The 133,447-nt window shown below is 37.6% G+C and overlaps 1 protein-coding gene across 1 annotated transcript; it reads left to right on the top strand.

Moving 5' to 3' along the window:
- The first annotated feature begins 56,436 nt into the window (after nt 1–56,436).
- Nucleotides 56,437–121,759, top strand: ZC3H6 (zinc finger CCCH-type containing 6). The gene is made up of 12 exons (XM_043986664.1): nt 56,437–57,045; nt 65,733–65,916; nt 71,767–71,889; nt 80,626–80,878; nt 81,609–81,742; nt 85,176–85,292; nt 85,718–85,829; nt 92,598–92,707; nt 99,469–99,722; nt 103,492–104,000; nt 110,283–110,516; nt 112,940–121,759. The coding sequence occupies exons 1-12, from the start codon at nt 56,960–56,962 to the stop codon at nt 114,436–114,438; spliced, it is 3,615 nt and encodes a 1,204-aa protein (XP_043842599.1). The 5' UTR covers nt 56,437–56,959; the 3' UTR covers nt 114,439–121,759.
- The last annotated feature ends 11,688 nt before the right edge of the window (nt 121,760–133,447 follow it).

Raw genomic sequence — 133,447 nt, 5'->3', positions numbered from 1 at the left:
GGGGGTGCCCATCAATTGGGGAATGGCTAGACAAGTTGTGGTATATGAATACAATGGAATACTATTGTGCTGTAAGAAATGATGAGCAGGAGGAGTTCAGAGAAACCTGGAGGGTCTTGCGTGAGCTGATGATGAGTGAGATGAGCAGAACCAGAAGAACATTGTACACAGTATCATCAACATTGAGTGTTGACCTACTGTGATGGACTATATTCTTCTCACCAATGCAATGGCACAGAAGAGTTCCAGGGAACTCGTGATAGAAGAGGATCTCCAAATCCAAGAAAACTATTTGGAACTGGCTAAGAAATAAAGTGGTGGATCAATGGAATAGCTTAGGCACAGGAGACACAGTAGTAAATGACTATAGTAATCTACTGTTTGATAAACCCAAAGACTCCAGCTTCTGAGATAGGAACTCAGTATTTGACAAAAACTGCTGGGAAAACTGGAAGATAGTATGGCAGACACTTGGCATAGATCAACATCTTATACAGTATACCAAAATAAGGTCCAAATGGGCATATGATTTAGATACCATAGGTAAATTAGGAGAAGAAGAAATAGTTTACCTCTCAGACCTATGGAGAGAACAATTTATGACCAAACAAGAGATAGAGAATATTATGAAGTGCAAAATGGGTGATTTTGATTACATTAAATTAAAAAGTTTCTGTACAAACAGAAGAAATGCAGCCAAAATTAGAAGGGAAGCAGAAAGCTGGGAAACAATTTTTACAGGCAGTGTTTCTGATAAAGGCCTCATTTTAAAAATATATAGGAAACTAAATCAAATTTATAAGAATGTAAGTCATTCCCCAATTAAGAAATGGTCAAAGGATATGAACAGGCAGTTTTCAGATGAAGAAATCTAAACTATCTATTGCTATATAAAAAATACTCACTATTGGGGCAGCTAGGTGGCGCAGTGGATAGAGCACCGGCCCTGGAGTCAGGAGTACCTGAGTTCAAATCTGGCCTCAGACACTTAACACTTACTAGCTGTGTGACCTTGGGCAAGTCACTTAACCCCAATTGCCTCACTAAAAAAAAAATACTCACTATTGATTAGAAAAATGCAAATTAAAACAACTCCAGGGTACCACCTCACACCTATCAGATTGGCTAATATGACAAAAAGGGAAAATAATAAATGTTGGAGAAGTTGTGGGAAAATGCAAACACTAATGTGTTGTTGGTGAAGTTGTGAACTGATCCAACCATTCTGGACAGCAATTTGGAATTATGCTATGGGACTGTGCATACCTCTTGACCCATTACTACCACCACTAGGTCTGTTTCCCAAAGAGATCATAGAAAAGGGAAAAGGACCCACATGTAGAAAAATATTTATAGCAGCTCTCTTTGTGATGGCAAAGAATTAGAAATCAAGGGGATGCCCATCAGTTGAGGAATGGCTGAACAAGTTGTGGTATATGAATGTAATGTAATACTATTGTGCTGTAAGAAATGATGAGCAGGCAGATTTCAGAAAACCTGGAAAGACTTACATGGACTGATGCTGAGTGAAGTGAGCAGAAGCAGGAGAACATTATACACAGTAACAGCAACATTGTGTGATGATCAGCTGTGATAGACTTGGCTCTTCTCAGCAGTGCAATGATCCAAGACAATTCCAAAGAACTCATGATAGAAAATGTTCTCCATATACAGAAAAAAGAACTGTGGATTCTGAATATGGGTTGAACTATACTGTTTCTACTTTTTTACTGGTTTTTTTGAGGCTTTTCTCATGTTCTTATTCTTCTTTCCCAACATGACTAATGCAGAAATATATTTAATGTAATTGTATATATATATATATGTATGTATGTATGTATATCCTATATCAGCTTGCTTTCTGTCTTGTGGAGGGGGAAGGAAAGGAGTGAGGGGGAAAAATTTGGAACTAAAAACCTTATGAAAACAAATGCTGAAAACTATCTTTACATGTAACTGGACAATAATAAAATACTTTTATGATTAAAAAAAAGATTCATGAGAAGCCTAAATCTATTTCTTTCAACTAGCTCTTACTTCTTTTGAGGAGAAGTTGGGCGTACAGCCAGAGAGCAAAAGAGAGGCATAGAGGGAGAAGAAGCAAATTCAGAACAGTAGATTCACCAGCAGCCACAAACAGTACATTTTCATCGGGGAGTTTTCAGTGCCTATGATTACTTTGAGTTGCTGAGGCAGACACCACAGCAGATAGGACAGCTGGCCTCCCATCTTTTGGCCCAGGTCTTGGTCCCACTGGCTAGGTCAGATCTCCCTAGGGCATCCTGGTCACCCTTTGAAATATTCTTTTAGAACAGATTGGGCAATGAAGCTGTAGGAGTTACTCCTGAATGTCTGCCCAAACTCCTCCTGTCATTCCTTAGCCCCTACCACCCACCAGGAAGAAGGAACAGAAGGCCCTACCTGTCAAACTTTGAAGAATGAAATAACACACTTTCTAGAGCCTCAGGGAGGTGAGAAAACCTTCCCTCTTCTCTCCTAGACTCTTTGCTTAAAACAATCATGCCCAGAAAAATGCCTCTAGTTCATTCTTTGTCCTTCTATCTTACTCACAACATGGTTCAAGCCTTTATCACCTCTCCCATGAACCATTGCAGATGCCTCCTAATTAAATTCCCTGACTGTCCTCTCTAATCCATCTTCCACAAAGCTGCCAAAATGATTTTCCTGACCTACCAATAAGACCATGTCACTACCCTGTCCAAGACCCCAGAATTCTACATTGCCTCAAATACATATACAAACTCATCAGGACCTGCTTTTCCAGGTTTATTATGTATGACCATCTTTTTACTGTACTCTTTAGTCCAAACATACCAGCCTTCTTGCTGTTCCTCATAAATGATACTCTATCTTCCATCTCCATGCTTTTGCATACACTGTTTTCCATGCCCAGAATATTTCTCCTCCTTCTCTCCACCTCTTCCTCAGGTCCAATCTAAAGGCTTCCTATTTTTCAGCTACTGCATATTTCATATCAATGAATTTATCAGGGAACTCTTTTTTTTTTTTTTTTTTAGTGAGGCAATTGGGGTTAAGTGACTTGCGCAGGGCCACACAGCTAGTAAGTGTTAAGTGTCTGAGACTGGATTTGAACTCAGGTACTCCTGACTCCAGGGCCAGTGCTCTATCCACTGCGCCACCTAGCTGCCCATCAGGGAACTCTTAAATGAGATGTAGAATATGTTTGGCTGTTAAGTATGAGTTCCTTTTGGAAGGCCCATTGTCCATAAGCGTCGTCACATTGAAGTGCTAAATAATGGAGTCATTCCTTTTGGTTTAACAGTCTTTTTCTTTTTCTTTTGGTTTTTGGTGAAGCAATTGGGGTTAAGTGACTTGCCTAGGGTCACACAGTCAGTAAGTGTCAAATGTCTGAGGCTGGATTTGAACTCAGGTATTCCTGACTCCAGGGTCGGTGCTCTATCCACTGTGCCACCTAGCTGCCCCTAACAGTCTTTTTCTAAGGACTTCTTTTATAATGCCATGGAGTCAGAGATGGTCAACACATTAAGTTACTAACACCTTTATGCTAATTCATTTATAATGCTCCTTTCCTAGTGTGAAAGTTGGAATGATACCCCCTGCTGGGAGGAGATTGTCAGCTCTGGACTGAAAAGAAAACATGTGACTTCAGCATCATGAAGTTGTTTCTGCCATCTGTGGGTAGCTGTCAATCAGTGTTACCAGCCAATTAGCTTGGAGCTGTGTGTGTGTGTATGGTCCTGTTTCCTGTTTCACATGAGGATTCTGGGAGAAGCTGTGGGGGAAGGGAGGCCTTTTCGTTGCTGGACAGGAGCTTGGCAGTAGAGATAGGCAGGATAGGGAGAGCAGGATATCTCATACTTTATCCACATGTTTCTCTTTACTAACCCCTAATATACTTTAATAAATACTTAATGCCCAAAGATCGGTGCTATACATTTTCTAATTGAAGGTGACCACTCATTAGATTTTAGACATCATAGCTAGAATTTTAGGCCCTTACACTAGCAAAAAGAAAAAGGGGGAATCTTGAAAACACAGAAGTGGAGACGAAAGTTGAAAAATGGGGAAAAGGTCTTTTCTGAATAATATACATTTTGTTTACTCTACAATTTTGACTAGTGTGTGAACCCTACCTTTGGAAATGACATTATTGATCAGTTTTTGTATGAACAATCTAGAGAGATTCAGAGCCAGAAGTCCTAGAAATGATTCTTTGTTCTGACATTTGTTAGCTGTATGACCATGGGCAGTCACTTTGTTACTTTGTGCCTCCATGTCCTTATCTGTAAAATGGAGATAAATAATTTTCCTACTACCTGGAGTAGATTCTCCATTGCATGGATAATCAAATGAAAAAATGTTATGTGAAACTCTATATAAATACTATTTTACACTTCTAATTGTCTTCATGGGAGCTTCTGATTATGAGAGAACAAAAATTAGAGAGAGACTTCTGACCAAGACGGCAGTCCAGCTCCAATAAAACTGATCTTAAAAATGGACATTTGAACCAGAATTAATAATAATCATTAATAAATCCAATGAAAAACTACAATACATGACTATTTCTACCCCAGAAATGTCAAAAAAAAAAATAGCCAGATACTCATAGGCAATAGGAAATTGGGCCCAAGCAAAGCTAGCTCCAATTCAGGCATACAAATTCATACCCTCTGAGGCCCACCTGAGGCTACTATGGCTTCTACTTTTAGGGTTGTGTTTGTTGGTGACTCAAGGCTTCCCCAAGAAAGCCTCAGGGTAGGAAAAAAGCCCCAGGATGGGGTATTTAGAAACCTCAGAGAGTTGTACTGGTAGTAGCTAATGGTGTGTTAGCACTCAGATCTGGACATCATAGGCTCGTGGGCTCAAAAGTCCCTAAGTACTCTGTTCTGAGACGCCATAGATGACCGCAAAGATTTAATGCTCTGAACCTCAAAGATACAGAGAGACCTGGCATTGTAAGGTAGGGGTCAGCACAGAAACCCAAATGACTCAGGATGAAACCAAGCGGAGATGTTCAAAACCCTAGCAGAATGGGAAGCCTGATCCTGGCCCCAAACCCCAATTTGGGAACTAAAGCTGGAAAGATGAGGAAATAAAGGAAGACATTGACTAGCATCAAACAAACAAAACAAACACAAGTCTAGAGGTGCTAAAAATTTCTGCCCCTTTCAAAAGAGGAAGTAACTCCATAATGCTTGTAAGCAGAGACTAAAAGGAGAAAAAATGGATTTTCTACAAATACAACATGAATACATAGAAAAAATAAAGTGAGAGGCTTAAAAAAAAGCTCTGAAGGAAAGAACTGGATGAAGAATAAATATTTTAGAAGAAAAAATAATAAATCTTATCCAACTAAGTGACTCCCTGAAAAGTAGAACATACTCAACAGAAATGAATGAATCCATGTAATAGATATTAGAACAAAATACAAACACAAAAATCAAACAAAGCCTAGAAAGAAACACTTATTAGAGGTCTTATTAATATTCCACTGGAGGAGAAGAAACAAATGTTTTTTTCAAAATCTTAGTGTCTCCAAAAGCTATTGAGGGAGCTAAATAAGAAAAATAGAAGACCTAGGGGTAGACTGGTTTCATTCTGAGAGTTTTTTGGGGGAGGGGCAGGGCAATGAGGGTTAAGTGACTTGCCCAGGGTCACGCAGCTAGTAAGTGTTAAGTATCTGAGGTCGGATTTGAACTCAGGTCCTCCTAAATCCAAGGCTGGTGTTCTATCCACTGTACCACCTAGATGCCCCCTCCTCAGTTTTTAAAGTGGGGGTGGTGGTATTAGGAGAGAGAGGTGAGATTAGCAACAGTCTATGGAAGAGAGAGAGAGAGAGAGAGGCGAGCACATTACATTTTTTTTAAAGTGCACATAAAAAGAAGACGCAAGAAAATTGAGAAGGAAACCAAGACAAGCAGGACAGTTTTGAAAGCAATAAGTGGAATTTATTATTTCCTTTTTAAAAAGCAAGAGATATGAAATGGAGATTCATGGTTTTGTATACAATCCTCTTTTTGTGTTCAACTATGCTAAGGAAATGCTAATTTCTTTGTGGGTTTTTTTGGTGTTTCATTTCAAAATTAAAAAATAAAATTAATTTTAAAAGAAAAGCTATTTAAATCTCTTCTTTACATCTCTTCATATTCCCCCATCTGCTCCTTACATTTCTAGGTTACTGGTTTTTTACGTCTTCTCTAGATTTTTCTCATTTCAGTTTTTCTTATTGGTTGATGACCCTTGAAGGAACCAGATGGACTATTTGAGTATATGAGCTCTAGCCAGATGAAGGGACAGCTGTGGGATTCAGGGATGTTCTTTCCAGGGCCTGGTTGTAGCCTGCCTGTGAAGGTCCTGTGGGGAGCTGTTGTCTTGCTCCATAGGACTTATGGCTGCAGTGTTGGCAAGGCTTCCCCATCCGCCTTTTAATTTCTCTCCTGCTCTGGAAGCAGTTTCCATCCTCAGAGTCTCCAGATTAAACCTCACCTCCCATAATTAACAACAACAAGAAGCATTTATGTGGTACTTGAAGCATTTTGGGAAGTGCTTTACAAATACCTCTTTGATGCTCACAACACCCTGGGAGCCAGGTACTAATATTATCCCCATTTTACAGATCAAGAAAATGAGGCTGAGAGAGTAAATGTGGCCCAGGCTCACATAATCAGCTTATCAGTGTCTGAAGCGATATTTGAACTCATGTCTTCCTAACTACAGGGACAGCCCTCCAAGGACTTTGCCACCTAAAGGACCCACTTTTCTTGCTTAGAGTGTGAGAACAGAATCATTGTCTAGGAGAGCAAAACCAAGAATATCCAGGGCTTCCCAGCTCTTCATATCTAGTGCAGTTCCTGTTTTCTCCATTGACATCCTGATCTTGAAGAGAAAGCCTCCCTTGTATACAATAATACCCCCTTTGTAGAGGGCTGTTCTCGATAGTGAACACATCTGAGAGCAGTGGGGAAGGGAAGCTTGGAGAATATTAGTCTGGAATCGGCTTGGCAGCTCTTCTGCTATCAGCTGCCCTCAGTGCCTTCGAAGGAGCGCCCATATTATCCAAGAAAAAGGAGAAACAAAAGGAAATGGTTGTCTTGTCAATGGGCAGGCTTTTTATTCATTCTTGGCTTAGAAGATCAAAGAAAGAGCACAAGAACTTAGAAAAGATTCTGTGGCGAAATATCAAGGATAGTAGTAGTAGCGATGATAGAAAAACACTGGGTGAGAGTCCAGAGAGGTTCCTGTTTTGAGATCTACCTTTGCAGCATACTGGCAATATAACTATGGGCCAATCCCTTAAGTGTTCTGAGCCCGAGTTTTCTCATCTGCCTGGATCTACCTTAAGGGTTATTGTGGGGTTCAGATGAGGAAACATTTGCAAATCACTTTACAATCATCCAAGTGCTGTGCATAAATGTTAGCTAGCGTCACAAGATAATAGGGATGCATTTATATAGTCCTTTCAGGTTACAAAGAACTGTCCTCACCAGCTTGAGAAGACAACACAGGGATCATGATTACATTTTATAGAGACTCAGAGAGATTGAGTGAAATTCAAGGGTCTTTATGAAATCCCACCCACACAGACATCCTTCATTTTATTAGGCTGGAGTTGATAATGTGCCTAGGCCATCTGGACAGTTAATTTTTTTTTTAAAAGCGGTACTTCTGGAGACTTCAGTGTACTCTATTTTGGAGGTGGTTTTGTTGTTTGGTTTTTTTCAGTTGTGTCTGACTCTTCATGACTCTTTCAGAGTTTTCTTGGCAAAGACACTGGAATGGTTTGTCATTTCCTTCTCCAGCTCATTTTGCAGGTGAGGAAACTGAGGCAAACAGGGTTAAATGACTTGCCCAGGGTCACCCAGCCAGTATGTATCTGAGTCCAGATCTGAACTTCCTGACTTCAGGCCCATCACTCTACCCACTGCGCCACCTAGTGGCTCCGAAGTGTAAATGCTTACCCTGAAAATTTAAGAATTGACTCCCAGGAGCTGGTTCTAGCTAACTTCAACAGACTCCCAAAAAATGACTGTCTCATTCATTGAGCTATGATTTGTACCTATCAAACTTCAAAACTACAACAGGGAAGAAAACAAACAACTAGGTCCTTATGATGTCCACTAAAGGGGACACCATAATATCTAGCACCTGACTCAGTATTTGTGTAACAGGGGTTAACAAAGTGTGGTCTGTGGACCCCTGGACATCCCTGGGACCTTTTCAGGTGATCCATGGGATGAAAACTATTTTCACAATAATGCCAATACACTTTTGGTGTACTAATACTCCTCCCCGTTCCAGCTAGATATCCATGTGGGGCCAGATTTTCTTGCTGTTCATAAACCAAACCCACAGATTGCAACAGATTGAATGCAAAAGTAGATATAAGAATCTAGCTGTCTTCTCTTATGCCAGACATTACAGAGATTTCCAAAAATTATATAAAACAATGATACTCTTCTCAATAGTTTTTGGGGAAATATATATTTTCATAAAAATATGTTATTTAACATGTAAATAGGTTCATTGTTGTTGCTTTAAAATAAATTTAGTAAATATTTTAAAAGCCTATCCATTTTAATTTCTAATCCAGTCAAAAGATATAATCCAAACACATAAGTATAACAAAGAAATGCTCTTTAGGGTTCTCAAAAATGTTCAAGAGTATAAATATAGTTGTCTTGAGACCTAGAAGTATGAGAACCATTATAGATCCCTGGAAAGAAGGGGATGCATGCAGGGACAAACAATGCCACTGCTGGCTTCTTTCTAAACAAGAGTCATCTCCAGTTCAGGCTTTTATCATTTCTTATAGACCCTGCTGTCAGGCATGGAGGATTCATGGGAAAGAAAACTTGCTCATCAACAAGGTCAGTTTACAACAAGCTGTCAGCTTCTGGCCGGTGTGGGGTGGAGAGGGGCTCTCTTCCTTTTGTGTCCGGCCCCCCCCCCCCCACATGTCCCTTCATAGGAACAGTTACACTGCTCTTTATACCAAGTTGCAAAGCAGGTTTCCTATCCATCATTAGTTGACTCAGATGGAACTGCTAAGATAGGACCAGTTAAAAAGGAATCTGAGTCTTAGAGACCAGAAAATAAGGATTCTGAATGTCAGTGTCACTGACCCTCTGGACAGGTCAATTTCATCTTGGTGGTTTACAGAATCTAACTGTCTAATTTGAAGGACCATCATGCACAGTTTTTCTCTTGAACTTAACCTTTAGTTTTTCTCTTAAGCTTTGTGTGGAAATACAAAGGGTATGTGTAAATCTGTGGTTTAGGTGGATATGAGGGAAAAGAGGAAAGAATGAATGGGCAGGGGTGGGGGGTGAAGTCAGTGGATATAGTAGAGACTGCTCTGGAGGCAGAGTTGGAGAGTTTGGGTTTGAAGTATAACTCTATTGCTTACAACCTATATCACCTTGAGAAAGTTATTTCACCTCAGTTTTTTCATAAGCAAAATGAGAGGTTTGTACCCAGTCTCTCCTCTTAGCTGTCAATTTATAATCCTAGATCCAAACTTGATGATTATATATGATACTTTATCTGACTGGTACAGTGGAGAGTGTTCGGTCTGGAGTTAGGAAGACTCAGGTTCAAATCTAGCTTCAGACACTTACTAGCCATGTGACCCTGAGCAATTGCCCAACTTCTGTTTGGCTCAGTTTCTTCAGGTGTAAAATGGGGATGATAATAGCAAGGTTGTGTGTGGATCGAATGATAATAAATGCTTGCTTGCTTGCTTGCTTCCTTCCTTCCTTCCTTCCATTCTTTCTCTGGACACTCACACAAATTGTTCCCCTGCCTAGAATGTAGTCTCTATTCATCTCTGCATTTCAGAATTCATATTCATTCAAGGCTCAACTCAGGTGCTACCTCTTTTATGAAGCCTTGTCTGATCCTCCCCTAATGCTAGCACCTTCTCTCCTGGATTTTCTTTGCATAGTTACTCTAATCTCTCTTTTACCCCTCTAACTTTGCATATTTCATTATCTCTATCCATGCACTTGTATCCTTGTTTGGGATGTAAGTTTCTTGAAGGCAAGGGCCATTTTGTTTTTGTCTTTGTATTCCCCGTGGGCAGCTAGGTGGTGCAATATCATCAAAAGAAATGTAAGATCAGAAAATAAAATGCACTGGTCAGTTGGCACAAGGCAGGGCTAATGAATGAACAGGCAACTAGGTGGTGCAGTGGGTCTGGAGTCAGAAGGACTCATCTTCCTGAGTCCAAATCTAGCCTGGAACACTTACTAGCTGTGTGTTGGCTCTAATCTACTGGAGAAAGAAATGGCAAACCATTCTAGTATCTTTGCCAAGAAAACCCCATGGACGCTAGGGTCCATCAAGCCACTAGGTCACAAAGAGTTGGACATGACTGAACAACAACAAGTTAAGAATATCCTTGGGGATATAATAATAATGACATAATAATACCTTGACAGTCCTAGGCAATTTGTTGACAGGCAATGCCTGTAAATGATTTTTGAAAGAGTACACATTGACACAGTATTTAGAATAGAGGGTGAAAGGGGCTTTTTAACCCCTAAGTCTAATTAACTTAGCAGGAGGAAGGAGGTTAAAAGACAAATTAAATGCCTGTCTGTTCACTTAGCTGTCTGGCTCTTCTGAGGTTCCAAAAGAACTCGGGCCCTAAACTGAAGACTTTCCTTATAGAGAGAAAACCTACATGCACAGCTACAAGACTCTGGGAATGGACAGATTCTTCTCCTTATGAAGACAAACAAATTAAGAATTGTTTCCCCCTATTGTGATGAATAGGTGTGACAGAGCCTAGGTTCTCCCCAAAAGAATGGAAGCTGAAGCCACTGGTGTCTAAGCTAAAAGAAAGATGACAGAGCTGCATTAAGAGGAAAAAGGCAGAGAATCAACTGAGGACAATAGCTGAATTCAGAAGCTCCACAACCGTGTGCTAAGTGGAGGAACATCTGGCACAAACTTTGTGATTGGTAGAAGAATGAGAATTAGGAACACTGTGGTAAGATTATTGGAATTTGGCTGATTGGGATGAACCACACCTGGCCTGCCCTGAGTGACGTGTGCTGCTAATGTCAGCAGGAGAAACCACTCTCCACAGGCAGTTTTGAAGGACCTCCCCTTTTGGGGGAGGAAGAGTAACCGCTCACTGAGGGGACCTCAGTCTCTTCCAGAGGGATTTTTTCTTCCTGTGGTGGGAGCAGCAGGAGCAGATGAGTCCTGTGAGCCCTGGCTGCAAAGCTGGTTTTCCATTGAAGCTACGGACCCCAGGTGGTAAGTTAACATATGAGCCCTGTTCTTTTGAATTAGTTGAACTGGAAGCAAATTTGGGGATTGTATAGACTTAGGTTAGAGTTAAGAGGATTATCCGTATTTCTTTTTCCCTATTCCCTTGTCTTTGATTTTATTAATTTCACCTTTGCTGTTTATTTCATTCCCATTAATAAAACCTGATTCATTTGTGGAAAAGAGGCTGTTAGGCTCTTTTCTTATTGGCCTGGGAGAAATATCTAAAAAGGCAGTTTGGAGGGGAGGGAGCTTTGGACCTAGAGGTCCCTCATTATTTCAGGGACCCCAATATTACAGTGAGCCACCCAATGAACTCTCCATATATTAAATTTGGCCCTCACTAAAACTCCAGAGCAGCACCCAAAAGAGACTGCACACCATAGGAAACCCCAGTTCTAGGGAGCTTGGCTCCTCCTTAGGGAGCAATTTTATATCAGGCTATCAGGCCATTTTCAGAAGCAAATGCCCTAAGTTTAGAAGTCTGAAAATGTTTTTATTGTAGTACCACTTAAGAAAATCTTTGAGAGAGTTTCTCTGTGACTGTGCTTCAGGTATGGTTTGTGGTGCTTGCCCCAAGTGTGAAAATTCCTAGGTATGGCTCTATTAATTTATCTGAATATAAAAATTCACTTGGGGGCAGCTAGGTGGCACAGTGGATAGAGCACTGGCCCTGGATTCAGGAGGATCTGAGTTCAAATCTGGCCTCAGACACTTGACACTTACTAGCTGTGTGACCCTGGGCAAGTCACTTAACCTTCATTGCCCCCCCACCCAAATCACTCACAAATTAGATCCCCACCAATCATCTGAGTATATTTGTTAAACATCTGTTCTGTGCCAGGCATTGTTCCAGGCCCTGGGAATATGAATATAAGTAATGACACATTCCCTACCCATAAGCAGCTTAAATCCTATGGGGAAATAGCAAGTAGATAAATAAGTATATATAGTATGAATAAAGAGTAAATAATTATAAATACATACACAGTCATTAAGTACAAGGTAGTGGGCACTAATAGTTGAGGAGATCTGGAAAAATTTCATGTAGGAAATCAAACTTCAGGAAAGTATAAAGAGGAGGAAGAATCAGCTAGATTCTCAATAAACCTATTCATTGCCTAGTTTCCATTAGGCCCTCTGCCTAATTTTCTTTTCAGCTTATTCTTTCTTTCTTCCTTCCTTCCTTCCTTCCTTCCTTCCTTCCTTCCTTCCTTCCTTCCTTCCTTCCTTCCTTCCTTCCTTCCTTCCTTCCTTCCTTCCTTCCTTCCTTCCTTCCTTCCTTCCTTCCTTCCTTCCTTCCTTCCTTCCTTCCTTTCTTTCTTTCTTTCTTTCTTTCTTTCTTTCTTCTTCTTCTTTTTTTTTTTGGTGAGGCAATTGGGGTTAAGTGACTTGCCCAGGGTCACACAGTTAGTAAGTGTTAAGTGTCTGAAGCCAGATTTGGATTCAGGTCCTCCTGACTCCAGGGCCAGTGCTCTATCCACTTCGCCACCTAGCCTTCCAGAGCTTCAACCCTACAATTCTATTATGCTTAGTAGCCTTGCTAACAACAGACCCATCACAGCTTAATGTATAAATCATTATGTGCTTGGTTACTGATACTGAAAGAAAAGAAAGAAGTAGTCTATTCTCAAAGGGCAAAGCAGTCTAATGGGGGAGATGACATGCAAACAAGCTATAGACAAGATAAACTGGAAATAATAAAGAGAGAAAAAGGGCAGTTAGGTGGTACAATGTATAGAGTGCCAGGCCTGGAGTCAAGAAGACCTGAGTTCAAATTCTGCCTCAGATACTTACTAGCCATGTGACCCTTGCCAAGCCACTTAACTCAGTTTGCCTCCGTTTCCTCATTTGTAAAATGAGCTGCAGAAGGAAATGGCAGACCACTCTAGGATCTTTGCTAAGAAAACCTCAAATGGGATCAGACATAGCTAATTGACTAAACAACAACAATAACTAGAGAAAAAGCATTGGAATTACTGGAGAGTAGAAAAATTTCTAAGCTGAAAGTTGGAACTAAGCCAGGGAAGTCAGGTGTCAAAGTGGAGGAGGTAGAGGGTCCGAAGAGTGGCAGATAGCCAGCAAAAATGCCCAGAGTTGACATATGAAGTATTGTGTCTTTGAGACATCATTAATGCTGAGTTCCAGAAGTTTTTGGAGTTCTATTTTCTCACAAATACAAATTGTTGTAGTTCTGTTCACTTCACTATATCAGTTCATACACATCTTCCCATTGGAGAGAATTTTAAAACAATTCTATTCTACTTTAGAGACATTTGAGTTCCTAATGCTCTCTCTTCCTCCCTCCTAGCCATGTGCATTCAGTAACTGCTCAGTAAGTGGTTAATTGAACTTGGACAATAAATTGAAGGGAGGATTTTTCTCAATATTAGTATCTCTGCCTCCAGAAAAGACTGTGTCCAAACCATTCCAGTATTCATTTTTAAAAGGACCCAAAAGGTTGTAGCTTGGTTCCTTATTGCTAAAAAGAAGCCTTGAAATGTACACTTTGAAAATTTACATCATTGAAAATAAGGAGTGGCAGCTAGGTGGCGTAGTGGATAGAGCGCCAGCCCTGGAGTCAGGAAGACCTGAGTTCAAATCTGGCCTCAGATACTTGACATGAACTAGGTGTGTGACCCTAGGCAAGTCACTTAACCCCAATTGCCTCACCAAAAAAAAAGAAAGAAAGAAAGAAAGAAAAGAAAGAGCCTTAAAATGGTAGAGGTAAAGAAGGGTATGTACAGAGACGTACCACCAAAAAGACTGTTTTATTCTTTTTTCTATTAACAACAGCAGACACCATTTATTATGAACTAATGTATGTAGATCACTTTACTAGACACTGGGGAAGATACACAGACCCAGCCTTGAAAGAGTTGGGACTCAACTTTAGTGAAGGAAAAAGCAAGAGGTCCAGGTATAAAGATCAACAATGATTTATAAAAATCCTTCTGAAGAACTCATAACAAGATTCCAGCATGTTATTTCAAATGCTAGGACATTATAAAATTTAAGGCAGATGCATCATGGACCCCATCCAATGAGGGTTTATCATGAAAAATGGCCTTGGTATAAGACAATTTCACAGAATGACTCCCAAGACTGGGTTATACTGAGATAGTATTACTCATAGTAGTACTATTTACTACGAGGCACTATGTATATTAGGCAGTATTATCGCCTAATGATCATCATGATTAGATACTGGGAAAGATACAAAATTTAGGTAAAGGGCCAGCCTCAGAGACAAGAATGTATGTATGAATGAATGACTGAATGATGGATTGAATGTATAAATGAATCTATGGGAGGAAACTCCCTCTACCAACGCAGATAGGCAATTCTCCAACTTATGGTTCAAAGAGTTGCCCTGAGCAATGAGAAAGAAGGTAAGGGACTTGTTCAAGGGAATACAGGCAGTATATGTCAGAGGTGGGACTTGAACCTAGGTCTCCCTTAGCATAGTGCCTGGCATATAGTAGGTGCTTAATAGTTCATTCATTCATTCAACAGGCTAGTAATGTGTCAGTAAAATACTCAACAATATGTTAGTAAAGAGCACAGTGATTTTCGCTGCTGGTGGAAAGTAGGTCAAAGCTTGCCAGATCCACTTGGGTCTATTCAGCCTTGCTCTTGAGTTGATTTTGTGTCAACAGAGGGCATTCAGAAGGGGGAGGCTGAAAGGATTCTTTTTACGCCAGTTCCACCTAGATCCCTTGAAGTTTTGCTAAATGGATTTCCCAGAGAATTTGAAGGGGACATAGAGAGGAGACCAAAGGGTATGATAAAAGCTAAAGTTATTTTGTATTATAACAGTTAACAGTTTAAATGGACTCTTTGCACCAGCAGGAAGAAAAATATTGAAAAGACAGACAATCTAAGCCAGAGGGTTTCTGTTGGCTATTGGTCCTCTGCCTGGTCAGGCAAGCTGATAGCTCTAGGCAAATGGTATGCATTTCTTTTTTTGAAAAAAAAAAAATTATCAAAGTATTTTATTATTTTCTAGTTAAATGTAGAGAGATAGTTTTCAATACTTGTCTTTATAAGACTTCTAGTTCCAAGTTTTTCTCCTTCCCTCCCCTCCCCAAGACAGCAAGCAATCTGATATAGGTTATATATGTACAATCACATTTAAACATATTTCTGCATTAGTATGCTGTGAAAGAAGAATCAGAGCAAAAGGGAAACACCTCAAAAAAGAACAAAAAGAAGAAACAGTATGGTTCAATCTGCATCAAGATTCCACAGTTCTTGTATCTAGATGTGGAGAGCATTTTCCAACATGAATCCTTTGAAATTATTTTGGACCATTGTATTGCTGAGAAGAGTTAAGTCTACCATAGTCGATCATCACACAATGTTGTTGTTACTGTGTACAATGTTCTCCTGGTTCTGCTCATCTCACTCAGTATCAGTTCTTATTAAAAAAGAGCTCTGTCCTCTCGCAGCAGAGAGGCTGCTTAGCAGTCACAGGCCAGAAGATGGTAGCAGAGAGCAGATTATATAAAAAGATTTAGCTTGTCAGGTTTTTTTGTTTGGTTTGGTTTTGGTGTTTGTTGTTTTTGTTATTGTTTGTTTGTTTGTTTTTTATCAATTACTTTTCTTATGCTTTCTATATGCCGGAAATTAACTCTGATGGGGGAAGGGGAGGGGTTGTGCAATACTAGCCCTTTATATTGCATGCATGAAAATGTATTTTGGCAGTAAGGTGGAACAAAGAATAGAGGGTTGGCCCTAGGCTCAAAGACCTAAATTTAAATACAGCTTCAAACATTAACTAGCTGAGTGATCTGGGCAACTCACTTAACTTTCATTTGACTTCCTTTCCTCACCTGTAAAATGGACAAATAATAGCAACTACTTCCCAGAGTTGTTATGAGGATCACACAAGAAAATATTTGTGAAGGCTTTAGCAGGGTGATGCCTAGTACAAAGTAGGCCCTGTAATGGGGGGAAATGGGGTACGGTTTGGGTTAGGGGTTGGGGTTCTTAGGGATTCCTTTTTAAAGAATTACACCCTCTTGCACACAAAAGTAGTTAGAATAAGGTGGTAGTTTATTTAGGAGCAAGGGAAGGGAAGGGTGGGGGGGAGGGAAACCATGAAAGAAATCCTTGGACTTCTCATGGGGAGATAGGCACAAAGCACATGGCTCAGAGGTACCAAATATCCTCGAACAGGAGACTGGAAGGTACTTTTATAGAGGACTGATGGGGGTGGACCATCTGCCTGTGGAAAGTTCCTTTAGTGAGGGTGGACCATCCCCCACTGGTGGTAGCTGGGGGAATTGGGTGAGGAGTGGAAGACCATCCCCCACTGGTGGTGACTAGAGGAATTCAGTGAGGGGTGGCTCTCTCTTCAGGACACAAAGGCCGCAGCCACACTCAAGGGAGACCAGAATGAAGGTTGGGAATCCGAAGCTAGCTCAGTCTGATTTGGTTCTGCTTATCTCTCTAGGTGTTATCTGTCCTCTGGTTTAGTTTCTCAAGGAGAAGATTCCTTGATGTGCCCCAGAGAAATTCTGGGGTGCTCTGCACCCCATGACAACCCTATATAAATACCATTATTGATTATTATTATTATTATTACTCTAGATATGTTTTTGTTTGTTTTTTTTCGGGGCAGTGAGGGTTAAGTGACTTGCCCAGGGTCACAAAGCTAGTTAAGTGTCAAGTGTCTGAGGCCAGATTTGAACTCAGGTCCTCTTGAGTCCAAGGTCAGTACTCTCCAGAATGGTTGGATCAATTCACAGCTCCACCAACAATGCATTAATGTTCCCAATTTCTGTACCACCTAGCTGCCCCCTAGATAAGATTAAAAAAAAACTATCCTAAAGTAAATATGATCTTTCTATAACCAAGCATATAAATCATTCCAGAGAAAAGTTTTCTTTATAGTATAAATAATTTTAGCTGGGAAATATTTTTCATCTAAGTCACTAATGTCCTTTAAAAGTAAATTACATGAACATATATAACCTATATCAGATTACTTGCTGTCTTGGGGAGGGGGAGGGAGGGAGAAATATTTGAAACTAGAAATCTTATAAAAACAAATGTTGAAAACTATCTCTACATGTAACTGGAAAATAATAAAATATTTATATGAAAAAAATATACATGACGGAATTCAGAAGGGGACACAGTTACAAAGGGTAGTTTTGAAACTACTGAATTAAATGTAATATGTACTAAAAAAAAACAATCTGAATGTAATAGAGATTCAAAATGCCCTGCCTGGAAAAAAAAAGTAAATTACACGTAAAGGTGGTATGATGTGTTTTGTTGTGTTACAATATGAACCAACTTACCTGTAGTAGCAGCCTGGTAGGCCTGAGTACTGTTAGGGATGCTCTGGCCCTGAGCGGGACACTAGGACCCTGGAGAAATACAGTTTGTCAGTTTGCTGCTGTGAGTTAGAGATTACAAAGTAGTTGATTAACCAGGTAGTGGTTGGTCAAACAGATAACAAAGCAGCCACCCAGAAAGCCGGGCTCCTTGAATTTACAGCATGAGCTTAGTTGGGAGCCAGTTGTGTTTGCTATGTGATTAGGACCAGGTAGTGACAATAATCTCAAATTAGAAATGTGGAATTTTTGTTATTCATATATCCAAATAGCTAGCATCATCATTTTCCAGGCTGTTGTAACTTTTCAGTCTTAGGTCTCTACCCCTACCCCCTTCTTGCCTCTATAAAATTGGGATCTTCTCCTTTGTTCATGGAGTTGAAGTTAGGCTTCTTCTCCTAGCCATATCTCTATGGCTGTCTGATTAAGGAACATACCATAAACCTGTACCTCCCCAGGATTTGAAGTTAGACTTCTTTTCCAGGCCATACCTCTATGCCGAATAATAAAAATTTTTACTTAAATTCTGATTGGAACGTGTGGGCGAGTAATTCTTTGAAAGAGGAATATTTTCAAGAACCCATCTAGCAGTAATATTACCCAAACTAGCAATGAATCCTAGAACCTTAGAGTTGTAAGAAACTGTGAAGGCCATCTAGCCCAAACCCCACCCCTCTCACCTGACTATGAATCCCCTTTATATCTTCATTAATTGATTATCCAACTGTTGAATCTGGATGAAGATCAAACCATACTATTTATATTGTTTATATTGTTGTTGTTGTTCTTTTTTGAGGTTTTTCCTCTGATTCTTCTCTCATAACATGACTAATGCAGCAATATGTTTAATGTGATTGTACATATATAAACTATATCAGATTACTTGCTGTCTTGGGGAGGGGGGAGGGAGGGAAGGGAGGGAGAAAAATTTGAAACTAAAAATCTTATAAAAACAAATGTTGAAAACTATCTCTAAATGTGACTGGAAAATAATAAAGTATTTATATGGAAAAAATGATTATCCAGTAAGCTATCTATTGCCATATGAAAAAATGCTCTAAATCACTATTAATCAGAGAAATGCAAATTAAAACAACTTTAAGGTACCACTTCATACCTATCAGATTGGCTAATATGACAAAAAAGGAAAATAATAAATGTTGGAGAAGCTGTGGAAAAATTGGAACACTAATGCATTGATGGTGGAGCTGTGAATTTATCCAACCATTCTGGAGAGCAATTTGGAACTATGCCCAAAGGGCTATGGGACTGTTCATACCCTTTGACCCAGTGGTACCACTGCTAGGTCTGTATGCCAAAGAGACCATAGAAGAGGGAAAAGGACCCACATGTAGAAAAATATTTATATTTGCCCTTTTTATGGTGGCAAAGAATTGGAAATTGAGGGAATGCCCATCAATAGGGGAATGGCTAAACAAGTTGTGGTTTATGGATGCAACGGAATACTATTGTGCTGTAAGAAACGATGACCAGGAGGAGTTGAGAGAAACCTGGAAGGACTTACATGAACTGATGCTGACTGAGAGGAGCAGAACTAGAAGAACATTGTACACAGTAACAGCAACATTGTGTGATGAACAACGGGGATAGACTTGTTTCTTCTCAGCAGTGCAACAATCCAAAACAGTTTCAAAGAATTCATGATAGAAAATGTTCTCAACATTCAGAAAAAAGAACCATGAATTATGAATGCAGACTGAATCATACTGTTTCTACTTTTGGACTGCTATTTTTCTTCCTTCTTTTTTGAGGTTTTTCCCTTGTGCTCTGATTCTTCTTTCACAAAATGATTAATGTAGAAATATGTTTGATGTGATTATACATATACAACCTATATCAGACTGCTTTCTGTCTTGGGGAGGAGGGGGGGGAGAAAAGAAAAATTTGGAACTAAAAATCCAGTGAAAACAAATGTTGAAAACTATCCTTATGTGTAATATGTAACTGGAAAATAATAAAATAATTTTTTTAAAAAGTGATTATCCGGGGCAGCTAGATGGCACAATGGATAGAGCACCAGCCCTGGAGTCAGGAGGACCTCAGACACTTAACACTTACTGGCTGTTTGACTCTGGGCAAGTCACTTAACCCCAATTGCCTCACCAAAAAAAAAAAAAATGTGATTATTCAGTTCTTGTCTGAAGACAACTAACTATGAGGAGGAAGCTAGGTAGGTAGAGTGCTGGGCCTGGAGTCAGGAAGACTCATCTTCCTGAGTTCAAATCTGGCCTCAGACATAAACTACCTGTGTGACCCTGGACAAATCACTTCACCCACTTTGCCTCCGTTTCCTCATCTATAAAATGAGCTGGAGAAGGAAATGGCAAATCATGCTAGTATTTTAGCCAAGAAAACCCCAAAAGCATCACAAAGAGTCAGACACAAATGCAAATGACTGAACAATGACAACAAATTATGAGGAACTCACTATTCTCAAGGTAGCTCTTTTTGGTTTTGGATTACTCTCATTTTTAGGAAGTCCTTCTTCATGCTAAGCCAAAATTAGGTCTCCTTATAATTTCTATCTATGCTTCTCCCTCTGAGGCCACAGCAGAATGTGTCTAATCTTTATATATGAGAACAACCCTTGGACTATTTGAAGGTCATGATTTCTACCACCCTCTTCCTGCTACCCCCTTCCCCCACACACTTGAAAAATCTCTCCTTTCATCTGTGACATAGTTTCACATCCTTACATAATCCAGGCTTTCCTCTTCTAAACATACCTCAGTTTGTCAATGTCCTTTCTACAATGGAGCATTGCAAAACTGGACCCAAGAGTCCATATGTAGTCTGACAAAAGCAGAAGCCTATGGTCTTATGATCTCCCTCATTCTGCATCCTGGGTTTCTCTTAGATCATTACCCTTAGATCATGGTGGTGACAAAGAATTTAAATATAAATCACATGGATTTTTTTTGGGGGGGGGCTGACATATTGAGCTTGAAATCTATTCTAGTTCATGGGGTCATAAGTTCTAAAGCTGGACAAGACCTTTGGAAGCCCCTAGCCCAACTGCCTTGTTTTAATGAATGAGGACACTGATACCTAGACAGGTTAAGTAAGTCTTAGTCAAATTAGGCATTAAGGAGGACTCCTGACTCCAACTCCAGTAGTCTTTCAATTACATTATGACATACAAATATTACAGCTGATCAGTCATACCTTGTTTAAATTGCACATTGGAGAGATAATATGGCATAGTGGATATAGAACTATCCAACTTGTTGTTCCCCATATGTGACATTCCAGTTCCCCCCACATCGTAATCTGGTTCTCCATACATGACATTCAATCTTCTACCACCATCCAGGTATACTTTCTGTTCTTAGTTCAGAATCTTAGATTCCCATCAAGGCGCAATTCAAGTGTTTTTTCCTACATGAATTCTTTCATAATCCCTCCTCACTCCCAAATTTGTCAACAATCCACTTTTCTAATTTGAGTACATTTTGTACTGATTTTGTTTTTTGCTCATATTGTTTCTCCTCAGTAAAATGTAAGCTTAGTGATATTTTTATTAAAATTTTTTTATTTTTCAGTTATATGTAAAGATAGTTTTCAATATTTGTTTTCATAAGATTTTTAGTTCCAAATTTTTCTCCCTCTCTCCCCAAGACAGAAAGCAAACTGACATAGCTATATTATATATATATAATGTCAGTCTTCTCTGGAATGTTTTCAATTAATTCATGCTAGTTTGCAGTGATTCTCACTTTCCATTCTCAGAGCTCACTTACCTTACTTTTAATAATCAATTGTAGGGGCGGCTAGGTGGCGCAGTGGATAGAGCACCGGTCCTGGAGTCAGGAGTACCTGAGTTCAAATCCGGCCTCAGACACTTAACACTTACTAGCTGTGTGACCCTGGGCAAGTCACTTAACCCCCAATTGCCTCACTAAAAAAAAAAAAAAAAAAAAATCAATTGTAGAATTTTCTCTAGGACTTGATGTCAAACGGAGAGACATATAATTAGATGAATCTAATGAAGACAATGTTTGCAGGCATCAGTTCCAAGGAACTATTTCTGTTTTCCATGATTCTGTAAAGATAATTGACATTGTTCACCTATCACATCCACAAATTCCTACAGTACTATATGATATAATTTGTCTGGGCCAGGTAGTATGAATTCCAGAGAGAATCTAATCACTTTAAATATTATCTCCATATTTACATATTTTAATTACACCTCGTCTACTTGTGTTCTATCCTTTTCAGCCTAAAGATCATTGTCCTTGATACAGAAAAGAGAAGCAAAATTGGAATCAAGTAGTTCTGCCTTCTTTCTGTTGTTCATTATCAGCAGTTTCTGTCCTAAGCAGTGTTTTTACCCCTGCCTTAGAATTATAGAGTTATAAGATTTAGAACAAAAAGAGGCCTTAGTGATAATATAACTTTCTTCTTGTTGCCAGTATCACTTTAAAACAATCCCAAAACCAAACCTAATCCTTTTTGGGGACTTATGAAAACCTCCTTTGAGTATCAGCTAACTCTTGAAGGATTGTGATGCCATTCTTTTTTTTTTTTTTTTTTTTTTTAGTGAGGCAATTGGGGTTAAATGATGTTAAGGGCTAAAATTCTAGCTAAACTGTCTAAAATATCTAATGAGTGGTCGCCAATAAATTATAAGCTTTAGCAAGAGTTAGACTTTTAAGCATTTATTAAGAAGAATAAGAATCTGGTAAAGAGAGAGAGAAAGGCGGAGATTCCTATCTATTAAAGGGAGAGCACATTTCTAGCTCCCTTCTCCACCAGAGTCCAGAGGAAAGACCGCAAGACTGAGCGCCAGTCTCTTCCTTCCTCCTCCCACTAGTCTGCGTCACTTCCTGACGCCAAAGAAAAGACTCCTGGTCTTGCCCTCAAAGACCTTCGTTTCATGGGCAGAACTCTTCTACAGTAAGTCTCCAGCAGGTGGCGTCATTCCAATCGTTACAGTGACTTGCCCAGGGTTACACAGCTAGTAAGTGTTAAGTGTCTGAGGCTGGATTTGAACTCAGGTACTCCTGATTCCAGGGCCAGTGCTCTATCCACTGCGCCACCTAGCTGCCCGATGCCATTCTTTTTTGAAAAATATTTTATTAGTGCTTTTTGTCTTTTCCACTATTAGTCATTTTTGGTTTTTATATTATGGTCATTTTCACATATACTAATAACTCTCCATAAACTCCTCCCTTGTACTGAAAAAAAAATAGTTTTCACTGAACTATTGATTACATTGATACAACTGCATCAATGCCTGGCACATAGTAGATAATTAATAAGTGTTTATTGATCGAATGACCCCATAAGAATCTTATAGGTATTATTTTCTGGGACCAAGGTTGTTTAATGCATAAATCCAAGTTTAGCTACCATTTAGAGTAAAGCTGGGTGGGTTGGACAGCTAGGTGGTACAGTGGATCAAACACTGAACCTGAAGTCAAAAAGATTCATGTTCCCAAATTCAAATCTGGCCTTAGACACTTTTACTTTCTGTGTAACCCTGAGCAAGTCATTTAACCCTGTTTGCCTCAGTTTCGTCATCTGTACAGTGAGCTAGAGTAGGAAATGGCAAACCACACCAGTAATCTTTGCCAAGAAAACCCCAAACAGGGTCATGAAGAGTATGGCACAAAAAGGGTAGGATAGCAACAATTTATGTCTATGATTATACTAATAGGATTATAGTGTCATAACTTTAGAACTAGAAAAGATCTCAAGAGGTCATCTAGTACAATCTCTTCATTTTATGGATGAAGAAACAGGCACACAAGTAGCAGAACTGAATTTTTTTTTTTTTTAGTGAAGCAATTAGGGTTAAGTGACTTGCCCAGGGTCACATAGCTAGTGAGTGTCAAGTGTCTGAGGCTAGATTTGAACTCAGGTACTCCTGATTCCAGGGCCGGTGCTCTATCCACTGCACCACCTAGCTGCCCCCACAGAACTGAAATTTGAACATAGGTCCCCTGACTCCAAATCTAGCACTGTTTCCATTGTACTTTGCTATTGTGATGAGTAAAATCTAATGTGTGGTCTCCTTATTTCTGTCCCCAGTGTAGGGAAAACTAGCTAGGGTTTACTTATAAATTATAAGCTTTAGCACCAAGTTTTTGCATTAAGTATTTATTAAAGAGTAAAGAGAGAACATGTGGAGTTCAGAGAGATAGGAAAGCCTATCTACCCTACAGGAGAGATGAGTTCAACCTGGCCTGGTTCTTCTCTCAGATCTCTTGCTACCACCTTGGAGTTCCAGCCACAAAGAGGAAGTTCTATGCCTGTGAGAGCAGAAGCTCCCTGAGGGTCTGGAAGAAAGTCGGTCCCCACATACTGCTCCAAGCTAACTGGCTGGTAGCATTCAAGTCCATTGATTGAGATGACTTGAAGGTGGTCTTAAGTTAGTTAACTTCTTTTAGTTAGTTAGGAGTTCCTGTGTAGGGTGGGGTTGGATTGGGGGGGGGGTGGTCTGAGTCTACAGCTTCTGAGAGAAATACTCTTGAGGGCCAGGTAGGTGTGGCTTCAATCAAATCAAATTTAAGTGGGTTAATCATCGAAGTCAATCACTCTCACTCAATTCAATCAATCCAAATCAATCTCCTCCAGTTGGGGCCTTTGGGCATTGGCACATCCCATTATTTTCTCACACTATTTTTTTTTTTTGGTGAGGCAATGGGGGTTAAGTGACTTGCCTAGGGTCACACAGCTAGTAAGTGTTAAGTGTCTGAGGTAGGATTTGAACTCAGGTCCTCCTGACTCCAGGGCCGGTGCTCTATCCACTGTGCCACCTAGCTGCCCCTTCTCACACTATTTTAATTACTTCTTATTGTTTACTTGATTGTGTATGTGGTGGTTTTTTTTTTTTGGGGGGGGGTGTTTGGCTGTTTTGGTTCATGCAGGCATTTTTATGTTTCTCTGAATTCCTAATATTTATCATCTCTTACAACAAAAGAGCATCATTCTGTTCATATATCACAATTTCTTCAGCTACTTAACAATTGATAGGCACCCATTTTGACTAGTTTTATTTAAAAAAAAAGATAGCTACACATATTTTTGTATATATGGGACCTTTCTATCCTCTGCTTCCTAGGGGTATACACTGAGTAATGGGATCATTTGGTCAAAGAGTGTGAACAGTTTGGCAACACTTTCCAAATAATTCCAAATAGATTGGATCAACCCACAACTCTATGAACCCTGTATCTATTTTTCCATAGTCCTTCCATCATGGACTATTTCTTTTCTCATCTTTTCCAATTTGATGGTTATAAGGTGAAACTTCAGAGTTGTTTTAATATATATATTTCTCTTTCATAAGTAATTTGGAACATTTTATCCTATGGTTACTTATGGATTGCATTTCTTCTTTTGAAACTAATTTATTATTTGACAATTTATCTATTGGAGAATAGCTCAGAAAAGTTTCCTTGACCTTTATGTCATTTGGAAAGTTCAGTACATTCTGTCATTTAAGTAACTTAGTCAAGGTCACATAGCAAGGCTATAAAGGGGCCTTTAAAGTCCCAAGGTCACACAGAACAGAGCCAGAATTTGATTCCAGCTCTTCCACCTCCACCTCCAGACCCTTTTCTACTGTTCTTCACCTAATCTCAATGCCCATAGCAGCAACAAATCTCCCAAATCATGAAAAATAAATCAGTTGGAATATTCTTTTCCTGCCTGGTTCTTGTAACATTTTCCCAGTGGCCAAGAAACAGATTGTTCTTACCTTTGGTAAGGACTTTTTATTGCAACATGTCTTCTCTTTTATTTGGTTTTAACAATATTTCATCACTTAAATATGCCACAGCATTTTCCTGTTTTCTCAAAGGTAAAAGCAGCTCTAGCAAGCAGCAAGTCCTCTGAAGAGCATCTTGTGAACAATGCCCAGAACCTCCTCCAGGGTGTTTTGCAGACTTTAAAGGCAGCAGAAGCAGTTTGTCTCCATGTTAAGTATGAAGAGCTTTTTTTTTTGACAGCAGTCATATCAGTGTTTCCATTCAATGAAATCCAGCCAACTCTTTAGCTAACTCAAGGTCATGGGAGCATGGATCAGGGGTGACATGGATCACTGGAACCTACTGAAAGTCCACAGAATTCACTATAGCCAGTTATGCTGATTTCATCTCCTAGGAGCTGTCAATGTGGAATATGATTTAAAAAGCTAAGTTTCAGATCCTTTGAGTTCCCTTGGACACCCATTGGTGGAGGCATTTAAGGAAGTGAACTATGATAGCCAGTATGCCTTCCCAGATTACTTCCTTTTCAACCAACCTTGAAATTATATACATGTCATATCTGTCTCTCACCTCACCTCACTAGTAGAATGTAAGCCTTTTAAGGTCAGGGACTTTCATTTTTTTGGCTTTTTGTCCCCATTGCCTTGCATAGCATCTTGTTGCACATCATTAGATATTCAATAAATGCTTTTTAATCTGAATAGTTAATGACACCATTTATTAAAAAACAAAAGCAAAACCAAACAGCATGCTGCTGAATGAAAGAGTTGGAGTCAGAGAGTATCATTTTGAATTCTGGCTTTGCTACTTAGAACAAAAAGTAGCAATTTTGGTATTAAGAGAAGCAGGATAAAATGTCCCCTGAAATAAACTTTGTAATTCATGAAGTGAAAATAATATAAGAGGTAATTGTGGCAAATTGAGCAGGAAAGGAGATCCTAGAACACGGGTAATGGGGAGGTGGCTGCCTAATGTGAGAGTTGGAGCTCACTTGTTGTACAGTGGCTGAGAGGTGGATGAAGGTTATCTGGTAGCTTCCTATTTCAAAAAATTCTTTTTGCTGACTAGTTGCTAAGTTTATTTGTTATAGTACACTGTAATTTAAATATATTTAATAATGGAATGGTCTTTAATTTGAAACCAAAAGAAACCAAATTAGAAAAAGATATGCTTTGTAATTAATATAACTTAAACCTGACCTTTTAAAACAAGTTATTGATGATGAAAAGTGGGAAATGAATGGAGGAAAGGATATAAAAATCAACGATATTTTCACAAATGTTATATTGATTTACATCAGTTACCATAATAAGGAAACCAAGAGAGTATTATTCAGGCATCACTTTGGAATGGTGAACTTAGTACTGTTAAGGGCTAAAATTCTAGCTAAACTTTCTAAAATATCTAATGAGTGGTCGCCAATAAATTATAAGCTTTAGCAAGAGTTAGACTTTTAAGCATTTATTAAGGAGAATAAGAATTTGGTAAAGAGAGAGAAAAAGGCCTAGATTTCTATCTATTAAAGGGAGAGCACATTTCTAGCTCCCTTCTCCACCAGAGTCCAGAGGAAAAGAGAGTGAGACCGAGCGCCAGTCTCTTCCTTCCTCCTCCCACTAGTCCGCGTCACTTCCTGAAGCCTGGTCTTGCCCTCAAAGACCTTTGCTTCATGGGCAGAACTCTTCTACAGTAAGTATCCAGCAGGTGGCGTCATTCCAATCGTTACAGTCCCCCCTGTTGTTCCTCAAGAAACAAAATGTTTCCTTGACGGAACAGTAAAAACAATATAATAACTATTGCTAACTAATAATATGTGAACAACAATATAGAAAAGGAAGAGAGGAAAGTTTTGTCCAGAGGGGCGATTTTTTTTTTTTTGTCCTCATGAACCGACGCTTTGACATTAGTCTTGCAAAGGGAGGGCCTCTGCAGAGAATACACGTTACAGATGGTGTATATTATAACAGAAAGAGAAAAGAGAAAAAAAAAAAACAACAACAAAACAAAACTGTTCATTTAAAGTCTCTGAAAGTCTTTTCTCAGATGTCCTCTAGGTGTAGTCGTAGAATGGAAGTCTTTTCAGGGGTTGATGTGTGGATGCTGGTAATCAGCCAGGAAATTTCCTACAAAATTGAGCTTAACACAACTTTAAAATAGCTTTGTCAATAATAAAATCAAACAATGAAAGTTCTCAAAAACATGTCTAAGGGAATACAGAATCTTAGTTGTTACACATGAAACATATAATAAAACAAAAATGGAAACATTCTTTAAAATTATAATATTACTATAGTCCCCCCCCCTTATGGAGGGTAATTGAGAAGACAATTGCTGCAATATTAATTATTAAAAATAATTTTTATCTGTTTCATCACTTTTTGCATCATCTGCCTAATTATCCTCATGCCATTATGAGAAATTTTAAAATCTAATATAATTAGTAACAGATGTCAAGGCCAAATTCAACACTGTTATTTATCATGACACCTGAGATAATTATGGGGGTTACCATAAAAGAACAGAGAAATGATGGGATATGAGCATTCCCACACTTGAGCAATATGTACTGCCCATACAGTATGCCAGGCTTAAAATAGGTGGATGGAATATACGTCCATGCCACCGAACATATTGGAGGAAACTGAGTCAGACTTAATCAGATGCATGGGATTGAGATGGTCCATGGCATCAGGCATATAGGAGGGAGCATAGAAGCCAGGTGTAGAAGTGAGATGGGTGGGATCAATACTTCCAGCCATCTGTACGATATTGTGGGGAAAAATAAAATAAATATTAAACCAAGAGAATCCAACCTCAACATTTGTCAAAAGCCGTTCCCTTGGCCATACCTTGACTTCATGCATGTCTCCCCTCATGTGACAGTTCAGTGTCTGCTCTTGCATGTATTCCTCTTGTGATTGGATGGCATCTTGGCCAACTGGCATCTGATAACTCAGAATAAAGGCAATTAATGTCTTAAATGATAAGTTCCCATAATCCAAGTCTCATATGGATTTAAAAATTGAGGATAATAAATGATTGCAAAAAATGTGAATACATCTTGACTCAGAATATAATATATAATTATGCAACAATTTCAAATAATACCTTTTTTTTACTTAGCATACAATTACTTTTTTGAAAAATCTGAACATATTTAAATACAAGTTAAAGCACAACACAATCTCAAAGACAACTTTTACAAATGTTCCCCTCTTTTTTTTTTTTTTTTTGGGAATATGCTTATCAAAAATAATACTTCTAGAATCAATTTACACTTCCCATGGCAAACAATTTGCTAGGGAAATGCTTTAAAGAGTTTGATCAAATAATCAGTTGAGAAAAAATAACAAAAACAAACAACTCAGAATATGGGAGCACAATACTCCTAGAATTAACATTGTATTATGAAATCAAAACCATCTTGCAATGTTTCAAAATTAGAGAGATGAATAAATAGAAAAAAATACACACGGAACAATAAAAGACAATGAAATTCAAACTAGGGAAATCTAAATGAATATGAACTTAATATTAATAAGAGTATTATAAAATATAAACTTGATCATATGACTATAAAAAGCTTTACAAATATTCTCCTTGTTTTAGAAACTAAGTATAAGTCACAATCTCAAAAGCATGAAAATCTCTATGAAAATAAACCCATACCATTAATTTCAAAATGTATATATAATAGCATAGAAATCCTATGTAACCTCTGAACTGATACTATTACTCTGAGTGAATTCAGAACACTTTTGATTCTGATATCTAAAATCCCCAACACTCATATCAATACCTTGCCCCTTACTTTTACATTTCTGTACAATATATACCCTTCCATGGCAAAAGAAGCAGAGTCTTGAACTATGTTGATGATTGTCATTCTTATACAGCTTAAATTTTTCTTCTTTAACCCCTCTATATTGTCTGTCAGTCTTTTCACCATACAAATGCTTTATAAGATTACTAATGAAAGACAAAAGCAGGTTAGCAAAATTATCAACAAAACGAGCATATCTGGAATTTAAAGGGTTTTCTAAGGTTGTCTCAGAAGCACAGCCAGGCCGGGGAAGGGCTGAGCCTGAAGCTGCAAATGCAGGTAGAAAAAGTTGAGCATGCGCATCAGATCTCTGGACTTCCAGGCAGGGGAAGCTATGGGCTTGGCCATAGGAGGAGTAGAGGGTGGGGTCTGGGGAGGAGGGGAGGGACCAGCGCAATTTGAATCCGACTTGATTTTGAACTCAGGCCTGGATTCCTCTTCCCCCACTTTGCCTCCAGGTGCTAGGGGATTAAAAGCTTCTAGAGGGTGGGTCATTGCCTCCAGGCATGCAAAATTAGAGCAACAATTAGTGTTGGAACTGGGAAAAGCAGCAGGAATCTCTTCAGGTTTCTCTGAAAAAGCATGGTTGGGAGAGGGAGAGATATTTCCTCCTGTGAGTAAGTTACTGGCTCTTTTAACAAAATAAAAAGAAAAATAGAAAATCCACAAAAACAAAGCATTAACATGATCTTATCTCCCATTTGTCTGGTTAAACAGACTAAAATCAAAAATAGGGTAATTAGGGAGTTTAAAAGGTCCATTTGAAAAAATTTAAAGGAAAACACAGCCAGTGCGCCAGTACTTAGCAATTTAAAGGGTAGGGGAAATTTCTTACCCAACCAGAAGATCAGAAGACTGAGGTTTAGCTTTCCTCTTCGTGGTCAGCCATCTGTTAAGGGCTAAAATTCTAGCTAAACTTTCTAAAATATCTAATGAGTGGTCGCCAATAAATTATAAGCTTTAGCAAGAGTTAGACTTTTAAGCATTTATTAAGGAGAATAAGAATTTGGTAAAGAGAGAGAAAAAGGCCTAGATTTCTATCTATTAAAGGGAGAGCACATTTCTAGCTCCCTTCTCCACCAGAGTCCAGAGGAAAAGAGAGTGAGACCGAGCGCCAGTCTCTTCCTTCCTCCTCCCACTAGTCCGCGTCACTTCCTGAAGCCTGGTCTTGCCCTCAAAGACCTTTGCTTCATGGGCAGAACTCTTCTACAGTAAGTATCCAGCAGGTGGCGTCATTCCAATCGTTACAGTACCCTGGTAGATCCAAGCTTTCATAGACTTTGAATACAATTTCTCATAAAAACGAAATCTAATTGTGTGTGTGTGTCGCACCTCCAGGGCTTAAGGGAACCTCTCCTAGGTGCAGATGAACTGGAGGCAATTGCCTTCTGCATGCCATGGAAAAGAGAGTTGCTAAAGCACAGATTTCAAGAGGCATAAAATCCAGACCAAGTTGAGTCTGGACTACACAAGACCAGGGCAAACAAGGCTCTGACACTTGTGTCCATGGTGCAAGGACCACACAGACCACTTAAACCTAGAATCCAAATATTTTCCTGGTGACACCATTTTTCATGCACAGAGATCCAGCGCCCAATGAAAGGCATAAAGCTGACTATGTCACTTTTCAGATCAAAAACTCGAAGTGACTTCCTCTAGAATAGGTTCCCTATAGAATAAAATGCAAACTCCTTAGGCTGGCATGCAAGGGCATCTATAATTTGGCTCCCCCCTGTATTTCCAACCTTATTTCATATAATCCTCTTGAAGACTCTCTGTATCCCTACTAAATTGGACTACAACACATTACCCAAACATGACAGTCCATCTCTCATATCTAAATTTGCTAAATCCTTACTATAAGTCAGCTATTGCACTTGGCACTGGGCATTCAAAGACAAACATGGAAGCCATATCTGTTCTCAAGGAGCTTCCTGGAGTATGCAACACATAGACATAAGTACATATGTAATATATACAAATCAACTAAAATGTAAATTCTGGTGTGTAAATGGGGAGGGGTGAGGGAGGGAGGGGGACACCAACAGATTGGGAGATCAAAAAGACCTTTGGAACCTGAACTGAGGTATGAATTGAGCACTGGATTCCAGGAGGTGGAGGGGAGGAAGGATAACTCAGTAGGCATAGGAGAGCCATTGTACAGGCATAGAGGTTTGAAAAGAAATGTGTATAATAAGAAATACCAAGAAACAAGAGGGAGCCACCAAAGCTACTTAAGCAGAGGATTCCAAGGCTAGACTGTGGTCCTTGCAGCACATGAACCATATATTCCATGCTGGGAAGGCACTTCCTCCTCATCTTGGCCTCTCATTATCCTTGTCTTGCTTCAATGTTTAACTCACGTGCGCCTTCTTCCATGACACCCTCTAGATCCAAGAAGTTCCCAAATCCTGTCATTTCTGCCTTCATAATAGCTCTTATATAGACCCCACCCCACCCCCTTTTCTCCTCTGACACTGCTACCAACCCTGCTCTAGACCCTCATCAATTCACACCCGGACTATTGAAATAGCTTGCTAGTTGATCTCCCATACTCAAGTCTTTTTCTAATCCATTCCATTCTCCACTCAGCTGTCAGACTGATCTTTCTAAAGTGCAAAATGACCATGTCATTTCCTCCCCCTTTGCTATCCCCCTGCTCCCAATCAATCAACTCCAGTGGGTCTCTATTACCTCTGGGATCAATTGTAAAATGCTCTGTTTGGCTTTAAAGACCTTCATAACACGTAGCCCTTTGCTCCCTTTCACATTTAATTTCCCCCATGTCCTTTGAGATCCAGTGACACTGGCTTACTTTCTGTTCCACACTCACCATGTCCTGACTCCAGTCATTTTCACTTGCAATTGCCTGATAGAAATATTTTTGTAAATATGGGTAATTTTCATTTTTTAAAATCTCTTTAGGACACAGACCTACTAGTGGTATTGTTATGTCAAAAAGTGTGCACAGTTCAATAGCTTTTTTTTTTTTTTTGGTGAGGCAATTGGGGTTAAGTGACTTGCCCAGGGTCACACAGCTAATAAATCTCAAGTGTCTGAGGCAGGATTTGAACTCAGTTACTCCTGACTCCAGGGCCAGTGCTTTATCCATTGCTCCACCTAGCTGCCCCTTTTGTTTGTTTGGTTTTTGTTTTTTTGGTGTCAATAGGTTTTTAATGATAGTTACAAATTGCTTTCCAGAAAGGCTGATTAACTGTCCCCTCTACCAAGAGTGCATGAATGTACTTATTTTCTTACATCCTTTCCAGCATTTCTCATTTTCCTTTTCGTTTGTCTTAGCCAATATGATGAGGGTGAGGTGTTACCTATGAACTGTAATTTGCATTCTCTATTAGTGATTTAGAGCTTTTTAAAATATGACTATTGATAACTTTGATTTCTTCCTCTGAAAATTGTCTGTTTATCCTTTCACAACATGATTAATATGTAAATATGCTTTACATGATTATACATACACAAACTATATCAATTTGCTTACCATATTATGGAGGCAGGAGGTGAGAGAGGAAGTGAGAAAATTTGGAATTCAAAACATTTAAAAAAATCTACGTTAAAAATTGTCTTTACAGGGGGAAGCTAGGTGGTGCAGTGGATAAAGCACCGGCCCTGGAGTCAGGAGTACCTGAATTCAAATGCAGCCTCAGACACTTGACACTTACTAGCTGTGTGACCCTGGGCAAGTCACTTAACCCCCACTGCCCCGCAAAAAAAAAAAATTGTCTTTACAGGTAATTGTGAAAGAATAAACTGCAACTTAAAATAGCCAACCCCTGGACTTTCCAGAGGATGTTAGTTCACCTTTTGATAAACTGATGTAACTTGTGGTTACTAACCATGACACCAATCAGAAGTGACATACACCTTTGTTATTAAATATTTGATGTCACTGTCTACTTTTGGGTTCCTCTGTCTGACTATAAAAGAGCTGTCTTGATCATCAGATGGGTCTTTGGTTACTGAGGAGTCTTGGACCTCATTTATTGGCAAATGCTAGCTTTGCTAGTAAATTGATTGTGCTTGGAGTTCTGCTGCCTCAGTCTACCTTCATTTCAATCATTACAGTGCAACCCATCTGCCTCAATGAGTCCTGCTATGTGGGAATCCTGCCTTTGGAACCTGGGATGGGGGTGGGAGGCATATCCCATTAAAGAGCATTGGACTTAGCGGCAGGAAGTCTGAAGCTGAATCCAGTTTCTGTCTTTTTTTTTGTTTTGTTTTTAGAAATGTATTTAAACATTTTTTTTAGTAATAAGCATTTTTATGAATAGTTTTGGGTTCCAATTTTTATCCCTCCTTCCCTCCCCCCATCCCTTTCCCCTCCCTGAGGTGGTAAGCAATCAGATATAGGTTATACATGGACGATTATGTAAAACATTATCATATTAGTCATTTTGTATATGAAAACTTGAATAAAAGGAAAAAATGAAAGTGAAAAATAGCATGCTTCAGTCTATGTTCCATCAATATCAGTTCTTTCTTTGGAAGTGGATAGTTTGTTTCATCAATAGTCTTTTGGGATTGTCTTGGATCATGGTATTGCTCAGAATAGTTAAGTCTTTCACAGTTCTTCATCAAATAATACTGCTGTCTCTGTGTACAATGTTCTCTTGGTTCTGCTCACTTCACTATACATCAGTTGATACAAGTCTTTCCAGGCCTTTCTGAAACCATCCTGCTTGTCATTTCTTATAGCACAATAATATTCCATCACCATCATACACCATAGCTTGTTTAACCAACCCCCAATTGATGGGCATTCCTTTGATTTCCAATTCTTAGCCACCACAAAAAGAGCTACTATAAATATTTTTGTACAAATAAGTCTTTTTCTCTTTTGGTGGATGTCTTTGGGATATAAACCTAGCAGTGAGATTGCTGGATGGAAGGGGATGCACACTTCTATAGCCCTTTGGGCATAGTTCCAAATTGCTCTCCAGAATGGTTGGAGAGTTTCACAACTCCATCAACAGTGGATTAGCATCCCACCTTTGCCACATCCCCTCCAACATCCAATATTTTCCATTTTTGTTATATTTGCCACTCTGATAGGCATGGGGTGATACCTCAGAGTTGTTTTAATTTTCATTTCATTGATCAATAGTGATCTAGGATATATATATATATATATTTTTTTTTAGTGAGGCAATTGGCGTTAAGTGACTTGCCCAGGGTCACACAGCTAGTAAGTGTCAAATGTCTGAGGCCAGATTTGAACTCAGGTACTTCTGACTCCAGGGCCGGTGCTCTATCCACTGTGCCACCTAGCTGCCCCTAGGATATTTTTTTCATATGATTATGGATAGCTTTGATTTCTTTATCAGAAAACTGCCTGTTCATATTCTTTGACCATTTATTCATGGGGAAATTACTTGTATTTTTATAAATTTGACTCAGTTCTCTATATATTTGAGAAATGATGCCTTTATCAGAGAGATTTGTTTCAAAAATTCTTTCCTGGTTTTCTGCTTCCCTTGTAATCTTGGTTACATTAGTTTTGTTTGTGCAAATATTTTTAAATTTTATATAATCAAAATGATCTATGTTATATTTTGTTTTATTCTCTAAATCTTCTTTGGTCCTAAATTCTTCCCCTATCCATAAATCTGATAGATAAACAATTCCATACTCTCTTAATTTGCTTATGGTATCATCCTTTATGTGTAAATTGTGGGGGTAGCTAGGTGGCGCAGTGGATAGAGCACCCACCCTGGATTCAGGAGGACCTGAGTTCAAATCTGGCCTCAGACGTGTGACATTTACTAGCTGTGTGACCATGGGCAAGTCACTTAACCCTCATTGCCCTGCAAAAAAAAAAAAAGTAAATTGTGTACGATTTTGACTTTATTTTAGTATATGGTGTGAGATGTTGGTCTATACCTAGTTTCCGCCATACTGTTTTCCAGTTTTCCCAGCAGTTTTTGTCAAATAATGAATTTTTGTTCCAAAACTTAGATCTTTGAGTTTATCATATACTAGATTACTATAGTCATTTACTATAGTGTCATTTGTACCTATTCTTTTCCACTGACCCACCTCTCTTTTTCTTAGCCAGTACCAGATTATTTTGATAATTACCACTTTATAGTACAGTTTGAGATCTAGTACTGCTAGACTACCTTCTTCTGTATTTTTTCATTGATTCCTTTGATATCCTTGAACTTTTGTTTTTCATATGAACTTTGTTATTATTTTTTCTAGATCTATAAAATATTTTTGATAGTTTGGTATAGCACTAAATAAAATAAATTAACTTAGGTAGGATTGCCATTTTTATTATATGGGTAGACCTACACATGAGCAATTAATATTTTTCCAATTATTTAGATATGTCATTATTTGTGTGAAAATTGTTTTGTAGTTCTGGTCATACAGTTCTTGTGTTTGTCTTGGCAGGGAGATGCCCAAGTATTTTATATTTTAAATGGAATTTCTCTTTCTGTCATCTGTTGTTGCTGGACTTTTTTGGTAATATGTAAAAATGCTGATGATTTATGTGGGTTTATTTTGCATCCTGCAACTTTGCTAAAGTTGTTTATAATTCAGCAGAATTGACCATCTCAATAACAAAACCAACAGAAATCATATGATTATCTCAATAGATGCAGAAAAGGCCTTTGACAAAATACAGCACCCTTTCCTATTAAAAACACTAGAGAGCATAGGAATAAAAGGACATTACCTTAAAATGATAAGTACTGTTTATCTAAAATCATCAGTAAGCATTATCTGTAATGGCTGATAAGCTAGAAGCCTTCCCAATACAATCAGGGGTGAAGCAAGGATGCCCATTATCACCTCTCTTATTTAATATTGTACTAGAAATGTTAGCAATAAGAGAAGAAAAAGAAAGTAAAGGAATTGGAACAGGTAATGAGGAAATGAAACTATCATTCTTTGCAGATCATATGATGTTATATTTAGAAAACCCTAGAAAATCAACTAAAAAGCTGAATTCAGTTTCTGGCACTCACTGTTCTTGCTCTATGATCTTGGGTAAATCATGATTCTTCTCAGGGCTGCAGTTCCTTCTCTGTAAGATGAGACCAAATTAACTCTTAAGTTCTAGCATTATGCGATTATATATGTCATGGGAGGATTATGGGCCCTGGTCACCCCAACAATTCTCTGGGGGGTTCAAGGAACCTTTTCCTTGAAACCTCAGGGGTTTTCCCTTGAAATCAAGTAGGCCTCTCCTTGAACACAATCAAGGACACACACACTCACCTAACGGAGATAAGCGGCACAGATTGAACTGAGCATGCTCCAGGACCATCACCCCACATTCCAGTCCTCCTAAGCATCTGGATGAGGTAATCCAGGAGAAGACCACCTGGAACTGCCCATCAGCAGACTGCTTAGACCCATCAGGACAAAGTTGACACCCACCACCAGATCTCTCACGAGGGATTCTTCCTACCACAGCGCAACGCGGGAAGACCACCAGCCCCTCACCCAATAAGAGACTCTTACCCACCCCCCATCTAAACCCTATAAAATGGCACCCCAAAGTCAGTTGGGGGGGGAAAGTGTTTTGTTCTGGCAAAACCTTCCTCCCGGCCGGTTTCTCTTGTACCCCAATAAATCTGTTCTCTTATTCCTGATTAGGTCTTCTGCAAGAGTGTAATTCTTTACAGAGGAATCCTAAGGACCCACGTGCTTTCTCCTATCGGTTTCTCCTTATCATTTGGCGCCTTCAACGTGACTGGGTATTGGATTTCCCTCTGCTAGCCATACAGCACCCGGAGGAGGTAAGAACGCATTCGGCATAATCTCTCCCCCTGACCCTTATCAGGGCTCGGGTTTTTCTCTCTCAAGCGACTGGCAGAGTAGTTACCCTCCCTTGCCGGAGGCCTAACCGGTCGTCTGAACCATGTTCAGACCAGTAGAATTCTCTGGGCAAAGGTTTAAACGGACCTTAGGCCCATGGGGCAGAGAGTGAGCATTCCAAAAGATTCTCCTCTGGGATGCATCCTAAAAGATTGGAATAAGCTAGAACTTACAAATTTGAGAAAAAGATGCATGATACATTTTTGTAACGATTTATGGCCACATTATCCACTAGGAACGGAAGGAAACTGGCCTGTACACGGCACCCTTAATTATGATACCATCTTGCAATTGGACAAGTTTTGTAAGCGTGAAGGGAGATGGACAGAGATTCCATACATATCGGCCTTTATGATTTTAAGCCTGAAGTCAAAAGAACAGAGTAGGATATGCCCAGCAAGGCCAATTGAATCTCAGAAGGCTCAGGATAACCGTAAAAGGCCTTCTTCCTCACAGGGGGTTCAGGTATCAGATGAGTTCTTAGACGATGCCCTATTAATGGGGAATCCTTACAAGTCTAAGGAACGGGTTGACTCGTCTTCCTCCCCTATTACTCCCTCCCCTCAGGCCACACCACCCTCTTCTCCTCCCGGTTTTCCCTTTACTCCTTGCTCCCCACCCCCTCCTCTTTACCCCTCCCTTCCGAACTTCTCAGCCGACTCTTGGAAGGGGTTTCAGTACCCTTCCCCATATTTCCCCCACCCTGCCCAGTTTGTTCCCTACTCTCCTCTGTCTCCCATTCAGCTGCTCCCATCTGCATTACCTGGTATGCCATTTGCTCCACCTCTACCCACGATGGCCACCCCTCCCCCATCCACTACCTCCGTTCCTCTCCCTCCATGTGACCCTTCTCCCGCTGATCAGACTACCCTCTCAGCTCCTCTCCCTCCACCCATTCCCCACAGGTGGCTATCTCCATTCCTTCATCAACCACACCCGCTCCTAATCAACCCTCTAGCCTGGTCAGGCCTCAGGAAATCTGCATACCAATTCCACCTGCTCCTGTATCCCCACCAGCCCCCCCTGCTCCCCTTACCGGAAGTCCCCATGGGGGATTCTACAACTAGGGTCCATGTTCCTTTTTCAATGGATGATATGTATCAGATTAAGGAGAAATTAGGGCGTTATTCAGAGAACCCCACAAATTTTCTAGATGGTTTTAGGTCTGTGACCATGCAGTTTGACCTCTCTTGGTCTGACTTGCAAGTTATCCTTGGGGGCTGTTGTACCCCCGATGAAAAAAAGCGAATCATAGACCTGGCTATACAAGCCGGTGATGAATATGCACAGGCTGGCACCTGGGCAGGAACCCCAGGCACGGTGGCAGTACCCTCGGGCAATCCCGGCTGGGACTATCACGACAGGGAAGATAGAGCCCGTAGGGACCACATGGTTACTTGTCTCATTGAGGGTATGAAAAGAGGGGTCAAGAAACAGGTTAATTACTAAAGGGTGAAGGAGGTGACACAAGGGCCTGATGAAAATCCTGCTGTCTTCGTGAGCCGTTTAGCGGACTCTATGAAGAAATACATGAACTTAGACCCAGAAAAGGAGGAAGGGATAACTGTCCTCAATATGCACTTCATTGGCCAATCTGCTCCTGATATTAGGAGGAAACTCCAGAAATTGGAATTGGGCCCTCAAACCCCAACCTCAAAGCTCCTTGATGCTGCTTTTAAGATTTTTAATAACAGGGACCTTGCGATAGCGGCAGAGAAAGAAAAGGATCGAGCATGGAGCAAGCCACTCTCATAACTGCAGCCATGAGGTCAGCCATCAGCTCTCAAGGTGGCCAAGGTAGGGGCAATTGTTTCAACTGTGGCAAGCCGGGACACTGGGAAGGAGAGTGCCTCTCCAAAGGGAACAATCTCCCCACCTCTCCGTGTCCGAAATGCCATCGAGGAGGCCATTGGTCTCGCGACTGCCCCCAGGGGTCTGGCCGTAGGAAAACCCAGTGCCCAACTGTCCCGTCCCCAGTGGACCGGGACTGAGGGTGCCCGGGGGCCGGCCAGCCCCTAACAAGACTCTCCATGGTGGAACCCTGGGCGATACTGGAGGTGGCTGGGGCAAGAATTAATTTTTTAATAGATACTGGGGCCAGCTACTCCGTTTTAATCTGTCATGCAGGACCCACTATCCCATCAAGGCATAAGGTTGTGGGAATTGGGGGTAAAGCTCTAAAATGTAGGCAGACATTGCCTTTAACATGTGCGTATGAGGACTTTTGGTTCGCTGTAATTCTCCCTGTAATTCCCCGATACTTCCGGTTCAGAAACCGGATGGGTCTTGGAGAATGGTACAAGATCTTAGGGCGGTCAACGAGAGTGTGACTCCATTGCACCCCCTTGTTCCAAACCCATATACACTAATAACTCAGATTCCGGGCAACTCTGGTTGGTTTCCTGCAATTGATCTTAAAGATGCCTTTTTTTGCATTCCCCTAAGGGAAGAATGTTGGTATCTTTTTGCATTTGAATGGACTTTTCCAGGGGAACCTCTGCCCCAACAGATAACTTGGAGCATGCTTCCCCAGGGTTTTAGAGATAGCCCCCACCTGTTTGGGAACACCCTCAGGAAAGATCTGAGTGACTTATCCTTAGGAGACAGCTCCATTGTTCAGTATGTAGATGATATCCTCATTTGCAGCCCATCTCAGGCAGCATGTCTTAGGGATACTATATGTACCCTAAATTTCTTAGGGGAGCGGGGTTATAAGGTCTCAACAAAAAAGGTCCAGCTTGTTTCCCAGTCTGTAACCTACCTTGGGCATATATTAACCCCTACCTCCCGATCTCTGACCCCTGACCGGAAACAGGCTATCCTATCCATTCCCCCTCCCTCTACAAAAAGGCAACTCCATACCTTTTTGGGAATGGCTGGGTTTTGCCGCATGTGGATCCCGTTCTTTGGGGTAATTACTAAACCCCTATACGAGGCCACGGCTGGCCCCGACTCAGAACCACTGGAATGTGGGGTGATGGTCCTGGAGCATGCTCAGTTCAATCTGTGCCGCTTATCTCCGTTAGGTGAGTGTGTGTGTCCTTGATTGTGTTCAAGGAGAGGCCTACTTGATTTCAAGGGAAAACCCCTGAGGTTTCAAGGAAAAGGTTCCTTGAACCCCCCAGAGAATTGTTGGGGTGACCAGGGCCCATAATCCTCCCATGACATTTAGGTGCAGAAGGTAGAAAAGAAAAAAATAAGAGAAAATGCAGGATCTGAAGGGTCTCTCATGTAACATCTTCACTTACCAATACAAATCCCCTACCCTGACCCTACTTCAACTCAAATAATTGGACCTAACCTGCCAAGTTTCCTGTGATCCTTTGTTAAAGATTCACTTTGTGTTATCGTGATTTTCTCCACAGTTGCATTTTGCAAGAGCAACAAGAGGTATGAAAACATGGTTCGGTTTTGATAAAAGCCAAGAGAAGCTTGGCAGTGTGCCTGAAGATAAGCAGGAGGAAGCCAGCTGAGCAATTATAAGGGATATCTACTCCTATGCTATGGTTGCCAAACACATAGTAGGCCAGGGAAGGGTATTCCATAAGGTGAGATGTAAAAAGTGCTCCAGCTGAATATTCGGGTCCACATTAAATTTATTTTGGGGTAGCTAGGTGGTGCAGTGATAGAGCACTGGTCCTGGATTCAGGAGAACCTGAATTTAAATCCGGTCTCAGACACTTGATACTTACTAGCTATGTGACCCTGGGCAAGTCACTTAACCCCAATTGCCTCACCAAAAAAAAAAAAAAAAATTTTAACTTACCATGGGAACAAGAGGTCATGTGGGTTGGGTCAAGGAGGGGAAATGTTATTTCGTGCCTCCTAATGAGTAACTGAAGATGCAGTATGGAGTAGTGAATAGAGAGTCAATCTCAGAGCCTGGAAGACCTGAATTCATATGCAGATTGGCTTCCTGACAGTCAATTCACTTACCAGTGTACAAAGAGATTCTTTTAAAAGACAAATCAAAAAGAAGGTGCATACTTTCATTGAGGGAGTTTCCTCATTTGGAAGTCTCCTATGAGACAAGGAAACCACAGGTTCAGTTCCTATCCATAATGATTAACTATATAGCATTAGTTTAAAAAACAAAAAAAAGCATAGCCCATTATCTTATCACTGATCTAAGCCAGTAAATATCCCCTGTTGCACAAAAGGATTTAGCTTGAGACAGGCATTTCATAAAAAGTTCAAATGACTATCACCATCAATGGATATTGTGAAACTATGTATTCTTTTTCATTTCAGTCTAACTTTTAGCTTCAAGGTTAAAATATGCAATGCTGATAGATGAGGATTTGGTTTTGGGTTGGGTTGTTTTTTTGTTTGCTTGCTTTTTGTTTTGTTTGTTTTGTTTTGTCTAGTGACAATTGTTTGCTAATTAGCCCAATTTCTCAGGAGCTGGGGAGTGAAGAAAAAGGAGGGAAAGGAGGAAAAGCCCAATCTATTTACAAACTGCTTCTCTCTCTTTTTTTTTTTAGTGAGGCAATTGGGGTTAAATGACTTGCCCAGGGTCACACAGCTAGTAAGTGTTAAGTGTCTTAGGCCAGATTTGAACTCAGGTACTCCTGACTCCAGGGCCGGTGCTCTATCCACTGCACCACCTAGCTGCCCCTTTTTTAAAAAAATAAAAGTATTTTATTATTTTCCAGTTACATGTAGAGATAGTTTTCACAAACTGCTTCTCTTACAGAAAGTGAGATATTACATATCTCCAATTTATAGACAGGAAATTGAGGCTCTAAGATGTTATGGGGAACTAGGTGGTTTCTAATTAATATCTATGGGATTGTAAAGAATTAATTGTTATTTGAGGGTTTTATGACCCCATATTTTGGCTAGAATTAAAAAAAAAAAAAACAACTCGGGCTCCGCAAACCGCACGGTGCTCCACCCACTGGTTATAGCTGTTGCCATGGCCCTGGCACCTCACCACTCGCCGCTGATGCTTAGGTGGGCCTGGCAAAATTATAATGATTGACGGGGGCAGCTAGGTGGCGTAGTGGATAGAGCACCAGCTCTGGAGTCAGGAGTGCCTGAGTTCAAATTTGGCCTCAGACACTTAACACTTGCTAGCTGTGTGACCCTAGGCGGGTCACTTGACCCCAACTGCCTCACTAAAAAAAAAAAAAATTATAATGATTGGAAGCCTAGTGAGGGCAGTCATATGACTGTCAGAGCGGCCAGCCAATTGGCTGGGGGCTGTGTGGGGTGTGCTGGGAAGAAGGGAGTTTTTTTCCTGGCATTCTAACTGGAAGCTGGAAGGCGCTGGAAGACACTGCTGTATATTCTCAGCTGATTCCTGAGAGGTGGTTTCAGGTTGTATAATTTTCCCTTTCCCCATTTTATTTCCTTTCCCTTAATCCTACTGATCCTGTTTGTGTTGTTGTTTTTTTTTTTAAGTTCATTCTTGTTAAATAAATCCTGCTCTGTTTTGAGGGAAGCTGCCGGTCTCCTTCCTTGCTCCAGTATTGCGGTGAGCCGCTTAGCTAACACACCCCAATTAAAAATTGGTCCCCACAGGATGAAGCTACTTATATATTTAGACCAAAATATAGGTCTTAGTTCTATACTCCTGCAGTGATCTATAGGATTGAAGATTTAGAGCTGGAAGGGAACTTAGTCTAACTTGGTCATTTAGTCTAAACTCTTCATTTTATAGAAGAGGAAACCTAGACCCAGAGAGTTTAACCTGTCCAAAAACATGTAGGAAGTAAATGGCAGAAAAAAAATTCAAATTCAGTTCTTTTAACTCCAAATGCAGCACTCTTCACATTGTTACACAGTGACTAAAAGATTCGGTCAGAAGTAGGGTGCCTTCCTGTAACTAGAACAGTTATTTTAGAAATGGAAACCTTGAGTCTCACACCTTAGAACATTTGGCTAGATTGATTTTTTTCCCACTGTTCAAAATGTAAATGTTGTAAAAATAAAAAGAGAAGAGACTGTAGAAAATAGTGTATATACTGAATAAAACAGGGAAATAAAGTGAATAACATGATGAATATAGTGGATAAAATTCTCACACAGGGAATTTAGGAGAATTTAAACAAATTTACAAAAGTAATACACATTTCCTAATAGATAACTGGAAAAGACTATGAAGAGAAAAATTTTGAAAGAAACATAAAATGCTAAAAATAATTCTGAAATTATTCATACTCAATCTGAAACATGCAAAATAAAATAAAAAAACAAACTTTAAACTCCCATCTTACAGCCATAACATTGATTTTAAGAGTTTAGAATAATAACATTAAATGTTGGCTGGGTTATTTAAATGGGGGGAAAGGGGATTTAAGGGACAATATGACTAAGAAGGGGCTGGAAGGGCTTATTTCTACACTTTGAGACATGAAGCTTATCATGCTGCTAACAGGTTCCATACTTCCTCACTCTCTTTTAGATTCTATCCATAAAGTTCTGCTATTACAGAGGCTTTAGCATGTCTTTCTCAAGCATCCTGTGTGAGAAGGGAAGAAAAACCAAGGTAAAAGTAGTTTTTGAGTTCTAATTTCAAATGGAGGATTGGAATAAGTGACTAGATCTGTTGCTGCACTGGTATAGGGAACTCCTGGGTGAGGAAATTCCCTATACCAATGCTAGTCAGCAGCTTCTCTGCAATTTATAGTCTTACAAAGCTGCCTAGAGCCCTGAAAGGTTAAATGACCTGCCAGGGTCCTCCAGCCAGTATGTGTCAGGGCTAGGACTTGAACCCAGGTATTTTCTTTTTTGTGGGGCAATGGGGGTAAAGTGACTTGCCCAGGGTCACACAGCTAATAAGTATCAAGCGTCTGACACCAGATTTGAACTCAGGTACTCCTGAATCCAGGGCCGGTGCTTTATCCACTGCGCCACCTAGCTGCCCCTTTGAACCCAGGTATTTTTGTTTCAAGGGCAAGCCACTATCCTCCATACCAAGCTGCCTCTCAATTCCACTTATTTTGAAGTGTTATGTCCCTTCAATTCAGAAGTCCATCACAATATTTTATCTGATAAAAACAAAACCAAAATAATATATGATTTCCCTTTTATTTTACTTATGGTCTTTTATGTTGCTATGTGACTTACAATGTTAATACATCTGTTAGAAACATGGCTAATAGCTCAAAAAGTGTTGTGCAGCTATAGTGTTAGCAGGTCAAGTGTTGCTAGCCGGTGGCTGCTCAAAGAATCCAAGCAGGCAGCAGTCGGTGGGTGAAGGCTTCTTTATTCATCTTCTTAAAGATGGGCACTCTTCTGAATGTGCTGCACTGAAGTGAGGTCTCTCACCTCTATACCCCTCAAGGATCCATCTGGACCAATCACATTAAAGTTACCATTTACATACAGCATTATAAAAACAACCAACCACAGCATATAGTACCAACCTCCCATATATGGTAAATGTAAGGACCGATCAGATAGTATCAGTCGGCCAATCAGACTGCCCCATTAACAAACAATCAGATTGCACTGGTTGACCAATCAGATTGCAGCACTAGGCCCCAACCCTATGCTGGAGTAAGAATGTCCCCATTCCCCACTAAACAGTGCTTGTGTAAACATAACCCTTCAAAACAAAACAAAACTCAAGTTGGGGTTTGAGCTCTGAGTCTCCTAGGGATCACCTCAGGCACCTCAAGGCAAACTCCCAGCCCAGCCTACTGCCACAAAACCCAGGCCCCTCTTCAGGCCCTGGTTGGGCCTAAGTCACACGAGCTTCAGCTCCTCAAGAGCCTCATGTGCTGGGTGGTCCCCTACTGGGAGGTTTGGACAACAAGCTGTAGGGCCTGAAACCAGACTCACTCTGCCTTTAGGGCTCTGAGCAGAGACCAAATATGTTCTTTTCTCTCACATCTTTGCATTAAGAGCTTTTGGAAAGAAATCAGCATCTCCTCTTTTTTATGGGTACTTTTCTTACCTCTTGAAAACCATCTGTTCCAGAAAAAGCATTAGGTCCTTTACTGCCTCTTCCTCTGCCATGCTCTTTGTGTCTTGCCTTGCGGTTTAGTTTCTTCGGCATACCATGTCCACGACAAACACTAAAACTTTTGCTCCTCTGCTCAACTAAAAAAAAAAATTATATATTATATATTTCAAGTGCAATAGTAAAATAGCACACAAATTTCTTAGCAGCAGAATCTTCAAAATAGACTGATTTATAGTGAATTCTGCATTTTTTATATTGTTGCATATACAAAAATACAAGGATGTTTTGCTTCAAGAAAAGCTGATAAACAAAATATATTTATAAAACAGTTAAAGGGTGGTGATTTATGACACAAAATAATTCTCTTTACATAAGAATAGGTACAATATCCTCCTGAAATAATAAGTTCTACACTTCACTTAAAATAGTATTTACAAGAATATGATTGACACAGAACTTTTTAGGTAGTGAAAAGTTTTAAGCAGCCAATAGGTTCTTATTTTTTCTAACTTACAAAAAAGTGTTTATAGATATTAATCATATTTTTTTTTTGGTGAGGCAATTGGGGTTAAGTGACTTGCCCAGGGTCACACAGCTAGTAAGTCTCAAGTGTCTGAGGCAGGATTTGAACTCAGGTACTCTTGAATCCAGGGCTGGTGCTCTATCCACTGTGCCACCTAGCTGCCCCCAGAAATTAATCTTTAAATTCATTTGATATTATTAAACAGCAGTAGATCTTTGAAGGAAGAGCTAAGAGATACTAGAGCAAAACAAGAGAGAAGGAAAAACTCATAAAATTGAGGGAAGGGGGCTAACTATTCCTTATAGACTGAATAGTTGTAAAAGGAGACAATAACCAGAGACTATTAGCCATTAATAGCTATTATTATTCTAGGATGACAGGACACCGAGAAACCACATCTTAAAGTAAAGAGATAAACAGAGAGACCCTCTGGCTCTGACAGGTACAATTGTATCTAAACATGTCTTTATGAACATGCACAGAAAAGACAAAACGTGTCCTTAGGTTCACCTATGATGTTTAAACCCCCAAAATACAACCCAGAAGTCCAAAATAGGATGTGAACTTCCCATGAACCTCGTAGGAGCATAAATTAATTTATTAACATATAGTAAGAAAAAGGATAGGCTAGTAGTGTTGTTTAATTATCCATATTAAAAAACTATATTAGGCCCTCACCTAACTGAAAAAAAATCCAAAACACCCCAAACCACTATTTCATTATATCTCTGTCCTTGGAGTCCATATCTGGATTGTGTCCAAAGATCTGCCTCCTTATTTCTGTTATAGAAAAGTACTTCTGACAGATTTTGTCCACTTACCTGGCTGAACTCCTTTCATTGCATGTTTTTTTTCCCCAGATTCTTTATGAAATGCTGATCCTAAAGAAGGGTTTGAGGTATCTTTAGCTAGTCTGTATTGTTTAAGCTGATCAGTAAAATTTTCTGTTTCCTGATTGTAGTTATCAAAGTTGTCATCATTGTAGTTACTATACTCATCATAATCTTTATTTTTTGATTTTTTTTATGCTGACCTTTCTGTGATATCCTATAGTTTTTCCTGATAAATGTCCATGCTATATGAAAAGAACAATAAAAATTTTCAGCTTTAAGTTTCAATTAAATATAGCATAGCCTAATAATTTGTTTACCCTTTCCAATGGGGATGGGAAGAAGTGGTAAGTACTAACTAGTCCTGCTTATTTTTGCTTTTCAATCATACTACCCAAAAGTAATTTTAAAATTACTAAATGATATTCCTTATGAAAGCATGATGGAAAATACACATATAAATAAATCAGTCACCTGTGAGATTTAAAATTGAATATAAGAGCATTAAACTCCCCTTTAACCTTTCCCTTATATATCTCCCAGACCAGTAAGAGAAAGAAACCTCTGAACTTTATCTAGAAATGGATTACTTAGCTTTTATTGTTTGGGAATTAATTAGCCAACAAACAAGGTGATGCTGATTAGAGAAATAGGAAAGTAGAAATACAAATAAATAGTCTTAGATCTAAGCTTAGTCTATATTCTGTATAGAACTCACCAAATCCCAAGGCCACCTCTGAGGCTGAGAACCGCGTCAAGCGCGTGCTATTACGGAGGACCAGGCCAATCACCAAGGACCATGCTGTCAGAGCTGAGTCAGCGTGTGTGTGTGTGTGCGCGCGCGCGCGCGCAGAGCAAGAGAGTGAGAGAAAAAGGGCACCACTTCCGTTCTCTCCTTGCCTTTAAGCTCGCACCCCGGAAGTGGAGTGCTTAGCAGACACACGGCTGTTCGTCACGGTTTCCTCCCCAAAAGGGTGGTCCTTCAAAAACTGGCGTCCTTTAGTTATCGCTAACCTACTCTAAAAGCTTTCACTTTTTACCACACACCAACAAGAAATTAAGCATCTACAATGTGCCAGTGCTGTGCTAAATTCTGGGAATAGAAATAGAATAAATGAAACAATCCTTATTCAGAAAGCCTATAAAGTTATAACATACCTTAGAGACCATATAGTACCAGCCCTCTCCCTTTACCAATGGGCTTATCTCTCTTACTTCTCAAGGTGTGTTTGTCCTTTAGCTAGTAGGCCAGTTTAAACTTTAATAGTCCCAAATTCTTTGATATGTCCCAACCTTATATCACCTTCTGTCTCTGAGGCCTCTCCCTCTGGTTAGTTGAATCCTTTTAGCACCTCCATTTTATGGTTGAGGCCCAGGCCAACCATGTCTCTAGAATGATAGCAATACTACCTACTTCTCTACTGACTCACCAAAGTTCACTTGGACTCCCCTAAATTGGGTACTTTAATCTTCTTCACCAGTTTTTCACTGGAAAAGCTGAAAATATTTAGCAAAAATTAGGTTCCTATCAACATCTTATGCCATATACCCAGTGGCATATACCTGGTGGCAGTGTAACCATAACTTGTCCAGAGTCACATGACTAGTAAGTGTCTGAGCCCAGATTTGAACTCAGGAACATTAGTCTTCCTGACTCTAGGCCTACCGCTCTATCCTCTGCACCATGTAGCTGTCCCTTACATTCTTACACCTTACTCCCCAGCAAGTACTCTTCAATCCAGTGACACTGACCTCCTGTGTGTTGTATGAATAAAACATTCCATCTCTTGGCTCTGAGTATTTTCTACAGCAGTGCCCCAGCCTGGAATGATCTCCCTCCTCCTCTCTGACTACTGACCTCTTGGGCTCCCTTTTAAATCAGGAAGCTTTCCCTGACCCCTTTTAATTTCAATGCTTTCCCTTTTAAAATTATTTCCTATTTGTCCTGTATATAGTTTGTTTTGTATGTATTTGTTTAGTTGTTATCTCCCCCATTAGATTGTAAGCTCCTGGAGGGCTGGGATAGCCTCTTTCCTCTTTTTGTATCCCCAGTACTTAGCACAGTGCCTAGCACAGAGTAAGTGCTTAATAAAAATATTGATTTTTTTTCTTCCAATATATTACATGAAATCAGGGATTAGTTGACCATGGATTTCACTCAGTAGTTTAATACTAAAAACAAAAACCATTTGAAGCATTTGAATCCCTGTATTTGGTGTCTGAAATAGTGTGTGTGTGTGTGTGTGTGTGTGTGTGTGAGTGATGTAGGAGGCAAAAAAAAGGTTAAGAGAAAAACCCAAGACCCAAGCTCTAATTTAGATCTGAGTTCTAAAAGGGATTCAGACCCCAGTTAATGGATAACTTAAGACTTGAGTCTTCATTAATACAAGTCAGGGCCTAGGTTCTCGATACCCACTTGTAACAAGAACATAAAGAGGCAGGTCATAGAGACCTTAACTACAACAATGATACACAGACAGGGTATAGAAATTCAAACTGATAAATGAAAATATTTTGAAACTATACATGGGGAATAAAAAGGTGACATGCGCAGAAAAGGCTAAATTTGTCTCCAGATTCACCTTATGACATGTAAACCCCAAAAACACACCTCCATGGAAAAAAGGTACCTGCCTCAGGGGTTGGCTTAAGCCCCCAGGAACTCCAAATTAGGATAAGCCCTCCCATGTACCTCCCTAAAGTGGAGATTATTATAATGAGACTGATAATCAATTTATCCATACTATAAATATAACTATCTTTCCTTTTCCTATTCGAAATATACCTTTCCATTTTTCTGGTTCTCTCCCTGTGTTCACTCACAGTACTGCAATAAAACTTGGGAAACTGAGTCACTGAGTCTTGTAATTCTTTTGGGATGACTCACGATCAATTTGACCCTAATTCTATCTTCTACATTGTGTGTGTGTGTGTGAGTGTGTGTGTGTGTGTGAGAGAGAGAGAGAATGAGCATTTTATTTAGTAAAGTTTTTTATTGGTACCTTTTATTTTTTGTGTGTCACTATCCTCACTTCCTACTCCCATAGAACCCATCCTTGTTAACAGTTCAGTAAAATCTACTCACAAAGAGAACAAATCTGAAAGCATATGCAGCATTCTTCTCCCATAGTACATTATGTCTCTGCAAAGAGAGGCATGTTTCATAATCTGACCCTCAGAACTAAGATAGTTATAACATTTAATTGGAGTGAGCTGCCCTTTAACATTTTCTTATTCTTCATCATGGTCATCTTTCTTTTCTGATTTCTTCTCTCTGCATGAGTTCCTATGTCTCCCCAAGTTTCTCTGAAATTCCTCATACCTTGCAATAATAACCCATTACATTCATATACCACAATTTCTTTAGGCATTGCCTGATTCAAAGTGATATAAGTATAATTAGACAAAAGTAAACAAGCTTGTGAATCAAAGATGTGAATTTGTTATATTGTGAGGTTAAAGTCCAGGGCTTCTTCTGCTTTTGTTTTAAGAGGTAGGATTTTAATAAAATCAGTTACAAGCTACCTTGTATCACCTTACTGGGATATCTGATTTTAGAACATGTGTAGAAATATATGCAAATTAAATTGAGTCATCTTAAAGTTGTTCCCATTGTTTAAAAGGATTCTGAGAGCAGTAGCCTGTATTTATATCCATCTGAATGTGGTTAATAACTGAACTGTTATACTGTTTCACTATAATATGAAACATTGTCTAATCTGTTCTCGTATACACCTTCCATCCCGTCTTTTTGTTGTCTGTTATTAAGCATTTTAAGCAAAATCATTTTGTAATATTGAATTTAAGAATTAAAAAGCATTCACTTAAGTACTAGTTATATGAAGATATGATTTTTCTACAATGAATTTCTTACTGTTGCCAATGTGAGATTATAGCCAGTACTGTAGTGGGATGGAATCAAGGTGATCAGATTGATCGTGAGGTGTCCCAAAGGAATTACAAGACTCAGTGACTCAGTTTCCCAAGTTTTATTGCAATACTGTGAGTGAACACAGGAAGAAGTACCCAAGGAGAGAGGTGTCTCTCCAATAGGCAAAGAAAAGACAGCTACATTTATAGTATGGATAAATTGATTATCAGTCTCATTATAATAATCTCTACCTTAGGGAGGTACATGGGGGGTTCATGTCCTAATTTGGACTTCCTGGGTCTAAGCCAACCCCGGAGGCAGGTACCTTTTCCCATGGAGGTGTGTTTTTGGGGGTTTACCTGTCATAAGGTATATCTGGGGACCAATTTGGCCTTTTCTGTGTATGTTTCCTCAACTTGCCAAAGTCAGATTGTCTCTGTTTTTGATCTCTTTTTTTTATTCTTAGGCCTAATTTCTGGTATTATCAGTTAGGGTCTCTGTGACCTCTTTTATGTTTTTGTTGTAGTTAGGGTCTCCATGATCTCTCTCTTTATGTTTTTGTTGTAGGTGATGATTAATGGGGTTATTAATAGGAGGTAGACCTCCAGGTAACAGTTAACAAGAAGCTAGGCCCTGACATATTGATGAGGGCCCAAGTTTTAAGTTAACCCTTTCAGAACTGGGGTCTGAAAGTTATCTATTAACCCCTCTTGGAGCTTAGATAGAAATTAGTGCTTGGGTCTTAGGTTTGTCTGTTTTACCCCTTCTTTACCTTCTACATCAAGTCCTATGTGAATTTGATTTTGAGTCTGGACTTGAGGTTCTCTCTACCACAATGCTTCTTTATTTTTGGTCATGCTGATGACTTCTTTGATTCTGAATTTTTTGTAGGTAGCATAATCAGAAGCATAATACAATCCTCTGAAAGAACATTGCACCAAAATATGGAGACCATCTGTATTATTTGCCTTTTTTTAAAGTATTTTATTATTTTCCAGTTACATGTAAGGATAGTTTTCAAAATTTGCTTTCATAGAATTTTTAGTTCCAAATTTTTCTCCCACCCTCTCTTTCCTCCCTCCTCCCCATGACAGAAAGCAATCTGATATAGGTTATATATGTACAAATCACATTAAACATATTTCTGCATTAGTCATATTGTTGAAAGAAGAATCAGAGCACAAGGGGAAAAACCTCAAAAAAATTTTATATCTTTTATATCTCTAAATGCTTACATGAATAAAAAAGAGAAAGAGGAGATCAATGAATTGGTCATGCAATTAAAAAGATAGAAAAAGAACAAATTAAAAATCCCAATTAAATACTAAAATTAGAAATCCTGAAAATCAAAGGAGAAATTAATAAAATTGAAAAGAAAACTATAGAATTACTCAATGAAACTAAGAGCTGGTTTTATGAAAAAATCAATAAAATAGATAAGCTTTGGTGAATTTGATTTTAAAAAAGAAAGAAGAAAACCAAATTACCAGTATCAAAAATGAAAGGGGTGAATTCACCACCAATAAAGTGGAAATTAAAGCAATAGTTAGGAGCTATTTTTGCCCAACTGTAATGCCAATAAATTTGACAATCTAATGAAATGGGTAAATATTTACAAAAATACAAATTGCCCAGGTTAATTGTAGAGGAAATAAAATCCTTAAATAAGCCCATTTTAGAAAAAGAAATTGAACAAGCCATCAATGAACTCCCTAAGAAAAAATCTCCAGGGCCAGATGGGTTTACAAGTGAATTTTACCAACATTTAAAGAGCAATTAATTCCAATACTATACAAATTATTTGGAAAAATAGGTGAAGGAGTTCTACCAAATTCCTTTTATGACACAAATATGGTGTTTGATACCTAAACCAGGCAGAGCCAAAACAGAGAAAGAAAATTACAGAGCAATTTCCCTAATAATTTGCTTTTAAGAATAAAGGTTGGGGCAGCTAGATGGTGCAGTAGTTAAAGCACCAGCCCTGAATTCAGGAGTACCTGAGTTCAAATCCGACCTCAGACACTTGACACTTGCTAGCTGTGTGACCCTGGGCAAGTCACCTTAACCCTCATTGCCCTGGGGGGGAAATAAAGAATAAAGGTTCTACAAAGAAAAAGTATTCAGATAATAAAAATATCCTAATACTAGTTTTTAATAGTAACCTGACAGAAGCATAATAGAGGTTGTGTTGGTCATAATAAGAAAAATTTTTTAAAAAAACCAAACATTTATTAAGCCTTTTCAATGTGCCAAGTGTGAGATTATTATTAGAGAGCACAGGTCCCAGGCATCTGGAAGTTACCTCACAATTCATGGACTGCCTTCAAGTCATATAAATACAATGGACCTTCAATGCTACCGGCAATTAGCTTGGAGCTGTGTGTGGGGAATGCCCCTCTTCCAGTCCCAAAGGGAGCTTTGCTTGAGTTGATGTGGGCTGAATTTGGGGTCAAATTGATCATGAGTCATCCCAAAGAATTTACAAGACTCAGTGACTCAGTTTCCCAAGTTTATTGCCAATACTGTGAGTAACCACAGGGAGAGAACCAGAATAGTAGAAAGGTATCTCTTGAATAGTGAAAGAAAAGACAGTTATATTTGTAGTATAAATTGATTTATCAGTCTCCACCTTGGGGAGGTTACAGGGGAGGCTTATCCTAATTTGGAGTTCCTGTGTCCCTAAGCCAACCTGCAAGGCAGGTATCTTTTTCTGTGGAGGTGTGTTTTTGGGGTTTTACACATCATAAAGTGAGTCTGGGGACAAATTTGGCCTTTTCTGCGCATGTCTCTGATTCCCATGCTTAGTTTCAAAACATCTTTATTTTTCATTAGAATTTCTATACCCTGTCTTGTGTCTTATTGTTATATGACCTGACCCTTTATGGTCCCGTTATGTATATTGATCATTGTATGATTCTGACTTATAAGTTATCCATTAACTGGGGTCTGACTCATTTGAGAGCTAATATCTGAATTAAAGCTTGGGTTTTAGGTTTTTCTGTTAACCCTTTTTTCACCTCCTACATCAGAGGAGACTCAAGATCATGCTTTCATTTGGGAACAAGCTTGCGGTAGCAGAAGAAGCAGGCCAGGGTAGACAGGTTTCCTATCTTTCTGAACTTCATGTGTTCTCTCTTTACTCTTGAATAAATGCTTAATGCCCAAAGACTGGTGTTAAAGATTCTAATTTAAGGTGATCACACATTAGATTTTTTTTTATAATCTTTTTTTTTCCGGTGAGGCAATTGGGGTTAAGTGACTTGCCCAGGGTCACACAGCTAGTAAGTGTCAAGGGTCTGAGGCCAGATTTGAACTCAGGTCCTCCTGAATCCAGGGCTGGTGCTCTATCCATTGCGCCACCTAGCTGCCCCCAAACATTAGATTTTGATCATTACACAAGCATTCCCCTAGGTACTTTGTATCCTTCACAAAGACAAAAGTGAAAGTCCCTGACCTTATAGTATCTGAGTATTTACTTATTATTATAGGAATGCAGTTGGGACCCCAAGAAAAAATGAAAGATCCCAACCCCCAAGGCCAAGGGAAAAACAGCTCTCTCTCCCACCTCACGTATGAAGTGTGGCAGGACATGACCCCAGTATACTGTGTTTGGGCTAAATTTAATATGGGGAGAGTTAATTGGGCAGCTCACCGTAATATTGGGGGTTCAGAAAATAATGAGAGACCTCTAGGTCCAGAGTTTCCTCCCTTCCAAACTGCATTTTTTTTTAGTAATTTCACTAAGACTGATAAGAAAGGAAATTAACAGCCTCTTTTCCACAAACAAATCAGGTTTTATTAATGAGAACAAATCTACAACACAAGTGAAGTTAATAGAGCCAGGGATAATGAGAAAGGGAATAGCGGAAGGGAAAGATACGACCCACTTCCTAGATGATTAGAATCTCAATCTCTAGGGTAAAAAGGCCCCCAGGTACCTCGAATAAGCTCTGCTTCCTCAGCTACCCAGAACGACTTAGCTTGAACAAAAACTGACTCAAACCCTAAACTTGCTTCCAGCTCAGCTAGCCTTGCTTCAACAACACAAACTCACCACCACCTGGAATCTGTAGTTCTAAGGAGAATCAGCTGTGTAATCTCTCCTGGTTCGGTCCAAAGGTCATATACAAGATAGGGATGGGTGCTGCATATCTTTTACTGATCCCCCATTATTCCAAAATTCCCCCCTGCCATTTTTTTGTAATGCCCTTCTCTCCCTTTTGTTTTGTAAAGATATAAAAGACAGGTTTTCACTTACTCCAGCTGGGTAGTCACCAGGGTGATCTGTTCCTTGACCATATATTCCTCTCCTAATAAATCTCTTTTTATTTTACAAGATTTGTGATGAGCCTTCAATTCTTCGGGTGAGCTAGCCCCGCCTCATCCCATCCAGGTCACAAGTCCTCCCCAAACACTATCTCTAAGTGAAATATACATTGCAACCATCTGTTAACCTTAACTAGATGAAACACAAAAGAAAGAAGTAGCTTGGGTAAGAGGTTGAGGAATTAAGAATTGTATTAGTTTAAAGTAGTAAAAGGCTACAATAAAAATTCTAAGATCATGTAGTTTAGTAAAGACCTTTGCAAATCTTATGTAGGGGGACAGCTTTGTAAAAATTATTTCATTTAACTAGGAAGTTGCTCTATAAATTAAAGTGTTAAATATGAAAATACACAACTTAGCTACATAAATACATAAACACCAGATGTCATTATTAGTGTAAGGAACAAATCACCTGCCTTCAATATTAATGTGTTTAGTATGAATCAGACACAAATTAGAAGTAGTTTGGGGTCTGTCTACTTATTCTAAAGCCAAAAGAGACTGCTAAATTCCACACCAGTACATATAAAAGTTGGACAGGACTAAAAAAATGACTCAACAACAACAAAAACACATAAAGGAATGTAAGTGTGATGCTTTCATACTTATAAAGAGTTCATCAGCCCTCCAGATGCAGAACATAATCTTGAGAGCTGCAGCCAAAAAAAAAAAATAGCACCTAGTAGCTAACCAGAAGGGCAGTACAAGTAGCTTTGTTATGCAAGCATAATTTCTTCATACCCCATCTCTCACAATTAACAAGCACATATTAAATGAGTCTATGTAAAGTACTTTGCAAGTTTTGAAGTGCTAAATAAATATTAGCTAGTATGAGTAAGTACCTAATCGAGCAGGGGCCTCGATGGTATTCTAACGTACACAAGGGAGTGACTTGTCAATTTTCAGATTGACCAGTGCCTGGGATATTTTGGTTTTGTTAAGTAACAGTAACTTCCAAGGAAAAGGTGAGACCTTTTCTCAGATAATGAAACATTAAATTCCCGGGAGGTCTAACAATATGACAACGAGAAAGGAGAGGGGAGCGTGTGGATTTTTGTACAAGCGCTCTTTGGGTGGCCCCCGAGACTGAACAGGCCCTGCTCCTACTAGCCTCCATTTTCTACGGCTCAGGCCTACCACTGCAGCCACACCTGAAAGTGACAGAGGCTGCGCTAGATTCTCCAGGCCCTGTGGACGGATAGAGCCCAAGGAAGAGGCAAGGGGAAGCGGCCTACGCAGCCTTCTCTCTCTCTTTCGTCCTCCAAGCAGGCCGCGGAGAGGCGGGGCCTACAGGAAGAAAGGCAGCCTGCCTAGGCCTTAGCACGGCAGTAGGAAAGGAGGGGGTGGGGTGACTGTTTGGCAGCAGCCATGTCCCTTCTCTCCGCCTTCTCCGGCTCAGCTGCAGCCTCAAGCGGCACGTGACACATTCACGCTCTTCTCTACTCGGAGATATTCCAGCGCCATCGCGACCTCGGGGAGGGGGCAACCACTTTTCTCTTTCCTCTTCTTCTCCGCCCTCTCCCCTTATTCCCCCCCTCCCCTCGGTAACAGAGCCTCCATCGCCGCCATGTCGACGTCCCGCCTCCTCGATCCCCGACGCTACCAAGGGAAGAAAAAGAAGCCCCGCCCCCAGGGGATGATTGGCAGGGAGATTTCCCCAATGGTCATCGTTCTCAGCAGGATCCTCCCGCCCGCCAGGGCCGCTTCCCAGTGGGGCCCGGGGCCGGGCTTGTGTGTGCGTGCGTGTGTGTTTGTGTGTGTAGGTGTGTATGTGCGCGCGTGCGTGTGTGTGCATGTATGTGTGCCTGCGCCGCGGCAGAGCGGAGGCGCCAGAGCGAGGGCCAAGCGCGGAAGAATCCTCTCTCACCCCCCCCCCCGACCCCCCCTCCCCCTGAGTCCGGGGGAAAGGCATTTCGGCCGGCGCCGGCGCCATTTTGTCGAGCTGCCTATCTCGGGCGCCGCCATGTTGGTGAGAAGAAATCACCGCCACGGCCACTATCCAAATCCCCGTGTTCCTCCACGCCACCCGCTCGCTCCCAAGCCTCGGCCAGCAGCGGCGGATAGAGACTAAAGCAGCAGCGCCAGCAGCGCCCGGCAGCGAGGGGGGCCATTGCCCTGTGTTTGCAGTTAGAGCCCCATCTTTCTGCTGTGATTGTTAATAGACTGGAAAAGTCTCTGTGTCTCTCTGTGTCGCTCACTAAGTAACCGTGAGTTTTTACCAATTCATCATCTCTCACCACCGAGTCCCAGCGGCGGCCGAGAGCAGGTGGTGATCACCGAGTCCAAGTGTGTGTGTGTCTCTCTGTCAGGCAGCAGCAGCAGCAGCAGGGCGTGTGCGCGCTAGGGGCTCTGGTCGGTGGCCACAGGGCAGGTTCCTCCTCGCCACCTCCTGCTGCTCATCCCTCCACCACCACCTCCACCATCACCACCTCCTCCACCACCTCCTCCACCAGCCTCATGGCCTTTGAGAGCCTTTTCTCCAAACCCCCCAACCCCGTTCTTGACAAAAACATGACAGACTCTGAACATGCAGGGGACGAAAGGTCGAGTAACCCTAATTCTTCTCTCTCTCTCTCGTTATCTCTCTCTCTCTCTCTGTCCGATAATAATAATAATGTGTCTGTGGTTCAATAATAATAGTCCTCATCCTCATGTGCCTAGTACTGGAATGTTTGCTGCGTTTTCTTCAGCCTGTGTGTGTGTGGGGGGAGGGGGAATAGTGTGTGTGGGGTTTAAACAAACAAACCAAAAAAATCACCACTTTGGGTGTGTAAAATGGGGGTGGTTTTGGATTGGTGTGGGGCGGGGAGCTGGGGAATGGTTGCAGTAACATTTTGCATGATTTAAAGATTTTTTTTTTTTGGTTTTGTTCCATCAATTCCATTACATGCACCCCCCCCCCCCCCCCTTAAACCTTCAAGATAATTCCACCGTCATTGCAAACTTCGTTTGGTGGTGCTAGAGAAAGGTTTGTTTCAGGGTTTTTTCCTCCCTACCTCTCAACTAGGTTTCGTGTTCTATATTTAACCTGATGGTTTTCTCATCGGATTTGCAGCCTTCTGATTTCACGAGATCATTTTTATGCAGATTAGAGCCTGACTGACGTTCTGCTTTGCCCCTAAGTCCCCACACGCACACCCCAGTCGTCATTTCTCTGGTTAAATGACAAGCGCTTTTGTGTGTCTCCCTCTTCTGAGCACTCTTTTTCTTACATGAAGCGATTGCTTCGCCCAATTCCCTCCTCTTTCTCTATGGCCCAGCCCTAAAGCTTAAAAAAACAAAACAAAACAAAACAAAACCCTCAAAGTTAAATGATTAGATGCTCAGTTTCAAATATTTTAAAGCCATTTAATATTTAATGGTTTTTTACACATTTCCTATGGTATCAGGGCTAATCACCACCACCACCACCACCACCACCACCACCACCACCAAAAAAAAAAAAAATCCCAAACTTAGTATTGTTTTCTATAAAAACTGGAGACTAGCAACCCTGCATGCATAGTTAGTAAAACCAGGGAATGCCGCAATTTGAATAAGAGCATAGCACTTTACTTCCAAAATCTCGAAATTCATGGATTCTGAATTTATTTTGGCCTCTTAATTTTGGGAATGTTACACTTTTAACGTTTTCTTCAAAGTAAATTACTTGTAAGTACTACTTTATGAGAAGTGTATCTTTTCCATTTTAAGGCTACACACTAAAGATATAATAAAATCCTAACATTTAGATAAAATGGCAGCATAGCTTAGGCATTTCTGACAGATTTAGGTGTTACAGTGTCATTAGAGCAAAATCTCATATATAAATGTGATTTATAACATTCCTTTCAAACTCCAAAATAAGAGAATTGTTCAGCACTAAATAGAAAAAATAGTTGAAAGCACCCTTATACATAAATTTTTGGAACCCTCGATTCAGTTTCTAGCTACCCACAGAATGCTTCTAACACATTTGTAAGTTGCCAGAGTTTAATACTTAGTAGTAGTTGTAACTTGCTATAGTCAACCAAAGCAGAAATAATAAACTAGTTTGCACTTCAAAATTTGTATTTAAATATTTGATTGTCTTGAAAAAGGACTGAGTTGTATCAACAACTTTTTTTCATATAACAAATGTAGCTCAACATGATTTATAAAATCTAAAAGTGCTCTCATTTACATTCTTCAATTTGACATTATTGATTATTTTAAAAAACTGATGAATACTTTTGTTACTTTTGCATGTGTTGGGGGTGGGGGTGGGGTTGTGGACAGAGTCTCTGAAGCCTTGGCATTCCCTAAGCTGGTAGCTTCCCCAGAAAGAGGCAGATTGATGCCCACCTCCAGCTCTCTCCTCCCCTCCCCCCAGCTCCCCACATGACTGGACAGAATGTCTGCGTCTGAATGTGTGCTTCTGAAGGGCAGGAAATTTAAATGGTTTTGTCCCAATAAAAGATCTGCTAAGAGACTCATTGATCTTTTCCCATCTTTGGTTGTATTTGAAAAATTATATAATCAAAAAAATTTTATAGATGTGGCAAAATCCAGCCCATCTGCTCCATTGTCTGACGGCTAATGCACACAGTTCACCCTGGGCACAATGCTGTTAAATTTGTGACAATGAGGCAGCAGGACATGAGGTTAAAAATAATTGGATTCACCACACAGAAAAACCTTTGTATAGAGTTAATAAGAATTTATGACTAAATAGTCCTAAGAACACTTAATTGATTTACAAAGGATACTATTAATGGTTCAAAAATGGGGTCTTTTCACCTTGACCTATTTATTGCTCAATCATTTAGTCAAGAAGTAATATGGGGGCCTCAGCTGAATGCCTTAAACTCTGTTAAGTGTTTTTTCATACCAGCAACTCAGCTTTGGTCTCATATTCTGACCTTGCAGAATTGTTTTCCTTTTTCTCTCAAGAGATTTTACTCTTGCATTTTGTTCTTTTGGTGTGTGTGTGTGTGTGTGTGTGTGTGTGTGTGTGTAGAGGACCAAAAGAAAGAAATTTAGGATGAAAAAAAGAGAATTCTAACTCAATATACACCTGAGCCAGTGAAGTAAAGCATAGATTTGGCAATATGTTCTATAGATCTTACATTAAGAACATAAAAATCATCAAATTACTCAATATCGTATGTCCAAGTTATATTGTTGTTCTGTCTCTGAAAGAAGCACAGTGAACATTTTTTTTGGATTGCATAAATATCCCCCCCCCCACCCCAGCCTTGGGGCAGTGAGGGTTAAGTGACTTGCCCAGGTTCACACAGCTAGTGTCAAGTATCTGAGGCCGTTTTTGAACTTAGGTCTTCCTGAATCTAGGGCTGGTGCTTTATCAATGTGCCACCTAGCTGCCCCCTTGCATAAATATTCTTGAAGTCAAACATAAAGGTTTAGGACAGGAGTTCTTAACCTGGACTTTTCCCCCCCATACTTGCATTTTAGTATATTTGACTTCCTTTGTTATCCTATATATTTTATTTTATTTTATTTATTTGTTTATTTTTGCAGGGCAATGGGGGTTAAGTGACTTGCTCAAGGTCACACAGCTAGTAAGTGTCAAGTGTCTGAGGCTGGATTTGAACTCAGGTGCTTTATCCACTGTGCCACCTGGCTGCCCCCTGTTATCCTATATATTTTATTTTATGAATTTAAAAACATTCTGAAAAGGGTTTCATAGGCTTTTACCAGACTACCAAAGGCATCCATGACTCAAAATAGGTTAAGAACCCCTGGTTTAAGGCTATACCCCCCCCAACATCCCTAGCTTTCCAGAATAACATACCTTATTTTTGGAAGACTGCTATGCTTTTCTAGTTTCATAAAATGGGGTACTCTCAAGTATCAGTATTCAAATTATCTGATTCCTGTCATCATTTGTCTGTATCATATAATTTTCAACCCGGAAATTCATGGGAGAGGGACTGAATAAAAGAAGTTTCTCTTTCAAAAAATGTTGCTTGTGGACTTAGAACCTTTGCTCACTTTCTTTTCTCGTGTCAATCTCTCTCTCTTTTTTTTGTCCACCCATTTATTTCAAATGACACTCTTACTGTAGTGTAACATGACTTGGGAGTAAAAACTATATACAAGTTCAGGTCAGTTATAAGTGCAGCCTTTCTCATATTATTTAATTTTAATTTGCCATTCATTAGTTTAAAATATTAAACAGTCTCTTCTAGGGACTATATGTCCTCATTCCACAGGCAGACCTCAATCTTAGTGCAAATTTTTGTTCTTGCTTTTCTTTTCTGTTTCGACTCCCATGCTTATTTCTTTGTCTTCCAGTTTTCTACTGACTTTTTCCTGTCTGAACTTTAGGTCTACCTTCTTTCTTGTAGGGAAAACAATCCTGGCAACACCTACTTTGTTAAGTTGACTAGTGATCACTTGTAAATCTCTAACTAGCCTTTTTCCTAATTATGGATATTGACACCCTAGTATAAGTCTTTATTGCTTCCAGCTACTTCCTAACTGGACTATGCAGTTGCTTTCTAATTACTATCCCCGTCCCAAGTCTCTTCCCTATCTTGAATTCATCTTCCATTCAGCTGACGAGGTGATTTTTCTAAAGTCTAGGTCTTGGAATGTCAACCTTCCTACCCCCTCTATTGAGTTCCAGTGGCTCCCTATTGCCTCCAAGATCAAACATAAACTCTTCTGTTGGGCATGTGAGGCTTTTAACAAACAGACTTCTTGCTGCCTTTCCAGTCTTCCTGCATTTTACTCTCTACCAAAAACTCTGCAATATAGCTTCACTAGCCCCTTAAAATGACTTCATAAGATCCCTTTCCAACCCTAAAACTATGATCCTCTGAACCCTGTAAGACAAGTAAGAGTACTATGTCCATTTTTTTTTCAGATGAGGAAACAGTTTCAAAGAGATTGTGACCTATTGTTATAATTGATCTTCTGAATAGTGATCATGCACCATGAAGCTAAAAAAGAAAAATTTTAGAGAAACATCTAAAATGATTGTTTCAATTTGTTGCCTTTACAAGGCAACAAATAATAATAATAATAGATTCAACTTATATAGTACAGTACTTTACTTCCATATAATGCTTTTCAAAAACATACCTCAAAAATAAAACTATCCAGTTTGTTGCTGAGGTATCCAAAAAGCTTAGGCTATATTGTACATTTATTCATATTTCCAAAAGTTTACTCAAAATCTAAACTTAAAAGGATGATTTTTTAAAAAACCAGAGCTGTGATACCTTTGGAATAGGGAGCTCCTGGGGAGGACCTCCCTCTTTCCATTTTAGATGAGGATCTGCTCTGCATCATATAGTCTTAGAGAGTTGATTGGGGGCAGTGAGAGGTTAAATGACCATGGGCCACATAGCCTATATCAGAGATGGGGACTTGAAGTCAGGTCTTCCTGACTTAGATGCTTAACTTTCTGTCTACTCCACCACACTGCCTCTTTGATGATTAAAAAAATATAATCTTTAATGACAATTCCCAGAGTACAAAATGATCTTTGTAATGTGCAAATACACCTGTGTATTTTCTATCTATTTCAATGAATTTCTAGAAGACATTTCAAATTCAACTGGATATGCATTGCAAAATGCAGATTATTGCTGTGTTCTTCATATTTTTTTTTTTGAGGGGCAGTGAGGGTTAAGTGATTTGCCCAGGGTCACACAGTTAGTAAGTGTCAAGTGTCTGAGGCTGGATTTGAACTCAGGTCCTCCTGAATCCAGGGCCCGTGCTTCATCCACTGTACCCCTCAAAATAATTCTAAAGTGAATATTTATATTTTGTCTATAACTCCCAAATCCTAATTTGTTGAGCCATGAGACCGAATATATTTTATCAAAAAGATCTCAGTTTCCTTTGCTAATTCATCATGCATGTCATGTTCACTAACAGTGAGTGGCTTGCAAGATTCTCTTCTGAATTCTCCTTATCTTTTCCTCCTATATAATTTCAGTTAATTATCTCTGGAGTTCCCATAAATTCATTATTATTATCATCATCTATGCAAATTATACCCAAATGTATACATCAATCTCTAACCTCTGTTCTGAGCAATAGTTACACATCACAATCTGCCTTTCATCAAACATTTATTGTTTGTGATGATAGTAGTTATGAAGTGTCAGATGTATTCAAGAACAAGGTAGGCTAGAAATTGAAAACATCATTGTCTAAAGACTTGGAGCTTAGAGGAAACTTTACCATTGCTTTTCATTGACTCCCCTCACCCTCAGAGAACTCTCCATTCTAACAAAGTACTATTAAGTAAAAGAAATCAACAATATGTATCTGACAATATTCAAGTCATTCTGTACCTGTAGCCTACCACCTCTACACCAAGAGGAAGGAAGGAAATGGAAGAAAATTTAGAGATCATCTAGTCTGATCCCTTCATTTTATAACTGAGGAAGCTGAGTCTCCTTCAAAGGTTAAATGTTTTACTGAAGAAAGCAGAATGATGGGTGCTTGATATTAAAAAAAATCCATTTTAGTAACATATTTAAGACTAATACTTGCTCTGATGCTGAATCTAATAACCATCATAGAATATTTCCCTAATGTGGCTCCACTAAAAAAAATAACCTGCAAGGTATGAATCCAAAACCTGTTTTCATATTAAATTATTGGAAATAAACTTAGGAAAAGAGTGGGAAGAAAACAGAATAGAATCTTTTTGAGAAAAAAAATTTCCAGAAAACAGGTATATTTAATATTTTAAGAAAACTTGTTTTTATAAACTTTAAGACTCACTGAATTTATAAAAATGTAGGATACAAATAGATTATATAAAATTTCAGTCTGGAAAATGATGACAGCATCTGTTAGTGTATTGTGATATTGTAGCCTTAAATTTAATTAATTAATCCTTTCCCCAAAGAAAGTATAACTTGTTTTTCAGATTGGTGAGTTAGTCACCTAAACAACATAGAAATTTCAATTCTGTGGCCCAAAATGACAAATTGGAAATTTAGAGGACCCAAGACAAGAAAGTTCTACAGAACTTAAAGAGGCAATAGAAGTAATGCTGTTAAAACAATCACAGAATGTTAGAACTCTCTAAGCGATTTTAGAGACCCAGGGTGATATAGCTAGTAAGTAATACAGCCAGGTCTTGAACCCTGGTGATTGTCATTTTTTAAAAGTAAAATTTTATTGATATATTTTGTTTTTACATCACGTGTATTCCTTCCTACCTCCTTCCATGTAGCCATCTCTTATAATAGTGAAAAATGGGAGAGAAGTTGAGCAAAACTAACCAGTACATTGAAAAAATCTGATACAAAATTTCAGTGTTCCACACCTGTTGTCTCCCAGCAAAGAAGTAAGGAAGTACCTCCTCATATCTCTTTTTAGGGGCCTACTTTTGGACATTATATTTTCTCAGCATTTAGTTTAATATTGTTTTGTCATTCTTTCTATTTATATTGTTGCCATATATATTGTTTTCCTGGTTTTGTCTACCTCACTTGGTATGTTAAGTTCTTCCAAGCTTTCTCATAATCATCATTTCTTAGAGCATAGTAATATTCCATTGCATCTATGTACCATAACTTGTTTAGTCATTCCCTAGTTGATGGAACAATGGTTTTTAAATCCCCAATCTAGTGTTCTTATACTAGATAATTCCTCCTCAGCCTTATCTGTGGTAGAGAGAGTACTTATTGGACTTGGAGTTACAAATCTCTGGGCTCAAATACTGCCTCAGATTCTTACTACTTAATCTCTCTGCCTTCATTTCCTCATGTGTTAAATGGGATTGATAATAGCACCTACCACACAGGATTATTATGAAGAGCAAGTGAGATCTTGTTATGTAAATGTTAAGGAAAGCATTTTGCAAATCTTTAAACAATATATTGAATGTCAACTATTATTATTATTATCAGCCCTCCCAATCATAAAAGGCATGGCTACTGTTCTTTTCAGTGTTTGATTTGGTCCATTTGGGAATTTGTTTTTATGAAGTAAAATTTTAATTGTATCATAGAAGTAAAGGCATGGAGAAAACATAACTTATTTTGCCTTGAACTTTGAAATATACCTATTTCATAAAGTTAGAGGTACAAGTATTTTACAGTAGTTGTAATTTTAAGTTATCTTAAATGAAGAGCCTTTGTTGATCTCTTTCTCACTCTAATGTCTATATATATATTTTGGCCTAAATATAGCAAAAGTAACAAAAAGGTTTTTGCATAATATAATTTTGCATTGCTAGCAATATTTTGTTATGCCAACTTGTTCTTCTGTATTCCATTTGCTCATTTAGATTTTAAATACTACAAAATATTCCCCCATCTATTTGGATGCAAATATTGATTTTAAAAACCAACATTTGCATTGAAAAACTAAAACTAATATTCTTACACTTGGAAACATGAAATTATTAGGATTACAATTTAAGTTTTAATATTCTTTTTTTTAAGTGAGGCAATTGGGGTTAAGTGACTTGCCCAGGGTCACACAGCTAGTAAGTGTTAAGTGTCTGAGGCCGGATTTGAACTCAGGTACTCCTGACTCCAGGGCCAGTGCTCTTTCTACTTCGCCCGCCATCTAGCTGCCCGGAGTTTTAATATTCTTGACAGAACTCAACTTTTAAAATTAATTATCTTTTTTATAGCCTGAGTTTTGTTAATGCTTATCTATTTATATTTATCTACTAAAATTGACTATTTGTACTCATATATTGCTTTTCACTTTAAGCAATTAATTTTATTTACCTTCATGTTAATATGAGGTTCAAAGTAATTTTGTATTTATTACTTTTATTCTCTAAGATATTCATCTAATATGGTTACATTTTGGAAGTGGTTTACATTTTGTAACTTTATCTCTTTGAGACAACCTTGCTTTTAAAATGTGTGGGAGAATGAGAAATACAATTTAAAATTTTGGTACAGGCTTTCTACAAAAATTACATCTGAAGATACAGCCTGGCTTAGAAGATAGAGAACCAGTCTTGGACTCAAGGAGACCTGGGCTGAAGTACTACCTCTGACACTGGCTTTGTGATCCAGGGAAAGTCACTCAGCTTCTCAGTTCCCCCAGGCAACTTTTAAGATTATGAATTTGCAACTGCAGAACAAAGACTGATATGCCTTAGTAGATGAAATACCTCTCTAAGAGAGCCTTATACTAATGAGATTACATGTCTGGACCATTTGACACCCTCCAGGAAAGATAATGAAAATATGTCTAATGTGTTTAGTTTCTGAATTGACATTTAAACATTTATTTTTTGCCTATTCTCTTATAGAGAAGATGGTGAATTAGAAGATGGTGAAATAGATGATGCTGGATTTGAGGAAACACAAGAGCAACCAGAAACAAAAGGAAATGACAAACAGAAAAGTGAGAGAGCCCACAGAAAATCAAGAAAAAAACGCAAGAAAGAAAAAGAAAAGAAAAAATCAAAAAGGAGAAGACGTGAGAAACACAAGGTTAGTAGCTACCTTTTTAATAATTGTTAATATTAAGCAGCTTGCCCAGGATTACACAACTAAAAGTGTCTGAGGCCAGATTGGAGTTCAAATCTTCCTGATTCCAAGTCCAGTGTTCTATCTGCTCAACCTCCTAGTACAAGGCGGTGGTGGTGGTGGTGACGACTAACATTTATACAGTGCTTACTATGTGCCAAGCATCAGGCTAAGTGCAGTAGATGGAGTCCCAGGCCTGGAGTCAGGAAGACTCGTCTTCATGAGTTCAAATCTGTCCTCAGACACTTCCTAGCTGTGTGGCCTTGGGCAGGTTACATAACCCTGTTTGCCTCCAATTCTTCATCTGTCAAATGAGGAGACAGAAATGGCAAATCACTCCAGTATCTTTGCCAAGAAAATCTCAAATGGGGTCATGAAGAGTCAGACATGACTAAAAATGACTGAAAAAAACAAACATCAATTTCATTTGATCCTCACAACCACCATAGGAGGTAGGTGCTATTATTATCCCCATTTTACAGATGAGGAAACAATCAAACAGAGATTAAATGACTTGCCCAGGGTCATATAGTTACTAAGTGTCTGAGATTGGATTTGAACTTGATTCTTCTGATCTCTAAGACCAGTGCTCTGCCCACTGTACCACCTTGCTTCTAGGCTTTAGGGTAAGGTAGAGTAAGTATAGCTGGACAGCAGTTTGAAAATGATCGAGGGGTTTGGTGGAATGCAAATTCAATATGAATCAATGGTATAATGTGGCAGCCAAAAAAATCTAATATAATCTTGGGCTACATTAAGAGGCATAGCTCGTAGGAATAAAGAAGTAATAGACCCTCTCAACTATGTCCTTTTCAGACCACATCTAGAGTGTTGTGTTCAGTTCTAGGAGCCACAGTTTAAGAAGGACATTGATAAGCTGAAAGTAGTTGCAAAGAAGGGCAAGCAGTGTGGTGAAGGTCCTTAAGTATGTCATTTAAAGTTTGATTAAAAGAACTGAGGATGGTGTGGGGCAGCTAGGTGGAGCAGTGGATAAAGCACTGGACCTGGATTCAGAAGGACCTGAGTTTGAAACTGGTCTCAGACACTTGACACTTATTAGCTGTGTGACCCTGGGCAAGTCACTTAATCCTTCTTACCCTGCAAAAACCCCCCAAAAAACTGAGGATGGTTAGCCTGGAAGCCTGGAAAAAAAGAAGACTCAGCACATGATAGTTGTGTATAAGTTTTTGAAGGATTTTTAATGAATAAGAAGTATTAGACTTGGTCTGTTTGACCTCAGAGGACACAACCAGGGGAAATAGGTATGAGTTCAAAGAGGAAAATTTAGAAAGACCTGTATGAACTTATGTATAGTGAAGTGAGCAGAACCAAGAGAATGTTGTGCACAGAGACAGCAATATTGTTTGATGAGGAACTGTGAATGATTTAACTGTTCTCAACAATACAATGATCCATGACAATCACAAAGTACTATTGATGAAACATACTATCCACCTCCAAAGACAGAACTGATTTTTTTTTTTTGTGGGGCAATGAGGGTTAAATGACTTGCCCAGGGTCACACAGCTAGTAAGTGTCGTGGCTGCGGTCAGATTTGAACTCAGGTCCTCCTGAATCCAGGGCTGGCGCTTTATCCACTGCACCACCTAGCTGCCCCCGACAGAACTGATATTGATGGAACACAGACTGGAGCATGCTATTTTTCACTTTCTTTCATTCTTTTCTTTTATTCAAGTTTTCTTGTACAAAATTACTAATATGGTAATGTTTTGCATAATAGTACATGTATAACCCATATTTGATTGCTTATTGCCTCAGGGAGGTGGGAAGAGAGGAAGGAAAGGAGGGATAAAAATTGGAACTCAAAACTATAAATAAAAATGTTTATTACTTTAAAAAAAAGAGGAAAATTTAGAGTCAGTGTCAAAAAAATTTCCTAACAGTTAGACCTGTCCAAAAGTGGAATAGGATGCTTCAAGAAGTAATGAATTCTCCTTTCATGAAAGTTTTCAAGCAAAGGATGGGTGATTACTTGTTGAGTATATTATATGTAGTATTCCTTTGGGTATGATTAGAATTAGGCTAGTTGCAACTAGAAGGTCCCTTCTAAAGCTTAACCTGTAATTTTGTGGTCCACTAAAAATTTGTTTACTAATCTCACCTGGACCCTCACTGCAGCAAGGCAGTCCTTTTAGTTCTTCTTAATTGATGTTGTCGAATATTAAAATAAAGCTTTTGTATCTGCCTATCTCCTACAAACAGATCAGAGAAATAATGTTTAATTTCTCCTACAAATCAGAGATAGACAGAAAAACATACCTGTCCTCCTATGAAAATAGATCAGAGACAGAAAAAACATAATATCAATTTCATATTTTATTGTTCCAAGAAGAAAGTTAACAAAACACATGATCATGTGGAGACTTCCCTCCTAAGAGAGACGCTCAGAGGACTCCCCATTTCTGAGGGTGTATAAGGTTTTAGTCCACTGATTACAGGGCATTGTCAGTTTCAATAGTATGATACAGAAATCAACCCAGAAGCAATAAGTAGTTTAACAATTTCAGTTATAACAAGTATGGAGGAAATACAGAAGCATCATGATAAGACCATAGGATTCCAAAAAAGGGTTTGGCAAGGATGAGGATGCCCAGATGTTACCATAAGATAGGGACTTACTATCCTGAGGGAGAAAAAGTCACTAGGTAGTGTTTTTTATCTGCTAGCTATCTGGGTTCAGGTTGGAGTTCAGTTGAAGGACATTTTGCTCCTATTAATCCTATTAATCCAGGGTTTCATAAAACTCCCCTTGGATAATAAGGTACTTCCATTAAATCCAGGTGATCCATATATTCATATTAACTGTGTTCAATCCCATACCCCATAAAGGCTATTCCAATTTTCTCTTCTCTTGAGTCTTTCACATTAGCCTTTACCTTTCCACACTGACTTTTATAGAGAAAAAGAGAACATTTGTAGCAAACCCTCTCTTCTTCCCTTTTCTTTATCTAACAATTCCTTGGCATGATCCCTTTTTTCCCTCCTTTACTCCAGTCTCTGATGAATAGATGGGCTTTCTCACCAAGGCCAGCCCCTCCTCACTAAGGTGAATGTTGGTCCTTGATTTCATCATCTTTAGTAGATTGTATAGATTTCCCCCCCCCTCCATTTATAATCCTTCCCTCCTTACTGGTTCCATCTCTGCTGTCTTCCAACATGCCCAAATCAAAACCATTGCTAGTCCTTATTAACCCTTCAACCTGTTGTCTTGTTTCTCCTCTTTTTCAACCAAATTCCTAGAAATAGCTGCTATACTATTCAATTCTGTACCCTTTACAATCTGGATTCTGACCTTATTAATCAACTGAAATTGCTTTCTCTAAATTAACAATTTGTTTCCTAATTTTCAGATATAATGGTCTTTTCCCAGTCTTCATTCTTCTTAAAATCTCCGTGGTATTTGATACCATTGACCCCTTGTACTCTCAGGATTTTCATGACACTGTTCTCTCTTGTTTTGCCTCCCACTTGATTGTTCCTTCTCAGTCTTTTTTGCTGGATCATTATCCATACTCCAACCTCTTAACTTCCTTTGTCCTAGGCCCTCTTCTTTTTTTCTTTCACACTCTCTCATTAGTGATCTCATTGGTTCCCACAGGTTTAATTATCATCTCTTTACAGGTGTCTCCTAGAACTTTTTATCTATTTGCTTTTCTTAGCACTGCAACACAAACTAATAATTGGACATTCAAAATTTGATGTTCTGTAGGCATCTCAAACTAAGAATATTCAAAACAGAATCCATTATTTCCCCAACTCACCTCTCTTCTCAACTTCCTATTAGTGGTGAGGGCAACACTATCTTTCCTTCCAGTCACTCAGTCTTACAACTTTGGGATTATCCTCAATTACTCACTAAACCCTATATAACCAGTCATTTGCCAAATCTTATCCTTTCTACTTAAATATCTCCCTAACATTTGTCCACGCACATAGCTACTACACTAATTCAGGTTCTCATCAGCTCTTATTTGGATTATTGTTATAATTCCCTATTGGGTTTCTGTGCCTCAAGTCTCTCCCCACTCCATTCTCATTCTCAATATAGCTGCCAAAGTGATTTTTCTAACTGACCATGTCAGGTTTCTAACCAAACTGTGGTGGTTTCCTGTTGCATGTGGGAGCAAAATATAAAATCCCTTGTCTGACATTTAAAGCCCTTCATAGCATGACCTCATCCTGCCTTTCCACTCATTTATTATAAACATACTTATACAATTGATGGTCCTACCAAACTGGCCTTCTCACTTTTCCTTATATCCAATACTCCTGTCTTCATTTCTTTGGTCTGGAAGTCCTTCCTCACCTCTTTATATTTCACCTTAGTTTTCTTTAAGACTCACATTAAATAATAGTACCTTCTTTGTGAACCATTACCCGATTCCCCCCAAAACAAAATAGCATCTATTTTGTATAAACCAACATACATATACAGGCCCAATGTCTGCCTGTATAGAATGCAAGCATCTTGAGAGCAGGGAATCTTCACTTTTGTTTTTGTGCTTTCAGCACTATAACAGTGCCTGGCATGTATTGGGTGCTTAATAAATGTTTGTTGATTGATCATGGAGCTATGCATTGATCTGGCCTCTCTGGATGTTGGTTTGGAATTACATAAGAAAATTGACTAATTGGCCCCATTCTTTGACTCAGTGCTTCCACTACTAGACTTTTGTCTTAAAGAAGTCAAAGACAGAAAGAAAGGGCCGATATTTTATTCATGTAAGCATATAAGCCCTTTTAGTGGTACCAGAAAATTTAAACAAAATTGGTACCCATCAATTGGGAAACAGCTATAAAAGAAACTATGATGTAAGAACGTTGTTGAATATTACTCTTCAGTAAGAAAGGAGTAGTATGAGAGTGTTGGAGAGACTGTAGGCAAGAGGCATACAAAATGAGATGTAAATGAATTATGCTCTGTATTGGAGGATAATAACAAAAAATCAGGATGTCCTGTGGAGTGTACTATAACATTTTGTTGATATTTAATGAAACCTCAATATTAAAGTCAGTTTTATATTTATCATAATTAGTATTTCTCTTGACACTTGTTACTTGTCATATGGGAGGATTTTCCCAGGACTTTTTCTATTTTCTTAGCTATTTCTTTTTTTTTTTTTTTAGGTCAGGCAATTGGGGTTAAGTGACTTGCCCAGGGTCACACAGCTAGTAAGTGTTAAGTGTCTGAGGCCGGATTTGAACTCAGGTACTCCTAACTCCAGGGCCGGTGCTTATCCACTGTGCCACCTAGCTGCCTCCTATTTAATTTTTTATATATTTGGAATGTAGTTTTAATATTAGTTTTTAGGTTCTTACTCATTAGCAAAAGCAGACGATAGCAATCTTAGGTTGTAAGTATTCTCTCTAAATCATAAGGTTGCCGTTTTTTTCTTTTGTCTAGAGAGGCTACAGTTACATTTCCTTTTTTCCAAAGCCTTGATTACTTAAGGGAATGTAGGGGATGGGAGTGTAGAAAAGAAAGGTACTTATTTTGTAAAACCTTAAACAGATAGATTATGCTTTTCCCTCCTGAAAATCCTGTAAAACTGCAAGGGATATAGGTTGGGGCCTCATGGTAGTGGTTGCTGGCTCAGGGATCCATCTGGCAAATCTTAGACTTCTGTCTTTCTGTGATGGTATCCAATCTGTTAATTAGCTAACTTGGACATAGACAGACTAGTTGTATCACTATCAGTTAATTGTCTCTCATTGTTAGAATGCTAAGAGTTTGTTTCTTCTTTGGCAGTAAATTTATACTTGATAAAATATTTGGTTTTTACTTTTTTCCAGCATAATTCTCCCTCTAGTGATGATAGTTCGGACTACAGCCTTGATTCAGATGTTGAACATTCAGAAAGGTCTCATAAAAAAGAATCTGGTTCCTACAGGGATTATGACTCATCATTTCTTCAGGTATTGTTATTCTTTTAAGTTAATCTCATTCTTTTTCCCCCTAGTATTTTAATAAAATATCTCATAAAATACATATGCATTAAATTTCAGTCCTATAACAAAGTCACTTATCCAACATTGTCAAAAGATGTTATTAAAAAAAAATCAGTTATTTTTTGTAATTTGATTTTCCAAAGAATTGAAATATTACCCTTTAAGCACACATTTTAAAAAAATTAGAGTATAAATCTTTTTAAAATCAAAAATGGGGGCAGCTAAGTGGCGCAGTGGATAAAGTACTGGCCTTGGATTCAGGAGGACCTGAGTTCAAATCTGGCCTCAGACACTTGACACTGACTAGTTTGTGTGTCCCTGGGCAATCCGCTTAACCCTCATTGCCCTGCTCTCCCTCCCACAAATCAAATGTGTGTTTCTTGTTATAAAAAGAATACATGGATCATAATTTAAGCTATTCTTCATAACTCAGTATTTTAATTATAAATATCAAATACTTTACCATGCTTTATCATAATCTCTATAGAGGTCACTGTTTTCTTCAATGCTAGTTTCTGTCATACTCTTTTCTAGTTTTCCCAGCAGTTTTTGTCAAATAGTTCATCACAGAATCTGGGGTCTCTGGGTTTATCAAACACTATGGTCATTTACTACTGTGTCACAAACACTGCTTTATGGACAATTTTTCTATACTTAGCTCTGTATAAGGAATCCCCAAGTACATAAACTCCCCCTATCAGTATAGATCAACAAATTGCCTGTAGCTTATAGTCTGGGCCACTAAAAGGCTAAGTCACTCCCTTAGTGTCTGCCAGCTAATGTGTTTCAGAGATCAGGAGCTGAATCCAGGTTTTCTAGACTCAAACAAGGCTGGTCCTATATCCACTATGCCACACTATCTTTCACAAATGTTTTACATAACTAAGGAAATCATTCAAGCATAATTTCACCTGTAGATTCTTATTTGACTTAAATCATACTTTGAGAATTCATTACATTGAAGTCATCCTTTATTATGAACATTTTCTTTTTCTAAATCTATTTAATATCACTTATACAAGATTGCCCTATTTTTATTCATCATTCTTTCATTTAATTTATCTTTTCTTATAGTTTATGAAATTGAATTATCATTCATGACTGTTCCTCTCTATCTCTTTGATTATGATAATTCCTCTCTCTATCCCATATCACATTATGAAGCTTTTGGGGTTTTTTGTACACAAACAGGTGTTCTTCATTGTGTTCAAATTCTTCTGTTGGCTACCCTTATTTTCTCCAGATTAGTTTTTTTTAAATTAAAAAATTTTTTTTAATTTAATTTTTTTTTTTTTGCAGGGCAGTAAGGGTTAAGTAACTTGCCCAGGGTCACACAGCTAGTAAGTGTCGAGTGTCTGAGGTCGGATTTGTACTCAGGGTCTCCTGAATCCAGGGCCTGTGCTTTATCCACTGTGTCACCTATCTACCCCTTCCAGATTAGTTTTAATTTGAATCCTTTGTGGTTTTTGCCCTACTTCAGACTTATTTGCAACTTCTTTCCTTTCTTTTTTTGATTGTTCATCCCCATTTTCTTCCTTTTTCTTTGTATAGCTGTGTCATCGAGAAAGAAAAAATTTAGTTATCCTTTTCAAGGCCTCAGCAATTCCATTTCCATTTTTTTTTTATGTATATGAATTTAAAAATGGGTCTTTACAGTGGATAAAGCACTGGCCCTGGATTCAGGAGGACCTGAGTTCAAATTTGGCCTCAGAACACTTGACACTTACTAGCTGTGTGACTCTGGGCAAGTCACTTAACCCTCATTGCCACACCAAAAAACCCTCCAGAACCCCAAAATAGCTCTTTAGACACTTCTAGAAAATGGATTTTCTACTATCATTTGTATAACCACTGTTAAAAAATTAGAAAGAATGTAAAAGTAGTCACTAATACCAGAAGTTAGATGTAAATAATTAACTATCAGCTCTTTCCCTTACTCAGTTGAAGACCTTCTATCCTTTTCATTGTACAGGAGTTTATGCTAGGCCCCAGTACTATTTAATAAGCTCTTAAGTTCTACTTCATAGTCACTTAAATAGAATGCTCCATTTCTTAGGAAGATTATCTTGTTTGGACCAAAACCAGATAGCAAGCAACCAAGGTAACTGAACAGCTTTTTTTTTGTTGTTTTTGCTGTTTTAAAAAGGTGTTTGTAGTAGGTTTCACTCTAACATACTGTAGTATGGTGAGATAGATCTGGATGTTTGTAGAAGACTACCTGGTTCCTCACTTTTTTTACCCAGGACAGATTATTTTTCAGTGGTAATCATTAGTAAATAATCTTTCTCCATAATTGCTCCTTACATAAACATGGAAATGTTGATCTTTTATATGTTTATATGTTCTTTCAAAAAGTATCTATATCTATTTCATCTTCACTCAGCACTGAAGAGTGCATTTTTTAGCTTAGTAATGGGCATATGTAAGCTAGGTATACTCCCACATACCTGATTATATATTGTGACCCCATATATGTGCAGAGCTAGAATTAATCCTGAAATAAGTTCCTCCTAATAATCATGGAAACATAATTGTAGGTAGTCTAGACAATCATAGGCTCAATTTAAATCTACATTCCAGGAGCTTTGTAGGAGAAGGAGATTTAGAATATTATTTTTAAGCTCACTTTTATATTATACCTTAAAATTTACAAAGGACTTTACACATATTATCATATTTATTCACAGCAATTTAGATAGTACAAGTATTATTAACCCTATTTTATAGATGAGGAAATTCTCAGTGGTTAAGTGATTTGTACAAGAATATATAACTAGTAATGTCAGAGTCAAAATTTGAACCCAGGTATTTCTTGACTAGGCAACTAAATCAAAATGGGGTCACAGAGAGTTGAACATAAGTGATAAACAATTGAACAACAACAAATAAATCTTTAAATTCACAAAACAATAAAATATCTTATTAAACATTAGTAGGAATACTTTTTTTCTCATGGAAATTTAGGTACTTTTAACATATAGATCATCAGGTAGACCCAAGTAGTATGTTATTATTGATCCCTGTTTTCATTAGAGGTGAAACCACATAAACCCATGACTCAATTTCTTTCTTTTTTTTTTTTGGTATAGATTATCTTATTTGATCCTCACAACACCCCTGTGAGTTAGCCATTGTTATGCCTATTTTCTAGATTAGGAAACTGAGGCAGGGAGCAGTTTAGTGACTTTCCATGTGTTCATACGGCTAGTATCTGAGGTTAGATTTGAACCCAGATCAGCTTTGATCCTTTTACTATTATATATGTAACCTACTATTTACTATTTACAATTATATATGTAACCTAACATATATAACCTTCGGTTCTCAGGGCCCCAGCTTTCCTTTAAAAAAAAAAGCTTAACTTTTTTTTTGTCAATTAAAAATCTATACTCCACAAAATCCTTGTAAAAATATGTATAATTAAGCAAAATAAACTCCCATAATGTCCATGTCCAAAAAATATTTTTCAGTCTGTACGCTGAGTCTATCACTTCTTTGTCGGGAGGTGGCTAACATTAACATGTTTCATTAACAGCTAGGAGGCACAGTGGATAGAGCCCTGTTCCTGGAGTCAGGAGCATCTAAGTTCAAATCTGGTCTTAGACATTTGACACTTACTGGCTGTGTGAACCTGGGCAAGTCACCTAACCCCAATTGTCTCAAACATCTAGGACCATCTCCATTCATCCTGATGTACATCTTGCCACTGGATCCAGTTGGCTCTGAAAGAGAGAGTGAGGCTGGTGACTGCACAGCCCTCCCTTACTTAAATCCATTTTACTGCAAGTCATGACGTCACCTCCTGATGTCATGGTCCTCTTTGAGGACAAAGGACAAGCAAGAACAACATGTTTCATCATGAGACCTTTTAGATTCGACCTTGGTCACTGTGATAATCATGATTCTTAAGTCTTTCAATGTTTTTCTTTATAATATTGTTATTTTATATATTGTTCTCCCTATTCTGCTCACTTTACTGAGTATCACTTGGTTCATACAAGTCTTCCTAGGTTTCTCTGAAAGCTTCCCTTTCATAATATCTTGAAATACAGTAGTATTCCATTATATTAACATGCCATGATTTGTTTGGCCAATTCCCAGCTGATGGGCATTCCCTTAGTTTCCATTTCTTGACCAACACACACACACACACACACACACACACACACACACACACGCACACAAAGTTGTTATAAATATTTCTGTACATATGGGTTGGGGCATCTAGGTGGCACAATGGATAGAGTGCTGGGCCTGGAATTAGGAAGACTTATCTTCCTGAGTTCAAATCTGGCCTCAGACACTATGTGACCTTGAGCAAGTCACTTAACCCTATTTGCCTCAGTTTGTTCATCTGCAAAATGAGCTGGAGAAGGAAATGTGGCAAACTACTCTAGTATCTTAGCCAAGAAAACCCCAGATGATGTTATGAAGAGTCAGACATGACTGGACAAACATATGGTTCCTTTTCCTTTTTTTCTGGTCTCTTTGGAATATAGTGATTCTCTCTGGGCTATGACCCAATTTCTTAAATTATCACTGAATCTCAGAATTGTAAGGGACCTCTGAGAGCATATGGTTCAACTTCTGTCTGAACAAGAATCTTCTTGACAGCATAACCAACAAATAATTTGTTTTCAATCAAAAGGTCATCAACCTTTGATTAAAGACCTCCAGTGACATTCCTCCAACAGACACTACTACTTCCTGAGGCAGCCCATTATAATTTTTTAATAGCTCAAATTCTAAGGAAATCTCTCTTTACATCAAACTTAAATTTATCTCTTTATAACTTCCATTCCTTACTCCTAGTTCTGCCATTTGGGCCAAACAAAACACATCTAATCCATTTTCTATGTAATAGTTCTTCTGATACTTGAATAGTTGTCATATTCCCTCTCTTTCCCAAGTTGTCTCTTCTGTAGAACAAATGCATTAATTTCTTTCACTCTGTTGTCATTTGGCATGATCTTTAGGCCTTTCCCTATCCTCACTGCTCTCTTCTGAATGCTTTATTACTTATCAATCCTTCTCTGAAACACAGTGCCCAGAATTGAACACATTTCAACTGGAAAATAATTTCTCTAACCCTGGTCACCTGGCCCCTCTTAATGTAGCCTAAGGTCACATGAAAAACTTACACTGTTGACTCATAATGAGCATGCAGCCCACAAAAACATGTAGATCTTTTTCAAAAAACTTGTTCTCTAGGCATGTGTCTTCTACTTTGTACATGTACCTGGGAAGTTGATTTTTTAAAAATATAAGTGTACTTTATATTTATTACTGTTAAGTTTCAGCTTATTAGATTTTTTCCAACATTCTAGTCTATAGTCTTTTGGCTATTCATCCCCATTTGTGTCATCTACACATGGGATGTGCATACTATACTGTCTATGCCTTTATTCCAATGATTGACAAAATTGTTGATTAGCATAGGGCCCTGAAGCTATCCTCTAGAGACTTCTTTTGAAATTGATATCAGACCATTAATGACTATTCATTAGGTTCAGCAATTAACAAGTTTTGGATCTTCTTAACTATACAATTGTTGACCCTACAGTTTTCCAATTTTCTGTAAGAATGGCGTTAGGGATTTGATTGGATGGTTTGCTAAAATCTATGTAAACAATCTAAGTCATTCCCTTGACCAGTCAGTCTCATAACACTAGCAGAATAGGAAATAAAGTTACTTTGACATGTCTATTCTTGACTTTCCCCTTCTTTTTTAACATACAAGGAAAGATTTCTACTCTTTGTATGCTATGCAGAAAAACTGTCCTTTTGAATACTGTTTTAAAGCAAAGCCTTATGCATTTGATTTGGTATGTATGTATTCATAACAACTTTATTGATAGAGCTTTTCCAGAAATGTGAAACATTGTCTTCAACCATGATTGTAATTTTTAAAAAATACATTTTAGGTTTTTAATTTTTGTTTTTTAAAAGTAATAAACGTTTTTATTTATAGTTTTGGGTTCCAATTTTTATCCTTCCTTCCTTCCCCTTCCTCCTTTCTGAGGCGGTAAGCAATCAGATATAGGTTATAAATGTATGATTATGTAAAACATTACCATAATAGTCATTTTGTATAAGAAAACTTGAATAAAAGAAAAAAATGAAAGTAAAAAATAGCATGCTTCAGTCTGTGTTCTATCAATATCAGTTCTTTCTTTGTAGGTAGATAGTATGCTTCATCATTAGTCCTTTGGGATTGTCTTGGACCATTGTATTGTTGAGAAGTTAAGTCTTTCATAGTTCTTCATCAAACAATATTGGTGCCTCTGTGCACAACATTCTCTTGGTTCTGCTCACTTCATACAAGTCTTTCCAGACCTTTCTGAAATCATCCTGCTTGTCATTTCTTATAGCACAATACTGTTCTATCACCATCATATACCACACCTTGGTTTTTTAATGCCTTTTGGTAAATTTACTGTTATTCATGGTGTGTGTGTATTTGTTTTGTTGTGGGTTTTATTTTAAGCATTTTTTAAGGAGGTATTTTTGTAATGCCAAAACAAGATAATTAAGATGTGGAGGTGCGCCTACATCTCTAATGTACCTTTCTAAAATTTTGTGATTCTATAATTCTTTAACAGTTCCTGATACATAGTAAATGCTTAATAAGTGCTTGTTGGTTGATTGATTAATTCTAAGATGAGCTGCTGACAGTTTCTTCTAGCAATATTTATTTGAAATTGTTCTTTATTTTTATGAAAAATTGTTTTGGGTGCAGGTAGGTGGCACAGTGGATAGAATGTTGGGCCTGGAACCAGTATCACCTGAATTTAAATCCCGACTCAGACAATTATTAGCTATATAACCCAGGGCAAGTCACTTAATCCCTCTTTGTCTCAGTTTCCTCAACTGTAAAATGGGGATAATAATAGCACCAATTACCTCCCAGGATTGTTGTGAGGATCAAATGAGAGAATATTTTTAAAGCACTCAGCATAGTACCTGTCACATAGTAAGCACCATATAAATGTTAGCTTTTATTATTATGCATTTCATTTACTCTCTAGTCATTGAGACTGATCCTGCTAGTGTTAAACTTTGAGGCCTAACATAACAACTTTTCCCAAGCTAATAGACTATCACTTAGTTCTGTAACGATTAGAATGATGCCACCTACTGGAGACTTGCTGTGGGAAAGCTCCGCCATGAGGAAAATGGCTCAGAGGGCAAGGCCATGAGGCTTTTCCTTGGCGTCAGGAAAAGATGGTTTGCTCATGGGTGCTGTCTATCAAGGCTACCAGTCAATCAACTTGAGGAGCCTCCTATTTTCTGGGAGGAGACAGGAAGGAGGAAAGAGAGCCTGCGCGGAGAGCTCTTGCTTTTTTTTTGGGTTCCTGACTTGATGGTGGTGGTGGCGGCAGAGGACTTCAAAAGGAAATTTGAAGAAAGATAGGAATGCCAGGCTGTTGGAATTCTGTTCTCAATCTTTTTCTTTCTATTTTTCAATAAACCCTTAAAAACCTAAACTTGTTTTATCAGTGATTTTAGTCAGTTTCCCCCAAAACTGGGGGAACAGATTAAAATCCACATTTAGAATCTTAAATTACATAGTTCAGAAACAATATAATTAGCATTGAGTATCGTTAAATAATTTTAAAGTTTCAATGGACCACCAGAAAGAACTGTTTCTTCCTAGAAAGTTGTTATTAACTAGTTACAAATGATAAACTCTTTCTAGTAGGCTCAAACACATGCATTTTATTTTTGTAAATAAAATTGTTAATCCATTTATAAAATATAATCTCTTTAAACATGACATTTGTGAATTTCAGTTACTAAGAGACTTTTTACATGTTTTGTTTTTGTGCTTCTCTATTATTTTCTCTTCTTGAAAATGTTCATTGTATTATCTGAAAGAAGGAATATGATCCTGTTGATTTTAAGTATCCCTGTAGATATCATGCAAATGATCAAAGATGAAAAATGGATGTTACAGTATGAGTAATTATATATCTTGATGGTTACTGAGTCTAGTTTGGGTTTTATTTGCCTGTGGGATAATTTTTGGTAAAGGGTTAGTACTATATGATCTCTAAGGTCTGTTATAACTTTATAGGCTTTCTGAATAAGGATTATTTCATATATTCTATTTCTGTTGCCAGCATTTATCATAGCACTGGCACATTGTAGATGCTTAATTTCTTGGTTTCTTTTCTTTTCTTTTTTTGGTGAGGCAATTGGGGTTAAGTGACTTGCCCAGGGTCACAGAGCTAGTAATTGTCAAATGTCTGAAGCCAGATTTGAACTCAGGTACTTCTGACTCCAGGGCTGGTGCTCTATCCACTGTGCCATCTAGCTGTCCCTCTTTTTTTTTTTGGTAGGGCAATGAGGGTTAAGTGACTTGCCCAGGGTCACACAGCTAGTAAGTGTCAAGTGTCTGAGGCCGGATTTAAACTCAGGTCCTCCTGAATCCATGGCCAGTGCTTTATCCACTGCACCACCTTAATTTCTTGTTGATGATTGATTTGTTAGTGTGTGTATTTTCCATCATGCCTTCATAAGGAATATAATTAAGTAATTTTTAATTACTTTTGAGTAGTATGATTGATAAGCAAAAATAAGCAGGACGATAGTATTTATCACTTCTCCCAGTCCTTATTGGAAAGAGTAAACAAATTATTAGGCCATGCTATATTTAATTGAAACTTAAAGCTGAAAATTTTTATTGTTCTTTTCATATAGCATGGACATTTATCAGGAAACTACAGGATATTACAGAAAGGTCAGCATAATAAAAAATCAAAAATTAAAGATTATGATGAGTATAGTAACTACAGCGATGACAACTTTGATAACTACAATCAGGAAACAGAAGAAGATTTTGCTGACCAGCTTAAACAATACAGACAAGCTAAAGATACCTCAAACCCTGCTTTAGGATCACCATTTCATAAAGAATCAGGGAAAAAACAGGCAATGAAAGGAGTTCAGCCAGGTAAGTGGGACAAAATCTGTCAGAAGTACTTTTCTATAACAGAAATAAGGAAGCACGTCTTTGGACACAATCCAGATATGGACTCCAAGGACAGAGATATAATGAGATAGTAGGGTTTTTTTTTTTTCAGTTAGGAGAGGACCTAATATAGTTTTTTAATGTGGATAATTAAACTTAACACTACTAGCCTATCCTTTTTCTTACTATATGTTAATAAATTAATCTATGCACATTGTTTCTGAATGAAAGAATTATTTTTGTTTTTATGTGAATATTCTTATTCATTTATGGAAGAAGAAATGAGTGTATAACATGAAATTTTGGACCTTTAACCTTGAATGATAGTAGGAAGAGTTTTTTGTAAGTTAGAAAAAAATAACCTATTGGTTACTTAAAACTTTTCACTATCCAAAAAGTTCTGTTTCAATCATATTCTTGTAAATACTATTTTAAGTGAAGTGTAGAACTTAAGATTTCAGGAAGATATTGTACCTATTCTTATGCAAAGATAATTATTTTGTATCATGAATCACCACCCTTTAACTGTTTTATAAATGTGTTTTGTTTATCAGCTTTTCTTGAAGCAAAACATCCTTGTATTTTTATATATGCAACAATTTTATAAAAAATGGAAAATTCACTATAAATCACAGATTGTTTTGAAGATTCTGCTACTAACGAATTTGTGTGCTGTTTTTCTACTGCACTTGAAATATATAATTTTTTTTAGTTGAGCAAAGGAGTAAAAGTTTCAGTGTTTGTCGTGGACGTGGTATGCCGAAGAAACTAAAGCGCAAAGAGCGTGGCAGAGGAAGAGGCAGTAAAGGACCTAATGTTTTTTCTGGAACAGATGGCTTTCAAGAGGTAAGGAAAGTACACATAAAAAAGAGGAGATGCTGATTTCTTTCCAAAAACTCATTGTAAGTCACATAGCAACATAAAAGACCATAAGTAAAATAAAAGGGAAATTATATTTTATTTTAGTTTTGTTTTCATCAGATAAAATATTGTGATGACTTCTGAATTGAAGGGGACATAATATTTCAAAATAAGTGGAATTGAGAGGCAGCTTGGTATGAAGGATAGTGGCTTGCCCTTGAAAACAAAAATACCTGGGTTCAGGTCCTAGTCCTGACACATACTGGCTGGAGGACCCTGGCAGGTCATTTAACCTTTCAGGGCTCTAGGCAGCTTTGTAAGACTATAAATTGCAGAGAAGCTGCTGACTAGCATTGGTATAGGGAATTTCCTCACTCAGGAGTTCCCTATCCCAGTGCAGCAACAGGTCTAGTCACTTATCCCAATCCTACATTTGAAAATAGAACTCAAAAACCCTTTTACCTTGATTTTTCTTCCCTTCTCACACAGGATGCTTGAGAAAGACATGCTAAAGCCTCTATAATAGCAAAACTTTATGGATGGAATCTAAAAGAGAATGAGAAAGTGTGGAACCTGTTAGCAGCATGATAAGCTTCATGTCTGAAAGTGTAGAAATAAGCCCTTCCAGCCCCCTCTTAGTCATATTGTCCCTTAAATCCCCCCCCCATTTAAATAGCCCAGCCAACATTTTTTTTTTTTTTTAGTGAGGCAATCAGGGTTAAGTGACTTATTCAGGGTCACACAGCTAGTAAGTGTCAAGTGTCTGAGGCTGGATTTGAACTCAGGTCCTCCTGACTCCAGGGCCGGTGCTCTATCCACTGTGCCATCTAGCTGCCCCGCCCATCCAACATTTAATAGCAGTGCCAACATTTAATGTTATTATTTTAAACTCTTTTAAAATCAATGTTATGGCTGTAAGATGGGAGTTTAAAGTTTGTTTTTTCATTATTTTGCATGTCTCAGATTGAGTATGAACAATTTCAGAATTATTTTTAGCATTTTATGTTTCTTTCAAAATTTTTCTCTTTATACTCTTTTCCAGTTATCCATTGGGAAATGTGTATTACTTTTGTAAATTTGTTTCACTTCCTCCTTAAATTCCCTGTGTGAGAATTTTATCCACTATATTCATCACGTTATTCACTTTATTTACTTCCCTGTTTTGTTCACTATATACACTATTTTCTACATTCTCTTTCTTCTCTTTTTTATTTTTACAACATTTACATTTTGAACAGTGAAAAAAATCAGGATAGCCAAATATTCTAAGGTGTGAGACTCAAGGTTTTCATTCCTAAAATAACTGTTCTAGTCACAGGAAGGCACCCTACTTCTGACCGAATCTCTTAGTCACTGTGTAACAATGTGAAGAGTGCTGCATTTGGAGTTAAAAGACCTGAATTTGAATTTTTTCTGCCGTTTACTTCCTACATGTCTTTGGGCAGGTTAAACTCTCTGGGTCTAGGTTTCCTCTTCTGTAAAATGAAGTTTAGACTAAATGACCAAGTTAGACTAAGTTCCCTTCCAGCTCTAAATCTTCAATCCTATAAATCACTGCAGGAGTATAGAGCTAAGACCTATATTTTGGTCTAAATATATAAGTAGCTTCATCCCATAGATATTAATTAGAAAATTTCAGTTTCTTTGCACCCAGAGCCAGAGAGACTAGTCTGGATTATTTTGAATTGCCTGAGTTTATATATATATATATATACAGAGAGAGAGAGAGAGAGAGAGAGAGAAAGTATTAGATTTGTTCTAAAAAACCATTAATATAAAAGTGTTTGGAAGGTTACTGTTATGGGGGTGGGGGAAGGTTGCAGTAAATATGTGCATGTTATTAAGCTAAATTATCCTGAAATCATTTGTAGATGAAACCAGGAAGACAGGTAATAGAACATATCTGCCACTATGTTTGTACTATGTGGAGTCATCTTATAACTTATTTATTAAAACATTAAGACTTAGAAAATACTTTCTTTACAACAACCCTGAAAGATATTCAGGCATTATAACTTTTATAGATGAGAAGACTGAGTTTTGGTGATGTGAAGTGACTTAACCTTGGTAACATAAATAAATAAAGTGTCAGAGCTAATCATGATAGAGTCCTTCAACTTCAATTCCAACATTCTACATTACACATTTCACAAAAAATTTTGCTCCTGTTCAAAGATAACATCCTGCCAATTGCATTGATCCCTTAAATGCTACAAGGCCCTCCCCAGTGAAAACCACAATAGTGTAATTTTATCAAATAGACATATATGTATCTCTGTATAGCTATGTAGATATAACAAGTGGGATGGCTGCATAATGAGCTGGGAGAAGGAGTAAAAATGGTAAATTGAATTGTGTTTGATTTGGAAGTGGTTTATCACTTTCAGTCTCAAGTTCCTTGGTGCCTCATATGTCCATGTCTTTAACAACAGTATTTTCTGAACAGTGCTGTATTACAGTAAGCCACGAAACAACAGGATCTCTGAAGAGCTAAATTTTCTACAACTCAGATAAGAGATATAGAACTATAGATAATGAGTATTAGTTGGCTTTGAAGTATATTAATGATGATGTGGTCAAGAAATAATACGAGCATTTATATAGCACTTTGAGGTTTGCAAAGTGCTTTACAAATATTCTCTCATTTGATCCTCACTATAACCCTTTGAGGCAAGTACTATTCTATCTTCATTTTACTAATGAGGAAACTAAATTAGAGGTTAGTGGGAGGTAGGAGGTATTATTTTGCTTATTTTATAGGTGAAGAAACCAAAGCAGAGAGGTTAAATCACTTGCTCAGGGTCCCACAGCTAATAAGTATCTAAGGCTGGATTTGAACTCAAGTTTACATGACTACACGTCCAGCATTCTATCCACTTTGTCACCTATCTACTACTTCAGTGGTTTGAGTCAAATCAGTCAGCCAGCAAGCATTAAGTGTTTACTATGTGCCAATCATTTTGCAAAACACAAAGAAAGTGGTCCATGTCATGCTGATTTTCAAAAGATAGTAAAATGGAGGATTCCAAAAAAAAAACTCCATAAAAATCAAATGGAATAAGAAGGTATAAAATGCATTGGAGAAAGTACCAATACTGATAAAATCACCAACCCATCAAATTGTGAAAGTAGAATTCTTTTTATTAACTGTATTAAAATTAAGTAAATTACAAGAAACTTCTTTCTAATTCAGTAAGTGTAGAGTCAGAATTTTCTATGCTGATGATTTTTATTTCACAATACATACATAGTAAAGAATTATTCTAAATATTGAACTCATATCTTTCTTAGACTTTGTGTATGTGTGTGTTTGTATGTACATACACACATGGCTTAATAACTATATTTAATAACCAAATAACCAATAAACCAAAGTTTAATGTCATTTGTAGTTTAAAATAGATTTTTTTTATTATAGGATGGTAAACCTGTGAAAAAATGGGTGAATATGAGTCAAGAGTTTATAAACCAGCATACAGTGGAACACAAAGGAAAACAGATTTGTAAATATTTTCTTGAGGGGAGATGTATTAAGGTAAATATTTCATTTAAAATATTTCTATTTCTGTTTAAATTTTTGTATAATTATTAAAATTTTAAAGTATTATTTTTTTGTGTCAATCTATACCTTTTCATTTTATTCTAAGAAATATTTTCTGTTAGGAAATTTTTTATAGCTACTGTTTTATTGTTGCTTAAAACTAATTAACCTTTCACAATGCTAAACCTTATATGAAAATGCTTTATGCTGATATTCATATGTATAGTTTGAAAAATGTAGCAGTAAGGCAGTTTATGAAATTTAGCCTTATGAATTGGCTGCCACCTATTCTTTTTGAGGTTTTAATAAACTTTTTGTACTATGAATAACTGATTATTGGAATATTATTGAGATTTTATTGTAATGTCATAATTAAGGTACTCAATATTCAAAATTGTTTTTCTTTCTCTTGCATTCAGGGAGACCAATGTAAATTTGATCATGATGCAGAGTTGGAGAAAAAAAAGGAAATCTGCAAGTTTTATATACAAGGATATTGCACCAAAGGAGAGAATTGCATTTATATGCATAATATCCTTTGCTGAAAAGAAAAAATTAAAAGATTAAGAATGGCACAAGGCAGCAGGGGGGAGTAATAATCTTTTTTTAAAAAAGTAGTAATTTAAGGGGCAGCTAGGTGGCACAGTGGATAGAGCACCAGCCCTGGATTCAGGAGGACCCGAGTTCAAATATGGCCTCAGACACTTAACAATTACTAGCTATGTGACCTTAGGCAAGTCATTTAACCCCAATTGCCTCACACACACAAAAAAGTAGTAATTAATTATAACTAATAATGGTTTGTTTCTAGGATTGGGAAAGATATACTGTGTAAACCCAATTTAATCAGCCTTTCTATTTAATTGAGTATTTCATAAATATTGATTAGAGAAAAGGAGGCATTCTTTAAGAGAAAAATGTAACATATAAAGACTTTTCAGCTCTGGATCTGTGATCCAATGAATCCTTTCTGCTTAGCATGGTCACGGGAAAGTTTTGGTGGCAGTTTTTTGTTTGTACCAGGAAATTTGTCCTAATTTTTGCTTTATAACTTGATTATTTTTTTGGAGTTGATAAGATATTTATTAGATACCATATAATTGTTGATATAGTAAGGAGGATTGTTTTTTGTCCTTCATTCTTTTCCTTTTTAAAAAATTTTCTTTTAGGGGCAGCTAGGTGGTACAATGTATAAAGCACTGGCCCTGGATTCAGGAGTACCTGAGTTCAAATCCTGCCTCAGACACTTGACACTTACTAGCTGTGTGACCTTGGGCAAGTCACTTAACCCCTATTGCCCCACCCCCAAAAAATTCTTTTAAAAAATTCTTTTCCAATTACACGTAAAGATTTTTTTTTTTAGTTCCAAATTTTTCTCCCACCTTCCCTTCCCTCCCCTCTCCCAAAGCCACCAAGTACTCTGTTATAGAGGTTATTCATTACAATCATATTAAACATATTTTCCACATTAGTCATGTTGTAAGAGAAGAATCATAACCAAAGGGGGAAAAAAGCATGAAAAAATAAACAACAACAAAAACAATCAAAAACAAATGTGAAAATAGTATGCTTTAATCTTCATTCAGACTCCATAGTTCTTTATCTTAATGTGGAGAGCATTTTCTACCATGAGTCCCTTGGCATTGTCTTATATCATATTGCTGAGAAGAGTTAAATCTATCACAGTTGATCATCACACAGTGTTGTTGATACTATGTACAGTGTTCTCTTGCTTCTGCTCATTTCACTCAGTATCAATTCATGTAAATTTTTCCAGATTTGTCTGAAATCCATCTGCTTATCATTTCTTACAGCACAATGGTATTTAATTATATTCATATACCACAACTTGTTTAGCCATTCTTCAATTGATGGGTATTCCCTCAATTTCCAATTCTTTGCCAAAACAAAAAGAACAACTATAGACATTTTTGTACATGTGGGTCCTTTCCCCTTTTTTATGATTTGTTTGGAATATAGACCTAGAAGTGGTATTGGTGGGTCACAGGTTTTATTTTGGGCATGGTTCCAAATTGTTCTCCAGAATGGTTGGATCAGTTCATAGCTCCACCAATAGTGCATTAGTGTTCCAGTTTTCTCACAACTTTTCCAACATTTATCATTTTCCTTTTTTGTCATATTAGCCAATTAGATAGGTGTGAGGTGGTACCTCAGAGTAGTTTTAATTTGCATTTCTCTTATCAATAGTGATTGAGAACATTTTTTCATATGGCTGTAGATAGCTTTAATATCTTCATCTGAAAACTGTTCATCTCCTCTGGCAATTTCTCAATTGTGGAATGACTTGTATTCTTATATATTTGATTCAGTTTTCTATATATTTTAGATACGAGGCCTTTATCAGAAACACTGACTGTAAAAAGTGTTTCCTAGCTTTCTGCTTTCCTTCTAGTCTTGTTGACATTAGTTTTGTTTGGGCAAAAACTTTTAAATTTAATGTAGTCAAAATGATCCATTCTGTATTTCATAATGTTCTCTATCTCGTCTTTGGTCACAAATTCTTTCCCTTTCCCTAGATCTGACAAGTAAACTGTTCCCTTCCTTTTCTAATTTGCCTATGATATCATCCAGATCATGTACCCATTTTGACTTTCCTTTGGTTTATGGTATGAGATGTTGGTCTATGCCTAATTTCTGCTATACTATTTTCCAGTTTTTCCAGCAGATTTTGTGAAATAGTGAGTTCCTATCCTGGAGGCTAGAATCTTTGGGTTTATCAAACAAGAGGTTGCTGTATTCATTTACTGCTGTGTTTTGTGTGCCTAACCTTTTCTACTGATCTACGCATTTCTTAGTATCAAATAGTTCTGATGGTTGCTGCAGCTAGGCTACCTTCCTTTGCATTTTTTCATTAATTCCCTTGATATTCTTGACCTTTTGTTCTTCCATATGAATTTTGTTATTTTTTTCTAGCTCTACGAAATAAATTTTTGGTAGTTTGATTGGCATGGCACTGAACAAGTAAATTAATTTTTTAAAAAAGTAGTAATTTAGGGGCAGCTAGGTAGCACAGTAGATAGAGCACCGGCCCTAATACGTGGTCAATTTTTGTGTATGTGCCATTTACTGCTGAGAAAAAAGTAAATTCTTTTCTATCCCCATTCAGTTTTCTCCAGAGATCTTAATCATATTTAATTTTTCTAAAATTCTATTCACCTATTTAATTTCTTTCTTGTTAATTTTGTGTTTAGATTTACCTAGTTCTGAGAGGAAGGGATTGAGGTCCCCTATTAATATAGTTGGTTTTTTGGGGGGGTGGGGTGGGGCAATGAGGATTAAGTGACTTGCTCAAGGTCACACAGCTAGTAAGTTGTCAAGTGTCTGGGGCCGGATTTTAACTCTGGTCCTCTTGAATCCAGGGCTGGTGCTTTATCTGCTGTGCCACCTAGCCACCCCACACTAATATTGTTTTGCTATTCCTTTAACTCAGTTCTCTAAGAATTTGGATGCTGTACCACTTGGTGCATACATGTTTAGTATTGTTATTACTTCATTGCCTATGGTAGCTTTGAGCAAGGTGTAGTTTCCTTCCTTATCTCTTTTAGTTAGGTTACTTTTTGCTTTTGCTTTGTCTCAGATAAGGATTGCTACCCTGCTTTTTTTTACTTCAGCTGAGGCACAATATATTCTGCTTCAGCCTTTTACCTTTACTCTGCATGTATTTCTCTGCTTCAGATGTGTTTCTTGTAAAAAACATATTGTAGGATTCTCATTTTTAATCCACCCTGCTATCTGCTTGTGTTTTTTAGGAGAGTTCATCACATTCACAATCATAGATTGTGTATTTCCCTGAATCCTATTTTCCCCCTTGTTTATACTCTTTCCTTTTTCTCTTTTCTTTCCCCCATCCCTTTTCACTAGTGTTTTGTTTATGGCCACCACCCTTCCTTCCATAAACTCTACCTCCATTTTGTCCGTTCCTCTTTTAACTCCTAGTTTACCCTCCCTTCTGTCAGCACCCCACTCTTTTCTTTCCCCTTTCCCCTTTTACTTTACTTCCCTATAGGGTAAGATAAAGTTCTATATCCAACTGAGTATGTACGTTATTACCTCTTTGAGCCAAATCAGATGAAAGTAAGGTCAAAACAATGCTCACTCCTCCTGTCTTTCCCTCTAGATCTTTTGTGCCTCATTATGTGATGTGATTGACCCCATTCTGCCTTCCTTTTCCTTTTCTCCCAGTATAATCCTTTTCGTTATGCCTTAAAGTGGTTGGTTTTTGTTTTTTTTTTGTTTTTTGTTTTTTGGCAGGGCAGTGAGGGCTAAGTGACTTGCCCAGGGTCACACAGCTAGTAAGTGTCAAGTGTCTGATGTCGGATTTGAACTCAGGTCCTCCTGAATCCAGGGCCAGTGCTTTATCCATGCGCCACCTAGCTGTCCCCTGTTGTTTTTTTTTAATATCATCATATCAGAATCAACTTATGGTCACACCTTCTGTCTATGTATACTCCTTCTGTCTGCCTTAATAAAGATACAGTTCTCAAAAGTTACAAGTATCTTCTTCCAGTGTAGGGATTGCAAACATTTTAACCTTATTGAATAACATGTTTTGGTTTTTGTCCCCTTTTTACCTTTTCGTATGTCTCTTGAGTCTTGTATTTGTAAGTTGAATTTTATGTTCAGTTCTGGGCTTTTAATTAGATGTTTCATTAGAAAAGTCCCCTATTTCATTGAATGCCCATCTTTTTCCCTGAAAGAGTATGATTAATTTTACTGAATAGTATATTCTTGGTTGTAAACCCAGTTCCTTTGCCCTCCAGAATATCATATTCTGGGGGCAGCTAGGTGGCGCAGTGGATAGAGCACCAGCCCTGGATTCAGGAGGACCTGAGTTCAAATCCGGCCTCAGACATTTGACACTTACTAGCTGTGTGACCTTGGGCAAGTCACTTAACTCCAATTGCCTCACCAAAACCAAAAACCAAAAACCCCAAACCAAAAAACAGAATATCATATTCCAAGCCCTCCAGTCCTTTAACATTGAAGCTGCCAGGTCCCATGTTTCTTGTTTTGTTGTTCCTTGATATTTAAATTGTCTCTTGCTGCTTGCAGTATTTTTTCTCCTTTACTTGATAATTCTAAAATTTGGCTACAATATTCCTTGGAGTTTTCCTTTTAGGGTCTCTTTCAGGAGGTGATTGGTGGATCCTTTTTTTTTTTTGAATTCTTTCAATAATGATTTTTTTCCGTCTGGTTCTAAAACATTGGGTTAGTTCTCCTTGATAATGTCATGAAATATTCTATCTAGGCTTATTTTTTAATCATGGTCCTCAGGTAGTACAATTATTTTTAAGTTGTCTCTCCTGGATTTATTTTCCAGGTCTGTTGTTTTTCTGAAGAGGTATTTTATGTTTTTTTTTTTGTTTTTATATTTTTTTCCAATTTTTATATTCTTGATTCTGCTTTACTTCTTCCTGTTGTCTCATTGAGTCATTAGATTCTATCTGCCCAATTCTGATTCTTAAGGAATTATTTTTGCCAGTCACTTTTTGCACCTCCTTTTCCATTTGTCCAATTACATTTTTAATGAGTTGTTTTCCTCAGTCATTTTTTCTCCTTTTTCCAAGCTATTGACTTTCTCTTGCCTAACTCTCATTCCCCCCTCCCCCCAATTTTCCTTCTACTTATGTTATTTGGTTTATAAAATCCTTTTTGAGCTGTTCCAAGAGGGCTTTTTGGTTTCAAGACCAATTCTTCCCCTTTAAGGATTCACATGTAGGCATTTTATCATTGTTTTCTTCCTCTGAGTTTATGTTTTGATCTTCTCTGTTGCCATAGTAATTTTCTATTTTTCTGTTTCTTATTCATATTTTAGCCTTTTTTGTGCCTTTTAAGGTTGATTTCTGCCCTTGGGGTACAACGTGCACTGTCCCAAACTCTTCTTGCTGGGCACTAGGGACCTAGTCACTGGCTTTCTTCTCTGAGGCGCCAGAAACTTACAGCTTGCTCACTGCACTGGAGTGGCCCAGCATACTTGGGCCTGTTGGGTAGCAGCTGGCAGATTGCCTTCTGAGTCGGGACTGGGGGCCTCACAATTGGTTTGCTGTGCCACTAGCTTGCTGAACCTTGGGTTCTCAGGTGCTGATCTGTGCTAAGAGCCTTTTGCTAGCTTGCCCAGACACCCTCTGCACTGAGCTGTGCTCCCCTTATACCCAAATAAAACATATCTTTCCTGAAGTTCTTCTAGGTTAGGTCAGAAGGTTATTTCATTCTCATTTTTTGCAGGTTTTGCAGGTCCTGAATCTGTTAAAAGATTTAATTTAATGTTGTTCTGGGGAGAATTTGGGAGAGTTCAGGTACCTTCCTAGTTTCACTCTACCATCTTGTCTCTGCCTTGCTGTATAACTTTATTTTTTTATTTTTTGCGGGGCAATGGGGGTTAAGTGACTTGCCCAGGGTCACACAGCTAGTAAGTGTCAAGTGTCTGAGGCCGGATTTGAACTCAGGTACTCCTGAATCCAGGGCCGGTGCTTTGTCTACTGCGCCACCTAGCCACCCCCGCTGTGTAACTTTAAATATAACATATTGAGCTCCTTTAGTTTTTCCATAAATTATAGAGATTTATTTAAAGTTTACTTTCCACATGTAATAAAGCCTTATGTTATTATACAAAATAACACTTTTGCTTCTAACCTGTGTTAAGTTTAAAAAGATATTTCTAGTCATATCATAATAAAATGAATGTTAGTAAAAACATATTAGAATATTTTGTGTTTTTGTTAATTACTCAATGATTTGGAAAATTATTTCATAAAATAACTGTGTTTGTAAATAATACATTTTTATATATAAGTATATAGTTATAAATCATGTTGTAGCCAACAAAAGCACAGAAAAATATGCTTTCTAACATTTTATTTTAGAAATATATAAACATCTAAAATTTGAGTTAAATATTTCATTTAGATAAATATGTATGTTCAGTTGTCTTCTTTAGAAAATACTTAAACTGAGGAAGTCTAATATATAAATTCAAATTATATTTATACCACTTAATTATCTTTGTGAAGTTGGCGAAATCAGTTTAATTCTCATTCTCAGACTCCTTTTATATTAAAGAAGGAAATAATAATCCCATCCCTACCAACCTAGTTGTTGTGAGGATTAAATAAGGGAAAAAAAAGAATACTTTGAAACAGTACCAATATAGATATATATGGTGTTATAATTTCAGAAAAATCAGTACATGGGAGTACAAAATCTTTTTCAATCAGTGAAATGGTCTTAAAATACAGTAATAAGACTTTAACTTGATCTCTTCCTTAATTCTATTTTTACATGAATTTCCTTGCAAATTTTATCACACTGGAGCAAAATGTTACCAAGGAGATAAGTGCAAATTTTCCCATGCTCCTCTCACTAAAGAAACAAAAGAACTTCTGGACAAAGTAAGTAGTATGTACACACTGTAATTACTGGTATATTCCCACAGATTGATTTGACTGAAATTCTTACTTTTTAAGCTACATATTTTTATTTTGTTTTGTTTTTTGGGGGCAATGAGGATTAAGTGACTTGTCCAGGGTCACATAGCTAGTGTCAAGTGTCTGAAGCCAGATTTGAACTCAGGTCCTTCCGAATCCAGGACTTGTGCTTTATCCACTGGGCCACCTTGCTGCTCCATAAGCTACATATTTTTATTTTTATTTATTTATTTATTTTTAGTGAGGCAATTGGGGTTAAGTGACTTGCCCAGGGTCACACAGCTAGTTAAGTGTTAAGTGTCTGAGGCCAGATTTGAACTCAGGTACTCCTGACTCCAGGGCTGGTGCTCTATCCACTGCGCCACCTAGCTGCCCCCATAAGCTACATATTTTTATAAAGAAAGTGACTTATTAGCCAAACAAGCACTTAAAGTTATTCTATTCTGTCCAAAGAAATTAATAAATGTTGGCAACATGAAAGTATCATTTCAATTATGGGAAAAAAATTTTGGCTAAGGATGTCATTTGTGTGTTTTATTTATCTCATTAAAATAAATTCAGCTGTCTATACTTTTTGCTTATCCAGTTCACATCTACTAACAACTGACCATTATTCTTGCAGAGTATCTTTTTATCCTTCCTTGATTCACTCTCTATTATATACACAGCATTATCCATTCTGGACCTTCTTCAGACATTCCCACCAACCCTACTCACCCCAACCCCAGCAGACTGCCTCTATTTGCTGAGCTTCCTCAAAACTCTCTAGAGCTTTACCTGTTCTTTTCTCCTTTTCTTAATTTTTCTGAGAAAGAAGCAGCTCTCCTCCTTGCCAAGATCATGTTCTATAAGTTGTGCCTTTAATCTTGTCCTTACTCTTCCTCCTGAGGAACTTGGCCATAGATTATTTCATCTTCAATCTCTTATCTTCTGGCTCCTTCCTTGTTTCCTGAAACATGCCCCAGTATCTCTCATCTTTAAAAAAGCTTTGATTCTACCCTACCATCCCCTCAAGACTGTCATCTTAAATTTATTTTCCTTTTCACTGCCATATTCTCTTACAGTCTCTTAATTGTCACATCCAGTGCCCTTGTCTCAAATGTCATTCTCCTTGACATCTCTGCAGCCTTTGATACTGTTGGTCACTCTCTCCTCGACATTCTTTTCACTTTAGGTTTTCAGGATCCCACCTTCCCCTGGTTCTTTATCTATCTGATCCCTCCCTCTTAGTTTCCTTTGCTGTATACTCACTTAGCTCACACCCTTTAAGCATAGGTGTCCCATAGAGCTCAGTCCTAGGCCCTCTTCTTTTCTCCCTCTATACAACTTCTACCAGCTTCCATGTCTTTAATTACCATATTTATGCTGATGAATCTCAAATCTACCTAAGTGCCAGCCTTTCCACTGACTTCCAGTCTCATATCTCCAAATGTTTCTCAGATATCTCAAACTGGATGTTCAGTAGACATCTTAAGCTGAATATGTCCAAAACCAAACTCATTATCTTTCTCCCTAAATCCTCCTTCCCTTCTACTTTCCCTATTACTCACAACCCTCAGGTTCATAACCTAGATGTCATTCTGGATTCCTCACTATTTCTCACTCCCCATATCCAAGCTGTTTCCAAAGTCTGTTGATTTGGCCTTTGCAGCATCTCTCAAATATGCTCCCTTCTCTCTTCTGACTTAGCCACCACTCTTGTACAGACCCTCATTACCTCATGCTTAGACTATTGCAATACCTGCTGGTGGTCTGCTTGCTTCAAGTCTCTTCCCACTCCAATCCACCCTCCTATTCAGCCACCAAAGTGATTTTCCTAAAAACATAGGTCTGACCATGTCACTTCCCTCCACCCCTCAAACTCCAGTGGCTTCCTATTGCCTCCAAGATCACATACAAAGTCCTCTGCTTAGCTTTCAAAGCCCTTCATGACCTAGCCCCATCCTACCTTTCCATTCTTCTTATACGTTATTCCTCACCAAAGCATTCTCTCACTTAAAATCCAATTCAGGGCAAGTCATGACATCACCTCTGCGTCATGGTCCTCTTTAGGAATGAAGGACAAACAGCAATAGCTCACTCTGTTTTCTTTGATCCAGTGACTCCAGCCTCCTGGCTATTCTACCAACAAGATACTCCATCTCTTAGCCCTGGACAATTTCTCTGGTTGTCTCCCATGCCTGGAATATGTTTCCTCCTCATCTCTTCCTACTTCCTTCCCTGGCTTCCTTTAAGTCCCAGCTAAAATCATATCTTCTACAGGAAGACTTTCCCAACCCCTCTCAATTCTAGTGCCTTCCCTTTGTTAATAATTTTCCATTTATCCTATATATAGCTTGCTTTGTATATATTGTTTGCTTGTTATCTCTCCCATTGAATTGTAAGCTGCCCCATTGGATTGAGAGCAGAGACTGGCTTTTTCCTCTTCTTGTATCCCCGGTGCTTAGCAGAGTATCTGCCACATAGTTGGTGCTTAATAAATGTTTGATTGATAGATATTCATGGAAAAAGACTACATGCATTGCCTTTACATTCTCACTATCCACTCACTTCTCAGCCTTTTGCAATCTGGATTTGGATTCCACTGCTTTTTGGAAAGCCCTTCCTCAGAAGTTACCAATGGCCTCTTAACCACTAGATCTAAAGGACTTTTCTGATCCTCTGCCCCCCGACCTCTTCCAGTTTCTGACACAGTTAAACATCACTTTTCCCAGAATCCTCTTTTCTCCCTTGGTTTCTGTAACAGGGATCCCTTCCTAACTAGCCATTCCTTTTCATTCTCTTTTTGCTCAATCATTATCCCCCCATAAACTGTCTCATACTGCTTTCCCTCCATATGACCCCTTGCATAATGATCTCACCCACTCCTATAGGTAATCATCTCTACATAAATAATTACCAGATTTCTGTATCCAACTCTGATCTCTTTTCTGAATTTCAAACCATTATCACAGGGCATTTTTTTCTTGGATTTTCCTTTGACATTTCAAACTCAACTTTTCTAAAACAGAACTTTTTATCTTTCTTCCTATAAATCCCTACTCCACCTTCCACTTGTTTCCTTTGAAGGTCGACATTCCTCCTAGTCATCTAGTTTTCATACTGACAGAATCATCCTTGATTCTTCCCTCTTCCTGAATTCCCCATATTCAGTCAGTTGCTGTAGCCTCTTTATTTTATTGTCACAACTCTCACATCAGTTAATTCATTGTAGTTCAACCTTCATTTATTATTTGGCACAGATATTCTGCTATGTCACCTTCTCTTCATTTACTTGGCTATAATCCTTGTATTAGGCCCTTATTATATCATGCCCTATCACATGATAACTATTTTAAAACCTAATGGGTCTCCCTGGTTTCAGTCTCTAATTCATTATCCACAAAGTTGTCAGAATAATTTTTTTAAGACACAGTTTTGACATCAACCCCTATTTTAAAAAATCTCCAGTAACTTCTGATGGCCCCGAGGATAAAATAACACATTCCTCATCCTGTATTTTAAGGCTCTCTATAATCTGGTTCCAATCTCCTTTTCCATTCTTATTTTTTATTACTATCCTTCATATATTTTTTAGCCAAACTAGACCATAATTTCCCTGAACTTGGAATTTTCTCTTCTGTCTTTGTGCTTTTGCATAGGCTGTTCCCATCCCTGAAATGTACTCCCTTCTTGTCTCTGTCTTTCAGAATCATTAAATTCCTTTAATGATGAAGCTGATTAAGCACAGTTTAGGTGTCACTTCTCCATGAAGCATTTTGTCATCCCCTAGTTGTATTCTTTTATTCATTAAATAACTTTGTATTTATTTATCTGTGTACATGTCATATTACTCCAGTAGAATGTAAGTTCCCTAAGGTCAAGGACTCTTTGTTGTCATTATATTCCCAAACTGTCTTGCACAGAGTAGGTATTTAATTAATATTTATTCAATTAAATTGAATTGAATTTGGTCCAAATTGGAACAAATTTGTTATTCTTTCATTGATAGTTTAACAAAAACTCTAAATTGTTTTAAGAAAGTTCTTGAAGAGTAAAAATTGTTTCCCTTCCTCAGAATAATTCTTTAAGAGGAAGAAAATATTGGAAATTTCCAATTCCTCACTGGATAATTTTGAACAGATTATATATCTTGAGATATCGTATATCATTATAGTCAGTTATCAACCCTTTGGTGCATACAAAATTAAGTATTGATTTAAGAATTACCATGATCATCATCATTATTTTTTTTTTGGCAGCGCAGTGGGGGTTAAGTGACTTGCCCAGGGTCACACAGCTAGTAAGTGTCAAGTGTCTGAGGCTGGATTTGAACTCAGGTCCTCCTGAATCCAGGGCTGGTGCTTTATCCACTGTGCCACCTAGCCGCCCCCAATTACCATCATTATTACTGGTTTTGTGACAATGAACCTTAATTTCATATCTGCAAAATGAAAGTAATAGAATATATACCTCTGTTTCATTGGTTAAGGGGAAACGTACGTGTATGTGTGTGTGTGTGTGTGTGTGTGTTACTACCATCATCATGACTCAGAGTTCCACTGGATTATGCATTTGTTAGGCAGTTAATGAAAAAGACCTAATATTTTTTAGGTAATTAGAAAACTAGAGGAACCAAATAATGTCTTGCTTTGAGGATTTAAAAGCAAATGGAAATAGACAGGAATTATTCAGTAAATATTCAATATTAAAATTCTGCCAATGTGTGTTAAGTACCTGCTGTGAACAGATTTGTACTAGGTCCTGGGAATATATTGGTAGATATGGCATAAGCCCTACTTTGAAATTGCTTATAATCCACTGGTATCAAAATCAATGTAATGTAATTTACAAATAAATGTAATACCATGGTAAGCAACATAAATGCAATGTCCATGCAAAAGCCTATAAGAAATTTGAGGAAGGAGCAGGGTTAGGGAGTCCAGCAGAGGCTTCAAGGAACAGGTGGCATCTAAGCTGGGACTTGAAGGAAGGAAAGGGCTTTTGTTTGTTTGTTTCTTTTTTTGTGGGGCAACGAGGGTTAAGTGACTTGCCCAAGGTCACACAGCTAGTAAGTGTCATGTCTGAGTCCGGATTTGAACTCAGGTCCTCCCGAATCCAGAACCAGTGCTTTATCCACTGCACCACCTAGCTGCCCCAGGAAAGGGCTTTTAAAGATGGGGGTAGTATAATACAAAGCCATGGAGATTGGAGAGGGAAGAATAAGAATGGGGAAGGACAGAGTAATCCTAGCTGGTTGACATGTAAAAGATAAAAAGATGGTAATGTCAGGTAAAACTGGATGGGTAGTTTTGAACCAAATGTTGGAGGGCATTAGATTCTTGGATCAAGAGTTTATTCTTTTTAGGGCCAGTTAGGTGGTGCAGTGGATAGAACACCAGCCCTGGATTCAGGAGGACCTGAGTTCAAATCTGGCCTCAGACCCTTGACACTTAGTAGCTATGTGACCCTGGACAAGTCACTTAACCCCAATTGCCTCACCAAAAAAAAAAAAAAAGAGTTTATACTTTTTAAATTAGACAATAGGAAGTCATTGAAAGTTTATTACTAGAGATGCATTAAAATTAGTCATGCAGCAATGTGGAGTATGGATTGTAGAAAGGCTACAATGGAGGCAGGAAGACTAGTTAAGAGGCTATTGCAATAGTTAAAGAAAGAAGTAAGTGCCCAAACAAGGGTGGTTATAGTGGGAGTAAAAATGAAGAACCAGATACAGAAGAAATTGAAGAAGTATGATTGGTAAAATTTGGCAGCTATTTGAACATGTGGGATAAGGGGGAAAAAAGAGCCAAAGACAATTCTAAAATTATGAGATTGGGAAAATGAAGGCATCATTGGCAGAAATGGAAAAACTAGAGGGAAGATCATGATGAGGGAGGAAGATAATGAGTTCTGTTTTACACATATTATTTTAAGTGCAAATGGGACATAGAGATAGAAGTATATAGCAGAAAGTTAAAATATGGTTTTGGCTTTCTGGGGAGAATTTGAGAAGTGAAAATCTAGATTTAGGAGTCATCTGCATGGAGATGATCATTAAAGTCATGGGGGATAATAATGGAAAAGAAGGCCAAAAATGGTAAGTACTTTAAGAAAGATCCATATTTCAGGAGTGAGAAGAAGGTGAGGATCCAGCAAAAGAGGTAAAAAGCATTAGTTAAAAATGCAAATTAACCATGAGAGTACAGCATCAAAGAAGCCAACAAAGGGAAGGTGATGACATGGTCTACAGAGTTATATGATGCTGAGGTAAAAAAAGATAACAGATAAAAAGATGTTAGGGAATGTAGTGACCTAGAGAGAGAGAGAGAGAGAGAGAGAGAGAGAGAGTTCAGTAGAATAGTAGAGACTGAAAGTAGATTACAAGGGATTGAATTACTGGTAGAGACAGCAAGTAAAGTCTTCTTCACAGGAGTTTGATAGAAAACAGAGATGATAGCTTGAGGGGAAACAGTGGGAAATTAAGGAAGGGTTTTTTGTTTTTGTTTAGGAAAAAGGAGCTACCTGAACTTATTTGTAGAGTGAGGGGAGGGACGAGAGAGAGAGAGAGAGAGAGAGAGAGAGAGAGAGAGAGAGAGAGAGAGAGGGAGAGGAGCAATATAAGATGATAATATAGTATGCTAAGATAGCATTAGGAATTGTTCAAAGGGCAGATAATACTCTAGTCAAGAACTTGTTTTCATGATAGGCCTCAGTTGCATAAAAATAATGTAATCTTCTTTTAGGTTCTGAATACTGAAGAGGAACCACAAAATGAAGATGAAAGGGAGTTAGAAGAACTTAGAAGGCGTGGCATTGCTCCTCTTCCTAAACCACCTCCAGGAGTTGGCCTTTTGCCAACCCCACCAGAGCATTTTTCATTTTCAGAATCAGAAGATAACTTTCAAGCAGATCTTTCTGATGAATTTAAGAAAATTCCATCTCTCTTTGAAATAGTTGTAAAACCTACTGTGGATTTAGCACACAAGATTGGGAAGAAGTAAGTCAGAATTCCAGTAGTAAAGTTCCATAGTAAAATACTATGCTTTCAAACAAAGGTCTGATTCTTATGTAAAATGAGGCCTCCTTGTCTGCTTTCCACATGATCCCTGTACCTAATAGTACACTAATTTAACAAATGTTAAATTGTTAGTTGCAAGGATATTTTTTTTCATTTTAATCAATAATTTTGTCCTTTTGTTTTCAGCCTTGATTTTGTTTTGTCTAGTCCTCCCAAACTGTTTCTCCCATGATTTTTATGTGGAAGTACTAGTTTGGAAGATCCCAGACATTTTAACATGGAGATGAAACCTCTTTTTCATGAAGTTGTAAATGTTCTTTTCCTAGGTCTGGCAACATGAAGGGTGGCTAATGATACCATCTTTTACATTTCCTCTAACCTTTCCCACTTCAAGGCACCACCTAACAGTGTAGCACCGTAACCACAATCTGAATTGTTTCTGGCATCCTTATTTACACTTCTCTAGTTCAGTACCAGTAAAGTGTTTGTGGCTGCCCTTAGAAGTTGTACTCCTAAGGAACAATACCAGAACTTCCCTCTAAGAATTAGAATTTTTTAACCACTGCTTCAAAGCACTGAAATTGGAGTCAAAGGATTTAGATTCATATCTCAGCTCTGCCAGTTATGAACTTAAAAAGCAAGTCATCTGATAATGACATTTTGATAACCTACCTACAGATGTCATAGGATTTAGAACTGAAAGAGACCTTAGAGATCATCTGAGTCCAACATTCTGATTTTACAAATGAGATCTCTGGGGCCCAGAAAGGTTTTGACTTTTCCAAGGACACACAGGTGCCTAGTAGCAGGACTAGGATTTGAACTCAAGTCCTCAGATTCCTCCAGAAAAGTACTTTGTAAAATGTTGCCCGATTGCAAATAATTTTTATTATCATCTAGCTAGCAATCTTCCGTGGTATTCTCAAGGTATTTCTAAGCTTCAGTAGCCTTAAAATAGCTATTAAGTTTAGTGCTTAAATTTCTGTGTGAGATGAGAAGCCTTTATTTATTATCAGGATTAGAGAAAAGGTGAACCATTGGATCTCCCAAATTTTCCTACATTAGCCTATGTAGTATTTTTTAAAAGATCATAGATGAAAAAACAAAAGAAAGATCGTAGATGACTTCCTTCTCCTTTTTGAACTATTTTATAAGTTTAACATTTTCAAAAGAGAATAAAGGAATCATCTGTTAGCTACCTTTGATCTTATGTGCCCTCATAATTGTCTCTGTGGCATTCAGGAATTACTAAATGCTCCCATTTTCCTCTTCTCCAGACTGCTTCTGAAGAAATAGAGGGAAGAATAAGCAGCAGTGGATCCCAAAATACCATGTACATTGCTGTTCTTTTGGACCAAAACATGTGACTATTTAAACCAATAGATAGCAATTATTATAATTGAACATATCAAAGATACTTACAACTACTATGTAAAGCTTGCCACATATGTTTTAATTTTGATATGAACTTACTGCTATTCCATCCAGATGAATTCAAGTAGTGCCAGAATGATAAGTTAAATGTTTGGTAATGTGAACAATCAGTGAAATTCCCCACCTCTTTATTTAATGGCCCAAATGAGAGACAATAAATAATAAGCTAATGAATAACTATAGGGCTATTCATTATCATAAGGGGACAAATCCTGAAAGGCATACAAAATAAAATGTGGGTAAAATGATACATTAGTTAAAAAGTGAACAAGTATATTAGGAGAGGACTAATTCTAATATGCATTTTCCCTTTCAGTATGTATAACTCCTTGAGACTAAAAGAAACCCCCCCCCCAAAGTCATTGGATGGCATCTAGTTATCATTACAGTGCTAATAACAATCACTCACAAGTGCCTTTAAGACATAGAGAACATATATATAGATATAGATATATATCTATGTATATGCATGTATATGTACATGTATATGCATATATTTTCATTGAATCCTCCAGACATGTCAATATTGTTGTGCCTACCTTACTGATAAAACAACTGAGTCTGAAAGAAATTAAGCTTATTTGCCAAAATACATAAAAGTAGATCAGCTTACACTTAATTAAGCTCTAACTCCAGATCCTGTGCTTTTTCTGCTACACCAAAGTACCTTCCCCAAAGGATCATGAATTATTTAAACGTTGTATGTGTTCTAGCACTTATTAAAGTACTTTGCATGGTGGTGCTAATACATTTTAAATTGAATTGAAGGGAATCTACCACTTTTACATATTATAAAACATATCACTAACATTTCTTCCATTTTTGAAACATTATCTTTGAAAGTTGGATAGTGTGCTTAATTAGCATGAGTAATGTTTGACTAAAAGGAATGTTCAAATGTTAAATATACTAAAGTATCTTTTTTTCCTTTTTTTTTTTTTTTGGTGGGACAATGAGGGCTAAGTTACTTGCCCTGGGTCACACAGCTAGTAAGTGTTAAGTGTCTGAGGCCAGATTTGAACTCAGGTCCTCCTGACTCCAGGGCTGGTGCTCTATCCACTGTGCCACCCAGCTGGCCCTATACCAAAGTATCTTAAAGAAAATATAGAACCATTTTGAAATGTCCTCACTTGGCACTCGTTTTGAGACATTTAATCTTGGTGAAAAAGAAATGAAACTAAGAGAATAATTTGTCATTTTATACTAATTGCAATTATACTTTTAGAATAATTCTCTGTATCAAGTTTGACTGTATGATGGTATATTTCCACTATACATTTATGGAGATGACCTCTATATCACCACCACTAGATTTTTTTTTTGTAGGGAGAACAGTAAGAATGAGGAGGACTAAAAAATGTTACAGTGTGTTATAGTGGATGTAATGCTAGGTTTGTAATTAGGAAAACTAGGGCTTAAATGACCACTTTGATAGTCATGTGACCATAGGCAGGTCACTTAGTGCATTTTCTCCTCTGTAAGAATGAGAGTAATACCTTGTAACTATCCATTTTATGGAGTTGTTGTAAGGCTCAAATGGAAAAATATATGTAAGGCAATTTGTAAACTTTTTAATGCTTTGTAGGTGTAGTTATAATAAATATCATAGTACCTTTCTTCAGAGAATATTTGTCATATGGGTAAATAAAGAAGAATTGTGTTTTTCATTTTACAAAGATAATGTGACAAAATTGATGCTGTTAGCAATAAGGAATTTGTTTCAGACTTCATTGTCCACTGAGGAAAATATTAAGAAAATAAGTCTTAATGCAGAAATGTGTTTAATGTTATATATCAGATTACCTGCTGTCTAGGGGAGGGAGGGAGAAAAAATTGAAATTGGAAATCTTATCTAAACAAAGGTTGAAAACTTAAATTAATTAATTAATTAATTAAAAAAATAAGTCTTATAATTTCCATCTTAGGATATACACTGGTGGTATATTAAAATACAAACCAGGAAAATAGCTTTTGAAAATGTCTAGAATTTTTACATGTCTATTCTATAGCATAGCACTTAAGATAATAATAACATTTTGTAATAACATCAGTAATCAAGACAGAGGCAGATTAAGAAGAATAAGGAAGCAACAGGTTATCAATAGGAACTGAGGAAGCAGTGGAAATAAGAAAAACAACACAAAACATCTTGTAAATGTTAAGCAAAATTAATACTTCAAAAAAACTTTAAAAGTAATATTTATGGTTTCTATCTTTGGTAGAAAGTACTTATGAATATTCATTTAGGTATTTACACTTTTTTTTCTCAAGATTTAAGTTAAGAAAAACATAAACATATTCTTTCTTTTTACAGGCCACCAGCATTTTATAACAGTGCCTCACCACCAGGACCACAGTTTCAGGGAAACAACCCACATCAGCATATGTACAATTCAGGGTCAAGTCCAGGTCCTGGTCCTAATATGTCTCAGGGACACAATGGTCCTGCAATGCACCCAGGTTCCCCTGGACACCACCAATGTACAGGTCCTCCTGGCCCACCAATGCCACATAGCCCACCATTGCAACCTGGTCCACCTGGATTTTTAGGACCTCATAATCAATCTGGAGGACCCATTCAACCAGGCCCACCTTTAACTCCACCAGGTATGAGTGGTTCCTATAACTCAACAGGAGTCCAGGGACATATGATGAACATCACTATGGAAAATCAGTGTTCTTCAGGTCCATCTTACCAGCAGGGTCCCAATGAAATGCAGCTCAATGCCAACTACGAGTCCCTACAAAACCCAGCTGAATTCTATGATAATTATTATTCACATCAAGCTGTACATAATTTTCAGACAGCCAATAACTCCGGTGGTAAGTTTATCTTTGAAATTCTATGTTTAGTTCTTTGTTTAGCATTTTATCATTTTAAGATAATTTTACAAGTGTAGTATTTATTGAGTACTAAATAAGTTGTATTCTTAGGAACAATTTTAGATGGCAATACATAGCCAAAGGATGTTTTTCATAAAGTCACTTATATGATTTAGTGGCAGTGTGACTGAGAGTTATTACATAGACTTGTGGGGGAGGGGAATTGATCATTATGGCCTCTGTTCACCAGTGATAGCTATAAAAATAGGGTATCCTGTCAACAAAGTACTTAGAAGAACAATAGAACAGTACAAACAGGGTACATCCTGTGTCTTCCACGTATTTCATATAGTTGCACCAGAAAAAGAAAAATTATTTTAAAATATATTTGTGCAGTTTGTAAATACTTGAGAATTAGGCATGGTGATAAACTGTTACATTCTTGGTTGTGTGCAGAAGAATTATATACTTAAGCATTTCTGAGGAACTAATAATTCTTGGGAAATAAATTACATTGAAAATTATTTTTTAACAGTAAAGGCTTGCTAATAAATGAGGACATCACAATCAAAATATAATTTAATGTTTTTATTTCAACATTTGACCAAATTAATGTTTTATTATTTGGATTTTTTAAAAAATCAAAATTGAATAATTCATGAATAAGAAATAATCATTTTTCTGTCATTTGGCTAATTAATTGTATAATGAAACTTATTCCAGTTACCTCATAGAATCATACATCTAGGATGAAAAGAAACTTTTGAGATTATCTAGTTCAATCCTCTCTGAAGGACAGAGATTTAAGTGACTTGCCTAAGTTCATGAAAGTAGTTAATAGCAGAGCTGGGATTTGCACCTAGCTTCTCATACTCAAGCTATAGTACTTTTTTCCACTCTACTAACCATTCATAAAAATGTCTTATGCTTCATTTGGTTGTATACATCAACCATTCTTGGTTGGGCTAAATATTGTTATAATTTAAGTGTTGATTAAGATAAAACATGTGAATTATCAAATATATCATTTAGCACTTGATTACTTCAATATTAAGGTAGACTGTGAAAATATGTTGTAAAATATGATTTAGATTTTTTAAATGAAAGACACCGAAGTTTATAGACTATTTCGAAGTCTCATACCTATATATCATAAAGTTTGTCTTCAAGAAGTGAGTCAGTCGGTGCTAAATATGTTGAAAACTAGTTGGCATCAGTAAAACAGTGAAATATACCCTCTTTTATAAATGACAGGAAAAGATTGGTTTCTATCTAGTATGACTTATTTTAGAATCAGATTTTATATATATATATTATATATATATGTGTGTGCGTGTGTGTGTGTGTGTGTGTGTATGTGTGTGTGTATATGGGTATCAGACCACATATAATTATTATATTATAATTAGAGCAAAAGAACAATGCCAGATTTGAAAAAAGGACAAAAAATGAAGACACTGCAAATAAATACAATGCAACCTGACCTTCTGACACAAGGCATTGTTGCTGAAAAATGTAAAATGGAGACAGGCAAAGATAATTAGTCAGCTAGCATTTATTAAGCATCTACTGTGTGCTAGGCAGTGTGCTAAGTGCCAGGGTACAAAGAAAGCTAAAAAACAAAGTAGGTCTGGCTTTCAAGGAACTTTACAGTTTAATGAGGGGGACACCATCCAAATAAGATGTGAGAAACTGGGGGTGGTCCTAAAGGAAGGCACCAAGATTAAGAAAGATTGAGAAGAGCTTCTTTCAGACTTTAGTCAAGACTTAAGAAAGCCAGAGAAGCAAAGAAGTGGAGGTGAGGGGGGAGAGTGTTCCAATGATAGCCAATAAAAACACTTGGAATTGGGGAATGGAGATCTTGTATAAGGAACAGCCAGGAGGCAAGTATCATGGGTCACAGAATAGGTAGAAAAAGTGTAAGAAGAGTGGGAAAGGAAGATGGCAGATTATAAAGTGCTTTAAAAGCCAAACAGAAGATTTTATATTTGATCCTGAAGCTAATAGAAAACTACTGGAGATTATTGAATGTGAGGGGAGGTGATATGGTCAGACTTGTGCTTTTGGTAGATCAGTTTGATAGCTGAATGGAGCATGGATTAGAGTATGGCAGACTTAAGGCAGAGATAGTAACAAGCAGACTATTACAGTAGTCCAGCAGTAAGTTGACGAGGGCTTGTTCCAGGGCAGTAAGTGTTCAAGAAGAGAAAGAGGAGTATATAAGAGATGTTTTGAAGGTAGAAATGATGAGACTTAGCAACTGATTGGCTTGGGGATGGTGGGGTTGAGAGAGAAAGTGTGAAAATGAAGATGACACCTAGGTTACTGGGAAGATGGTGTTACTTTTGACAATAATAGAGAAGTTAAGAAGAAGTGATGGTTTGGGGGGAAAGGTAATGAGTTCAGTTTTAGACATGTTAAGTTTATGCTGTCTACAAAACATCCAATTCAAGATTTCCAGTGGGCAATTGGAAATGTGAAACTGTAGATCAAGAGAAAGGTAAAATTATCATCCGCCTAGAGATTATAGTCAAATCTCTGGGATCTGATGAGATTACCAAGTGAAATAGAGTCGAGGGAGAAAAAGACTCAGGAAAGAGCCCTTTGGGATACCCATGATTAATGGACATGACCTAGATAAAGATTCAGTAGAGGAGACTGATCAGACAGAGACAAGGAGAACCAGGAGAGAACAGTGTCATGAAAACCTAGAGAGAAGAGAGTTTCAAGTAGAAAAGGGTGATTGACAGTTTCAAAGGTGGATCAATGTAAAGGTCAAGAAATATGAGAATTGAGAAAAGGCCATTAGATTTGGCAATTAAGAGATCATTATTAACTTTGGAGAAATCAGTTTCAATTCATTGATGAGGTTGGAAGTCAGACTGCAAAGATAATCCTGTTTTCTGTAGAATTTTAACTTCTGTAGAATAGTCACCCACAGTGAGGGGACCAAATGAAGCTAGAAGCCACACATAGCCAACCAACCCTTGATCTCCTTGCCAAGGGGGAAGATATGTCAGCTAGGAAGCAACAGCACATTAAAGTACAAATGTATTTGTATAACATGAGAATGAAGAAAGAGTATGAACATTATCTTATAAAAGAGCAAAAAAAGCAGTAGAGGTGAAAACAGATCTATAGAAAGCTTGATGTGAAAGCCAGTGAAGTTTTATTAGACGATTTCCATTTATAGATGAAAGTGACAAAAGAATAATAAATATCAGAAAACAGCATAGATTTGTCAGCATTTTCATAATGACCTGTCTTCATCAATTCATCAATAACTACAAACCCATATAAAAAAGTTCTTATTTTGATAAAGTATTTTTATGAAAATAATTTCAAATTTAGAGTCTATTCTTGATGAAACTGTAGGAAGGAAATAGACATTTTCACAAGTAATTTTCCACTGTAGAGCATATTTTTGTAGTCACACAATTGGCCAGAAAAAAATAAACTCCATTACCATAGATTAAGATCCTCTGCTCTATAACTTCTCCTTGAGAGTCTGGAAAGATTTCAGGGGGTTCATGAACTTGAATGGGAAAAAAATTACATGGCTATTTTCATTAATCTCTAACTGAAATATAGTTTTTCTTTCAGTTATCATTTTTTTAAAAAGGAACATTGAGGGTTCCATAAGTTTCACCTGACTGCCAAAAAGGATCCATGATGCAAAAAAGATTGAGTACTTGGTATAAATAATACAAAATCCCAGAATCTCAGAATTTCCAGTTTGGAAGGTACTTTGTAGCCATCAAGTTCTGAAAAAAAATTCTCTTTACAGTAGAGGTCATAAGTGTTTATGTAGTCTTTACTTGAAGACTTCAAGTGAGGAGTGACCTACTCTATTGTACTTTTTGATATTACTAAATGTTAGGAAGTTTTTCAGAATGTTTTTAACATCATGCCTAAATTTGCCTCTCATCTATTTTTATCCATCACTTGTAGTTCTGCCCTCTAGGGCCAAATAGAACAGATTTAATCTTTCTTCAGCTAAAGATGAAGGCTTTTTTCTTCAGATAAACCCACCAGTTCTTGCAACTGATTCTCATATAGCATGAGGATCACCATTCTGGATGCTGTCTTCCTTTCCTTTAGACCCATAACAGTTTATCAGTGATCTTCCTAAAATGTTGCCTCCAAGGCTTCAGATATGGTCTGGCCAAGGGTAATACAAAGGGACTTTCTTTCTTAGTTGAAGAATTTGGATGTTCAGACCTGTGACATCATCAATGTGGGATAGAGATAAAGATGAACAATCTGTTTGCCACTTAGAATAAAGAGTTTCTGGGGCAATAAGAGGTTAAGTGACTTGCCTGTGGTTACTCCAGTACTAATTGTTAAATGTAAGACTTCAACCCCATTTTTCTTGATGCCACAGCCTTCTGTTTAGTTTGTAAGCACCTTGAATACAAGGAATGTCTTTTGCCTCTTTTTGTTTCCCGAAAGCTTAGCATAGTGCCTGTCATATAGTACTTTCTTAATGAGTATTTATTGATTGATATGTATCACAGTAGAACTTTTACCTCCTTGTACATGGAGGCTATAATTCTCTTAGTGTGACTTAAAATTGTATTAACTTTCTTAGTTCCTGAATATATTGAGCTAAATAGTCTACTAAAATACCTATCTCTTTTTAGAAAAGTGTCTCTTCTATCTTGTATTAGCGAAGGTAATTTTTTTTAACCCATCTAAAACTTTATCCCATTTATCCCAATTAAATTTCATCCTTTTTCAATTCAGTCCACTGTTCTAATCTGTAGAGATACTTTTGAATTCTGAATCTATAATCCATTGTTAACTACCACTCCCAAATCTGTGTAATCTGCAAATTGTCAATGGTGCTATCCAAGTCATTGGTTTTAAAAAAAAGAGATCATGTGAACTTGATTGACATGAAGACATAATGTCACCAAAGGTCTGAACCACTATCATGAAGAATTTCCTCCAAATGCTCCTGTTTGCAAATGCTTTTGAGTTAATTATATTAAGTCCAAGAATAACACAGGCCTTCCCAATGATATTCATGACTTTATTCAATGAATAGCTAAAATGCCACCATTCAAAAAAGGTTAACTTCATTGTCTATATAGGAAAAACAAATGTATGTTGTCCAGACCATTGGCCTGTTGTCCAATGTCCAGTACACATCTAGGACAGGCACTGCAAGATAGACAGTAAACTGACCACAAATAAACAGGAGGAAGAGAATAGGTCAAATTTTATTTAGGAATTTGTGCAATGTTTTGAACAATGCCAAGCTTTTTCCTGACACAGAATCCATCTTTTTAACACTGTTTTTCTAGTTATGTTGTATATTTATGACTTAGAACATCACAGTATCCAAAGTATGAAAATTATGGGTAATGCAAAAGGCAATGGAGAAATTTATTTAAGTAAACTATAGAATATTTCCATTAATGACCTATGCATAAGATATGACATAAGAAACATTTGGGAAATGTATAATTGGAAAATGATCATAGATTCTTGTAAGAGACCCTTGAGATCAGATAGAGTAAGGAATTCGCCCATGGTCACATCAGATAATACACATTTATTAAACATCTAAGTGCCAGACACTGTGCTAAGCTCTGGGGATACAAAAAGAGGCAAAAGGCAGTCCCTGCTCTCAAGGAGCTTACAATCTAATGAGGAAGACAACATTCAGACAAATATAAACAAAGCAAGCTATATACAGAATAAATGGGAAATAATTAACAGAGGGGTTAAGGAATGTTCTAGGACAAGACAGGATTTCAGTTGATACTTAAAGGAAGCCAGGGAAGTCAGTTGGCAGAGATGAAGAAGAAAAGCATTCTAGACCTAAGGAACCACCAGAAAAAATGCCCAGAGAGAGTGCCTCGTTGGTTGAACATTTCCCAACAACAAACCAACAGCCAATGTCACTGGACCAAAGAGTACAGGTTGGGGAGTAAGGTATAAGTTTATTAAGGTAGGAGGGGACTATATCATAAAGGGCTTTGAATGCCAAACATAGCAATTTGTATGTGATTCTTGAGGCAATAAGGAACTATTGGAGTTTTTTGAGTTGTTCAGAGTGTACTTTTGATGGCTGAATAGAGGATGGACTGGAATGAGGCAGGCATACTCATCAGCAGAATCTTCAATAATCAAGGCGTGGGGTGATAATGGCCTTTACTATAGAATGATGGCAGTGTTGGGGGATCCATACCTTGTTTTTAAGCTGATTATTATTCAGTGAAATTTTGTTATTATACAATATTTGTTTCTTTTATTGTTCTTGAATACGTGCAGATGCAATGTGGCATGGTGAATTTGCTGAACACCAACCTCATACCGCTCAAGACTCATTAAACAGTGGAAGTGAGTCAGATTGCATTAACACGTCAGGCCATAAAACTGGTATAAATGTACCAGATTTCCTTCCTGCAATGCAGAAAGCCCTCTTTGTAAGACTTAGTCAGAAACATCAAGAGGATGGAGAACCAGTTGCTCACCAATCTCAAAGGACGTTAAGCAAGGAAGAAGGTAATGTCCAATATAATAACATCTTACCTGTTATCCTTGCTCTGTGACTAGAATGATCAAAGTCAGAATTTGATTTCTTCAGTTTACCCAGGATTACCCTACTCTGCTTAACTCTGCCACTGCCCACCCACTAACTCTCTGCCCCACCATAGGTTCCATTTACTGCCACAACTATGAGCTCTTTGAGCAAACACTAAAATGAAAAAAGCAGACAATGATTAGAAAAGGAAGTGAAATGAACATGTTAGTGAGCATTAACAAATGGACAACCCAAGTATTGTACCTGTTATGCTACAAGGGAAGTAGTAAATAAGGCTGAAGAACAGGCCCAATATTAAATGGATCAGAGTTACAGCAAAGGGTTCCAAGGATCAACGTGAGGAAATAGGCCTTTAACTTCTAGTCTCCCTTCAGAATAGTCTAGTTAATCTGGAAATTGGGATCTCCAGTTGGCTACCGAACAGTTATAAGTAATAGGTTGGTATTTACATTGTAATATTTGTGTGAATTCATATACCTCATTTTCTGGGGTGATGAATGTGCTATAATTCTTTGTCGACTATTTGGGAAAATTTCCTATTCTTTCTGTATTGTGAGTAAATGAATGAAAAAGCATTTATTCAGTGCTTACTATATGCCAGACCCTGTGCCAAGGGCTGTGGATACAAAAAGAAAAAGCAAAATAGTCCTTGCTTTCAGAAGACTTAATAGTCTTAATGAGGAAGATAGATAGATAGATAGGAGCTTGGTGACTAGGGAGAGATGTTTTTACATAAAATATTTGAATGACTGAATAAAGCTGTATTCCCAGCAGGTGATTTCTAACTGTTTGTGTCCTGTAGAAACTTCATAGAAATAATAGTAGATAGCTACTACATATTTCTCTCCTGTAGAAACTTCATGATACTAAGTTGTCTTAGTCATTTCCTAATGAAGCTTCAAAAACTGACCTTTTTGTGGGTGGAAAATAAATCAAAATCAGGGCTTCCCTTATAAATAGCATATGGAACATAAACCTTTATTTTTATTTTTCAAGGTCATCTTTTTGAGTATTGATCATTGTAGTATGACAAAATATAGCAAAGGGGAAATAAGTTGTTTTCTCCCCTACTAAATGCCCCTCAATGTGCTTTTTGACTTCTTATAGCTTCTTTTTTTAGGTAGGAATCTTCTTTGAAATAAAATTGTGGGGCAGCTAGGTGGCACAGTGGATAAACCACGGGCCTTGGATTCAGGAGGACCTGAGTTCAAATCCTGCCTCAGACACTTGACACTTAACTAGCTGTGTGACCCTGGGCAAGTCACTTAACCCCCATTGCTCCACAAAAACAAAACAAACAAAAATAAATAAACAAACAAACAGAAAGAAATAAAATTGTAATCATTTCTCATGGTTTTCTATGTGCTTCCTTATAGTGTTTTTCTTTGTCTCCACCTTTTAAATTGTGGTTTCCAATTTATTACAGGGAGAGAAAAGTGATGAACAAGCTTATTAAAATTGTATATATTTTTCTAATTTTCTTGTAAAATCTCTCTTCATACATATATACATACACACATACACACACACATATATATGTATGTCATGTATCCATTTTGACCTTAATTTGGTAAATGGTGTGAGATATTGATCCTTGCCCAGTTTCTGCCATACTACTTTCCAGTTTTCCCAACAATTTTTACCAAATAATGAATTCTTATCCCCAAATCTTAAGTCTTTACACTTGTCAGATACAAGGTTTTATGTTTATTTGCTGCTAAATTGTATGTCTATGCCATTCCATTGATCTACTTTCTATTTCTTAGCCAGTACCAGATAGTTTTGATAATTATAGCCTTATAATACAGTTTAAAATCTGGTACTGCTAAACCACCTTCCTTTATACTTTTTTTCATTAATTCCTTTGATATTCTTGACTTTTTGTTTTTCCAAATTAACTTTGATATTATTTTTTTCTAATTCAGTAAAATAAATCTTTGGTAATTTAATTGGGATGACATTGAATATATAAATTGGTTTGGGTTAGAATGATCATTTTTATTATATTGGGCCCTGCCTACCCATGAACAGTTAATATCTCTCCAATTATTTAAATATGAATAATGTTAATATGTGGTTTTCTAAGTCAGTATATGCCTACAGGGATCCTTATGTGCAATTTAGTGGCCTCCATTTCTTTTTTTATTTTGACATGCATTGCTCTAGGGAAGTCATTGACTCTAGTACTATAGTTAGCACTTGTGTAAACATATGTGTTCACCAAGTGTTTATGTAGGACAGAGTGGTCCCAAGAGAGTACCTTACTCTAGCTCTCATTTTTTCATTTCCCTCATTATTAGTTCAGCTTCATTATAGAGACCATGTGCTTTTTTTGAAATTTTAAATTTAAATGTGACCTTTTTTGAATTTTGTTTGCTTTTAGATGATAATGTTAACTGGTATTCCAGTAGTGAAGAGGAAGAGGGAAGTAGTGTCAAATCAATATTGAAAACTTTACAGAAGCAAACAGAGACTCTAAGGAATCAACAACATTCCACAGAACTTGGTACTCCTACTGATCCAAGACTTGCTAAAGACAAAAATACAGGAAGCCAAGCTGTTGATCCTAGACTTAGGGCTGTCCCAAGACAAAGTGCTAGAAAACCTTTGGATTCTGCCCCTTTTGATCCTAGGCTTGCACGAGATCCCAGGAAATTAAAACTTAATGAAAGTGGCCATGTAAGTCCTTCTGTTGGTGGAGGAAAGTTTGACTTACACCATACAAATTCTGGAATTAAAGTCAAACAAAAAGGAATAGATGATGAAGAAGAAGAAACAGAAAGAGAGCTGAGAGAAAAAGCTTTCCTAATACCTTTGGAATCTTTACCTGGTATAACGCTACAAGATCCAAGGTCACAGCTTAGACAGTTCAGCCATATTAAAATGGATATTATCCTGACCAAACCAAACTTTGCAAAACATATTGTATGGGCTCCTGAAGATTTACTTCCAGTCCCCTTACCTAAACCTGACCCAGTTTCATCAATCAACTTACCTCTTCCCCCGCTTATAGCTGACCAGAGGCTAAATAAATTACGTAACATAAATAGTGATATTCATCAAAGTACAATGCCAGCTGATCCAAGATTAGCAGCAAAAGCCAAAAATACTACTACAAGAATTGTATACTTGGACCAACCTGGAGAAACCCATAGTCCAGGAAATAAATTAGGGGATCCTAGGTTACAGAAAAGTGTTGATCCCAGACTTCATAGGATATCCAGTACAGAATCTCATGGAATTGCAAAGGATCCTCATCCATCAAAATTTGATCCACGTTTGGCCAGACCTAGTTCTGGTTCATCACACACTTCAGGGGCAGTAACTAATAAATCTGAGTCTGATTCTCTTCCTCCCTATGCTCCTAAACTGTTAACTTCAACTGGTGTTAGACTGGGAACACCCAGCTCTATTCTTAGTGGCATTAGTTTGTATGACCCAAGAGAACATGGTTCATTATCTTTAGCAGACTCAGCACTGCTTTCTTTAGGAGAGAATGGAGAGAACCAGAAAAAAATCAGTGGCTTGCAAAACAATGGCAGAAATGAGCTTTCTCCTTCAGAAGCTTTGCAGAAGACCACTCCAAATTTGGAAAAGACTACAGATGGGCCAGTTGACTCCCAGTCAGATAAACAGAATAATACTGTTAAGACTCAGGTTAAACCTGAGCCCCCACACTCCAGTACTGCACCAGCAGTGCACAACCTTCCAATCCAGGCTTTAACAGGATTAATAAGACCACAGTACAGTGATCCGAGACAGACAAGACAGCCAGGACAGGTGAATCAAATGCCAGATAATGATCCAAATGGAGAATCAGATGATAAATCCCTGAAGGATGTTTTTAAGACTTTTGATCCAACAGCTTCACCATTTTGTTAGTAATTGCTTTATTAAAAGATTCTTTTTACTGTTGTGACTATTGCAGTTCTCTGCTCTTTTGTAACTGGTTTACCTCTATGCTTTATTTATTTTAAAATTATAATTATCAACACTTTTTCAGCTGCTAATTCCAGAACCACATGCAGTTATGTGCTCTAGTGTTTGCAAAGATGTGGTATTTTCTACATATGTTTTTCAGCTTCAGGGAGACTGTAATAATTGACACATAGAAACATGTATCACGTTAGAGCTGATGGAAGCACTTTTCATTGTAAATAAAACATCATGAAGAACTCAACACTCAAACTGTATATGTGCAAGCTGTCTTTCATAATCAACGTTCAGTCAAATAATTGCCACTTTTATATGATGTATAGTTTCAAGCAATACAGTATATATTACTTTGAAACAAATATTTCAGATTAAGATCTTCTGAATTCATCAGGTCAAACCTGCTAACTGAAATATAAACAAATGAAGTAAAAAAAACTTAATCCTCACTTTTTAGAGCAATTGATGTTAGGAACATCACTTTTATTCATTCTGTCAGTATTTTTGTGTAAATGATAACTATATCATCTAAAGCATTTAAAATGTCATATCTTTTCAAAGTATTTTCTTCTATACTGTATATAAAAAATTGTGAAGTATGTAACTAAAATGTTAAAAGGTGAGAATACCTAAGTTGTCTAATACAAAACTTTTTATTTAATTGTTCACATAAAACAATTCTGAATTAGTGCTATAGGTTACATTGTGCTGTTTATGTATTTCAATGTATTTTTGTATTCAGCAGCTTTATTTGTATTGCTTTTTTGTATTGATGTTACTACAGTACTTGTATTCATCGTGTCTTCAGCATTTTTAACAAAATTTTTAAAAGATATAGTGGGAGTCTATTAGTGACTATTAAACTGATAATGTTCTAAATGACCAGGTACCGTATTTTTACTTATAACTCTTGGAAAATAGAAAATACCTGAACCAATCTTATACAGAGATTACTGATATAATCAGCTGTACACAACTACCACAGAAAAACCTCTTTTAAATCTAGCCCAGTGGGCAGTCTACCACAAAAGGGATTATCTTGTGTTTGAATATTTAATATTCTCATGGTTTGTAAATCTCCTAAATTGATTAGAAATCGTATTTTTATAAAGCCTTGTATTCTTGTGTATTTATTATAGTGTACAAATAATGGCTAGCCTATTTGTTTCAAACTTTGTCATGCACATATTGTTTAGAACTGAAAAATAAGTATTACATTTATATTCATATATCCTAAACTAAAGTAATATGATAGTGTTTGCTGTTAGCAAATTCAGTAGGTAACTTTGAGAGGAGCATTTCATTATAAAACATAATGAAAGTAAAAGTTAACTTTTTAAGCTTAGCCTAGAAATTGGTCCTCAAATAAAAATGACCACTTTTGCTAAGTAATTTTTAAAATTACATGGCTAATTGTTTCTGTGGGAACCTGTCATCTTTGTACCTAGGTACTCGGATAATAGCATAATGTCTAATATTAATGCATGTTCACTCTTTACTTTTCATTCATTATTTGTTATTATTTGACCTGATTACATCTTATACTGAAACTGAGTTGCAGTTAGAATAACAAATGTATGTCTATTCCATAAGAATTTTTTTTAATGGGAGGTGCAGCACTATATTATTAAGGTATAAATGAGATTGCCTACTGATTTTCTTTTGATTGCTTGATAGCCATGGACAGCTCTTTTGGGTTAAATTAAAAAAAAGTCTTTAAGCCACTGTGACGTAGTCATCATATTACAAATTCTGCCTTCCTAACTAAGGAAACAATTGTCTAATAAAAAAACACTCAGTAGAGGGAGTAAAATTTAAGTCATATATATTTTTAATATATATATATACACACACACATTTATTTTTGCGTAGTTAAAATTAAATACTAGTTTTGCTATATTGAGCTTCATGAGGAGCATCATTGCATTTTTGAAACTATTTAATCACTTAATAGCTATAATTAGTTTATCCATGTATCTCAAGAATCCTCATAATATATTTAAATACTGCGCACATTTTAATAACATATGAAAAGATAATATCTGTTCATATTTAAGATAGGATCTAAGCCAGTAGCCTTGATTTCTATCCTTTTGAATATTAGAGGACCTACCTTCTACTAAAAAGTTATCAACAGTAAAGGTTAACATTCATGAATATAAATAAGGTTGCTCAATTGGTAGTTATCGGACATGTTGCATAGGTAGGGTTTTGGTTACAGTTTTCAACGTAAGTGAATATATTATATAAAGAATGCTTTAAGTTTTAAAATACATCATTTCACATATAATTAGTTTTATTGAGATGTATCTGGTTAAGAAAGAAATTGCTTTCCCACACTGGCATGTCAAATACACTGACCAATACAGATAATTTTAATGTATTTTTATATTGATGTAACTGTAGTTCATTAATTGTATTTGCGACATTTTAAACAAAATTATAAAAATATAAAGGGAGTCTATTAATAGCTGTTACACTGATAACATTCTACAAGAACTGGCACTGTGTTTTTTAATTTACAGCATTGGTAAAATAGACAATACCTAAACTAATCTTATAACAGGGATTATGGATAAAATCAGCTACCAGAAAAGAAAATTTACTCTTCTTACTTTTACTTTTCTTTTTGAGTATTTTTATTAATAATTAAGTTCCCTTAGGAAAGCAGAACTTAGAGGATGTGATGACTACTTTAACCTTTTTTCCTCACCAAAACTTCACATGGAGCAATATTCTCTGATGTATAAGCCACTTACAGGGTTGAGCTAGATATTTAAGCCATTAGTGTCTTGTAAAGCAAATTATACCCTTTTCCCTTAACATTCATGAAGATTCCAGAGGCAACTAGGAATAGGTTATGGCCTTGGGGAAAGTCTGATTCAGAAGTTTCTCCATCTATACTACTTTATGGCATAATGGTTCTTTTCATAGTTCCACACTTGTGTGCTTTAGTTTTTATTTAGATGGATATAGTTAGTTACCTGTTGTGATCAGGATTCTGAACTGAAGTACAAAAGATCATAATCTATTTGAACATTGCTCTTTCTCAAATCTGATTTGGCTATTGCATATAGCCTCAGACTTCTGTTTTTAGAAGATTCCCCAACTTTGAACTAGTCTCAAGTCTTACCCTGAGGTCATAGGTCTCTTCAAGCTGTAACCTTAAAGCATTTCATGTCCCTAGATTCACCCCTTGCATAGATTCCAAACCCCAAGGTTTTTAATATTTTATTTAAAATGTAGAATGAAACCAAATTTCATGGGTAGGAGTAATGATATCAGGTTTTCTGATTGCTTGCTTGAATTTGATCTGTTTTTGTACTGTCCTCTTTATTTTGAGAGTAGGACCTTTGATTAGAAAAGAAAGGTTCATTTAATTCACCTGTATAATTTTTTTTAAGGGGTATGATAGTGTGGCACATCAGACTAAGAGTTTAAAAATTATGACTTCGTATATTGGTTGTAAATGTATTTGCCCTAAACAAATGAATTTATTTTATGTCTATTCCTTCGTTTATGAAATGAAGATTATATGACTGCTCACAGATGTTGAAAGAAATAATAATTATTGTAAAGCATTTTGTAAATAGAAAATCACTTTATAACTACTTTGTAAACATAATCCTTCTATACCTACTAGGATGAATTAAGTTGTACAACTTCGAAAGCGACTTGTGAAGTTTCAATGGTGTATGCTGAAATTATTTTAGAGTCTTCATTCATATTTCTTAAAGGTCACATTTGCCTAGTAATTTGCTTCATAATTTCAACAAGTACCGGTTTCCTAAATTATAGTTTGTATAATTTATAAACAGAAAAAAAATCCTTGCTTCAGGGTTTTCATTGTGTGTGTGTGTGTGTGTGTGTGTGTGTGTGTGTGTTGAAAATGGGACATTTATACAAATTTACAAAGCATGATACTGAGTGGTGGAGTTTTTTAATTGCTGTAAAAGGCTGCTTCTATGTGGTGTGCTTGGTTAATGCAAAGTTTGTCTGAGGTAACAAGCTCAATCGTATTTTTTCCATGGCTCTTAGAAACCAGCTTGTCCCATTCCGTGCAGTACATGACTTTCAGTGTTCATGTGAAGCTTGTGATAGTGCTAAGTATTTCAGAAAGGTAATGTCACTTATATCAGAATGACCATTTGATCAAGCAAAGTATTATTGCCTCTGACAAATACAGTGAAAGCTATAGGTTGCTTAGAAGGTAGCAGATTTCTTGGGCCTTTGACCTTGAGGTCTTAGATATGGTGGGAAAGGGTCTGCTCTATGTATGATACAGGATTCTGTTGGCAAAGCTTGTCTCTTTTCCTTGCACCTAGTTAGTGAGTTTATTCAGTTCTTGTTATCTGTGGAAATGCAAAGACAGTCTCATTATTCAAGTGGTCTTCAAACTATCAAGTCTCTGTGCTTCCTCCAGTAGTCTGCTTTTGTGAACATTGCTGAAATGTAGGTTTTCCATGTTTTTGGCTATTCTTTATAATCAACTTGCTGGAAATGAACCTAAAGTTTTACCTGTTGAATTTCTAGACCACTAGTGAACTGATAATCAGTTCAGAGAAATCTTTGTGTAGTAAACATAATCCAAGTGTAGCAAAGAAGGCCCTTAATTGAATATTTAAAATTCCTTCCCTAATGAGAGACAGTCGTTAGAATACCTTAATCTTTTGAAAGCTTTATAATTTCATCAACTCGATTCTCCCTCCCCAGATGCAGATCCAGCCCCACCACATTCCATGAAATTCTGGTAGCTGAAAATTTCATCACTTGCTGAACGCTTTTCTGGTGATGAGCCTCTTTGCATTTAGACAGCCTGATACTCAGTCAACTGCTAAGCCCATACTTAAAGCTTCTCTAGCATAGTAAAACCTGCTAGAGCTTGTGCTTTACTGGAATAGCCTTTGAGAACTCAGGGTCAACTCCATGCCACAATGAATCATCAGGGTAGGACTTTAGTGGATCCACTCTACTTCCCTACAGGTAGCTTAATATGTTTTACAGAACCAGTCTGAATGGATCCTGATGTTCACAAAACTCCAGTAATAAACATCATGGTTAGATTTATGGTACTTAACTAGTTGCACCCATAGCCCTTTGGGCACTTTCTCCTTAAAGGGGTGCAAACCTAAGAAAGGGCTTTTAATCTTTCCTCTGCTTTTAATGCGTATGTAGAATAATCTATGTTTTTAGATAACAATAAATAAAAAGCACATTTGGAATTAGCTTGTAAATGGCTCAAAGACAGGAACACATCTGCTATACTTTGTGTATACTCCCCCAGGAACAAGCTTAATTCTGGCCATATTTTAGGTGTTTTATAAATGCTTAATTGAATGGTTTCTTAATGCATTAAACCCAAGAGTTAAAGTTAAGATACCATTTTATTAGAATAGTAAGGACAAAATTATTTTATGGCAGCTATAAACTCTTGATTATGTTAAAGGGCCAGCGACTTTGTGAATTCTCTTCTCCAATAAACATAGGGCACTTTCTCCATCCCTATTTTCCCCAGATAAGTAGCTTGAATAGTGTAGGTCATAGGGGTAATTCAGTTTCCCCTGTATTCTACTTTATGGTACCACATACCTCAGAGAGTACTGGAGTACACTAAGATAATATGTGGATGATCGGGCAAATCAAGTAGATAAAAATGACTTTTTCCCATTGGTCTTTGAGGGTTTCTTGGTATACACAAAAATGAAACAACTATAATCATAGATCATTATTTATTATAAAATATATCCTTTGCCTTTGTTGGGTAATTTCCTCAAAATTTCTCAAGGATTTAAGCCAGTGACCTTTTAAATTCCTTTCTTTTTGAAAAGAAAGTAAACAATGTGTGGGTTAACTCCTTGGTAACCAGGTTTACTGGCTAGAATAACAACAATCAGTATTCACAAGGAATAGTAATTCTCCCTTTGAAGTTTTAAAATTCATTATTGCTTTTTTTGTGACTCAACAGTTTTCTATTTTCTTTTCAACCTGAAACATTTTCTGACTGTCATTGCTATTTTTAGTGAGACGTTTATTTATCAGAGGTATATGTAAAGAAAAGTGTTCATTTTATTCTTGGCCTCAAACTGCATTGTCATTTCTTGGAATAGCATACAACATTATTTGCTTTTTAGTCACTTGACATTCAATTTTGTGTTTTCAAGGAAAAACTAACAAGCTTGACATGTTAACAGCTATTAAGTGGATTATCAGCTTCCATATTTCCCTTCATGCTCACCACTGGGGCATTTCATTAGTGGTTAACACCTCTACCCTGGTAACATCTAGAGAGGAGGTGAAATTTGCTTTTTACTTTGCTTCACTCTCAGTAGATATAAAGTTTACTGTGATATAGTTAGAAGTAAGCCAAAATCTGTATTTTGAATTATCCATGTATCTTCACTACCACCAATATTTGAGAATTGGTTGTGTAGTATGTTGAAGCTTTTTGGGCGGGTCGGGGAAAGAAACACAGGATACACATGTGAAAATAAGCTACATATGGGATAAGTATTATTACCAGAGTTTTCATCCATCTCTTATTAGCATTTGCACTTCAAATGCTTAAGAGGGAAGTCATGTGACTTGAGAGATTTTTCACATAATGGAATGGCATTCCTTGTTAAGAGTGACAATCACAAAAGTCATTCAAAATACCAAATTGCCCTAGTTCTTGATATTTGTATTCCTTCAAAAACTTTGAAAGGGTTTACATGTACAATTCCACAATAGTGGGTTTGGGTTTGTTTTTCTTGTTTTGATCTGTCAGTTTTTCCAGGATCCAAATGTATTAATGTCTTTTGTGGCTTGGGATATAGTGGGGGTGTTTAGACTCATGATAGGCTATTTCTCTGCCAGTTTCATGAGCATAATTTTTTGCTATGCAAAACCCAAGTTCCTCCACTTCAGTATTAGGTATTTCTGACATTCTACTATCACTATTTGGGTTCCCCAAACTATCAAATGCTGGACCCCTATTACCACTTACATTTCTCTTTAGGGGTTTTTATTGATTGCACCCTTGTGAACTGATAACTTTTGGGTATTCAGAAGCAATTACCATTTGGTTTTGACACTTGTTGACATTGGTAACAGGCCATTTTGCTACTTCTGACCTAACTGAAGGCATATTCATTTGACTACATCAGGGAAAACTTCTGTTTTCTCCTCATTCACTGTTTCCCGGTTGCATCTTGTTCTGTTCCAAGTTTCTGTAATTTCTTCCCGTAACACTTTCCATTGTCTGACTTGAAATAAAGTGATTTCTAATCTCTCTCCTAGTACTCTGTTATTTGTTTACCATCAATAAAGCTATAAAGCCACCTCCCCTACTTCCTTTAGATCAGAATTGGAAGCTTCTCAACAATTCACCTAATGCTTGTTAACCATATTTCTTGGAGCTTATTCGATTTCTTTTCCTAATTGTTGTGCTTTGTCTAATGACAGTTTAAAATCTTTTGACATCCTTTATCAATATAAACTAAAAAATTATTTTAAAGCTTTCTTGATATAAAGTATCTTGCTTCTGGGGGTGCTGGTAAAATGACCATTTTTGAAGAAAGGCAAGAGCCATGCTTGGCTCAGAGTTCATACTGAATTTTGGGAAGAGACCTTAGATTTCCTTCAGTCCAATATCCATAGCATCATTGAGAGATGGTCTTCAGTTTCTCCTCCAATACTATACCCTACTCAAATGAAGAAACAGCTCATCCTATTGTCAGACAGCTCCAGGTTGTTTTTTTTTCTTTTTTGTTTTTCAGGGCAATGAGGGTTAAGTGACTTGCCCAGGGTCACACAGTTAGCAAGTGTCAAGTGTATGAGGCCAGATTGGAACTCAGGTCCTCCTGAATTCAGGGCTGGTGCTTTATCCACTGCGCCACCTAGCTGCCCTCCCCCCCACTCCAGTTTTAATAGTTTTTGTTTGTTTGTTTTTTAAATAGCAGCTAGGTGGCACAGTGGATAGAACATGAATCTGGAGTCAGGAAAACTAAGTTCAAATCTGGCCTCAAGATTTTTACTAGCTAGGTAACACTAGGCAAGTCATTTAACCTCTGTCTGCCTGAGTTTTCTCAACTGTAAAATGGAGATAATAGCACTGACCTCCCAGGTGTTTGTGAAGCTCAAAGGAGTTAATATTTATGAAAAACTTAGTACAGTTTCTGCCACATAGTAGATGCTTTCCTTCCTTGAAATAAGAATGCTAATTAATTGTTTCTACCCACTGGTACTAGATGTGCCCTCTAGAATGGTTCAAAAGAAGTCTCTCCCGTCCTATACATATTATGTCCAAATTATTAAGAACTGTAAATGCTTATATGAAGAATGGCATAACTTCTTTTACATTAGTCATTTCCAGCCTTTGAGAGATTGCAAGTCAGATTATCTTTTGACTTTGAGTGAACATATGTAGTACTTTTAGGTTTCCAAAATGTTTTCTTCATATTCCTGTAAAGTTGGCAGTGCAAATATTTATCTCCATTTGAAAGATGAGGAAAACACTACATAAAGGTTGTGATTTGCTCATAATCACAAAGACAAAGTATTTGAAGCAAGATTTTAACCCAACTCTCTTGAATACAAGCCCATAACTCTCTCTGTTATGTTCTGCCCCCAAATACTCCATGGCATATGTTTAATGGTATTAAAATGAATTGTTTTTTTCAATATTTTGAGAATCTCAGGATGTTCTTTGAGATAATTAGAGACATGGAGATTTAGAAAACCAGGGTAATTTTAGAAATAATATCTAGCCATTTTTTCTGGCTGCACTAACAAGTTCTTCACATGGTTAATATTAATGGATAATAAGCAGACATGTGGGTAGGTTGACTGCCAGGAAATGAATATACCTTATCCCAGTTCTCATATGAATGGGGCTAGGGTCATGCACAGTGTGATTTCTAAGTACCACATTTTCCAAAGGCTAAGTACTATAGTATAATGAGAAGAACATCAGAATTGAAGACAGAATACCTTGGTTCAAATCCCAGTTCTGTTACTCCCTGTAAACTTGGGTAACCCCCAGACCTATTTATAAAACAAAGCATTTGGACTAGAACTTGGGTTTTCTGTATCTAAACCTAGTGTTCTTTTTATTATACCCTAGTTTCCTCCCATCAAGACCATAAGTGAAATAAAGATGACATTCAGGCCCTCTTGGGCCTGAGTTCAAATCCGGCCTCAGACACTTGACACTTACTAGCTGTGTGACCCTGGGCAAGTCACTTAACCCCAATTGCCTCACCAAAAAAAACCAAAAACAGAAACAAAACTGCACCAGATGGAAAAAAATGGGAAAAACCGAAGAGAATTGACTATAAGTGTCTCTATCCAATGCAGAAAAACACAAAAAAGATCTGTCAGGATTCTGTAGAAGTGGAGAGAAGAAACAAGCTAAAGTAGAGGGAAGACAGTGCAAAACAGACCAGTCTCATAGCAGTAGACAGGACAGAACAGCACCTGGCCCATGCTGACTTAAGTATCCCAGTCACGGCAAAAGATAGGGCTAGACCTAGTGTCCTAGAAACCTGTGCCCAACCCAAAATCCCAAAATAGAGTAATTCCAGGAGTTCAAGTAGAGCCTCAGTGAAAAGAATATCCTGACCACAAGGACTACAATACAAAAGGTACAAAATGGAAGAGTTAGGAAGGATAGAATCACAAGGAAAAATAATGCCCACAAATAAATGGTGTTAAACCTTACCCAAATGAGCCAGATAGAAAACAAGTCCACGAGCCATCAAAGAATATCACAATTAAATAGTTGACAGATGAAAATATAAAATATCATATATAAGAAATAACCTAGGAAAAAAGGCCACAAGATAACCTTAGAATCATCAGACTACCTGAAAATGATGACCCTCCCTCTTCCCTACCCCCCAAAACCTTAGATACTATATTTCAAGAAATCATAATTGAAAACTTCCCAGATCTCTTAGAACTAGAGGGCAAAGTGACTATAGAAAGGATACAGACAGTGGTTACCTCTCGCAAGAAGCCGAAAAATGAAAACTCTTAGGATCATGATGGCCAAAATCCAGAGCTTCCAGGTCAAAGAAAAAATACAGCAACCCCCCCAAAAAGTTTAAATGTCAAGGAGTCACAGTAAGGATCACCTGGCAGTTACCACCATTAAGGTCAAGAGAGCTTGGAATATGCTATTCTGAAAAGTATACAATAAAGGTTTACAGCTAAGAATGACCTATCTGGAAAAAAACTGAGTAGAATCCTAGAAAGGGTGGAAAATGAATTTTTAATGAATTAAAGGATTTTCAAGAATCCTTGATGTAAAGATCAAATCTGAGTAAATACTTTGAAATGGAAACACAAGAGGGAATAAATAGTATAGAGCACCTCTTACATGCTAAGCACCATGAGACAAGAGAAACTTTTAAAAAGTCTATATATACATATATATATATATATATATATATATATGTTGTATTGTTTAAAAATCTAAATGTGGGTTCTAATCTGTTCCCCCAGTTTTGGGGGAAAACTGGCTAAAATCACTGATAAATTCACCAAGAGTTTGGGCTTTTAAGGATTTATTAAAGCTTGGATCTATTCAGTATAGCCAGAGAAACAGAAACCTTTCCTTTCCTAACAGCCCACGTGAAATTCTGCCACCATGCCAATGTCTCAAACCAAAAGAGGAAGATCCTGTCCACCAGCCTCAACTTTCTACTTCCTGTCCTCCTCCCAGAAATGGGAGGTTCTTCAAGTTGATTGGCTGAGAGCAGTCTCCTGTTGATGTGGCATTCCATAGCCTCTGAGAACACACTCTCCTCAGGGTTGGCTAAATTTGAATTCAAGATCTAATCACCTTTAAGTGGGTACTTAGTAATTCCTTATTCACACCCAATTCAAACACTACTAAGTCAATCAAGTCAGACCCCTGGGCATCTAGCAAATTCTATTATTTTAACACATTCCCCCTTTTGTTTCCTTGAAGAACATGGAGTGTTTCCCTGATGAAACAGCAAAAAATAACAGAATATAATACCCTATGCTAACAAACAATATGTAAATAACAATATAGGAAAAGGAGAAAGGGGAAATTTTGTCCAGAGGGGTGGTCCATCATGAACAGGTGCTTTGACACTGTCTACAGAGGGAGGGCCCCTCCAGAGAATACATATTAAAAATGGTGTATATAATAACAGAAGGAAAACAAAACAAAACTGTTCATCTAAAGTCTTTGAAATCTTGTCTTTGAGTGCTGAGATGTCATCAGGGAAACTCGACTCTGATCTGGACTCTGGTTTTCTCCTGGCTCTGGTTGTCTCTGGACTCTTGTACTTCTTTAGCTGTTGAACTGCTGGATTTTCACTAATCCTTAGTATAGCATTGTCAATGATCAAATTAAACAGTGAGAGTTCTTCAAAATATAACTCATATTTAAACTTGATATATATAGCATATTATACCCCGCCCCTTTTAGGAGGATTTATACCCTGTATTATAATACTGAGTTGAAGCAGTTATGCACTCTATAACACTTTTTTACCATCATGTGTCTGGAACAAGGCCAAATTTAGTAATGTGTCTGTGATGACACCTGAAAATGTTATGGAAAGGTTACCATACCACATCTTGTGGTTCCAAGACATCCAGTAATTATGCTAGGCTGTAGGTAGATGGATTCTGACCATTCCACCATACTGAGTGAAAGAAAAAGAAAACTAGTTAAGTTAAACCAGGTGCATGTGTTGGAGCTTCCATGACACCAAGCTATTTTTGGAGGGAGAGAGGAAGAAACTGGACTATGTCCAACAATCGTGGTCTACATAGTCGCCATCATAAACTATGGACTACCTGAATGTATTTGGCTGTTTTCTCAGCCTCCATCAGGGCATCTTACGTGTACCTGTCTCTCTTCCTGTTATACATATATATTGAAAATGCCTGAAGATAGGGGCAGCTAGGTGGCACAGTAGATAAAGCACTGGCCCTGGATTCAGGAAGGACCTGAGTTCAAATCTTGTCTCAAACACTTGGCACTTACCAGCTATGTGACCCTGGGCAAGTCACTTAACCCTCATTGCCCCACAAAAAAAAATGCCTAGAGTTGATAGATGGAGTGTCTTGCTGGTAGAGCATCCAAGCCAGTGTTATGGGACTGAAGATTGCCAAAGGAGCCCATGACACACACACACAAAAGCTGAGAAAGAAAGAAAGAAAAGAAAGAAAAGAAAGGAAGGACGGAAGGAAGGAAGAAAGAAAGAAAGAAAGAAAGAAAGAAAGAAAGAAAGAAAGAAAGAAAGAAAGAAAGAAAGAAAGAAAGAAAGAAAGAAAGAAAGAAGGGAGGGAGGGAGGGAGGGAGGGAGGGAGGGAGGGAGGGAGGAAGGAAGGAAAGAAAGAAAGAAAGAAAGAAAGAAAGAAAGAAAGAAAGAAAGAAAGAAAGAAAGAAAGAAAGAAAGAAAGAAAGAAAGAAAGAAAGAAAGAAAGAAAGAAAGAAAGGAAGGAAGGAAGGAAGGAAGGAAGGAAGAAAGAAAGGAAGAAAGAAAGAAAGAAAAGTAGTAGAGAAGAGCTCAAAAATTCCATGATCCCTTTAGCACTTAGGACAGGGGCTCATAAAAGGCTAAGGGTACTGTTTGTGGGCTAGAACACTCAGTTTCATGAATGAGGTGATATTGGAGGCTGATGAATGAGTGGGCTTTTCATAGAAGGGGTGAAGGAAAAATGTTTTTTCTGACAGTCATAGTACATGCTTCAATAATTCCAGTAGCTAAATGCCACCAGTGGGGCCAGAGGCATATCAATATCCCTGACAGATCTAGGTCACAGAGAAAGAAAGAGAAAAAAAAAAAGAATAGAAGAAGATAGAAATAGAAAAAAGAAGAAAACAACAGAAAAATAAGTATATATAGAGTTACTACTCCCAATTCAAAGAGACTAAGGGTTCTATTCAATTACCTCTTTTAATCAATGAATATTGATTATATCTTAGAATAAAATTCCAAAACATAAATTTTTTTTGTGCCTGGAATCATATCATTTTGGAAATCACTTATTCCAACCCATTCTTTATATTTAAGGAAAGAGCATCCCCATTAATTAATGCTTCTGATGTTGCTAAGTTACATAAGACATTAGTTAATTATCTTTTCAGATAAATACCTGATCCAATAATTAGAGCTCTCCTAAAGTGGACTTGGCTATCTCAGGTAGAACCAATCACTAGATGTCTTAAAACAGATGACTACTTTAAGAAGCAGCATAATCCAGTAAAAAGAGTAATGGATTTAGAGACATAGGACCTGGGTGCTAATTCTGACTTTGTTGTTCACTACCTGTATAAGCTTGGGCAAGACCTCAGTTTCCTCATCCATAAAATGAAACAATTGGAATAAATGGCCTGCTGAGGTTTCTTGAAATTCTAAATCTATGCTCACATGAAAGAATGTTTAAGCAGTGGATAAAGTATTGTAAGCAACATCTGAGTTCAAATCCTTACTAAGATACTTCCTAGTTGTGTGACTCTGGGCAAGGTGCTTAACCTCTCTGAGCCTCAGTTTCTTCACTTGTCAATTGTGGAGATTGAACTCTGTAATCTTTAAGGTCCCTACCAGCTCTAAATCTATAATGCTATAAACAAAGAATGTCTGAAAGTAACCTTAGAGATCATTCAGTCCAATTCCCTCATTTTGCAAATGAGGAACTAAAATTCACAGATTTCATTTCACAGAATCCTAGATTGAGATCTGGAAAGGACCTTAGAGAACATCTAATACATATCCCTCATTTTATACATGAGAAAATTGAAACACAGGAAAGCCAAGGAAAGTTAACTTGCCTAACATCACATAGGCAATAAATTTCAAAGGTGGGATTTGAACCCAAGTCCTCTGATCCTCGAGTCAGTGTCCAAGGTCACATAAATACCAAGTGCCATAGCAGGAGTCGAAGTCCACACCTTCTGAATTCAGATGTCCACTGTTCTTTCTACTACACTACTCTTCTGCCTACAAGGTAACTGCAGGAAGTAGAAATCAACAGAACATTACAGCAAGAAGATGAGGAAAGAGGAGGGAAGTATTTTATTAGGAACTCTGGGAGAGTAGTCAGAGAAAATAAGGTGGGAACAGTTGTTGGAAGACCCTGAATACCAGGGTAAGGTATTTAAACCTGATTGAGGAAAGATAACCATAGGTTTTTTACCTGGGGTAAAGGAGAAAGGGAAACATGACAAAATAAAAATCATGTTTTAGGAACATTAATATGACTGTTCCAGAATGGATTGAAGGGAAGAGAGGTTTAAAAGTAGGTAAAACAAGTAGAAATTTATGGCTGGGATGTATATGAAGTGATGGTGGTAGGTTAAGACTAGGGAAGAAATAATAAATCTGAGTGTATGTGGAATGAAGAAAATGACAGGTCATGATGATCAATTAGCAAAAAAGAGGAATCAAAGTGTTATTGTCTAAGGAGCAAGAAACTATTAGTACCATTCAATTCCACTTTCATTTGTGAAGTGACTATTATGTACAAAGTATTGTACTAGGTGTTGGAATTCCAAAGAAAAAATAAAACCGTTCCTGCCCTCAAGAACTTTATATTTTACTGATCATACAGGGGATAGGACATATATGCAAATAAATACAAATTATAGATAATGTAGACTCTTGGGTATACTTATCCCAACTCTCACTTGTCTTGAAGAGTATGATCCCCAGAGAGTGGCTACTAGATACTTTCAGGACTGTAGGGTTAACCCTGAGGGATTAAGGGATATTTTTTCCAGTAATGTAGCTCAAGTCTCCATTATTGTGCTTCTCCCCCATGATATTTAGTGATATCTATTAGCTAGCCAGGCTGATTAGCTTTAGAAAGGGGTATTTACTAATGTAGTATGGTAAGTTGGTAGAAAACATAATGTTGGGTACAAAATATCCCCCAGAAACTCCCATCAGTATACACAAAGTCCAGGGGAAAGTAGGCTGAAGTACACATAGCAAAGTGTGTACACAGATCCTGGCAGTCATTTTGCTTAAGTCCTTAGGGCTGGTGTGGCTTTTCTACAGGACTCTTTGTAGAATCATGAATCTGTATTCAATCTATTCCTGGCTCCCAAAGCAGACATTGTCATAAGCTGTTCCAAAGAGGTGGCTAGGATATTGATAAGAAGTCTTCCACAAAGGAAAAAATGGGGAGAGACCTAGACTGTGGCTGAGGTGCTCTCTTCTACCAGCCCAGTCAAGGTTCTCATAGTTGAGTCTCTCTTCTGGTTCCACATTCACTCATGTTTCTCTGGTTCTGAACTAGCTCCATGGTTTTAGACCCCATAGGGTATAGCCAAGACCCTCAACCAATGGGACAGATTTCCTGTCACACATAGTTGGCATATACTTCATTAATTTTTTAAAAAAGTATCTCAGCCATATTTATAATTAGGGAATAGTTGACATATTCTTCTCTTATAAATGTATTAGGACCTAGAAACTTGGTGGGATGGGGTGAATTGATTAATATACTCAATTGATCATCCTTATTGTAAAAGATAAATATTAGTAATTTGATTGGAGAGAGAACACTAACCATTAACAACAACAATAATAACAGCATTTATATAGTGCTTTATGGTTTGTTAAGTGCTTTACGTAGATTATCTCATTTTGATTCTCAGAACTAGAGAGATAAGGAAAGGTGGCACTTGGACTGGAGATTCCAAGAGCCAGACATGAGAAGGGAAAGCATTCCAGACATGTAGGGAAAGCCTGTTCAATGGCATGGAGGCAAGAGACTAAACCAGCAGGCCATTCTGGTTGGAATGGAGAGTCCCTGATGGGGAACAGTGTAAAATAATCTGTAAAGATAGGCTGGGGTCTGAGTGTGAAAGGCTTTAAATGTTAAACAGAGAAGTTTGTATTTTCTCCCAGAAAGAAGTGACATGATCAGACTTGTCTTTTAAGAATGTTAATTTGACTTTCATTTATTATACTACTTTGGATTTATTCTCTTTATATTGATGCTGTATGTATGTATATATTTGTCCTCCTCCCCCCATTAGAATGTAAACTCTCTGTGAGTAGGGATTGTTTCATTCTTTTTACTGTCAGTGATTGTTGAAATATGGAAAATGGGAAAGGTACCACAAGATTGGGAAATTGCAAATGGTATCAAAATTTTCAAGAACAGGGAAGAGACTAGAAAAAGCAAAGTGCAGGCCAGTGAGCTTGAATTCTCCTGGAAAAATGCTAGAATGGATTATTAAAGAGATCATGGGTAATCCTCTAGAAAAAGAAATAGTGATGACAAAGAACTAAAAGACCCCAAACACATTACACAAGATGAACTTATTTTCTTTACTGACATTTGGGGTGGAGGTACAGTGGGTATGCTTTGCCTAAATTTAAGCAAAGTATTTGCTAAATTACCTCATACTGTTCTTATGGTGAAGATGAAGAGATGTGGACTTGCCAATCATCCATTCAGATGGATTTCAGACTGGTAAAATGGCTCAACTCAAAAAGTTGTTAATAGTTCAATATCAACTTGGCAGGTGATCTCCAGCGTGGTTTTTCAGGAATCTGTACTTGACCCTATGTTAGCAGTTACTTAAATAAAGGCATAGTTGGCATTCTCAAAAAATGTTAATTTGGCTTTATGTAGGGTGGATTGGTAAAGGGGAGAGACAAAGTGGCAGTAATGGCCCAGTGCCCAAAAAACCCTAAAGTTTGAACCAGGCTGAATAATAGTCAAGATAGCCAATGAGAAACTACAGTCATTTCTTCCACCCCAGAACTAGAATATAAGGATGTGCCTTGGACAACTGGGAAATGGTAGAACAAATTGTGATGTATGAATGTAAGAGTATTGTGCTGTAAAAAAAAATTGTGAAAGAGATTATTGCAGAGAATCCTGGGTAGCACAAACTGACACAGTGTGAAGTGACCAGAACTAGGACAACAGTAACGTAAAGTATATCAATAATGTAAAGAAAAACAACTTTGAAAGACTTAAGAGCTCTGTTCAAGACACTGACCAAACATATCTACAGATGATCTAGGAGGAGAAAAAAGGGTTAATAGAAAAACCTAAGATCCAAGTTCTAATTCAGATATTAGCTCCAAAAGGGAGTTAGATCCCAGTTAATGGATAACTCATAAGTCAAAATGCTAGGATCTCGTACCCACAGTGATCAGCATCCATAACAGACCAAAACGGGTCAGGTCAAAATAACAATAAAGGAAAAGACAAGGCTATAGAAATTCTAAAGAAAAATGATTATATTTTGAAACTAGCCATGGGAATCAGAAATAGACATGCACAGAAAAGGCCAAATTTGTCCCCAGATTCACCTTATGACGTGTAAACCCCTAAAACATATTTCCACTGAAAAAGGTACCTGCATTGCTTCGGGGGTTGGCTTAGGATCCCAGGAACTCCAAATTAGGATAAGTCCTCCCTTGTAAAACCCTAAGTGGAGAATATTAAAATGAGTAGGACAGGCCCTCCCTTGTACCTCCCCAAGGTGGAGATTATTATAATGAGACTGATAATCAATTTATCTATACTATAAATATAACTGTCTTTTCTTTCACTATTTGAGAGATACCTTTCCACTTTTCTGGTTCTCTCCCTGTGATCACTCACAGCATTGCAATAAAACTTGGTAAACTGAGTCACTGAGTCTTGTAATTCTTTTGGGATGACTCACGATCAATTTGACCCCAAATTTCCTGCCCACATCATCACCACCTTCTGACAGAGGTTCCAGGATACATATTTTTTAGACTTGGTCACTTTGCTTCTTTTTGCTTATTTATTACAAAGGGTTTCCTTTTTTTCTTGACTTATAACTAGATAGGGAGGAGATGAAGTTAACAATAGTGATGCAAAAAAAGTAGCCATAATAATATTTTTAATGTACAGAAAAGAACATAAGAAAGTTCAGAAGGAGGCACAGAAAAGTAGGGGTGAGTTTTAAAAGTGTAGAATTTATTCTATACTTAAAAAAACCCAAATCATTATGAAATGGAGGTTCATGATTTCATATGGAATCCTCATTTGTATTCTGTTGAGTTATGGGAATATTCTTTTGGGGGAGTGGGGTGGATTTTTTAAAAAGTCACTTGCAATAGTCTAGGCAAGAACTAGGGTGAAAGAAATGGGAATTTGAGAAAAAAACTTTGGAGGAGGAGTCTAAAATATCTAATGAGTGGTCGCCAATAAATTATAAGCTTTAGCAAGAGTTAGACTTTTAAGCATTAAGGAGAATAAGAATTTGGTAAAGAGAGAAGAAAAGGCCTACATTCATCTATCTATTAAAGGGAGAGTGCATTTCTAGCTCCCTTCTCCTCCGGAGTCCTCAGGAAAGAGCCCCAGTCAGAGCGCCAGGCTCCCCCCTTCTTCCTCCCACAAGCAAACGTCACTTCCTGATGCCAAAGAAAAGACTCCTGGTCTTGCTCTCAAAGACCTTCACTTCATGGCGGAGCTTTTCTACAGTAAGTCTCCAGCAGGTGGCGTCATTCCAATCATTACAGTGGGCAGGTTATGAACTCAGTTTTAGACATGGTGAGTTTAGAGGTGACTATTATCAGTTCTGTTTTTAAAATGTAAAAGATTTAATTTATGACACTGCAGAAAAAAGAGGCATATGTCTAAAATTGAAGGCCTGGTAAGAAGGGAAGTGATGTCCTAACAGGAAGGTAAGGAGTATTGGACCTGGAACGTTTGGCCTAGAAAATATGGGTGGAAATAGGTGATGGACCCAGCCAAAGAAGGAGCTGGAAATATAGAAAATGTTAAGGGAGGTAGTATAGTATATGATTTTTCCTGAGCAAGGGTAGAAAAGAGGAAGAAAGAAGAAATTAAGGAAGAGGTAGAAAATAAAGGCCAAGGATTTTTAAAGGGGGGGTGAGGATCGCCAATCGAAAGAGCACAGTTGGCACTTGGAGACTTGAATTCCTACTTCAGATACTAACTCGCTGTGTGACTAGAGGCATGGCACACC

The sequence above is a fragment of the Dromiciops gliroides genome, chromosome 2, assembly GCF_019393635.1.
Source record: "Dromiciops gliroides isolate mDroGli1 chromosome 2, mDroGli1.pri, whole genome shotgun sequence".
Classification (NCBI taxonomy): Eukaryota; Metazoa; Chordata; class Mammalia; order Microbiotheria; family Microbiotheriidae; genus Dromiciops; species Dromiciops gliroides.
The sequence above is the reverse complement of the archived record's forward strand: the minus strand, read 5'-3'. Positions and strand labels throughout refer to the sequence as shown.

Bases quoted from the DNA above. Each gene is read 5' to 3' on its own strand.
- ZC3H6 (XM_043986664.1), top strand. From the start codon at position 56,960: ATGGCCTTTGAGAGCCTTTTCTCCAAACCCCCCAACCCCGTTCTTGAC. The intron at 81,743-85,175 runs GTAAGGAAAGTA...TTTTTATTATAG, and splicing joins GAACAGATGGCTTTCAAGAG to GATGGTAAACCTGTGAAAAA. The intron at 104,001-110,282 runs GTAAGTTTATCT...GAATACGTGCAG, and splicing joins GACAGCCAATAACTCCGGTG to ATGCAATGTGGCATGGTGAA.